The sequence below is a fragment of the Pogonomyrmex barbatus genome, unplaced genomic scaffold (assembly GCF_055798465.1).
Source record: "Pogonomyrmex barbatus isolate J1 unplaced genomic scaffold, ASM5579846v1 scaffold2, whole genome shotgun sequence".
In the NCBI taxonomy this organism is placed as follows: domain Eukaryota; kingdom Metazoa; phylum Arthropoda; class Insecta; order Hymenoptera; family Formicidae; genus Pogonomyrmex; species Pogonomyrmex barbatus.
This window is the reverse complement of record NW_028297116.1, coordinates 17,947,374-18,083,933: the sequence shown is the minus strand read 5'-3', so window position 1 is coordinate 18,083,933 and position 136,560 is coordinate 17,947,374. Positions and strand designations below refer to the sequence as shown.

Sequence of the window (136,560 nt, the reverse complement as noted above, 5' to 3'; positions counted from 1 at the left end):
TGGACGTGGTACGAAAGATTGAACGTAATCAAAATGGCATTATCGATCAAAGGGCTCTACCAGAAGAATGCTTTTCTAAGAAATCTCGCTTTTGATGGAAAAAGAAAAGAATTATCGATATATGGAAGAAAGATATATTCGATTATAAGAATAATTAAAAATTTTTATATATTATAATTATATTGCTGCAATACCAACCTGCGTGAAGGTAGTCCTGTGTCGCCGTCGGGCGGGGGTTGGACAGCTAGCTGTGGTAGGTGTGTGACCAATGTGAGGACTAGAGGCGCAAGGGTCAGGCTTTAACTTCTTAAAAGCGCCTTCGGCTCCTGTGAAAAAAGAAACGCGACTTTAACATTTTCTCCTCTTCTATTTCTCCCAAAAATTATTCCTATTTCTTCAAAAAATAGATTTATATATCATCGTATTTGCTTTACTGCTAAACTGTTATAATTTTCCCGTCGATGACGTCAGATAAATTTCAACATCATTAACATTGAATTGTTCAATTGTATTTTGTATGAGTGTGTAATTACTCCGCGCATTTCACGAATTCAATTATCCGCCGATTGCGCTTGAAATTATTTTAATGGCGTATTAGTGGTGGGTCAAATAATATATTGAATAGCAAAATTGCACGTCGATTAGATATCGTAATAACGACGAAAGGTGTACAAATTTTTATTTATATTTTAAGGTAACTCCGCTAAACGATTAATCTTGCATTATAGATGGATTTATTCTAACTCATGTTTCTCTCTTTTTAAGCAATATGATATTTTTTTTAAAGTAAACTATAAATTAAAAAAAAACATTAAAATAACACGAAACACGAAATAAATTTTCGAAAATTCTCGAATTCGCAAACAAACTTGATATAACTCCGCAATCATCCATTTTGATGAAAAGTAGCCCGCAAAAGCGCAATAGTACCGGCACGGGAGAGAACTCTTTCTCGCGACTAAACCGAGTTACCCTGACATTTTCCCAGACCCCAACGTAATAAACAAACTCCGTTAACGACACCCGGGCGTAAACGTTTTTTACACGTGGATCCGTCCGCCGATCCTTTTCCACCTGCCCCCTCCCCCCGGCGGGCTCCACATGCGTATTGTTTGCCCGTAAAGATGACGTAAAGAGTCGGAACGGGAATGCGACGTCGAAATATCGTCGAAATGGCCGAAACTCGATTTGCCGATTATGCCTTTCATCGTTGAGAAAATTCGATATTCCACGGAAGACGCGATCCGCCGAACTTTCGACTTCTAACGCGAGAAGTCCGCCGCCGCCGCCGCCGCCGCCGCCGTCGCCACCGCCGCCGCCGCCGCCACCGCCGTCGTCGACGTCGTCGTCGTCTTGGTCGCCCGCGCGGTGCGGCGCGGCGCGACGCGGCGTCGCGGCGTCGGCTTTATGAACGAACGTAGATACCTACCAGGTCGCACGGACCCGGGGTAAGCGTGGCGAGCGAAGTCCCTCGCACTATGCTAACTTGGTTAGGGCGTTAATGACCTAATCATGTTACATGCTGATTCAATGTTCAAGGATGAATGCTGTCCACTTTACATACCTTGCCCGGTTACCCGATGAACGGAGAAACTCGGTCAAGTTCAACGAAGAAGGCGAAGGGCCCTGTGCGACCCGCTTCCACGGCTATCCTCTCGTATTTTACAAGGTTGCACATGACGTGCTCTTTCTTACTTTATTATTACCCTTTCTAACCAGGAATTTCCTCTAAGACTAAATTTAATTCTCTGCAGTTTCTTCAAAGCATGTATTTCATAAATATCGAAATGTCGAGATTTTTTTTTTATATTTCGAGATATAAATGAAAAATTCTAGACAGTGTCTTTTTTCAAGATTTATATTCAATACAATACGAGAAAGTGGAGAAAGATTAAAGAAAGAGACTAAGGAGAACTTTGCTGAACATTTCATGATACATAACACCTAATTAAATTCGGGAAGAGGTAATGCAAATTAGAAAGATTACTTTATTCCATTAAAATTATATTCCGTTTTAACGCAACCAAAAGCTCGTCCTAATTTTTTTGGCGGAAACGAGATTTTCATAAATGATATGAAATAAAATTAATGTCTCATAAAAGGTATCGGCAAAAAAGTGTTTTTCACGATCTTTATGATGTCAAAATTAATTTTTCTCATTAATCCACGATGTATGACAGTGGAGTGTCGACCATTAAGGCAATATATATTTCTCTCTCTATTCTTTTATATATATTTTGTATATAATATAAAATAGCGTAACCAAATAATATATTTAATAAAACATATAAAAATATGGTTATAAACATAACATTCTTCGATTTCTATTATCAACACAAACTTATAAATATTGATATTGTTAATTTAATATAAGAAATCAAAAAGTTTATTATTGAATTGTAAATTTTGATTCGTTAAATATGTTTGCGCATTGCTGTTTCAATATTTATGGGATGTGAATCTGTTTTTATGCAATTACAGAGTTTTCGATTGTCGAAAATAGGCAATTCACGGTTGTCAGTTTTGCATCTTTGACATAATAATCAGCTCAAAAATTATATTCTTGCAAACTGCATTTATTAAAACAAGTACGCTATAAAAACAAAGCATAAACGTGTATCAAAAGGATAATAGATATTATTACAATCACGAGATTACCGTTGCCGTAATAGCTATCTGGTCGATATGATATTAACATCAAGTAAAACATAATTGGAAACTTGACATAAAAATAATTTTCTATAAAAACAATTTTTCATAAAAATATCTGTCATAAATAAAAATGTTTAAATATTTATTTTACATGTGAAATATCTTATTAATCTATCAAAAGAAAAAAAAATATCTTTTTAAACCTGCTTTGAATTTTACTGTTGTTAATATTTTACATAAATAATTTTTATCTTCGCAAATCTTTTGTTACAAATAATTATCTTTTTAAAAGTAATTTTACAATTTTTTTTCAAAATAAAAAGAAAAAATTACAATAAAATAAAATATCATATTATAAAATCACACACGCACGCATACACATATACACACATATATACAAATTTTTAATTTTTATACATCTTAAAAAATTTACAAATTAAGAAAATAAATTAAAATTTTCAATTACAGAGATTATCATTTAGTGTTCTAGTATCACATAATTCAATAACATATTCATATTTTTGTTTTTATTTCTAGAACAATTTAAGATTGATTCTCATCCTTCAATTCCAAATTGATTAAAGAATTGATAAATAAAAAGAAGCTCAGTTCATGTTTTATAAATTGTTTTATAAATTATAAATATAATTTCTCACAGAATAAACTCGCACAATCGGGAGATGGGCACACTGGAGTAGAGACAACAAAATGTCAGGCATGAACCGTCCAGCCGTTCGCAGCCGAGTTAACCCTTTGTTAAGAGCAAAGTTACAAGCTGTTCGCCGACAATCTCGACGAGCGGCACTCGAGAAAGACTCGTCGAAAAAGGAACGTGGTGCGAGGGTGCATTGTGGCGTGGCGCGACGCCGCGCGGCGAACATCTGCCCCCGCAGATTTCGGAGACGGTCAGGGGGTCGAGGGTAATTAGCGGTGATTTTAACGCGTGAGATCTGACACGCGCGACGAACGACACGATTTACAGGATTACTGGTAATGTGGACCGCGGTAGCCTCCGACCTACAGTTGCCATCCGTCGGCATCTGCTGTCACATTAGGCCTCATTAGCAATCAAAAGTGATACGTATGTTTCCAAAATTCACTCGATGCACACGCATATATATTAATTTTTTAATTTAATATCATACACATATAGAATCTCGCACATATTACCGATTTATTTCTCTTTGCGATGAACTTCGGATGACAGTTTAGATTTATCGTACATTGGTGACTTTGAAAGATTCATGTTGTATGTCACGCCACTTTATTTATATTATTTTCATTTTATTGCATATTTTATTCGTAGATGTGCATGTATTAAAAGTTAATATTTGCAGCTAATCTGGCAAAGATGTGTAAAATAGTGATTGGGATAGGAATTGCGCAATATTTATATGCAAGAAATATGTAGTTTTAAATTATTAACGAAATAGTATCTCAACTTATAAAAATTGATAGAATTAATAAAATATTTAAATAAACAAACAACAAATAAAAAGTAGCAGTAAACGGTAGTTGCCATCGAAATATTTGAAATTAGGTTTTATTGTGTATGTTTATGATAAGTTAAATTTTAAATTTATAATAATATTTTTACACAGAATGTAATTACTATAATTAATGTAAAAAAAATAGCAAAATCAAAGGTTAATTTGAGTTACAAATGATCTCGAATTTCTTCTCATGGAAAGATCTTCAACTTCAAAGAGAGCTTTGAAAGAGACAGAAAATAAATAGAGAAATTTTATTTTTTATTTAATTTTACGTACTTACTTTAAAATGATTTTAATTTGCAATTTAGTTATCAAGAACGTTAAACTTGAAAAGTTGAAGAATAGCCATAATAACAACTTTCATCGACTTTCTTCCATAAAAATTTTTATCAGGTTTAAATGAAAACTTTTTCTATAGCAGTTGAAAATTATAAATCGTAATATTATTAATAATGCGTATAAAGAAATTAAACGCGCGAAACAAATATGTTTTTTTCTAAGTGCAATCGCAATTGCAGCCCGATAATGTTATAGGTCACTCGACAGGAAGTGAACGCTCCTGTTTTAAGGAGGACACGGGAAACGCGCGCCGGAAGACCGTCGCTCGAGTACTTTTAATACCCGAGAGAACGCGCGAGGGGGTTAACGACATTAATTTTTCCCTCCACCGCCGCCCCGTCCTCGTTTTATTCCGCCACCTCTTTTTCTCTCGTCGCGAAGCGACTGTCGGATTTTCATTTGCATGAGAATCTCGCGGTAGTCTCATTTCGTTTCCGGAAACCCTGACCTTGAAGGGTGCGACGGAGCGTAGGATATCGCTGTTTACAGATCGGAGTGTACTATCGTACTATCGTACGAAATTCATTTTCGGATATAATAAGACCGAAAAAGCTCTAACGGTGTTACAATCGACCTGTTGAACTCTGTTATTTATCGAACATCAAATCTTTCATATAGAAATGAAATACATATTAGAATTCGTTATATGTGTCTATATAAAGCTCATATTTTAATTATTAATTACTATAAATGGTATAAATTAATTAATAATTAAAAAGTCGATAAAAATATAATAGTCTTATTGAAAGCATTCAATTCCTTTATCTAACATTTTATTTTATTTTACCTCGCATTCTATAAAATAACAGTATATTTTTAGTAACAGTATGCATTAAGTAGAAATTATTTAATATATATAAAATGCTTCTCTAATTAGTTAAAATTGAAAGTAACTTATGCTTACATATAATAACTATTGTCTTTGTAATTGTTTTGAACAATCTGATAATTTTATTTCAGAATTAAGAAGTGCAAACCGATTCGGTCATATTAAAGTGCGCACATTATGAAATATGAGCGTCACAACTCTTTTATCGGCAGAAATGCGAGGAAATTGGAGATGAGTCCTTTCATTCGATCTCGATTCCGAGTCTATCGAATCGTTGAAACCAGGCGCAAGACTTGTCACGCGTTCAATCCGACGTTTCGAACCCACCCCATTAGCAGCACCCTCGGTGCTAAGCTCTCTTAAGCCCCACTAGCACATAATAATAGTCCATAGAACAGGTACCACCATATGTCTCGTCCATCCGAACCATTGTCAACACTTCGGGCTTGTGTTGCCGGCGCGAACGCGTGCTCGAAGCTCAACAAGCGGAAAATACGTCTATCTCGAGATGACACGATGTCCATTTTTCTCCTAACGATAGCATAAAAGTGCGATACCTCAAAAGTTATAGAAGCATGTAAAGTTACCAAACTGGATCTGCTTAATTTTCTCTGCTTAATTTTTTTAAAAAAACATTGCCATCTACATATCAAAAAGCATTGAAAAAAATCTCTTTTCAGTTCTTTTTATTATAAAGCATTATTAATAATCCTTAGAAAAATTACATACACCGCTTGAATATCGCCAATACAACTTTTTTTGCAAAATCATATATACGCCAGAAACAATAGAGACAACAAATATCGTAATAAATATGAATTCTATGAGAAAAATTACCATTGTTTCTAGTTCCAATTAACAGTGAAAGAGATATTATTCAACATTCCGATTATTTTAAGTTGGAATTCGTAACTACGTTTGTATAACCATAATTTTATTTCTTTTATTAATGTTAAATAATAACGCAAGATATGAAAGAGTGGTTTTACGGCAAAGCAAAATGATATATAGATCTCACCGACAGTGGTGGTGGCCCCGACGCTGCTTCTACCGGGCGTCGCGGCGGGCGTCGGCGGGCTCGCCTCGAGACCCTGGTGCACCCCGTACAGGCCGAAGTCCTGCTCATTCGAGCTGGCGCTGCTGCACTTCCTCTTCTCCTGATTGTGATTCAGATGGAAGCTGTCGTTCTCAACCAGGCCGACACCGAGCAGACCCAGATTCGGCCTGAGCTCGTCCATCAGCTTGTTCTGGCCGCAATTGGCAGCAGCCGCCGCGGAAAAGTTGAGCTGACGGCTGAAGATCGCCGGAAATATGTTGAACTGCTGGTGGTCGAGGCTGAGGGCGGTCGTCGGCAGAGACGAGCCGCCGCCGCCACCGCCGCTGCCGCCGCCGCCGCCGACGGAGGTACCACCGACGGAACCGACGCCGCCCGCACCGGGACCCCCGGTACCTCCGGACAAGTCGTTAGCCAGGGTGATGCCGGGGTGACCTGGTCGAGGTAGCGCGTAGCTGGAAACCTGAGCGAGCACTCGACTACCTACGAAGACATCTTCCGACGCGAGTCTACGATGAGGGCGCGCCGCGTCTGCCCTGTGGATACGCACTGTGTTATTCTCCTTTGAGTATCAACGCACCGTGATCCTGAGGAAAACGATCCGGGAGAACTTCGTTGGATACGGAGACTCGTATATCCTTCGCGGAGACGGTGACTTTAACGAAGGGCTGGGCTCACGACTCGCGAAAAAGTCTACTTCCTGCAATTCACCTCTCTTGTCTTGTTGTTTCCAATTCAATTCACTTTCCGGATTAAAACAGCTCGTTAAAAGGAAAGGTATATGCTCGTTTGGGCTGTTGTTACGTTTACGAGTAGTCCAGTTGGATGACTCTAGATATCTCCTTTTTCTTAAACATCCTCCTTGGAACACTTGTGCGTCACGCACTTTTGTTATTACTATCGATGAAAGTTGATTTGAACGATGCTTATTTTAAATATTATCGAGTGACAAGTATTGGAGCAACATCCATTTGTCCACTAGTTTGAAAGAATTGAATCAAATTTGATTAAATATGAAAAATATTGTTCGTTGAATTAGCGTTAGATTAGTCGACGACTATTCCAACTATTGATCCAATCTTAATAGTCTTCAATTATCAGAAATATATCTCAGAGACTTAATTATCAATATTAATTTCGCCACGATATAATCAACCCTCGTAAAAACTTACAGGCAGCAATGGATTCTCACAACAGTTATTTTTATCTGCTAGTAACAACTTAGTCCAGATCCAACTGGCGGTCCATTTCGCATTTAACAAAATGGACATCTATGTCAGAGGTTATTTACTAACAGGGAATAATTAGTCCAGATAAACTTCAAAACTATGTGCTTTCTCAACAATTGCAGTTCTGTTGCACTTTCAATAAACGTAGACACGCGTTTCTTCAGAGTTCACTTAAGGTACGTGATCCTCCTCTTCGTATTTCCTTTTGAAAAATATCAGCGGCAATCTCTTCGAAAACTGTTCTGTGAAGAAATCCAATTCGAAGACACACGTGTAAAATCTCAAATTGAAAACACGCTTTTCTTCCTCCAATTTTCCTTCGTTGCTTTTTATTACTCAAAAGTCTGCCAGTTTCTTTGGATATAACACGTACGTGAATAATCAAGACAAAATACACGAGATCAGTTACAAGATCTGTGAATACGCGAGTCGCAACGGGTGATCGACACGACTCTAGAATTCGACCGCGATTCAAATCTGATTATGTCGTCGATCCAATTAGAAGGGCGCGCGGATCCCCGTGAGGGAGGCAGGGTTCGTTTCGCCGACGCGTATCCACGATCAGCTGGCCTTGAAAATACGAATATCGAAGTAATTGGCGAGAAATAGTTCGGTATGAGGAAATGGCGCGCACCGCGGGACGACGACGGCGACGACCACAACGAAGACGACGACGACGAGAACGATGACAACGTCGACGACGACGAGGACGAGGACGACGAGGATGACGTGCACGACGCGCCCTTCCGTCCTTCCTTCCTTTCTTCTTTCCTTCCTTCCTGCGAAGGACAACGCGGTGGGAAAACCCGGAGACGACAAGAGCGGAGAGCGAGTCAGAGGGGGCGACTGCTCGCCGTGAGTTCTTGTGGGATTCTGTCCGCGAAATGCAGTTATCCCGGTGACTCCGCGCGGGGGTGAGTGAGCAGTGTACGCGTACGAGGGGGTTGCCTGCCTGCCTCTCAGCCGTCGTCGTCGCTCGTGGTAGGGGTTTGTTGCTCGTAACCGGTCGCTATCTCCCGTGCCCCCGGCCCCCGATTTCTGCCCCCGCGCGCCGTCGCCGTCACCACTGCTACCCCCGACAACGCGAGGGTGCGAAGAGCTTGGCGGACGCGCTGGATTGGTCCGACGAAGGATACGTCGCCCGGGCGACGACCAATAGCGGGGATTGTCGGGATGCCCGCGGCAACCCCACGTCGCCGCCAACATGGCGCACGTACCAATAAAAATTCCTCCGGAAAATAGCCTGCGAGCGATTTTCTTTCCGGGGCTACCAGCGTGTAGCGCTTTTCCGACCACGCACACGCTTCATCCCAGTCACCAATACGCGCGTAGGGGAGGATATGGCGTAGGAGATCCCGCTCGCCATCCCCCGACCTCGTCATCGTCGTTCTCTTCCCACTCTCGATCCTCCGTCTGTCCTTTCTCTCTCTCTCTCTCCCCCCTCTCTCTCCCCCCCTCTCTCTCTCTTTCTCTTTCCTTTCCTCTTCTTCTCTCTTTCTCTCTCTATCTTTACCCATCTCTCTTTCTCTCTCCTCTCTCGTTCTATCGAACGCTATTTTGCTCTCCTTCTCTCTCCGCCTTTTTCTCTCTTCGCGATGCCCCTTTTCCTCCACACGCGCGCGCGGAGCTCTCGTCTTCGTTTTTATTATCTCGCGGCAGATAGCTTTTTTAATTCTTTCCCCCCCCCCCTTTTTCGGGGATTTGATTGTAATGTACACCCACGCCTGTGACCCACCTGCGTGCCGCGCGTATATAGCCGCGCCGCGCGGCGGTGGCGCATCGTTTGCGCCGTGAGATGCATTCGGCTCGGCGCTAAATGTCTTTGTGTATCTCGCGCCCGGCTTTTTCGGAGGATTTGTAATTTGGAGACTCGGGCTTCGCTCTCTATCTTCCACGCCACCCCGACCCTTTCACACCGCCGCACGTCCCGCTTTTTTTTTTTCCTCTTCCTTTTTTTGCGTCGGGCCGCGGTAGATTGCGTTTCTTGATTTCCTCCCTTTTTCGAGATTTCGTCGAAATCGCCTGCCCGCGTAGTTTTGGCAGTTTTGGCTTTGTAAGACCCGACGATTGCTAATTCTATTTTTTAAATCCTTCTGGATTCTTTCAATAACAAATTTTTATTTATTGAAAGAGAGAGATTCAATTATACTTGTCGTTTCGAACATTTATCTATGTATATCTAAACATCTCGGATCTATAACAAGATAGTTTATACATTTTTATGCTATTAAAATTTTTACATTAATATTACTCTTAATTCACTAATTTGTGAAATTTGTGCGAGATGTTCGCACAATCGTTGCATTATTAACCCTTATAATCCCCAAAATTTAACTTAATTGCACCCTTAAAATTAACAGGAAACTGGTCGTTAGTAAGAGAATAAAACTCTTAGATGCGCCAATTATGCTGAGCAGCATGGATCATCTATTCTGCTTGAGCGCTCGCCACGTTCTCATTCTCGTTCCGGCGTCCCTTCGCGATTTGCATCGTCATAGCTGTCGGCATTTCCATTTTCATTTCTGGCTTTCTTTGCGCCGGAGCTACCTTTACTTTGTCTCACGGTGGATATCATTTCTAAGTCCCCCGTCGTCTCGCGCGCGCCTTTGTACGTTTCTGCTTTCCTCCACTCTCGTCTTGTTTTATTTTTTCTTCTTTCTTTTTTCTCTTTTCCGCTCTCTTTCCTTTTTTTTTCTCCTCTGTTTTCTTTCTTTTTTTTTTTGCCTCTTCTTTTTGCAGCGCGCATTTTCTTTTCTCGCGAGCGCGACGGAATATGCGCGCCCGCGTCAAACACAGAACCGTGTCTCCTTGCTCTTCGATTTTCCGCGAGTCCTTCGTCCTTGCGACCTCCTCGAGGCGTCTCCCCGGCGAGACGACGGGGCCAAGAGAGGATTTCCTCGACCGCGTCGAGGGAGATCGATGAGCCCCGCAACGCGGGATCGAACGGAGCGGCGAAAAGGGAGCGCAACGAAGAAATGTAAAGTTTCGAGAGCTCATTCGGAGAGTCTCAGAAGTTGCGCGGCGCGCTTTCAAAGGCTTGGCCGCCGTTTTCATTGAACTGGCAAAAGTCAATTTGCTGGCTCCCCAGAAACTGGGCCACCGACATTGCGCGGCCTGGTCAAAACAAGATAAACAAGCACTCCGCGATCTAAAAAAAAATCGTGGGAAAAAAAATGGGAGCGAACGAAATTCTCTGAAAAATTTTTATCTAAAAGAGTAACATTACATATATTTATAAGTAATCTCAATTTATAGCTACGTTTAATTACTGTAAAGCAGTGAAACAATCGAAAGCGAAAAGAATAAATTTGCCAGAGATATGCAATTGTTAAAATTGAGATCAGTAAATTTTGTACATTGCCGTGAACAAACTTGGAAAATATTTTTTATTAGTTTTTATCACTAAACTTATCAAGATTTATCAGTTTCAATACTTATTTGAGAATGTAAAACGGTAACTGTCTCTTTTCTCTGTATCTAATGTATCTAAAAAGATCATTATATTTTCCAATTTATAAAATAAAAATATACAATAAATACAATGGTATAATTTTATTTGATTATTTAACGATGATATTAAAAGATGACAAACGAAATTGATGGAAATCAACGAAAATCGAAATTGCGTAATTAGTAAATACGTATTTTCTGTTTAATTGTTTTACACAATGACTTCCACAATTACATGCATGGATGCGTACATGAGTATCCAATCTGACATTCTTTCTAACTAATGATATGTCATTTGGTTGTACTTATTAAGAGTTTCCAATGGAAACATGCAGTACCGGAAAAGTCGTCGCGTTCAGATCAAAGCCAGTAAATTTTCGATGTGTTGTCAGTGGATCCAAGGGTGGCTGGGCATAGGGGTACCATATCGGCAGGGCGTGGTCGAAATCTGTCACACTAGCCGCGAATAAACTACCCCGCTAAGGAACGATATCAAAGTTCCAAAGATTGTACTTCAGAATGGAATATAGGGAACATTATATTCTGCGACAATTCTCGCAACGACTCTCGACTTCAGCAACGTTTACGAATAGATTCATTCTTGAATATTTTCTATCAAATATTCTTTCTAGTGTAAATCTCTTAAGTTCTAAAAAGAAATGAAAAAATTAATAAAACATTTCTTAAAGAATACGAAAAAAATTGTATAAAAAAAAAATAAAATTTGGGCTATATCATAATATGCAATTAAATTGTTAAATAAGAATTTTATTTTCGCCTTTCAAAAAATTTCCAAATAAAAGTACTTAATTAGCATTAAAGTTCAATATCGAAATAATCTGCATAACTTGCTCTATCTCTAGTTTGACATTCATTCGAATAATATTTTAATTTTTAATAATAAAATAATTCTGAATAAAATATTAAGAAACTCAAAGCTCACTTGTAATATATAATATATATTATAATATATAAAAAATATAATAAAATAAAGTCTAGTAAAAGAAATTATTTCACGATTGTGCTACTTTTATTTCTTGTTATATTTTAGCTTTTATAATCGTATCTTTATGTCATCATTCTTTTCTCTTATGAATTCTTATCAGTAATACTTATATATTTATCATATTTATTTGTATATATAACTCTATATATGCAATATCTATTATTAGAAATTAAGAAATAAGGTAACATATATTTCCTCCGGTTAGTGATTTATTACACGCGCGCCGCTAAAAATATGATATATGCAAAAACATTGCAAATATGCAGTGTAATAAATTTTACATTCATCACACTTCTATATGTTATTGTTTTATATCTGTGATTACAATTTTTCATGAATCGATAATAATATCATATTTTTCTAAAAACGTACGAAAAAAATATGTATGTATGTAATATACGTATATATTTTTATGTATTATATAACATAATTACATATAGCTTTATGATTGTATGATTGTATATATATATATATGTGTGTGTGTGTGTGTGTGTGTGTGTGTGTGTGTGTGTGTGTGTGTGTGTGTGTGTGTGTGTGTGTGTGTGTGTGTGTGTGTGTGTGTGTGTGTGTGTGTGTGTGTGTGTGTGTGTGTGTGTGTGTGTGTGTGTGTGTGTGTGTGTACGTATACACATGTGTCCATTAGTGGGCGGTTTTCCCATATGGGCAAAGAATATCGCTGATATCGCTGGTATCTGATTTCAAACGTTAATAAAAAAATTTTCCATTAAGAATATATCACGAATGTATCTAAGTCACTTTGAATTAATTTTTTAGTATTCATTCATCACGGTTACATGTCGCTGTGCAATTAATTAAAAAGTAAATCTTATATAGCTAGATTTTTTTTTAATAAAAAAAGGATACAATAATTTAAAGATAGAAGTATCTTTTATGCAGTAAACAGTATGTCAATAGTGACTTATAATTGAAAATATGCTCAATTCTTTCTCCATGCATGCGAAGAGATAAATTATTATAAATTTTTAAATAGAATAGATTTAATAGATTTCAACACTTATTTTGAGAAACTTTGTTGTTTTTCATCTTTAACTCTTCTTTTTTCTATTTTTAGATGAATTACCTAAGGTCTATCGGCTTGCATTGCATGATTTAAAAATTCATTATAATGTGCTCGCATCCAAAGTCGACGTCTTTAATTTTTAATCCTACTTGCAAGTCATCGGGGTGCCGCTAGCTACCCTTGCAAAGTATAACATGCATATGGTCGGTGCGACGAAAGGCTGGTGCTTCATAAAATCTAATCTCGATGATCTACCCTTTGCGAATTAGATCGATCAGACGGTGGTCGTATACAAACAGTGGTTTGACGTTACATAGAAATCCACGTGGAATTCGTAGCCGACGCCAGAGCGACCATTCGCGTGCAACGAGATGCACGCCTGCATTATGAAGGGATGAAATTATCGAGTACTTTACCTCCGTCCATCTTCCCCTACTCTCAGCTCATGTACACTACGATAAATAATCGTTACATTGCATTACAATTTTTATACACATATTTTAAACATAAAACATTATTTTTCTATTAATTAATTCTTTTCTTTAGTCATTTAAAAAATAATGTTTAGTCTTACGTGGATATACAGCATGTAAATTTAAGTCATTGTATGAGATTAAAGTTACATGATATAAATGAAAGTTACATAAAACGTTAAAAAATCGGTACGTTTCCGCAGTTTAAAACAAATTTTATTTAATTTTGTAATTTTTTTATAATTTTTATTAAATAAAAAAAATTTTATATAAAATTTTTTTATAAAATTTTTATATAAAATTTTACAAGTAAAAAAATATACAATATATTAAAAAATTATAACTTACAAGAAGAAACAGCATTTAGACTTTCATAAAAAAACAAAGTTATATTTTAATTTATCAAAATCTCCCTGAAATTTGATAGAAAAGCTTTACGAATTATTTAAAATTCTTAATATTATAAAAACTCCGTTGTCTCTTTTTATTTTTTGTTAAAGTCTTTTACTATCTAGAAATAAGAACAATAGAATTGCAAGTGGAAATATTGTTAAATATTTATAGAAATTAAGACAATATAAGAATAAAAAGTTTAAATTAAATACAATATTTTAACATTTGTCTAAAAATTACTTAGAAAAAAAGAATATGTTAAGATATACAAGAAATATATAAAATTGTTTGATGAAAAATAGAATAATTATAGACGTTAATTAAAATATTTTTCTCCGTGATATCCGTGATGTCTTTTATATAGTTTATCTGTATTCCTTTGTAATTTGCCAAAGACTTTGTGAAGACTTGTTGTAAAAATGTACGGCAAACAAAAGAGAGCACTAATAAATACAATGGAGGAAGTGACCCGCGAGCCATGGGAACGGGCCGTTAAAGCGAATTATTGCGCCAACAATGATAGAAACCTCAAAGGGGCCTCGTCCCGCGGTCTTGAATTGGCCCGCTTTGCCTGAGTTTTAAGCGTCGTCGAGAAAATTATGGCCTTCGAAAGTGTCGACACGCGCCGTGGGCGTTCTGTTTTGGAGGAATTGAAAGAGACGGAATTGCCAAGCTACCGGCGTAAAACTTTTCCCTTTGTACAACGCCCAACAAAGGGCGCGACTCCGAATTCGTTGGCATTGCACACTTCGCTTGGATCCGCGCCATCGCCATCGTCCTGCAAAGCTGTACAGACACCGCGCGATTGCAAGAAAATGAGGTGAAATTCGCAAGAAAGTATATTCTTAAATAGAGATATCTCCCATCAAGCGTAAAGAGACTTAGAATTGCACGACACAAACGTGAAGAAATTGACGCAAGGTTTGGAAATTAAAACGATACCCACTTCAAGAAGATCTTCGTCGTGTGAAGTGTGGGTGTGTTTTTGGGTTACTCAGCCTAGTAATTGGCCTATTCAGATCGAGTGCAATATTTTGACGTGGTTTCACCGATGACACGTGCGACCGACAAATTGGCAAGCACGTGTCGGCCGACTTGTGCGTAAGGGAGACTTTTGTCCGATTTAAATGTTACCCCGCCTGTCACGTGTAAAACGGCCGTAGGTGTGATCGGTTGATTGTTCGACTTCCTCGTTTTTTGATTGCATCATTTGGCTTAATCGCTTTTTGGAAGTCACTTTTTAAATACAACGTTTCTGCATAAGCAACAAAATTTAGTATCTACATAAATAATGATGCTTGTACTCGTAATATATACACAGGAAAATATCTTTTCTTTAGATATCTTCGAAAAGTTTCTTATCTTCTTATAGTTCAAAATATAATTTAGAATTATATATAAAAATAGAATCAAATATTCTTTCATCTATAAATATTATCATTTATTTGTAATCGATATTATTTAAATGAAAAATGTATTAAAAAAGCATTAATGTGTTACAAAGTTTAAATCCTTGACGTTAAATATCATAATAAAATTATCTTTAGTATAAATTTCTGCTGAAATGTAATTAATTGGAAAGCCAAATTTTGTTATCCATTTACATTAAAACAGGCGCCATTTTTTCATAAATTAGCTTCTGAAAAGCTGAAAAGAGAATTAAATAAAAGGGAATTATTCCAGATATATCTATATATGCGTGTATATAATAAAAGAGAGAGAGAGATAATTTAAAAAAAAATATTTTACAGAAATAATTTAATAATAAGAAACATCGATATCAAACAACGTCTCTCGACATTGTGATCTTGACTAATGCGAATTTAATTCATTACTGTTGATTTCAGATGACCCCATTCCTCGTCGGTTCTTTGTAAGAAACGATAGAGGGACTAGATAGTGCGACTAGATTTCACGAGCTTTCCATCATCAAGCACTTCATCTCGAACGTAGAATCAGTCGAGAGAGCGCGAGATCCGCAATAGCGCTAGCAAAGGGAATAAACGATGCCAAGAAATATCAGCAAAAATTACGACGCTTGAAAAAACAGTAGAGGAGAGAGTTCCTTTCTTAGCTGCTTCGTCCTCGCTGTATCCGAGCGGAGAGATGATCAAGGGGACGGTCTCCTATTCGATCTCTCGATCCTCGACATGCACCCCCAACCTACCTGCTAACCCCCCTTCCGGACGTTCGCGCGTCCGTTCCTCTTTCTCGTCGTTTTCGTGCCCTCCTCCTTACTTACTCCTCCGCTCTTTCTCTTCCTCTCCTTTCTCCTCTTTCTCTTTCCCTATCTATCTTGCACATATATACACGCACAGACATACACACATTATTTCTCTCCCTCTCCATCGGCGTCTTCTTCTTTTTTCCTCCCTCGCGTGTTTTGCCAAGAGCCCTCACGGGCGGAAGCGTCACGTACTGCTCTGAAACAAAAACGTAGCGACGTCAAATGCGATTACGAGAGCTGCGAGAGCAGCTCCAGAACGCGGATGCTGCGCTAGGTTAGGTGGAGAACGGCGGTGAAGGTGGACGAGGGCGAGAGGGACGAAACGGGGCGAGCAGGAGGACGAGAAGAGGAGACGGGGCCGACGAGGCAAGGGGGATGTTCGTGCCGGGAGAGGACAGCTTCGGGGTGAGAGAGAGAGAGAGAGAGAGAGAGAGAGAGAGAGAGAGAGAGAGAGAGAGAGACGAGACGACGAGAGGGTGCGAGCGGGTGAGCGAGGGGACGGCGGGGAAAGGGGGAAGGACGCGGACGCTTATCAGGGGGATGGAGAATTGTCGAGGGGGTGGGCGAGAGAGCCGGGGTTGGGCGAGATTCTGCGAGGGCTCAGAGCGATGGCTCAGGCGAAACGTGCGCGTGTGTGTACGTATATACGTACGTGTATGCGTCCACGTGTATATGCGAGAGTGTGCACACGTGTATACGTCCGTCACGTATATATACGTACGTACGTACGCGCGTGCACGTGTATGCGCACCGTGCACCGGCGTGATCGCGTGTGCGTGCTTACGTGCGTGCGAGAAAGTTTAGCGCGCACATTCAGATGCGTGCACGCGCGCGAAAAATCGATCCTCACCATTCGACGCGTGCAAATCGTGGACACCAGCTACGAACCGGTGACTCCGGAGGACCGTGCGCCGGTTAATTACTATTATCGCGAATTTCACCGGAGTATTATAGTTAAGCAATTTCTCTCCCCATTTTTTCTCTTTTTTTTTTTTTTTTTTTTTTTTATTGTGACGTCCCTTTCACCGCGTTACTGGAAAATACGTTGATTAATTAGTCGTCTCTTATTAACTATTAACATTTGTTAATCTGACCTCTGCCGATTTCTGTCGAAACGTAAGGCTCTCAGGAATAACGCGAAAAAAAAGGTTTCAATTGCAATGTATATGTATACAAATTTCTATTTTTTTATATACATTGTACAAAAATAATTAAGATACTTATTATTACAATAAGATACAGATTTTTATCAATTTTTTTATACGACCAAACTCATTGAATAATAGATGAAAATTAGCCGAAATTTTATTAATATCTTTTTACTATATACATTCAGTACTTTCAAAAATATGTATTAATAAGTATTAGTAACGCAGTACTTCGTCAGTTATAAGATTGTTTCCTAAATCATCAGAATAGATTAAGCGGATGTAATATCGATCGATTTACTTAGATATAAAGCATTTTAATCAAGATCTCATGCTCTCAATCAAGATAGAGATTTGTTTGTATTTCTTTTCGCATCGCGATTAAAACCAAACGCGACGAAATAAGTTTCCCGGAGTACAACATACATTTTAGTTCTTGTATATTTCTTTCACAATAGAGCAGAACGATGGGAAAAATGTTTCCTCTATTCACGAAGATGAAACAGAGTAACTTATTTTTCGGGATGACACCCGTTAGAATTAACGTTTCAACGTTGGCGACCGGGGCTGACGATGGTCGCCAAGCCTCCATTAAAAAGTTGTTAAACGCAGCCTGACGGCGCCCCGCGGCAAATTGGAACCCCATCATAAGTCTTCCTTGTATATAATGTACATGGCTGTTAGAGCAAGCCATCTACAAGATAGTAAGATCGAAGTAATTAAGTATTCGACGGAGATATCTTGATCAGGCTGAGTAGACCAGCCGATGGATGTGTGTGCGTAAGAGAAAATGAGAATTTCTCCCTCTCGAGCGGAAAAACATAATATAAAACAGCATGCTTGATGAAAATTCATAACGCTTAATCGGCTTCATATCGATATTCACGACGGGCTTTTGATTTCCATCTTACGTGAATAAACGAATAAATATGTGTAAATTTTTATAAAAATATGATATAAATTGTCATATTTACATATTTACACAAAAAATATCATAATATTCTTCAAATTATTAAATTTTAACATTATTGTAGAATAATTTATTATAATTGAACATCTGCAAAATAAAAATATTTAGGTACGGATTTTGCATATATAAAATTTTATTAATGGTACAATTTTAAATAAAAATTATATATATATATACATAAAAATTATATAAATATATATAAATAAAAATTATATATATATATATATATATATATATATAATTTTTATTTATGGTACATTTAACAGAAATGTTGTAACTTAAGTAAAAGAGCTAATAATGATTTGCAAACAACTCACAAAAGACTACCAACTATATTACATACGACGCGAGATGCAATTACAATTTCGGAGTGTACTTTTGTATTTGACAATTGATATCGCCCATTATTTTAAAGAAAAGAGTACAAAAGCATCCGTGTCGCGAAGTTTCATGTCACGAAGACCCAATAAATTTGTTTGACATTTTCCGTTCATTCCTTCCGTCCTCGCTCCGCGCCACTTCCTTTCCGGGAGAGGAAAAGCTCTCGAACAAGTTCAACGTTTTCTACGTAACGCTGACTGGAAACTTTTGGTCAGGCCAACGGAAAGGTTCAAAATAAGAGAAAAGCACCGCGTAAAAAGCATCGAAGTGGTACGGCGCCCGGTGTGAGGGAGAGGATGGTTTAAAAGTACATGGGATGGAAAAGGTGTGTAAAGGACGTATAGGTAATACTGTAAAATGTAAAGCTGTGCAAGTGCACGCGCACCAAAATCTACTTCTCGCCTAATGGAAAAGTCACTTATTATAACAAATAATGTATGTAAAATTTTCCGGTATTTCCCAAGTAATCATCGCTAGATTTATGTAGCACAAAGTACGTAAAAATTATGTCGTGAAAATTGCAATGCGAGGAAACAAAAGACCACGTATGTACTCTCGCGCAATTAATCGTATCTTCAGTTTCTTCGAAAATTGATTCAACGTATATCTCACGTCATTATTTTAATATTTTAATATTTTAATATTTAATCCTTTCCATCGTTACATTCACCAATCAAAATATACATACTTTTGTTTCTCAAAATGATATATTAAAATTTAAGATATTAAAATACGTACAGCAGTAAAATTCTATATATGTAAAGTCCAGCAATCTTAATCATTATGTATTGCCCTTAATAAATCATTTACGATCTTAAATGTCATCGCGATAGCTCGTGGGAAAGACGGGGGAATATCGGTCCTCCATTATCGGAACGATCCATCAGGCTGATCGTTGCCCGAAGATCACACTTAAGGTGGTCACTCGGGAGCAACTTATACAACACACACACACACACACATACACACACACACACACACACACATACACACACGGACTATAAGGAGTTGTCGTCGACGTCGCGCGGAGAGGGAAAGAGGGTCTGAAAACCGCGGCAAGTCGAAAAACCGCCGTGCGGCATTTCCAATTCTTTTTGCCCTGGATAGGCCCTGCACACGCATCGGCATGGCGCCGGGTCAGCTTTCAGGCTCTTAACGCGGTTAAGAAAATATTTTTAAAATAATTTTGCACTTAGGTCGCACCCCCTCTGCTTCTGTCGCCGTCGCAGCCACCGTTAAGCCGAACAGAGACGCGACACGTAACGTGCCGCGAGAAGGAACGAGAAAAAAAGGACGGGTAAAAGAGCGCGCGAGAGGACGCTTTACAGTTTTATCCCATTCTCGCATGTCTCGTGCCCTTACGTATATTTAACGGGAGGGAAAAAAAGGAAAAAGAGAGGAAGAAGAGAGCGAGCATCGAGAAAGAGCGGGTACGGGGTGTAACGATATTTCTATCATTTAGCACGCCGGGAATAATCCGGATGGAATTATGCGGGCCCGTCACGTAGATTAACGCGAATGTTTGCGACCGATTGCAACATGGAAATGTACAGCTAGGTGTTGTTTAATTAGCCACGGGTGTAGTTAAATCGATGGATCGGATTAATCGCGCGAAAGTAGCGAGCGAATTATTGATATGTAACGCGGTTTGAAATAATTAGATCTCTTTGGACGATTCCGCGAATCGAGCCAAATATCAATGATTGAAAAATTTTAAATTATTCTACGATAGTTTGTTGTAGATTAAATTTAGATAATGAGATTATATAAGTCAAAAAAGTAGATTAAATCTCAAGTAGGTACTTTGTATAATTAGACTTTTGATTTAATTTGATTTTTTTATTTCTTCATTATCTCCTTTTTATTTAAAATTTTCATTAATTTTTTTCGACTCATATTCTTTCTTCACATGCCCTTGTTCTGTTGTTACTTCTGTTTTTTTATTCTTTGTGCCCTCTTTCTCTCTCGTTTCTTCTCTGATCGGTCGCGGCTCGATCGGACTAACGAAGGCCGCGCGGCAAAAATTGGAAAGAAAACCTTCGTCCTTTTTTCGTCTGATGCACGATTCGGGGCAGAAGAGGGAGCGAAGAGCGCGAAAATCGCGGAGCACGAAAATCGGAGAGGAAATGCGGAAAATCGCCTTGGTCGTCTGCAATCACTCTGTCGGTGAGAGAAATTGCCGCAGACTATAAGGAAAGGCTCTCTTCTTCCCTCTCTTTCCTCTTCTCTCCCTCTCCCCCCCCTCTCTCTCTCTCTCTCTCTCTCTCTATTTCCTAGAAGACAGACGAGAAGACAGCCTAATTATCTTAAGAATATATGTATGAAGATATATTGCGCGCTATATCTTACTTTTTTCCTTTCCGTACATGAAAAAAATTTTTTTTTTCGTAGCTACATAAATATAATAAATTTTGCAACTTTGTTTCTTCCTGACAAGTTATCATCCATTTGAGTATGACTCGCTATCGATGCTTGATGTACATTGAGTCAGCGGAACGTATTAACGAGCCCAATTAGCGCTCTGAGGACACAATTTGCGCGAACCCTCAAATCCGAAGCGAAGTTATAAGCATGTATCGCAATCCTCGTCGGAATGCAAAGCCATGTGCACATTGGTAAATGACGGACGGTGATCGTGGGAAATGGTACCGCACTCTTAAAAACCTTCATTAATCTAATTTGTATCCTTTACAAATTTCATTTGGATAGTTTTATACATTTTACAACAACGTGATAAGAATACAAAAAATTCAAACTTGAATAGTCTATCTGCGTGGAATTTAGAAAGCCTTTAGAAGGCCTTATTCAATCTAAAGATTGTTAAGTGTAATCGTATGAAACACACAGAACGTATGACACACACAGAACACATTCCATAGAAACGTTCGGGTCGAAACAACAACGAAAACGCTTGATATATGGAAAACACATACGCATATATCGGAATATCATGCAGAAGATATACAAGTCGTCATTAATCGCTGGCCAATGTGCATGCGGCCTTACGCGGACATGCGAGATCGAACGGAATGGGGCAATGGCGCGTGAAAAGCTCCAGATAACATAGCGATATTTCGTGCGGCATATCGGCAAAGCTCAAAGAGTTAATCGTATGTCCGCGAGGCAGAGGACAGAACGGGGGAGGAAAAAAAAGCGCCGCGAGCCGGCCGCGCGTGTATTTTCGATAATTATTCGACAGTCGATTTGCGTGCGGATGGACTGCGCATTGCGGAGAGGAGGGGGCGAGAGGGGTTGAACGAACGGACGAGAGCGGGCTGTCGGGGAGCGAGGGGCGGGAGAGAGGGAGGGGAAGTAGACGCGATTGTGGGGTCGCGGGGGTGGTTTCCGAGAGTCGCGTTCAACCATCCGGAAGCTATGAATATATTATTTGACGGGCAGTTTCGGTAGACTCCGATCGGATGGAGCATCGATCATGGCTGGCGCATCCCTTTGGGCCATTTTCATGCGTCAGAATGCGACACGCCTGTGATCGAGCGATTGCCGCGAAAATAAAAAAAAAAAAAAAAAAAACGGAGAGAGGCGAGGGGGTGGAAAAAGAGGGACACATATACATGGGCGTGAATGCGAGAGCGCGCGCAAACAACGCGGCCGCTAACCAGCGCGATATTTTTCTCGAGCGGAAAAAGTCCGAATGGCCGGTATTGAAAACAGAAACAAATTCAACCGTCGAGCGACGACGGCACGATCCTCGTTCCTTCGGGAGGTAAGACAGTCAACAGGTAAGCAGAACAAGTGGCGTACGATGCACATTCGCGAGGACTAATGTGCAAACAGAAATCAAAGAGTATACTTTTTTTCATTTCAATTTTTCTTATTTTTTTTATTACAATTAGTTAGGCCGAGTTAGACAGAATATTTTTCTCAAAGAAAGTTTTTCAGCTATAAACATTTATTCATGTCCCATGTATTTTACTTCAACATTTGTTACACACTCGGAACTCATGAAAATTCATAAATAATCTACTGATTAAATAAACGTACCTTATTCAGCTCGTAATTACTAGAAGATCTCATTAAAGGCTATTTAAATCTTTTCTAATTGAATAGTTTGAAATTGCAGTTGTTAGCCAAACTTAAACAACCCCTACTTCGAGAAATGATAACCAGAATTTTCGCAAAAACAGATTGCCGCTCGAAGGAAGGATGAAGATAATGAATAGTTAAAATTACAACGGAAAATCCGTTCGACGGAATGTTCTACTTTCTGTAAAGTACAGTAAAGTTCAAATTTAAATACCACGGAATATAGCATTCTTGCTTTGTAGATGACGAATTTCTAAAATAATCTTCATCTCGAATAATTACGAGTTCAGTTTTTGCAAGTTAATCAGTCAAACGAGTGCAATCATTAAATATATTTAATTTGGAAATAATTTTATCATCCAAAAAATATGAAAAATGCCAGGAAGAGTATCGTAAAAATGATCGAGATAATATCATATCTATTATTATAAATAATAGTGAAGATATTAATGAAACATAATAAGCATAGAAATCAGTTTCCATGTGAACGCGCGCGCGCACAAAGAGAAAGAAATTCATTTAAATTAAGGGGATTATTCTGTTGTTTAAAATATATACAATTCGGATCCAACATTTCCGGGAATCGCGCGATTAAAACGCATCCGTGGGCGGTAAGCTGTTCATGGAGAAATCGCGGTGGGTGGCCCTTTCTTCGCAGTAATCGGGTAGAAAACTCAATCGCGATCTGACTTTCGCATGACTAGTTTCGCTCATTGTTATTGATTCGATTTTCAAAAGATAGCCTTCGAGAGGGAGAAAGGAGTGTTTTTCAATCGATCTCTTTCTTCTTTTTGCGCCTTCTGGCAGCTGTCGACATTAGCTTCCATCGGTTTGCGCGTCGATTAACCTGCTGTTTGTCATTAATGTCATTATTCCCCTGAGTAATACATCCATGCGTTCACCGCGTAAAATAAAGCTAAAACGGACAAAAGTAATTTAGTGAAAAAAATTACAATTTAATTGTAAATTAATTAAATATATCTCGCCGAATGTACAGAGGGGTATCAAACGGGCCTCTTAATTAACCGACCGTTCGGTATGAAGTTATTAATATTTAAAGCAAGTTTCTTCGCCAGGGGATTGATGATATCCGGAATAAAAATTGATCGCGGTTACGAAACCTTGTGTCACACGGATATGCGAGAACGATGGCGCTACGTGTGGCGATACGAGATGCACGACCCCCGAAAAATTTGGGACCGCGGTGCTAAAGGGAAAAAGGAAAGGGGGAAGAGGGGGAGAGGGACGAGCACGCAGAACCGGAAGATGCAGTCCGACGTAACCTTTGACGTCGGGTCGCGTTGCGTTATAGTCGGCGGGCCGCGCTTTGAAGTCGCGTGTATTTTAATGCAACGGCGAACTGTGCATATCGAGAGACTGCTGAATTAATCGCAGGGCACTCCGGCGGGACGAGGGCGGGAGGGAGGAAGCGAGGAAAAGGGGATGGAATGGGGAAAACCGATGGTAAGGTGGAGTAGGGGGGAGAGGGACGAGACGGTCCCGCTTTTCTGGGGCACGTGCCCATGGGTATCGGTATTTCGGGGTGCGTTAATACCTCACTATCCAGACGGATAGAGAGAGAACAGAGCGAAACATCCACTCCTGCACATTGTTTGCGGCTTGGAATCAATAAAAGCATAGCTTTAGGCTACGGTGGTCGCCATGGCAACCGGAGACCCATCCGTGCACTATCCCACTCGCCTTCTCTCTCCCTCTCTCTTTTTCTCTCTCACTCTCTCCATCTGTCTCCTGACTCTCTCTCTCTCTCTCTCTCTCTCTCTCTCTCTCTCTCTCTCTCTCTCTCTCTCTCTCTCTCTCTCTCTCTCTCTCTCTCTCTCTCTCTCTCTCTCTCTCTCTCTCTCTCTCTCTCTCTCTCTCTCTCTCTCTCTCTCTCTCTCTCTCTCTCTCTCTCTCTCTCTCTCTCTCTCTCTCTCTCTCTCTCTCTCTCTCTCTCTCTCTCTCTCTCTCTCTCTCTCTCTCTTCCTCGTCCTTTTCCCTCTTCCCCATCGTTCCTATGCCACTCCCGCGTCTCTCTCAACCCCCGCAGTTTATCTCTGTCCCTCTTCGATCCTCAAACACGCACATCCTCTGTTCTTTTCCCACATTCACGCTATCTCTCTTCTTCTCACCCGCATGCTTTCGCCGGATCTGCGTTTTCCTTCTCTTTCTTCTTCTCCTCGTTTCTCTCTCCTTTTCTTCTCTTTCTCCATCCCTTCGCCAACTCCTCAAAAATTCTAGTTCGGTCAATTCAAATTTGCAGCCGCAATGAAACGCCCTTAAACTCGCATCGCTTCACAATTTAATTATGATAACAGCGGGAGCGGATTTCTGATGGACCTGATACCTGATCTTTCATGACAGACAGAATACATATAAGTATAAGTATGTTAATGGATGTGTACTTTTGTTGTTGCAAATAGATCGGTTAAAAATCGATTATTTTATCAACTTTTTTTAAGCTTCATTGGCCTAACAATGAATTGACGCAGGATCTCTCTGTTACATCCGATAATTCTGGATTCTGCAGATTTAACAGGATTTATTAACAAAACGTAACGGCAGATCGTAACGACAAAAATCGAGCAAAACGTAATTTCTGACAATACAATGCGACATCATTGTTACTTTTTGCGTAAAATATGTGTTCATACAGTAGCAAATAACGGCAGTATTAATAAATATTGTCATTATTTGTACGGTTGTGCATTATTGTACGGTAGATGTAGTAGCGGGATATTTTAATATCCCAAAAATATATATTTATTAGATATTCGTACCATACCGAAACATTACATAATAATGCATAACAAAAGGTCGATTTTCCGCACGTGAAGCTTTTAGTTTTTACCGTGCGGAATAAAAGGGGCCGAACCGCAAGTAATATCAAAAATATCGCTGCCGCTAACGCTGTGATTTTGTCTACATTGCGTAAATGTAACGTTATAGTTCTGCATAAGTAGTTATCATCCACGTGAAAGATATACGAAAAAATTCCTTTGAGAATTCTCTAATTTTCCGGGAATTTTTATTCAAGTTTCCAAATGAAATTAGAGCGTTTTTGCGCACAAATTTAAAACTAACTTGAGGATTTAATCATTGTGTGACTTTCGCGTTTCCTACTTATCATTATATAAATAAGAAAATTAAAAATCACAAATTTCAAATAGTAAATTAAAAAGTAATTAATTTTGCGGAATAGTTATTTTATCTAAAAGTATAAAAATTTATTTTTACGAAATACAATTAAAATATAAGAATTGCGTGTGAAAACTTTGAACAAAATGAAGAAAAAAAAAATATATATATATATTTATATATATTTCGAATGTATTTTTAATTTTGTACGAAATTTTTAATCTCCACTGTATCATGAAAATATTTCAAAATTTCTTATAAACAAGGTATATAGCTGCTAATTCGATAGATTCTTCAGAATACTGTTTCTCTTGCAAGAAAAAGGCAAGATCGTCGAAGGGACGATTGCGAGAGAAATTCCCTGACTCCCGATAAAATTCCCTGATGATTTCCCGACTCCTCTGGACGGGGAAAGTTCTCAGAGAGTTCCAGGTTTCTCCCAGAGGTTTTTCCTAGGTGGTGGACGCCCAACGTGAGCTGAACGGAGTAATCCGCGCGCTTATTCTGCGCGGCAAAAGAAGCGAGATGATCGGATTAGCCGACTTTTCGCAGGGATTTGGACGAAAACCAAACGAGAGAGCCCGCTCAAAGAGAGCGACCGTGCGTTCGGAGCAACTCGTGCAGCACGCAAACTCCGCTGGAAAAACGTCGATAAACGTCGCGTGCTTCTCGCTGATCAAGTCGACAGCGAGAGCGGATTGAGCGAGGGATCGCGCAGGGGATCGAGAGCGGAGGGTGGATCGAGCAGTCGATCATCGCGGGCGGGGTCAGATCCATCGGCGACCGGGTCGATCCCGGTGAAGACATCGAGGACAGGTAAAAACGATGCCACCTGCGCAATTTATAATTTTGGGGGTGCGACGTGGCCGAGAGGAGCCCAGTTTAAGGTAACCGACCAGGCGCTCCATCTATCTGGGGGTGGATGGATTACCCTTCGCAAGGGGTAGCCTCCGGCGAGACGCGAGATACCCACCGATAATCATAGTCAGCGAATGTCTCAAACAACTGGGAAAAACTAGTGAAAATGCTGGTTTTCGTGATGGCAATTTTACGTATGACGATGCCGGACATATGTTCGTTTTCGCCGACGGCAATGATAACAGCTTATCGCGAACATAAACGTATATTTGGATAACGCAAATATATGCCGCGAATTACAATACGTTCGATATTATAAATGTCGCATTGTTTAAAAACGCAATGTCCCAATGTGTGTGTTAATATAATTTAAATTCTAACACCTAATGATATATACAAATATGTATTAATTAATTCATGCATGCTGAATAATGTTTATAGAGCCAAATAGCTCTAGAAGAGCTATAAATATTATCTAGCTTACACGAATAAAAAATACACAGTTATATCAAAAATGAAATAGCAATTTCTTTATTATATTTAGATTAGGCTGTTTTTAAGTTTCCCTCCCAAAAAATTCATTAAATTCTAGACGGTGATAAAAGACAAAATAAAATATCATTCTGGGGAAATAAAATATTTTGGCCTACTTCAAGCTCATTAGTCTCTCCCGCGATTGAAGGGATTGTGGACAGATAAGATAGAACAAATGTGATGCAAAAGAGAGATGGAAAATAGTACGTTCGTGATCTCGTTAGCACCTGTATGCAGTCAATCTCATTCTATGATCGATCCTAGCGTCAAATCTATAAGTTCATCCATGCATCCGTTACATATCGGGTAATGAGAGACCGTTGCCAACCCCGACAATCGGGGAGAAGGATGTCGAGCGAGTGCAGGTCCCCTGTAAGGCGACACAGGTACATATGGGCTCTCCCGTCGTGAATGGACCAAATGATATAAATTATTTATAGATTTCGACACCCAGAGAGAGAGACAGACGCGGGTGCGGAGGGTGCGCGGAATTGGGGTGCGTCGGAACCCCTGGGGGGTCCACTCGCGCATTGGAAACCCCCGGGGGACTCCCCCGCTCTTCCCTTAACATATGCATTCTCGCTTCGAGATCATCGTAAGCCCATATAAAATTGATTCCTAAGTACCCCGTATTCGTGTCGGCTTCGTGTGTCTTTTAACACCCTATGTCGATACTTGCTTCTCCTCTCCCTTCTTTGTGAGTTTTCTTAAATACTCGGCGAATAAGAAACGATTGTGATCCCGCAGCTTTATCCTCGGCAATGTGACAAATATAATAAATACTTCTTTATCAACAAAAAAATATTTTTTTATAAAAATTATTCTTCACGCAAATGATAAACTTCCGTTATTCTCAAATAAACACTAAAATAAAAAGAAAAAAGAAGTGTTGTGAGAAACTCAGAAATCTCGCTGAACGTACCACGTCGAGCACTTTCAATCTTTCGAGCGTGGTCTTGTAACAAATCGGGACGGGCCCGCGATCAGCGCAGCTCGCCCCCCTGGGGTCCAATCTAAATCAATGGGCTTGTGGGTAATCGCATAATAATTACCGTGGACCCCCTCTACCGCCCATCTGTCGCTGACCGACGGGGTGTTCGACCCTCGGAAGAAGCAGGCACTCCATACACGACGACACACCCGATGAACATGTCCCAGCAGGTCCCATTGTCGATGGGCACCGTTCGGAATGTCGCGAAATGGAGAGATGTCCCTCCAGCAGTCACTACTTTTTCCGAACTGCGTGCATCCGATCGTGTATAAATTATCGCGAAAGACGATTCTCAAATATCTTGCTTCAACTTAATCCCTATAAATTAAACCCTTATGTAAAACGGAATTTTCCAAAACTATACAAATATATCTATCTAATATAACAAAGAGTGAAATGTATGTTGTCGCGACAATGTGTTTCAGATAGCAAAATGGAGATAATATTTTTAATCAGTTTCTGCCTCGGCCTAGCAACCGGCTTTCGTGGGCCACATCATCCAAGGAGTAGCGTATCCCATCATCATTATACGCCGCAAAAGGAGGTCAAATTAACACAAGATGCTGAGCTCCTTCACGATGCCACGTAAGAAAGGATTAAGCAAGCTAATCAACTTTCTAAATAGATTTATTGTTTTATACTTAATTTCTTTATTTATTATGTATGTAATGAAACAGTTTGGAGTATTAATAATTTTTAGCGATAATTTTGCTAATATGTAAATAACTGCTGATTTTAGCGATGTTTAGATATCGAAATATTTTCAATTCAATAGTCAATGAGAATAGAATCTATGACTTTATTTTATAATTTTAGGCATCTAAAGGAAGACATGGGCTACATAGGTAATCAGCTTGATTTTTCAAAAATGTCTGAGCAAGAAATAGAATTCCATTATTTTCAGTACGTTTGAGATGTTGCTTGTTTATTCACATTTATTATTTATAATTGCTAATGTATTTTCATGATTATATATAGGATTCATGATATCGACAATAATACAAAGTTAGATGGACTAGAAATTTTTCACGCTCTTGAACATACTTTACATGAGAGCGACGAGGAAGATACGATGCAAGATACGGAACAAGACTTGATTATAGGTATGTCTAATTAATATTTGACACATGACAGTATTATAAAAAATATCCTTTTTTATAATACATAGAAGATATATATCCTTATACTCAATTTTTTTAAATACATGATAAAATTATTTAATCTTTTTTTTTTTGCTTTAGAGTTAATAGATAAAGTATTGGAAGAAGATGATTTGAACAACGATGGATATCTCGAATATGTCGAATTCGTGTTGGGAAGACAAAGGGATCATATTGCACAAGAGAAACGAAATAAGTTTAAAATTGAGACGTAAATATTTTAGAAACTTAGATTATAAGTGGTAATTTTTAGTTATATATTAATATATAATTTTTATCGTAAAATAGAATTTAAAAATAATATAAAACTGAAAAATAAAAAGAATCCTGGTGAAAGAAAATCTATTTTAATCGTATTAACAAAATATTGAAAGAAGTATTAAAAATAATTCAATATAAAATAAAATTAAATAACAATGTCATAAATAAAAAATGTACATCGCAAAGTTTTTGTATTGTAAAATTTAAAAAGATTAAATGTATCTACTTGAGTCAATATATAATTAAAAATCACCATATATAAGTATCATAAAATGCAAAATATGTTGCAGAAACTATATGAATCATAAAACGTAACCAACAATTGTTGATATACTGATTTACAATAGATATTCACAGAACATAATTGTGGGCATTTTATTTTAAATAATAACATTTATTACTATTATTTATTCCTTGCAGAAAAAGGATCAAAAATTTATTTTTAAAGCAGATGAATATAGAATTATAAACAAATATATACAACGCACAATTCTTATACATGCACTTAATTTATATTCTATATAGGTTCTTTTGTTATGATTAAACCTAAATCCCAAAGATCTGTTGCTATTTGAACCTATAATATGTGCAAAATTGTGAGACAATGTATATAAACAACATAATAAAATATCATAAATAATATATTCATACCTTTGCGAAATCATCCTCGAACAATAGATGATCCAAAAGTATAAAATTAGGGTAAGATTTTATTAATTGCTTAATTCCACGTACATTGCATTCATCAACTTCTAGATATTGTGATTCAATCTCGTGATATTCTGCAGAATTGTGAGTGGAATAATATATCTTATATATATCCTCTTTCACCAATCTATAATACAATAATTATATAATATTATCATCCCCTTTTGCAAATTTTGCGCTAATTTTTCAGAACGGGTTATGAATGAACTTACCTTATGCAATGTAATCTTAATAATCGTACTTCTGTTTGAAGCGTTATTTTCGCACATTTCTTAACATATCCGTTTTCAACCATGACTTTACCGCCTCTTAGCACTGAACATTTTTGTTCATTCTTAAAGAGCATGGGAGGCAGAAAATCATGGATATGATCTTTGGCCATCAAATCAGCCACGTTCTCAATGTCAATGTGTTTTATTAGCTCAATGATGAAATTTTTTGTAATTTTTTCAAAACCTTCTTTGAAGCCACTTGTATCATATGCACTACCGATGTATTTTAGAAAATTCAGAGGCAATCCCATACGAAAACGAACATCATTTTCGGTAGCTTTTTTCAGAGCTTGCGGGAGTAGCTTCTCAAGAAAATCACACCAACTGTTTTTCTGATATACACTTATTGTGAGATGCAAACTGTGAGAATCATTGAGAGTTTTTGCTTGATGAATAGTTCCCCGCGGTAGATACAATAAATCTCCAGGCTTGACAAGTTCTTCTAGTATAGGTTCTCCAATCTCCTCTTGATCAAAATCCTTAGAGGAATATCTCGGCAAAGAGTGCTTTGCATCGAGTGTATACAGTTTCCATAGCTTTTGACCCTCGAGTTGCAATATAAATACTTCTACATCATCATAGTGGGGTGCAAAACCTTGACTGTCAGGAGGCGTGAGATACAAGTTAGCACCAACAAAGCAACCAAAGAATTCCTGTAATGTTGCTACAAATCGTTATAAGTTAAAAAAATCTATGGGAAATTATCAAAAGAATATAAGTATACGGTTATATTTTTTACCATTCAATGAAAAAACATTAGGAAAAAATGTTTGAGGATTTAACATCCTTATGGAGCATCCGTTCAAATAATAGTCCCAAACAACAGAGGGATGAGCACGACCAGGAGGATTATGGAGCTCTTTCCCTTCAGAAGAATAGGATGTAATATCAATATTTTTAGTAAATTGAACATGTTTCTTTCTCAATATTTTATCCAACATAGCTGTTGATACATTGAGCTTCTTGTAATAATCAGGTTTATCCCTGTTCACGAACAAGTATTTCGTTTCCCAATTTTGACTAAATAAAAAGATTCAAATAAAAAGATTGATATTAATATATAATATAAAGATATACACAATTATATTCATAGATTTCAACTCACTTAAAGAACTTTTTTATATCTAAAGGATGTATTAAGAATTGAAACAATTCTTGACTAAATTGGAAAGGATCTTTAAAAATATAATCTATATGTACTTCATCATCAGACATGCATCCACGATTTAATGAGTCTAATATATCTTTCTTCATTATATTTTTCGATATATTTTTACTATCTTTTTTTTCAATATTCTTTATCGATGCAATATCAATCATCTGAGTAATTTTCTTTTTCTTAAAAATTTGTTTATTCTTCTTCTTCGATTTCTTTATTGCATTTTTCAGTTTTCTATTTAATTCTTTGTCTATTTTTTTCCCATTATTGACAGCATTTAATTTTCTTTCAAATTTTATTTTTCTTTCTACAACAGAAAAGAAGTTATTAAATTGTTTTTTTTATGACGTTTTATTTTTTATAAAAATATATAAAATACCTTCTTCTTGTATCTGTTGATTTATAACTATTCCTTGAACATCTTCATTTTTTTTATACTTTTGATTTGAATTTTTCAATTTCTTTTCATTATGCCCTTGTTTTCTTTTTTCATTATTCAACTTCTGTTCCATATTTTTCTGTTTTGCTAGATGTACAGAAAATGCAGACATTTGTTCCATGTTATCTAAAACCTGTGAATAAAATATAATTAAATGACATAAAATATAAATTAAATCTGATGATTTTATAAATATTATAATATCAAGTTATAATATCCTTTAAACTTAAGTTAGAACAGTAGCTTCAAAATAAACCGGCAGACAATTTTTTTTATTTGAATTTAACCTCCAGCTATTATATAGCATAGGTGCATTTATTTTAAGAATAAAAAAACTAATCTCTGGATTTTGGAACAATATCAGATTATTTTGTCCACTGTTTTAACAAACTTACAAACTCTTAAACTTTTTACTATACTTATAAAATTCTTAAGTATAAAATTTTTAACCAAATAATTACTCTTCTGTTGCAATTCACGTGTAAATGTAGTACGTACTCAAGTAGGCAAGTATAGAACATTGAATGAACTATCAAGAGTACGTTCTAAAACGCAACTTGGTTATTGAAAATCTATAATACCCGTGACATAAGCTGTAGCTCTTACTAACCAAGATTGCGTTTTGGAACGTACTCCAGCAGGAACCATTATGGCTCCAATCATAATCAAATGTGAGAAAAATACTCAAATATGATTGGTTAATTATATGTCCAATTTGTTTCAAATTATAGATGTAAGAATGTAATTCTTCGTAAGAATGTAATTATATTCTTACATCTATATTTCAGGTATGGAAAAATATTAAGGGGTACAAACAACGCGAAAAATTACTATGGATTCAAAAATATTGTTATGATTAATTTTTATCAATTTTATAAAACTTTTACAAAAACATCGAAAGAACATTTGTAGAAATATAAATTTTATACAATCGCAGTTAGTAGCAACATTTTAATACAACGAACATATAAACGAAAAATCGATTGTTTTAACAAGTATTTTAAATTTATTATGAAATTAATAAACCGTGGAACATTTAAAAAAAAATGAAAATAACATCAATCAGCATAATTATAAAATAATAAAATAAAATTTATTAATTCTTTGCAATTGTGTGAAATACGATTATATGATTATATTTAAAATTTTAAATACAAAAATATTAATTTAAAAATGTTTAAAGTTCTGTATATATAAATAAAAATAAAAATATATAGATAAAAAATATAAAATATAATATAAATATAAATATAATATAAATATAAAAAATAAATAAAAATATATAAATTTTCTTAGACTGTAGAAATTTTTTTAGAATTTAAATTTTTTTAAATATTTATATCTCTTAATATTATTTACATATTTTAATTTTTTTAAATATTAATACATATTTTAAATATTTTAAATACAAAGGATCGATTTAAATAATTAATACATCGCATTATTATACATGTAACATTAATGCATATGCATAATGTTACATTCATTATTGAGAATTATGTAAATGGTAAGAAAGACAAAGCAGTGTTTCTCGAAGAGTTTATTTAGATTTCATTAAATCTATTCCACTCATAATAAATCTTACATGACTAAGTTTGTTTTTTATGGTCTCTATACATAATTCAGATTCGAAAAGACTAAAAGATTAAACCCGTACACTGTGATACAACATTACACTTGAGTCTCCGTATTCTGCATTTTACTCTGAATTGCTTCATTACGTTATTATTCATCCACTATTTCACTTCATAACAATCTAATCAATATGATATGCAGAACACAGAGATATTCGATTTATTTAATGATTTACGATGGATACGAAATTGTCTGTATTATATTAATTAGACACATAATGTTCAAGGGACAAAGTCAGTCGAGGTATTATTCAATGTTAGATGTAAATGTGCGTATATATGTGTGTGTGTGTGTGTGTGTGTGTGTGTGTGTGTGTGTGTGTGTGTGTGTGTTTGTATACACTGCATGTGTATATATATATATATATATATATATATATAAAATTAGTTGTAATTATTTGTTGTAATTGTTTATAATTAATTGTTTCATATATATATATATATATATATATATATATATATATAAAATTAATTGTAGCGATTACGAGAGAGCGATTTTCAAGAGCGTCCACATTGTAAACTTTTGCATATATACATGTATATATGTGCATACACATAAATAGTTAACATACAATGTAACGCGCGTGCTTTTAAAAACCATGATGAAACTCGCAATCATTACAACTATAACGCCACGACATTATATATACTAAGCTAATAGTTATCTTCTCTTTGAGCCGATCTTGCCGTACGCATTTTATCGTATAAGATTATATTGAACATCCCCTTCATGTATTAGGGGGAATCAAATTCTCCCCCTCTCCCCCTCAACTTTCAATGATACTTTTGATTACATTCGAGAATCGCATTTAATTGTCTAAACATACATGGTACATCTTTTTTCTCTCTAGTTGATTCGGATGAGTCAACGTTATGCGAGTGTCGGCGCGTGTTGTAACATTTACATCTTTAAAATTACAAAAGTTATGACATTTTTCTCGTACTTTATCGTCGAATTAATTTTTTCCGGTCATCGGGAGCGAATAATTTTATTCATTCTTCGTATTCGCGATTTATTTGCATATTTGCAGGAGAACAGAATAGTTAACTCGTCAACGGTCGATTAATTAACTCCGATTAACAATTTACCGGCTTTCTCTTTTGTATTATCTGTCACCTATAATATACACAACGGAATTCGGCTACGGAAAGATTTAGTTAAGCGGAGTTAACATCGCTGACTCGAGCCTAGCGCCCGAGTTATCGATAACGCGATAATCGCATGGATTCTCTCGCATAATTACATGAACGTTATTCTTGTTACAGTAACGTAAAGCCGACGGCACAGATCGACCAAGCGCAAAATCGAGATTCACTGACGAGGATATTTCGCTCGTTGATCGTCGCCGCTTCTCGCCGCCGTTTTCTCATTTGCAGATCAAGAATTGCTTATCTTATTTAATGTTCTAAACGATCAATATTTATTATCGACAGTCCATTATTGACACTTGTACTCTTGTACTTCTGAGAATAAACAAATCTCCGTCGTCATCTTCCGCGATCAGTCAAGATTTAACTGCAAAAAAACACAAGATCATTTAATTGATTGATCAAAGATGACTTTAAAATATTTTTTTTAGAGATTTGTATCTGCGTAAGAGTTTTCTCATAAGACTTCGGAGATTCTTAATTGAAAACGTTGAATACAATATTATTAATATCAATCATGAAGAATTTTCAGTTTTTCATACACATGCACATTCATCTTTGTAAATATTTTTATGTATTAATATAATATAATATTTTATGTTAAATATTTAATGCATATTAAGTGTAATAAAATTACGAAACTTTATTTCTTTGATCACAAACATATAAACATATTTTTCTAAAAAAAAAAACATTTGTGAGGAAAGCGAAAAAAAAGATGGAGTGTTTAGGAGACACAGATTTAACAACACATGTAATCAATAATAATCAAAGGACGCGTGTCGATAAGAGATATTGATAGTTCTAAAACTATTTCACAGAGAAATGATTTGGAAAGCCCATTAACGCTCGTGTTACACAAAATATTGTCTTATATTTGACGTAACTTCCCTTAAAATTCTACACGATATATTAAAATTCTGCCGTTTACTCTGAGCTTCGGTTAACGATGTCATATATACGAAATAATGAGTTTATTTTTATACAAATGGATCTTTGCACCTACGACCCCGTCCCCTAATCCTGTAGAATAGCTTCGTGTATTAATAAGTAAATTACATGCATTATTATATATCACGTGCGTGTATTGTTTTATTTTAACACTCGCCTATCTTCAAAAGTCAGTTTAAAAATTACAAATGTGATCAATTATGATCCCCTATTCGCGTTCCCAGATGAATTGACCGTCAACTGACTCGTAATGCAGATGTAATTAGCGAATATAATCAGAGGCTATAAAACATGACAGCCGAATATAGTTGTTGGAATATTTTTAGAAAGATTAAAGAAAAATCAAACATATTAATCATTAGGTAGAACTAAATTTAATTAATAATCGAAAATTAAAATTTGATTTCGTTTTTAGTGATATAAAAATCTTAGTGAAACTAAAACATATTTGTTACACAAGAAAATCATATATGTACGCTTTAAGTTGCTCGTATAAATCGTTTTAAAATAATACACCATTAATAAGGATTAATTAATAATTATATGGTCTATATATTATAATAATTGTATTAATAATAATACATAATTATATCTAATTATATAATTATTATAACATATTACTCCGTATTTAATATTTTATATTCAATAATAAAATATAATAGGTATAATTATTATTATAAATATATCGCAACAGTTAGACAACATCGCGATATTCTTTCGCGAATGACAAATTTCCATCTCCACACACAGAAATATAATAATGACAAAAATAACAATATGAAGCTAAATTTTAATAAATTTACGAAATACAGATCAATTGTTCAAATCTCTCGAAATGTTAAGGCATTAGAACAAAAATTGATCGCATAATTTCAACAGATGTAACTATATATTGTAATTATACCATATATTTCAATTTTTAAACGACTGAATGAACATTTCACCGGCATCTGCATTACTCGGTCAACGATCAAAATTTAGAAGACCAGAAGCTTACATTATAATTCATAAAGATCTGCCGTTAATTGGAATTGTGGTTGCAGTGGTGTTCTTCTTTTGCCGGTTGACTTTGTAGCGTCAAATATCGAGCAATGTAAACGAATTAGCGAGTTAATTAATTCCGTGTCCCTCTCCTCTAATCTGTACAACTCTCGGCGATTTCAGGATAAAATAATTAGTCTCTTTAAAAATATGATTTATATAAAACTTCTTTCTTTTTATATTTATATTTATTATATATTACTGCTAAACTTTATTTATATATGTCGGGAAGTTGATTATTGAATTTCTAGGACATTTAAAGTTAAAACTTCTTTGAAGATTTCGAGTTCAAAGGAAGTCGCAGCACGTCGCCAACGTGTTCCAGAACAAAATTATTGTCCGAGACGATCAACATCATTCAAGCAAACACAGTGATTCACTTTCAACTATTGTCCTTTTTCGTTCGCATTGCTCAATAACAAATATTCCATAATTTAATACGATACATAGGATGATTCTACTCATAATTCCTCGCTCCGCGCGATTTTCCGTCTCGCTTCGATTTTTGCCTCGCGAAAAATACCTTTAATTACGCACTTTCAGACTATAATTACCGATATTAAACATACCAATGACATACATGTATTGTGCATGATACGTGCTCAAGATCGAAACTAATGAATCAATGATATCATGATCGACACACATTACCAGATTGATAATTATTCAAAACTTACTCGTCTGACATTCATAAATATATGTTATATATTTCATACACAATATATATGTCCTATTTTGATGAGGCTTGATGAAGATTCCAACAGACATAATTTAAGTTTATACTTTCACTGCACGATCAGTTGGGAAAACTCGCTATTTCGTAGCATATCCCTTCTCTTAACAAGTCTATCCATCTAGACTTACGTCTAGATTTAATTAATTAATTATTATCAACAGCGCTTCTCGATACTTATCTACAATTACCTATTTCTCATTGGGCTCTCGCTCTAGTCCTCTCTTTTAGAATTTCGAACCTCGTTTTATTTGCGTTCAATTATTATTACTTGCAGACATCAAATATACGCGCGGACAAAGCGTCAGGCACTTGTAGATACAGAACGTCTATATGTATCGGGTATTTTTGTATTGTATTTTTTTTCTTAATGCGTATTTTCTCTGAACAATAGATCGTAACTATAAACAGTAGCAAAAATAACTGAAGGCATTCAGCGCAATGATGGTCCAATTTTCTCGAAGAAACTTGAGAGCTGCGAATAGAAAGCAATCTAAAAACAATTACTTAAAAAAATTGCATTTCCTATTATTTTTTTCAAATTTCGATTTCAAGATACACACATACACACACAAACACACACACACACACACATATATATATATATATATAAATTACAATTTTTATCTAATTTTTTTAATTTCTAATTTTAAAAAAAGTGCATATTAGATCATCAATTGCACCAAGTCTTTCAATCTTTTATTTTTTTTTTGACTTCATGGAAATTTCAGTTATGTCTCGTTAATATTTATAGAAACGATCTCATGATTTTACATTTTTCGCTCTTGTCGAGAATATAATGGGTTACACATTCTTTTGTTTGTTTTCGACTGATGAAAAAAATCACGAGATGTTAATCACTTGATTTGAATATCAAATGTCGGAAAACGATGTTAATCCACATTACATGTCGCATATCTGTCAGAGAAGAAATGTTTATTCTTGTCACTTACTTTACTATCAGATACTTCATTCAGTTGTGATCTTATCTTTGCAGAGACAATTTAAGCATAATTATAACGAAAGCCGTCTCCTATTTTCACATAAAAAAGATACAGATATTTTTAACTTAATATTGACTATGTTCGCAAAACCACAAGATAACTTAGAAAATATCGAAATAAAAATAAACTAAAAAATCTATTCTATAACTCTTTTTAGTATATATTTTCTTATATTATATATTATAATATAAAATAATATATACATTATCTTATATTATACTGCATATTGATCACATGATAATGATATTGTTAAGAGATACACAATACGTCTACAGAGGATGTAATGCGATTGAATAAAACACGCGTAATAAAACTCCGTTGCGTTTCAACGTACAAAAAAGTGCGTTATGAGTCACGTTAATGAAAAATTGGCAGTTTCAATGTAACTTTTTTACATATATTTTATTCGACAATAAAAAAGATCGCATTTCTCAATAGAGATCTAGCTTTCACTATTGTTACATCGTTTAAAGCGAAATTTCGAGTTGCAGAGCGAATCGTGGATTAACAGACAATCGACAACACATCATCGCAATAGAAATATCGTACATCCGTCGAATTAATTTCATCGAAAGAGGCACATCTGCCGTTAAAATATTCCCATTATCCTCTCTCAATCAGAGCGACAGAGATTTATCCCTATTCTTGTTCGCTTAAAAAAAAAAAAAAAAAAAAAAAACAAAAAAAAAGGAAAGAAATAAAACGCTACCAACTATCTGCAAAAGATCAACCAACGGAATCAAATATAAATGTCGAGAGTGAACAGTTTTCTTTTATCATTTCCTAACATCAATTAAGCGTTATAGAAGAAATGAGATACAAGAAAAGCCGCCGGATTAAGACGCTCGAAGTTCGACCAAAATCATTCCTCATCGTCGACTATGGTCTATAAAGCGTTACTTTTACAATGCTAAAGTAGCTAGCTCATCATCATTCCTAATATTCTGCTCGCTATGCCCTCCCTTGCGAAACTCGTCTCAAGGATGAGGTTTATTCCCTCAAATACCCGTCCATACTCGTGCAGTATGCATACTCTAGTAACAGCATATACTCACGCTTACAAATTAGAAGACAAAATTAGAACTTCTAAGGGCTATACATATATCTAACGCTAGTATCGCTCGCGCTGTCGTCACGTTCGCTATCGTGAAACGCCATTATTGATCCGCTGGATACGCTGGCACTTTTAAAGCTGACACTTTGAAACCTGCATTTTTTTCGCATGCCTTAAGTAGTTACCGAATTCACTACATGACAATGCGTCCTTAATAAGCTAAAGACTTCCTTCGACATTCTTCGAAGAGCTTAAATTCAATGGGAAGGCTTGAAAAATCCGGTATCTTTTACCCTCGATTGCGCTACATCTCCCGAGAGAATGAGAATCTTTGAAATAGAACACCTTTTTAAAAGATTCACTCCATTCATCCTCAATATGTCGCATCGATTTCTTCGAAATCTGAAAAATGCATGTGTATACGCGAATTATAACTTTACGAATTTACATTTCCGTGGTAACAAAATGTTTTAAGAATTTATTTTTAACTTACATATTAATATCGTACAATATGTAAATTTATCTTACATTTATGGGCATTCGGGCGATTATCTGCTGCATTTTGTACGAGTTCATGAGATTGCGGCTGACGATCTCGAAAGTAGACATACCCGACTTTTCAAGACAACATAGCTTACTATTCTAATGTGCAATAAGAAGACATGTAGATTTTTACATGTAGGTACTATAATCGGATTGATCCATTTATAGCTATGTGTCTATGTATGTGTATATATATATATATATATATATATATATATATATATATATATGTATATATAGATATACAAATATAAATTGTGACACAGTTATGTTCGTACAGCAAGGCGGGCCATGTATCTGTAGAAGATCGATCCAATGACGAGTATCTCATTTATCTTACACTAAACTTTCCACATCTCGTAACCGCGCTTTATTTTCGCATAATGCTTCTCTTCTAGAAGTTAATAATTTTCGTTTTACAGTGTCTCAGTTCTATTTCGGTTTTTTTTTTTTTTTACATGGTCAAAGAGTTTGAATTATCAATTGTCACAGATTGCAAATTCTCTAGCAAATCTGAAATTGATTTTTCCTCGATTAAAGGCTTTCCCTAAGGCTTAGAGAGTTTCCTCAACATCGAAAACTAAAAATCTGTAGCAAATCAAACTGCAAATGCGTAAATAAATAATAAAAATATCTTTCTTATGCTTAACAGGTCGCAATAATCAAAATCGAGTTATAAAGTTGTTACTTAATGGCCTCCTAATCCAACACCCATTAATAAAGATCGACTTTATAATCGAGCAATCTGCGATTAATTGTAAGACAAAATGTGAAACACCTTGCACAATAATGCGTCCTTATTATTCTCTCCTTATTAATCTCTTATCATAAAATGTTGTGTCATTTACATTAACGCGCGAAAAAAAAGAGATCATCTACAGAATAAATTACCGAAATATATTTACAAATGAGATGGACTAGCTCTTCTAGTCCTATTTTTTATTCAGGCGCAGAAAAATATCGAGCGGAAATTCTTGATCGCGTAAGAAATAAGAACGCAAGAAGATAAAGACATAGAAATACATACATGAAGAATTTTATAAGAGAAACGAATTCATCAATAGCATCCATTCATCAATATGCCCAATATTCACTTCGCGATAAATTATTCTTTTTTCATTCTTCGCGGACACGAAGTAATGTACACCAATTATTTAAACGGATATAAATACTTTCTTAAAACGCTAATGCAAACTCATCTTACGCTAATTTACACTATTACTGCATTCGAGTAAAACGTCGCATCAATTAAATCTTGCCATAGTTCTCGTTTTGGTATTCACTGGAATATTATCGTTAATATTTCCGCGGCTAACTTATTTATCCATAAATTGCCTTAAAATCTAATCAAATTGATAATGATCTTATAACCTGCAAACTTCTTCATATCACTCTGTTATAGCACACAAGATGACGAACCATAATATACATTGTGACGTTCATTCCTATAAGATGCATCTTCAACAACGTGAATAATAATCTTTCGTTTTTTTTCTCTTTTACTTTTCTCTCCTTATTTTTATACATCGGATATACGTTGCATCACTCGGCTAATATAATTATAGTTGTCCTGACTACTGCTTTCCCAACTATGCCTACGATTGTTTTTCCAAACAGGTAGACAATAAAAGACTATTATAGAATTCCCATACAGATATCAGCACAGATGTGTCGTGTGTTTTAGCGGTGAAAGAGAGGACAGTTTTAATTGTTTCATTCTTTACTTTAACAACTAGAATAAATATTACTAATAGATTAAGGGGTCGTCTCTTTCCATACTTTCCAATATAATGTTAACATTGTGTTCCCCTTGTAAATCTAATATTAGAATCATTAATACAATTAAAAATAGCACTTCCACTCTTTTGTCCCATTGAAGAAAATAATTTTTTTTTTTTTTTAATATTCTTTCTTCTAAGTAAGCATTGTTATTATTAATACTGATTTACAAGCGGTTAAAAGATCACAACTGATTGCAATGGAAATTCGATTCTTACGCAAGCGCTCATATAATTGTAAAAGAAAAAAAAAAGAGATTTCGATATATTAATGATTCTAACAATAATACATAATAATTTAACGCACGCACGCGCGACAATCGATGCACAATTGTGTTTTTATATTAGCGTACTTATAATATAATTTCTATTCGTATATTAATAGATCAAGAATACTATTAATATACGATCCTATATTAATATGTGTTGCTTTTACGTCTGTGTATTACTTCACTTATATTATTACTCCGTATTGTTGTGCCAATAAATGACATAGATTTGCATAAGATCGCGATCATTAGAGTAAAAATACAAAACTTCTAAAGTTTGGCATTATCAAGCAAAACAATTCTTTTTTTTTTTTTTAAACTAATAAAAAAATCTTACTCTTATAATACTCTTACAACTAATCTTACATCTTATTTCGCTCTTAAGTATAATCACTAAGTTATAGAGTTGATCAAGCTTGATGTTTGGATAATTTAACATTAAATCCGACGTGACATCCGATTTACTTTTATTTGATAGTTCTTTGTACGCTTTAATGCGGCTATGTCTTCGTATGTTAGCTCATATGTATAACATGCAAATTTGACTTATTCATAGCCATCTTTGATCTGAATAGCTAACATCACGGTTTATTTCGGATAGTAGACACGGATATCCGATTATTTTTATCCCCGGCAATCTAGTATGACATGTGCATTTGGATCTTTTTTTTCTTGCTTAATAGACTTCCGACCACCAGGGTCATAATACAGGGTTGTTTTTAACACAGATAAAGTTGCTTGGGCAAGGTTGTATCTTAGTTATATCCTAGTTCAGTGATACTATTAATAGTTGATGTATAGATTATGAGCTGTGCAACGTACAGACAATAATCTAATGAGAAATTAAAGTGAGACGAATAAAATATACACTCTAACGAGTAGCAACAGTAAAATAACGATAATTAATTTAATTGCCTATGCTAAACAATAATTAATTTAATTATCTATGCTAAATTTGCAGCCTAAAGCTTAGTGTCTATATGGGAGTAACACGGAGAATTGAAAAGAATAAGAATATGATAAGAAAGTACTGATATTTTTCTGTAATACATCGTAGTTATACTAATTAATCGAAATATATAATTATTGACAGTGATTCTTAGTTTAGCAGTGATTCTTAGTTCTCTCAAATAGACACTAGCCATTATTAAAACATATTGGAAACCATGTAATGTACATGCTTTACGTAACACTTTTCGGCTACATGCATAGCTGTCTTTATGTATGAAGATTATTCGATCTTATTTACTATACTTGTACCCCCGAAGTGTACACACGAATTGGTGTTGTTCTATCGGTTCTCAAGAATACTTCTCAGGATTACTTTAAAATAATTTCGTGAAATTTTTAGCTGATTAAGAATGTATAAAAGATAGCGTTCTTTTTTACTATTCGGCACATTATTTTTAGGCGTTGTGATTCAACGGATATGACGCGGCATGATTCGTAATCCTAAAGATATTACAGTCGTTATTAACCAATACTCGCTTTTGCCAATCATTCTACCATGATCAAAAGTCTAAAATTTACAGAATTTACAGAATGGAGTTTCACTCCTCGCAAAATGAAAGCTATACATACATGCAACAAGATAACAGTCTCGCAAATAGCGATTTATATATAATTCATATTTTTCATTATTTTTGCTTGTTTTAATTTTCAAGTCATTTGGTTTGTTTGCCCCCTTTTTTCTTTTTCACATGAATGCTATAGAAAATTCATTTCTACAAAATAAGCGTAATATGCCACACAATTCATTGAGTGATTCGAGAAGTCAAAAAGTGCTGTTGTTCTCCGTAATACAACAGAAATTCACGTTTCGATTAATCGGTTTTTAAAAAAAATCACAATTTCTTCCATGATTTTATCAAACATAATTTTTATAAAGAAATTTGCTTATTTAGCTAGGTTTCCAACTACTTCGACCGCAAATAGACTTTTCTGTGTAAAAACATTCTTAATCTGATCTATAAACGGCCAACAACTAAAAAGCACCTCTTGTAAAAACTTATTTTATAAGTTCATAAAATCAATCAAAAGTTCGCTTTTCCTATACAAATGTAAATATAACATACAGTGCCACGCGTACAAAAAAAGCTGTCGTACAGATGTAAAATAAGAAAGAGAGAGAAATAGGAAAAAAAGGGACAGCGGAAAGGTACGTAAGAGAATTGACCTCTCAGTTAAATTGTCCTAACTGTTAAATAGTCCAAGAATGTATGGCGCGACGTGCCGCGATTGCACGTAGCTGCCACCGATCCCGGCTGCCTGATGAAGTTTCTCACATCTGTGTCACGGAGACGCAATTATATACAGTCGTTTCTTCATGGAGATAACAGCGATGTTCATACGATGGCTTAACTCGAGACGACAATGGTATTATGCGAAATACATAACTCGTTTTGTGTCGGCATGAACTGTAATTGCCCGCGCCATCGCACCCGGCGTTCTGTCTTCACTGCAACCCGATTGATGAGATCCTTCTCCGCTGTAAAGTTAAAAAACGGTAAAAAAACTTGTATATATAATTATATATATATAATTATAATTATATATAACGCGATCGCTTTATCGTGACGACACGACAAAGATAAAGATGATATTTGATTTAATAATTCGACTTACCTATCATGCTCTTTCTCGACTAGGTGATATCTAGCCCGGAATGCTACGAGATGAGCATAATACGCTGGCGCTGGTATACTGACAGATCTCGTGCATCTCACATAAGTGTGACATAATTGATACGTGAGACATTGTAGCTCGTCACTTTCGAAGTGATTATCGTCCCAAAGAACGTGATAATGCGATGGTCTCGATGTACCCTGAGATAGTAATAAAAATACTTAGAATATCAAATATAATAGAAATGGATACTTATGTAAAGAATTATATTAAATTTATTACCTGAATACCCTGGTGACTGCAAAGGTAAAAATCGAATTCCGTTGGATGAGTTATGCATACATCGACAGTCGTACCTGCTGGAATATTCCCGCTTTTCCCACTTTGCTCCTTTTTATCCGCGCAGAACAAACGCGTGTGATGCCTCTTCTGTACTACGATAAACGTTATGCCGGGTCTGTAATCGATCTCAAGTTTTAAACATGCCTCTCGAATGGCGGTTAATTCATGTTGCAGAACTGTAAGGAATTGGCCTTCGGAAACACCGTCGCGGTATAGAATTATTCTATGCGGCTTATATCCGCCTGTGCTCTTGTAAAACATTATAAGCAATTCCCTTAAAAAAAAAAAGACAATCATTAGGTAATGTTTTACTACAAAAGTAAACGAAACAAATTGCAAAAAGTTAAAATAAACACAATATTTTCTAGTAATATAATTAATTCCTTTTTAACGTATATAATTTTATAATTATTTAAAAAATGTTAATAATTTTATGTAATAGTTATTAAATTCATATAAATATGTCATTGAGAAGAATTGATGTCACATTTATTCTAATATATAATTGATCTTCTTATTCTACAGATCTAGAGCGTGATTTAAAGATTAATCAAATGCATTTGTTGTAAAATTCTATAAATTAATTTAAATCACTCACCTAACCATCGAACTGAGTTCTTGTATAATCTCCTGTCTATGCTGCTGAACCCTAACAGTTGCTGCGTATCGAGATGGATGGGCATCCATGCTGCCTACTACAGCAGCTATGCTGGGTTTCTTGTTATCTCCCGCTGGTGGATGGGTCACATCAGCTCCAAGAAATATAACCGGTTCATTAAACACTTTTGGTCTTATACTAGGTACTAAAATGCTGTTGATGCCTCCTAATTTGACATTTATTTTAAGACAAAGATTGGACAATGTCTGCGGTGATGTTTTATTGACGTTTTTTGCCTGTACACACTGGGTTGCCATGCCCAATAGTGTATCTCCTACTCTTTTCACTTCAGCTAAAAAAAAGAAAGAAACAAATTATTTATTTCCATTTGTGAAAATTATTAAAGTAATTTGTATTCTTATCTATATGTAAATTTATGCAGTATTTATAGTTACCATATACAGGAGTTTTGCCTGGTAATACAACACAAACTAGCTGCAATTGTGAGAAAGTTGACTTCAGATATCGAAACATGGGTTCGACTTGATCTGGTCCAGTAGCATATTTACAAAAACATGGCTGTCCAATGATGGGCATTCCAGCGTCATTACTAATTTTTTGTAGTTGCGTTGTGAATGAACGTAACGCATCTTCGCGTACTGTTCTCTGCGGCGCAAAACAAGCAATCGCCCAAACTCTAATCTCTACTCCAGTGAAGAACTGCTTGCCTCGCATATCCCAAACGCCTTGATTAGGCATCGCCTGCTGCTTCGTCTTTAGAAAGAGACACGTTATTGAATGTTTAAACAATATAATTAAATAATACAAAATTATATCGAAGCAGATGCGTCAGTTTCTATATGCAAACATAGTTAACTCACTCATTTTGTTCAATATATTTTGTTTAAAGTTAAGCAATAAAAATAAATCTAATAATTTTAAATCTAGTGGCAAGAATAATTTACATATATATATATATATATATATATATATATATATATATATGAAAAATATAATTGCTATGCTGCATGGAATAAATACTGATAGCATCAGACTTTTGCAAGTGATATCGGACTGCAAATGTAACAGCAGTTACATTTGTAAACCGTAAATTAGAACTACTGTAGAACAGAAATAGCATTCATAACATTTCATTATCATTTAAATTTATTCACGATGACAATTTGAATATTCGTTACACTAACAGCCCAGATATCAAATCAACCAGGTCTAGAACCCATGCATTCATTTGACAACTTTTGGCCACTTGTGTAGAGATATATATCAAATATCATTTTATTAATGTTAAATACACTATCATCGCGATATAAATTAAGTTATGAAATGCAAATACCGTGAACGCTACTATACGTGTAACATAAAATAATAAAGAAATCAAAATAAAAAATAATAACTATCGTAAACATGTCTTATATTTTCCATAACTAACAGCTTTCCTTTATAAATTAAACGTAGAGAATCTAAGAACTATGATAAATAATTTGTTGAATATTTGGCGTTACAAAAACTTATGTCTACTAAAAATAATGAGAATTAGCCTCTGCAAATGTGTGATTCGGCTAGACCTGACTGATTTAGTTGGAAGTTTCTCACCTGTCCACTGAGGGAACTTACGCGCCCTCCATACTGCAGTTTGGGCGGAGGTAGTACACGACCCCTGACTTCCATCATACTATTCGATATAGTCAATCCAAATTCTTGTACATAAGAATCATTGTTAAAGTCAGCTCTTCTAACCAGATTGTTAATTTCCCGTTCACGGTCTGGTGCAGAACGCGCTGTCGCTTTGATCATAGTCGAGGTCTGCATGTCTGTTAACTTCTTAATGCAGCGTTGTCCGGCGACAATATTGCAAACCTAACATCAGATATAATTATGTTATTTTATTCTTCAATAGAATCAAGTATGCTATAAGTTCGGAAACCTAAAATTTTGCGTATATACCTCGAGCGGCAGATACGTGTGTTTGTGTTCTTGACCGACTTGCAAGCAAGGAAGATGTGGGTGGCGCAGCTTCATTTTGTACTTATCTAAAAAGTACTTGGCAACTGTACACTCAACCGTCTGTCCATTTTCCAATTGCAATGGAAATCTGTAATTTAATTTAATATAAGGAAAATAACATATTAAAAAATTACATATATTTCTCTGTTTCGCATCTTGTAATAATTTCAATATACGCTTACGATTGCATTTGAGCTGGTTTACGTGTAACATTGCACACTCTATACTTTCGTTTCATAGCTCCACAGTGAGTTATTTCAATCTTGAGACCCTTGATTTCTTTGGTAAATTTCACTCTCTGAGAATCCGTAAGCGGTTTTCTTTGTTCATTGATATCTCGAATATCCAACACTTCACACATAAATTCTATAACTGGTTGCGCTTTGTAGAAGGCAGTGGCAGAGACTAAAATATGAGGACAGATAAGTTATGTCATGAATAAACGTAGTATAAGTTATAATTTTGTTTTCTTTCCCTTACCGTCGATATTTAACATCATTTTCCATTGCGACGGTCTCACTGATTGATGAAATCCAAACCAAACTTCTCTGCCTCCGCCTAATGGATGATAATACCCTTCTGGCGTACTAAAGAATGATCTACCTACTGGAGTGTATGTCATAGATGGTAAATGCCTCATTACAACATCTAAAGCAAGAACAGCGTCATATGGAATTTGTCTAGTTCGTCCTTCTAAAGCCTCTTCTAAAGCGAATAGCGAAACCTGTGCCAACCACTTTATGACCACTCGGAAAACTCTATCCTTTCCTTCACCAGGCAGTGTGACCTGCAATGACGATTATAATCGTAATTGTAAAGCATACAATAGTATTAGATTTCTTGAGAGATAGCAACTTACCTCTAATTCTACTTTATCATGCCCAATAGGCAAGGGGTCCCTTGTGTACAAGTTATTTCTGCCATCAAACACAGGCTTACGAGATTGAAATATTTTAGTATATGCATGAACCATAGTTTCTACAATTTCTCTATTAACTTTCCGAGGACATTTATCAGGCTGTATGCTGATGTCATAATGATGTACGTAACCACGTGGCATACTAATTTGAAAGTGATTAGCTCTCAAACCAATCGGTCTACCTTCTCGTCCTATGTTTGGTCTTCGAGGGCACGTAAACACTGCAAAAACAATATTAAATGCTTGTACAAAATAAAAAATAACTTTTCATCAATCTTTTTACTTATAGCATAAAATGATTAATGTTAAAATTAAAATTAAATAATATAATATAAATATTTACTTGGCAGTTCTGCAGGTTGAGGAGGAGTGTGTGCCTGTTGTGCGGGAACAAGCCCCATATTGCTGGGAGCCGCGACACTACTCGCCGCTACTCCCGCCGTCCCAACAGAACCGCCACTAGTTGAGGGTCCAGGTGGGGGGGCTGCAAAAAGATATTAAACGATATAAAATATGTCATAAAAGATCAATTTCAGCTTTGTAGATTTTGTCTATATGGATTTAGTGATAGCATTACATACTTGCACTTTTCATTTTTTCTATTTCTGTTTATGTACCCTGGAATGCTTGGTTTGTTATAATCGGAACGTATTTTCACATGCACTTGTATTGTTTGTAAAGTGTTGTATGAAGCAATTATTCTATAAAATGAGAGTATTAACGCTTAAGAAAGAATTTTTTAAAGTCAAAGTTAACAGATTACAGTATCTTCCAGTTCTTTTTTTATGTCAGTGATTATAATAAAACGCAGAAAAACATCTTTGGACATATTTAACAAGATAATTAACAAGATATATTTTCAATAACATCATTTTCCTATCTTAAACAAAAATATATTCCAATATTTATGCAAACGTATAATGTGTAAACATGACTTGCCATTATTTCTTGCAGCAAGAATCATAGGAGATAGTAAAATAAACAAACATAAATATCAACCTAAAATTAATGCCATTTAAATTACTAAATAATTTAAATAATAATTAATATTAAATTATTTTCAATACTAAGTGCTTACTGACATTCCTATTACTGTATCTATGTCACACACTTTATATCTTTATTATATTATTTTTATTTTAATACTATAATATTCAACATTTATATATTCAATAAAACTTATTCAAACATTAAAGCCTTTCTGCTAAAGAACAACTTTCAATATCTATATTTTCATACAGATACACTTGTTAATTTATGTCTATATAAGAAATATTTTTTAATTTTCGTAAAACTATGATACAGATCTTACAAATAGCATCTCGTAAAAGAAATTTTCATTTTTTTTTGAAAGTATATTGGAAAGTACTTTTATGAAACTATTTTTTTATTACAAAAAGAATCCTTTATAATTTTTATGATACTTTTTATTTATATTTAATTCTTATATTAAAAAAATACGTTAATAATTAAGAATTTTATTGCTTTAAATAAAGTAATGTTGAAGGGCACAAGATATGATTTCTATTTCATTCGTCACACAACAGATTTTTCAAACGTATTGAATAGCTACAAAAAATTCAAGTTCTCAAAGTCTCAGAATATTTTATCCTATAATCAATCAAGACGTCTTAAAGAATTAGTTATATGACAAATGAAATAGTATCATTGAGCTGATATTTCACTTGTCATGCAAACATTTCAAACTTTATGTTGACTATGGTCGAGTAATAAGTCTAAAAAAATTTGACATACAACAAACAAAATAATCTCAATAATGATCTTAATAAAAACAATTTATACTTTCAACAGAAAAAAAGTGATTAACTTTGAAGTGATTAAAAGAAGATAATATAGTGCATCATAGATTTAAATTATTCTAGAGACATAATAGGATCATTAGTAGGATCTTAGTATCAGTGTGTTACATAGTTCTAACGATGTATATGCTACACATTCCCATAAAAACTTCAACGTTTAAAAAACCATTTCCAGTGATGCTTCTGATTTGAGAAGTAATCTTTTACTACGTGACTCATATCGTTAGCATGTGACACATAAAGCTGGCTCGCTTAAACGCGGAACCAATTTTCCACGTGTGACGCTCGAAACTCGATAACGAGGAAGGGAATCACCAATCTCTTAATAGAATACGACGAAAGTTCAATTCATCTTTCCTATCGCCGTTCGCTAACGCCTAAGCCCTGAATCCTTTGTTTGTACAGTAGATAAGATCATAATCTAGAGAGAGACAGAGAATCGCTAGAGCAGGATTAGCTAACGCGTGGAGACCGTTGAGTCGCGGGTGAGTGACGACACGCGTGCCTGTTGAACGAGGTTCATCCGAGGTCATTGAGCGTGTCTTCATGCACGGGCGTCGCGTTTCCCCGCAACGTTTCCGTAGAGAGGAGGGGGCGGGGGAGGAGAGGGAGAGCGATTAGGAAGCGTAGAAAGAAGCGAGCGTCCGAGGGCCAAAGGCAGGCGAGCGAGCAAGCGTGCGAGTGTGCAAGCGGAGACGAGTGAGCCCGCGGAGCTCGCTCGCTTGTCGTGAGATCCGCAGGGACGTTCGAGTGTGTTTACGGGGGTTTTTGCGGAACCCCGCGCGGGTTCGACGACGCAGCGACACTCACGTTGTCCTGCGGGGTACATTCTCGCTGCTGCCGAATGTAAAAGACCAGATAACCACTAATAAATAAGTAAAAAATTCAACACAAGACCCCACTGGCCACACCACACGCTTCCCACAACACACACTGCGAACGACACCACCGAACGAGACTGTCCCTCCGCAATGGCGTCCGCTAGCGCAGCGCCCATTGGCCCGCGTCGCGGCCAATCGCCACGCGACGAACGACAGCCGCGGCCGTCGGTAATTCGTTGACGTCTCATTCGCTCGCATCGCGCTTCCACGCGCGGGGTACTCGTGACCCGTTCGAAAAATCCCGTTGACCATCGTCAAAATCTTCACGAACGCGATACGCGTAAAAATCTTGGATGTTGAATTTTCCTCTCGCGTAAAGAAGAGATGAATTGATTATGACGACGCTATAATGTAGCGACTTTTTCGTAGTTAATCATAGTTAATCGATTGAAACGAGAATAATGAATAAAAATAGCGATGAGCATCAATATGGAAGATTTAATCGACGCGTCATTGTCCCTGTCATTCTTCATTTTACTGTTAATCAGAGATTGTATTTGTAATCTTGTAATCTGACATCGCGAACGCGAACGAACACAACTTAAGTGACGATTAATTTGATCAAAATAGTTAAGATAAAATTTCTAATTGCATTATTTGTTGTTGTTAATCAAATATTTTTCCTATATGAAGCAAATAATAGTAAATAGAAAAATAATATAATGTCATTAATTTTATGTAATTAATGACATAAAAAGAAAAAAAATGATTTTAAATAAAATGTTACGTATGCAAATTATTTTATAATTTTAATGTTTAGATTTATTTGTTTTTTTTTTACAGGATAATATCAGAGTTGTATTAATTAAAAGAAAAAATTTATTATACATTTACAAGATTTTTATTTCCTAATAATATATTTCGCTTTTGGCAACAGAACAAATTCTGTTCGTGAGCGAGCAAGTTCTGCCTCATTTATAAATAATAATAATAATAATAATAATAATAATAATAATAATAATAATTTATAAACTAAAAAGAAAGAGTAAAAAAAAAATCATCGGTATGTCATGATGATCATTATCACAGCGGCGCGTTGCGCAAGATCGATTTGCTGCTAATGGGATTTGTCAAGGTGGCAGCACTGGTGCGACAAGTCGCCGGACAGTGTCGCCGCGAACGCGGTATATTTGCGATCATCGTGTTCACGTCGCAGTTATCAAAATGTCCATTCATTTCTCCGGAGCCGTCTTACGCTCCAGCGGTACGTTCGGCGCAATCATAAAACAACTCAAGTGCGTCAATCTGATGCCCGTTAAGAGGATTAATATTCGTTTCGACCCGTTCAACGGTAACTCCAAGCAGACGAGGTTAGTCTTATCCTGAAGTTGGCCGCGCGACGAGCGCGCGTCGCGATTCTCGCGTGACTCCGCGGGAATTATTGAAACGCGTTCACGCGACAGTTTGCGTATTTCATTTTTAAATTTCCAGATCATAATCCCGCGTGTTCTTTGAACGAAAGATTAAAAATGTTCAGAAAAAATTGCTACCATTTTTCGTATTGACACGTAAATTTCTTTTTTTCTTATGGGAATACATCGACGAAAATTCGATCATATTTTATTTCGAGCTATCTAAAATTGTCTGCGCAACGGAAAAAAATGAATATACGTGGTTTCGAAAATAAATCATGTCTCTCTAAGGAATTTAGGGACTTTGGCGAAAATTTGATTGACTTAATTAACTTAATTAATCTTGCAAAATTGCTTGCGGAAAGATTTCCAATTATATAATTCGTCATCCTTAGTCTTTTTTTGTTTAGTATCAAGCAAGAAACTGAGGATCTCTTTCACTAATCTTCGGTTAAACTAATCAACAATTAACTCAATTATCACGATTGTTAATGATTAAAAACTAAACAACATTTTATTAGAAGGAAAATTTTCATAATCTATATTTGTTTTCTATTAATTTTTTTAATAATTTTCATTTATATTATCAGATATAATTCTACGAGATGCGACATGAAAAGAATATTAAGTCAATACTGACAAGTTCTGATCTGCTACTGACATCCCTGCGAGTTAATCGTCGATTAACTTAATCGGAAATTGGTAAAAGAGGCCTTAATTCTATCCATGATCGAAGTCACCCCCAATGATAACGATCAACCGCGGGCTACCAGGTCAAGTTGGTACTCGGTGACGTCACAGGACACGCACGCGCAACGCGCACTCTCGGCGCCAGTCTAATAGACGAAGCGCAGCCCCCTCCCGTTGTTATTTATAGGAGTGTTCCGATCGTGTGCGTTATTTAGTTCGAGGTAGCATTCAGACCGCGAAAAATTCTCGAGCTTACAGCGTCCTGTATCTCATCAGGATAATCCGCGTTACGTAGACAGGTAAAGAACGAGGAGTCTCCCCTCTTCCCTGTTCTTTTCCGATTCCTCGCAATTCTGATACCGTGCGGCTTTGACGTTTGCACACATCATCGTGGCTGTGTTCGATATCGTGACAGTGTGAATCATTCGCCTCCCCCGTTTCATATATTGAATTATGAGATAAAACCGCCTCGCGGAGATTTTTGATTCCGATTTGACAAAATAAACTCTATTTGTGCCTTTATTTTTATTTTATATGGCGCGCGCGCGCGCGTGTATGTGTGTGTGTGTGTGTGTGTGTGTGTGTGTGTGTGTGTGTGTGTGTGTGTGTGTCCCTATTCTTCAGAGGTTTCTTGTGCACGATACGTAAATATAACTTGTAAATATAACTTCATCGCGAATTAAGAATCGTCTGAGATTTCAGAATTTTGACTTTAACTCTCAAATAAGATGCTCTTGCATTACTTTATCTTTTATTTGCGTACGCGTGTATTTTTTTCTTTTTATCTGTTTTAATTGTAGAATTCTTATCATAATTTAATTATTTCAACTTTACTTAATAACTATGTTGACAATATGTAAAAATCCAATTATATATCCGAGCCACAATGTCACTCATTTGCCACAATAAAGACATAATTAAAAAACTATCATTCTTGACTCTTCTATCTGTTTGCAAGAAAAAGAAGATCTTATTATTAATAACTAATTAATAATTAAACATAATTGAATTGTTAAAATTCGATCTAAAACTTCTAATTTTGCATCAGAAATGTTACAAGTCAAAGATTTTTTTGAGAATTTATGTTTATAATAGGTAAGAATTGACATTTAATAAAGAGATAATGATATTTTTATTCCTTTACAACTATTATACCAGAATCGCATACAAAAATAATATTATAAAATCTTAATGATTCAAAACATTCGAATTCATTTGCTGAAAAATTTTGTTTTTTTTTTTAAATATATGTCATTGTCACAAGTCATGTCAAGGTATATCTAATTTAGATTGTGGACTGAGATCTAATTTGGATATGTCTTTGAATACTCGATCTGAATATTTTGTGAGTGTGAAAACATTTCGAACTGAAGAGTCATCGGTTTATGCCTGTTTCCCTCTTATTATAAATTTGTACGCAATCAGGAAGATCAGATGGACGCGGAAAATCGTAATTTTCTTTGCGTTTCATTCTGATGCTTCTCATGTTTCCTAATTGCTTAAACGAACGTAACTCACCATTACATTGGCCACATCCATATGCTTTGCCAAGCATGGAGACCGCTGTGGTTATACGAAGAGTACTTAAATCTGGCATTGGAAGCGGTAATTGCTGCTCCATTTGTGCCATTTTGCCTGTGAAAGGAAAGGATAAACAACATTGAGAAACAAGAGATGGAGAATTAAAAAATTGCGTTTTATTGCAAAGCTGTCGCGAGACACAAAACTAAAAATAAAAAAAGATAAAAGAGGGAAGAGAACGAAAGAACGAAACATAGATTTAAGCGATGAAAAATTTAATTTCTACACTTTAGAAAGACTTTAGAAAGACTACAGATGCGTGCGAATATGCGAGACTTCGTTATAGGTGACACATAAAGAGAATAACGTGCATAACGCTTTTTATTTGCAGAGATTTTCTATATTTCATTAGCGGTTCGAAAGTCCGTGCAACGAATCCGCAGTGTGCATTGAAAACGGAAGTCCTATGCGATCATTCCGAACCAACCATCACGTTTGATCTTCGTGAGTATAATAGCAAAAATATAGGATTGTTACTTTTCAACGTTTCAGCGAGCGTATCGCTATCGTCCTATTCATTCATGCAAATATTCGTCTTACACAATACGGAAAGGTATACAAAAAAATGCAAGAAAGAAAGATATATGTTCAGTAATTAAATTGAACGTATTCTTGCGATTCGTTTAACAATTCGTCAAAAAAAAACGCGTGTACTAATGAAAAGCATATTAGCAATTCGGTGGAATTAATACCGTGGCCATCATGTCTGAATTATTCATTTAGACTTTTCTTTTATATCTTTTCTGCCGTAATCGTCGCGATAAGCGAGTAGATCACTCCCGACCCGTTTATTTTTCAGAATCCGGCGAAAAAGTGATATTCAAAACGGCTCTTTTAACAACCCTCAATGTTTTGGAGCTTTACAACAAGCACATTACTAGTTTGATCCCGCCCGATCCAGCTAAGCTTGAGGCTGAAAAAGAGCGTTTAGAAAAGGAAAGAAAGAAGAAAAAACGACCGCATCATAGAATAAAATTATGGAGCAAGCGTAGAGGAGTAACGCTCTAATTTCATTGGCAACTTATTGGGCCGCTTATTATTGGTAATAAATCAAGAATATCAAATTGTGTTTGCACAGTGTACAAATTTTTCACAAATCTACTTGAACGAAATTTCTAAATTATGATTCTAACTCTCTTTAATATTTGAATTAAGATTTTCGTTCTATTCTCTAATATTTTCTAAAAATATAATAATGTTTTACACGGTCAATATCTTCTACTATATAAATATTTTATATTAATTAAATTTAGCGTATGTTTAAATTTTATAGAAAGGGATAAACCGATTATATAGCGATAATGATTATCACTTATATTTTTGCAGAATTTTCTATCTGCTAAGGACGAAAGACGGGAGATTCGTAAATTAAAACTTTGTAGAAACTTGATCGAAATATTTGATTGCAAACTGTAATCGTAAGAAAGGGATACACTAGTTTTACTCGTTTTAAATCTACAGGAAATAAGATAACTTAATAATGGCGAGTCAAACAGGAAGTAATAAAGATTACAATTTAAGACTTATCGATATGCTCTACAGTCAAGTTCCAGCCTTCACCGATGTATTTGACGAAGAGACTTGGTATGTGTTTGTCATTTGTTTTGTAGCGGGTACTTTTCTGGTGGCATTTATTCTTTCGAGATTTATAACTATAAAACCTGTTGAGTAAAATGCATAGCGAATTCAATTCGCAAAATGTCTGTTATATTTTGTGCTATACTTGTCAAATTATTAATTATCTATTTGATGTCATTAATTGTTTTACGCGCATCGCACTCATATAAACTTTTCGATATAAAAAAATATCAGTCTCACGCAATGAAAACGATACAATTTTGCGCTAATTAAAATTGTAGGATGAGATGTATAACTTTATAAATGTGATGTAGATTGTTCATGTTAATAATAAAATAACATATGTTAAAAAGATATATAACCTTATATGAGACATATTAAGCAAATTCATATAATTTAAATTTCTTTTTCTTGCATAAATAATTACTTTCGAAAAAGTTGCAGAAATTTTGTGTAGAAATAAAATCCTTGCTGGTAAAGTTACAATGATTTCTCAGTATAAATTCAATAATAAATTGAAATCGTCAAATCAAATCACATAATTATTTGTTACTATTTATTCCTATACCTTCTTTTATATACTTTCTTATTTATAACGATTAGTTATTTAGAAAAGACGATTTTTTTCTTTATATTATTCAGATATCATTACATCAATATAATTCGCAATTATGAATATTTCTGATGCTTTTAATATCTTTTAACACAATATAGCATCAACATCTGACATGTTTAGAGAAACATGAATTTTTTTTATATTGTTTTGACATTTCCGCGCGATTAATAATAAAATATACAAAGAAAATAACGCAAAATATCGTCTAAATAAAATGCAATAAATTCGACAGATCGGTGCGATTCTCGTTTCTCAAGTTTATCGAGTAGTTTCGCCTCTTCTTTTTTTTGCCCACCTCTCTGCTCCTCACTCTGTTTCTCTTCCTCCATCTTTCCTCTCTCCCGATTCCTTCCCTTTCGTCCATATGCGTGCGCGTTTCGTTCCCTTCATTCTTTGTCTGTCCTGATCGTGCACCGCTATCGTCCTTGCGGACGTATCTTTCCATAGCATGAATATCTCTGTTTCGTCTCCGCGTATCTTAAACCGGACTTAAACTAAGAAATCGATGCCTTCGTCGTACAGAAAATAATCGTCAGAAAATAAGGATTTGTTCGCTACATTTTGCTTGAACAAATTTACTTCGCAATTAACGTTACCCGTAATTAGTAAAATAGATATGCCAAGATGTGACACATTTTACGCTCGCGATAATAAAATCATACTGCACGAGAATACTAAACCGCAGTAATTTTGCTAATATGCATATATAGGTTATAGTACATGCATATATCATAAAATTATTAATATAAATTTTATGTTGCACACAGAGGATTCTTTATTATTCTGAATATAATTCGATTCATTCCTTGACAATTCTTCCGTAGTCTCAACGTCTATTAGTACAATTAGCACTAAATATACGCAAAGAGCATAGCCAATTGTAGTTGATTAGCAATTTGCCGAATTCAAAATTGAGAATAGTTAGTATAATTTTCCAGTAGCTACTTCAAGCAACCCATACGATGTCTAAAAAAAAAAAATGACAGATATAAAGCAAATTAAGCAGTACATTAAGACATAAATCATAAATTAATGAAGCTGCAATTACGTAAACCAAGCAATCTGTGCTACAAGTACACAAAATGACTTTAACTCTTTCAAGACAATCTTTTGGCTGCGCAACCAGAAGAAATTTTTTACGTAAAACTGGAGTGACCGTTAGATTTCTATTTTAATTTCCAAAAACACAACGAAACGTCGAAGATTCTCTGAAATAAATCATCGTCGATGCCTTGAAAGAGTTAACAATGGAAAAAAAAAAAAAAAAGAAAATGCATTGAAATCATGACAATCTCGACGAGTTCAATTTCCGCCTGCGTATATGCGACAAAGGAATACGATTCGGATACGCTCTCGCGCGTCTTCAGAGATTCACGAGAACTGAACTCGGCGAGATTCTGTCGAGTTTCGAATCCCGCGACGACGCTCGTCTCTCTGCTGAAAAATTCAGTTCGCGCTCACCTTGTTTCTGCGTGTATCTTCGGGGGGGGGGGGGGTGGTAGGTGAGATTTATGAGATTTACGATATGCAAGGATCGGAGCGTTTTTTCGAAGAGCGCTTGTTCTTCACTTCACACCGGCATTCTCAGATTGCACGCACGGAGCAGCAGCGGTGACGACGACGACAACGACGACTGCTGCTACGACGGCTGCTACGATGACGACACTGTATACTGTTCTGTTCGCGTGCGTGCACGCGAGACTACGTGGTCGCGGCAGCCGTGCTGCCGCGGCTATCACTCACGAACACGGGAAATCGCATCCCTCGCTGCCACTCCGACGTCAATGTCCGCACACGTGATCACGATTCTCTGTAACAATATCCATACGTCAGGATTTGTCAGGATGTTCATCGCGCACTCGCGAGATTAAGCGGAAAAACACGGGCAGGCAGCGGTGGTGGCTTTCTTTTTTTTTTTTTTTCAAGTTTTCCTTTTTTTTCCTTAAAGCTTTCTTCTTCTTAAACATCTTAATTTTTGTGAAAATATAATTTAAAAGTTTGATAAAATTACTGTATCTATGGTTATAATTTTACAGGGTATCTATTCAAATATTGTAAAAAAAAAACATTCTCTGAGAATTCCTGGGTTTATTTTTCATTTGTTCATAATTTCAGGTAAAATTAACTTTTTTAATGCAATTTCGAGATAAATTTATTTTACGCGTTTTTAATATTTTGTAATCATGAAAGAAAGTACTAGTACTAGTATTTGGATAATCTTTTGATTTAATCATTCTAAAGTGAATAATTGACTGATTTATTACTTATTACTAACTTGAATAATTGATGAATTATCAACAATTTGTATTAAACAAAATTATTAAAAATTTTTTCTGGAAAAAGCAAAATTTAAATTAAAAAATAAATATAATACAATTCCACATTCTCTAATTTTCAAGAGTTAAAAAAATCCCTAAGAATTCCAAGAAATATAAACATGCTATTTTAAAATTTTAAGATTTTGTTTTGCCGAATGTTGCCTATATTTCTGTGTTGGATATTTTTTCAACTTATATACATTGAATATTTATATTTTAATTTAGATAGATAAACATAAGGGAGATTGAAAAAATGGGTGAATTTCCTTGGGAACGAATAAGTACAAGAAAATCCGAATATAACTTCAGATGTAATAATGCTCGCAGTATTTCTTTCATTTCATCAGGTTGTTGTTATATATCTGTGATAATATTTAATATCGCGAAGAGATAATAACAGTAGATAAGAGGATCTTCTTTTTTCCTCATGACAAGATGCAATCCTTTATCTCTTTTTATAAAAAAAAAAAAAGAAACTTGTTATTTAAAATATATTAAGACTCGGACAAGAGATATTTGCGAAAAATATATATGCGTATATATATATATATATATATATATATATATATATATATATAAAATCAAATATGTTTAAGCATAGAATAAGAAAAAAAAAATCATCGATTGTCGAGAGGCGACATGTGACATACCTCGACGTTATTTCCACTTCGTTGCCGAGTGATAACATTATAAATGGAGACAAAAGCCGGGAGAACCGTTCATCAATAATCCATACATTTAAACGAGTCGTTTAAGCACTTCATTTACTTACTGATTCACGCGTATCATTCGCAGTACAGCTTGATCTTTCGCTCGTTCGTAATATTAATTATGCGATCAATTTTATTTAGGTACACCGGAATCTGTTATCACGATACATTTTACGTAGGACGAAAACAAGTTTTAGCGGAACGAGAAAATTGTGGTGGCATAAGAGATATTCCATAACAGATTGCATCATGTTACTTCAAATATAGTATTACACACACACACACACACACACACACACACACACACACACACACACACACACACACACATCAAATATATTCCGGATACCCGCGCGAAGAAATTTCGATATATTCAGAATAAATAAATATAACCAATTCAATTTTAATTCCTTCCTTTATCAATTAAAAACAAATATTTGATGCAATTATTTTTCAATTATCATTTTTTATTTCTCCTATTAGTCTGAGGTTTGTTTTAAAATTTTGATATATGACACGTTTCACATCCTGTGATGTGCATGTACTGCATATACTTTAAAGTAATTGTTGAACTTCAAATGTTCACAGATATATTTATGCTAGATAGATACATTTAAGATCAATAAATATGACAATAAATATTTAAAGCGATTTAAAAATGTAATGGGGCCCAAAAAAAGTTTGGGACTATACATCACAGGCATCAAGGGCATTATATGCGCCGCATATCAAGAGATATCATTTTAATACAAGTTACAAACTAGTAATAAAAATAAAAAATGATATAATTGAAAAATAATTGCATGTTATTAATTGTTAAATAAAATATTTAAAATATTGTTAATAAAATATTAAAATTAAATTTGTTATATCTATTTATAAATATATTGAAATTTCTTCGCAAGAAAACTTCTCTCCAGAATATATCTGTCACCCTGTATATACACGCACACACATTTAATGTATGCTATATAATGAAATATTACGCTTCTCAATGCAACACGTAGATAGAATCGCACGTGGGAACATGAGCACTGATATCAACTTCGAAGAAAAGCAAAAAATATTCGTAAAATGTTCGACTATCTGTACACGATCAATTCATTTGAATCTAGCGAATTCAATTTGTTTCTCACGATATATGCAATTTAGTATTCTATGTTGGTTAAACATATACTGCTCTTAAAGCAAACACGAAGGTTCAAAACAAAACGTCGCGTACGATACTTTCGCGGCTCCGTTGCTCGTGTCATCGAGTTTTCTTATCCACCGGACACACGAACGAGGTCGCTGTCTCGTCATCATATTGTCAATTACGTCTGGTAAAGCAACAAACCGGTGATTCAAAAGAAAATATTTATTTCACGAAATAGGATTCTTAATTCATACTTGTCTTTCACAGGATCTTTGCAATATTTTATTTTGATTCAACGATTATATCTTCCACCCTCTACATATTAATAATAACGAAGTAATTAAAACGGTAATTATTCCCTCGGATTTCAACAATATGATCATGCTTGCAATTAATGATATTCGATTCTTGTTAAAAAATGCGGATGTTTTAAAATCGAGTTTCATCTTTTTCTTCCAGATCAATCTCTCCCTTGTATCCCGCGTATTCGGCGCCGAACGCTGAAGGAAGAAACGCGGTTTCCGCATGCGTTCGCGCACACGCGGCCGTAGACCATGCGGGTTTGTCTGCGCTCCGCGATCTCGTGCGTTTCGTCGTAACGCAAGTGACGAGAAAAGAAATTGGGTCGTCCGACCGGTCGCATGATGCGCGCGCGCGCGCGCAACTGACGTTTCTCCGTGCACGTTTCACCGAGTGACAATAAGCGATGAACCGCACATCAAAGACACGCTTGCATATCGAATCTTTAAAAAGCCCACACCGGTCCGCGAAATTTTACGGTAAATCCCCGACGGTTGATCGCATTTTAGCGTTTGTGTAAAGTTATCATACACAAAGTTGATTTCAAACCTTCCGACGTTGTTACGTAAAAGTGTCAAGAGTTTACGAGTTCGCGAAAACCGCACAAAAACTTTTCATGGTATTCATTAATTAATGTATATGATATAAACATAATTATATGTAGTTATATCTTTTATAATTTAATTTATGCAATTTGCGACCAATTCGTCATAAAACAAGGCATCGTGAAAGAAACCTCGTCGTGACGCATAATCAAGACGTGTGACAAGTGAGTACAGACTCGTTAAATTACGCGCGTGTTTGAAGTTCATCTAATAAAACGAGACACACAGCAACTTCGCAGTTATCACAATTTTATCGCTTCGCACACAGACGAACGCGTCGTTACAACACAACGACGACGATTCGACAAGCAAGAGGACGATGATTCATACCATTTGCACAGCGACCGATGACACTTGTCACCCCCGTCTAACCTTCAACATTTTCGGCCGCGTCTGACGGTGATTCGCGTCGAGATGCCGCGCGCTCGTGACGCGACGCGACGCGGTACGGCACGGCACGGCTCGTGACGCAGCGCGACGCGACGCGGCGCGACGGTTTCGCGGCCGCGCTCGAGGACGAAAGGATGTCGGGCGCGAGGATCAAAACAAAGGGAGGGCACGCGACTCCGGCGAGGACCGCGCGAGAAAACTCGCGAGTACGAATGACATGCGAATCAAGGATACGAGCGATCTCAAACTGAGTCGCGACGATGATGTCCACGTACACGACACTCCCGCGCGTCTTTCGATACCGCTCGCTTCTTCCTGCTTCTTCCTCCTCTTTCTCTCTCTTTCTCACGTTATCGTTGCCTGAGGCGTGCCCGTCGTCTCGTCGCTTTCACTTACGACGCGATGTCGCCGGACGCACGATCTTCACGGCGCGGAGCCGCCAAAAACGATCACCAAGTGTCAAGGTTGCCATTGTGCACACGTACGTGGACGTGTGCGCGCGCGCGAGTGTGCGCTTACACGCACACCGTCTCACTCTGCCCTCTCCTCCTGGTTCCCGCCCCGCTCCCTTCCCTTCGTTTCTTCCTGCTCCCTTTCGTTCCCCCTAGCCAGCCTGCCTACCCGCCCGCCCGCTCGCCACTCTTCTCTTCACCCTCTCTGCCGCTTAGCACCCGCCGCTGCCGTCGCGGTACCGCTATCACAACAATGGCATTAGGAGAAATTACGATACCCGCAGCTTATTTCACGATGACACTGATCACGACGCGTCGTGACTTGCCGTAGCGGCCGATTGGATTCACACGCAGACAGGAAACTGGGCTCCTTTCGCGTCCGGCCCAACGCGTTACTCGCCGCGGCGGCTTTTTCAGCGGAATTTCGCCGTGGCGCATTCAGCGATCAGCATTTCGCGAGGGAGTTCCCCCACTACTTGTTCGATTTGCGCGGCGGCGCGCAGCCGCGTTGCGCCGGCCACTCGCAGGGCCGGCGCGATCAGGCGCCCATACATACGGCCTTGTTTACAAACAAACACCCAGCCATACCGGGACGCCGCTGTTTCGATCGGCATGGACGCGCGGCACAACGCGGCGGACCAGTAACGCCGATCGGCAATAATCTTGCTATTATCGCGCGTATCTCCATTGATACTCATGAATTCTTTCATTTTAATTATCTCTGACATTATGTCACTTTTTTTAAAATGTTATCACATTTATCTTTGTTACATGCAATTTATACTCGGTTGCAAATGGAGTTTGGTTCTCTCTCTAAGAGATTTTTTTTCATTAAGTTTATTATTATTATTATTATTATTATTATTATTATTATTATTATTAAGTTAAAAATAAAATAAAAAAAAATATATTTTATTTATCAATTGCTAATAATTGAAATAATTTAAATTAATAAATAAATTAATAATTAATTAATCGTAACAGTTATTATAACGATACAATAAATATTTTAATATTAATTGTTACATGATTTATTATCATGTTATGAATATTTTTTACTTTAAAAAAAATGTTCTGTCAAAAGAACCCGAATGTTTGATTTAATATCGCTTACAGTCGCACCTGAATGATGTCATGATCAAGCAACCAATAGAATATCACCGCGATCAACTGTATAAACACCTGACAACATATTGACGGCGTCATCTCGAGCAACTTTTGTTTTTTTGACTTAACCTTTTTTTATTTAAAAAATCAATTTAGATAATACGCTAAATATTCCATAATCATTCATAATAATATGATAATACAACAGAAGACTAATTTATTTTGTTCTTATCAAATTCAGAGAATAAAGAACTGATGCTATATATCGATTATCGTAAAGGTCCAATAAAATGCTTGTGCGTCGTAAACAAAAGTGTCCGATTGGACCGCATTTTCCCGCCATTCTATCTTTCTTAAATTTAAATAGTAAACTCTTAACATGTTGGAATATTTAAAAACCATCGCAAAAACAAACGAACTAGCTTATTAAACAGAGTGTGTTTCACAAACAGGGAATTGTGTTCTTTGTATAACGTATCACGTTTCACTGTTGTGCCCCAATGTTTCTAAAGGACATTATTCATAAAATAATATGCAAGATAGGAAATAATTCCTACGTGCAATCATCTTTGCTCTTGTCGAATCCTTCCTTGTAAATGTTCCGATATATTAAATTCACTGAATTTAAATTTTTCTATATTATGTTTATCAATAAAATTATTTTTTAACAAGATCATTCTCTTTTAAATAATTACAATATAGTTAAAAAGATTTTTTAAATAATGTAACTAAAACTTTTATAGGTATATTTGGATATAACAACATATAATTGTCCATATGATTTTTTTAAATTATTTTATTTAAGCATCCGCAGTTTGATAAATTCAATAAACGTATATTGTATACAAAATCCAATATATCAATCTTCATACATATGTGTAATTTGAATAACATGTGATGGAATTTCTTATTTCTATTTAATCGACGTGTTTATTAATCTTTCATTGATGTACAGTGCAGATTCTCGAAAATTGGAAAAACATTTACGTACACGCTAAAAAAAAATATTTTACCGAAATTATATATATATATGTATATGTCGTCTAAATTATCTCGGAGAAGAAAATATATCCATTGAGATTTTTTTTTTATTGCGCATGTAATAGATTCAATGTAACAATATGTATAATATGCAACGCATGGTTTTCAGATAGAAAAAGGAACCGCCTGAAATCAAAAACGCGTACGAATCTTATCCTTAATCTAAAGCCATGCCTTCGTCGTCATCGTCCTTCTTATCAGGACTATCGGCCGATGATGATTGCTTCTTACTCTTGTCGTCTTGTCCCTGTTGCGCTTGCTGTCCTTGACCGCTCTTCGCTTCGGACTCCATAGCACTGACGAAATCTTCGATGTTTCCACTGGAAGCGGCAGTGACAGCGTCCGTTCCCAAGCCAAATTGACGGATGACAGGGCCCGCCTGGCCCGACTGCAAAGCAGACCAGAACATTGATAGCGCCTGGGAGAACTGGGGAGACGAGAGCGTGGTAGACAGGTTGTCCCCGGGCGGCAAGTGCATGTTCATGGCACTCTCCAAGCTCTCCGTTGTAGAGATCGCCGCTGGGATAGCGTTGGTCAGCTCTGTCGCTACGCCCCTCTGCCGGACAATAAGCTGCGCTGTAGCTGGACGAAAACAACAGATATACCCGGAGAAACTTCCCCAACTGCTCAGCAGAGCCAGAGTCTCCGACAGCCAGGAAAAGTTCAGACAAAGGATAGTATTGAACAGTGAGAAAACCATGCCTCTGTCTTTTCGTTTGTCTAGTGTTGTTCTATCACAATATGGTTTAACAATTAATTAATTTGATAATTATTATTAATTCATCGTAAAATGAGTTTTGCCGCACATATTTATATATTTTTTAACACATCTCTTTATAAAATTCACATCCTAATAAACACATATAAATAATAAATGTATTTTCACAGTATGTGATAAAAAATATACAATATATTTAGCAATTTTTCAAAAAAATATGATTACATGAAACTGCACTTTGAAATAATAATAATGTAGAGAGTTCACTTATAGATTATTAAAATCCTATTGATAGTCTCAGAGAGAGAAAGGTAGACAACATTAAAACATGTTAGCTACAACTCAATAATCACGTGACTTCTATAATGATATTATCATCTACAAGCACATAAACTGACATGTAAACTTAATCTTAACACATTAAGATTCCAAATCAATATACATTAGTTGAATACAAAGTCCATTATTGTTCCACAAATTTTTATAGCAATAATTTTGTTAATTTAGCTACACATATAATAATTTCAATTAACAATTTTCTAGCATAGCAATCTATTATGTGATACTATTATTAATTATGCATGAATGAGGCTAAAAAGATTCGGTCGTTTTGCTCACTCAAAGAGAGAAGAAAATTTTAATTATTCATAAAACACACTGAATGAACTTGAAAGTTATTCTGCAACTTCTGCTATCAAGAATGGCACTTTATATCCCTGATAGTGATAGCAGCTGTAAAAAATATTTAATTAGTATGATAGATAATCTGATTCATTCATTTTGTTCATACATTAAGAAAATTCATATGATTCACTCCTGTCTGTGGTCATATGTATGATTATTTACTGTTTTCACAATATCATGGATTTGCATACCCAAATTATTATACAGGAATTCATTCTTCACCTATCTCACTAGTTTCGTTGTTTTGTGTTTAAAATAATTTAAAAACACATTTATATCTTTTTAATTCCTTAAAAATAATTTCTTTCAAAACAAAACGCTTCAAAAAATATTAAAGATGTGGTCTTGACACTACTATAATGAAAGAAGCTATTTAATCTTATCTTTTTACAGATAAAACATGTTATCTGTATTGATAAAGAATGACATCTGGAAATTTATTTTATACAGTAAAATAATATTATTATTAATTAGATTGATATATATACAAATTCTTTATCTTAAAATTATTTATATAAATATTTTAATAAAAAAAAATAAAAAATGCAAAAAAACATTTTTAAAGAAAAAAAGTACAAATTATGAAAAACATTTTTAAAAAAGTCAATCAAATTTTGTTTTATAAGTAGGTATGTTCGCTAGATAGGAAATCAGATTTTTAATACAACAATTAATATTAGAATCTTTGCATTAAAAAATAAGAATAACAATATGCATATAATATAATATATAACAAAATTGTTATATATTACTTTCAATAAATGTCTTATAATATAATTTCAATTTATATGTTTTTGCTTTAGCCATTTAGATCATTGAATATATTAATCATTGCTTTTTTATGACAAAAAAAAATACTTTAAAAATACTTTTTTCATAATAAAAATATAATTGTTTTTATATTTTTGAATATTTTATATTTTAATAAGTTACGAATTTATAAACAAATCGAATCTATTTAAAATTAATCTAATTTTATTTCTTACTTTTTTAAAATTTAATCTACTAGTATTTGTAATCAATCATTATAAAAATTCATCACACATCATTATAAAAATTCATCATCATTATAAAAATTAGATGCTTTAATATTTTCATTAAATAGAAGTTAATTATGAAAAGGCTAAATAATTTATATAATTTATATAAGTTTTAGGATAAATACATGTAAATATACATTCATACAACCAGCATTAAAAATTTATGACAGAGGCATCTTCTACTCACAAAATATGGTCTATATTCTGAATCCTCTTTTATCAATATAAGTGCCTCCAAAAATGGCTTACAGCCAATCAGATTTATAAACCACTTTTAGAGACATTTTAACAGATTAGAGACATTTTAAAGAGGATTCGAAATATGAGCTTAGATCTTCTATTACCTGCTATCATTTATTCCATGCTGATTCAAAACTATTTTTTCATAATAAAAATATAAAAATAATACAGTGCATTATACTTATATATTACTCATTTGTTAGAAAATTCAATTTTTAATCAAAGTTTTAATTCAATTGACTCAGTAATAAATATGAAAATGCAACGTGACATTACCTGCACAGCTGGCTCAGTTCGAGACGGCGTTGGAATTTCTGATAGAAAATTCTGCAAGTCGCTAAGCTGTATTCTATTGCTTGGAGCTGCTGTCGTAGCTGGTGTGGACGGAGCTGTCGTTCTGGTTGACGACTTATTATTACCTAGATGATATATCATTAAAAAATATGCTGTTTTATTCAATCAAATGATTAACTTACTCGAAGATTTAGAGTCCGCATTAGGTCCAGGAGTTAATGAATGGGGTGGCCTAGTTACATTAGTAGTGGCTGGAGTAGATGAAGTCGTGGTGGAAGCTCTCGTACTCTGAACACCATGTGGTCTATTCATTGTACCTAATAGACTACCTAAACCCCCAATCTGGCCAACGCCGCCGAATAATTGTATAAGTTGTTGTTGCGACATATTGTTTAATAAATTCTGAAGATCTCCTTCGGCGTTAGCACCGCTACTTCTCTGAGATCCTGGAGTAGGTGGATTATTAAGTACATCATTAATTTTTCTGCAATGCTCCTCATCCTTCTCAGTTTTGAGATCCTGCAAGAATACAAATTTTATAAAAATTATAATATAAAATATATAAAAATATATAAAATTATATTTGAAATACAAATAAATTGTGTAAATGTCGCATTATAAAATATTATCAAATACTTGTAAATTTAATTTATATAAATAAAACGATAGAAAAATTGTTACATCACATATGCTACTCTGTGATAACTTTGTAAGTATACATTACAAAATTATATTATTTAACAGGAAAATTAATATAACAGTTGTTTTAAACCAAACTTATTTATAACAAATTCAGTCCATACTATACCAGATATAGTGTACACTAAACACTATATATCAAATTATCAAGTTGAGTTTGTTAAGCTACTAAGCAAAATATATACTTAATATTTTCATAATTAATTAAAAAAGTTATATTATGCCACTGCATATTATGCATCTATATATTTCATATGCGTTAAAAGTACCCATCTACATATAGGTATGATATGGATGACCAAATTTGATGTTAATAAATCTATGGCCAAAAATTAATGAGAAAATATATTATAATTATAGAGATTTTTGATAATACTCAATTCGATCTCGATAAAATGTTTGATTAACAACTACTACATAAAGAGTATATTTACTTGTAACCAAAAAAAGAACTTCTTATTCGATGACTTAAATCTCAGAAGATACACTCTACCGGTTTTACACTGAGGAACATGTTTAAACTCACAGTCATCAGGGAAGATAATTAAGTCCTGAAAAAACACACAAGTCTATAAATGCAGAAATTAATATACTGCTAAGTAATATACTGCTAAGTAGAAATATAGTTCTTGTGTACGTGATCGTACGAAAAATTGCTTCTCCAGCGCATAAATTCTCCAATGTACAAATTGCTTAAAAACAAGAATAATTATCATACATCTTCAACCACCCCAGTCGTGCGGTCCTTCCAGCAGAAGTGCATTAACGAGTCGTCGGATTGATAGACATAGAGCTGGCCCTTCCGCGTGTCCGGATAAACCATCTTTCCCTTCACGGTCATTTTGCCGGCCTTGAACTCCACCAGATTTTTCGAGGCGCCGCGCGACGCATTATTGCCGAAAAGCGCTCCACTCGACATAATGCTTGCTTAATACAAAAGAAAATTTGCCGTACAACCGTAAACGAGGCTCGAACCGAGTTAACTTATCCCACCTTATGAGGCGCTGCCGATGACACTGCATTTCAAGATGGCGGTATGACATGGTAGACCACGTAGAGAAAAAAAGAAAGCGAATGAGATAGAATGGGAGAGAGACAAAGAAAAAGAGAAAAAGGTTGCAATTGCGGATCATTTCCACGCAGATTATTATTAAGAACTGCTGAAAAAAGATAAATTTGGCTGAAAGAAATATAATTAGAAACGCTTCTCTTTGTAATTTAAATTATTTCCAAACAGTGCAGATAGCGCAGACAGTATTGAAAAATTGCGAAATGAAAGTCCATAGGAATGATTTAATTATTTTAATCATTTGAATTATTGAATTGTTTTCATAATTTTGTTACAGAAATCCGTACGGTGATAGCGAATTCTTGGCTTTTTCTTTCTTTATTTTCTCTTTCTATCATAAAAATAGGACTTTAACAGTAATTAATCGATCAATCGCAGTCAAGAATTCTCAAAATATCGAGAGTTGGCGCCTTTTACCTTGTTGCTTTTCGTTTCGTTACTACTTGTGCTTTGAGATTCCTCGTGTTCGCTGATACCGGCTTATAGGTTAAGTCGCACGCAACGTTACTCGTCATACTATTATTTCCATAAACATTGCATATAATTATATATAAATATAAATAATCGCAAAATGGTTGTCTTTACGTGCAATCATTGTGGCGATCCGTTGCAAAAGCCCAAGGTGGCTGTGCATTATCAAACAGTATGTCGAAACATACCCTTCTTAACCTGCGTGGACTGTCTGAAGGATTTTCGGTAAGAACTTGAATGATAGACGAGAAAATCTTTTCTTAGTACAAGCGCAACTTCGTGGATTTCGTATATTTTACAATTTTAACAATCGAAATATATGTAGAGTGATTTTTAAGTATTACATTAGTTTCAAAAGAATCAGCGATCAGCCGCTCTTGTGCTAACGACTTGTAGATAAATCGTTAATAAATTATTATATTTTATTAGTAAATTATATATAATAATTATGTTTTTGATATTTCTAATTACTTTAAAAGAAATGAGGAGTACATCTCACATACTAAGTGCATAACTGAAGCTGAACGATATGGTGGGAAAGACTATGTTCCAAAGTCTAGCGTAAACAAGGGCGAGCGCAAACAGCAGGAATGGATTAATGTTATTAATAATCTGCTAAATGGAACAATAGCTTTGTCCAATGCTGAACGGAACTTTCTCAATAACTTATCAAAATATGAGAATATACCAAGAAAGAAATCTAAATTTCTTAACTTTATACGCAGCGCAATGGGCAATCGTATGAATATAACGGTTGTCGAAAGCGTTTGGGATAAAATGGAAAATGCGCACAAACAAAGTCAACAATTCCCTTTGAAGGAAAAAGAGATATCAAAACAGGAGCAAGATAAAGGTAAGGGTTTATTTTATAAAAATCTATTTAAGTTTATTGAATAAAAAAAACTTCTTTTAAATATGAATTATATATGAAATAATAAAACACATTTAGATTCAGACTTTTTATAAGACAAGCATTTGTTTTTCCATAGATAAAGCATGTATTCAAAATACAGATTCTAATAACTCATTCGATAATCAGAATGTTGCTGAGAATCAAAATAATGAAAATCTATGCAAAGAAAGTAATTCTACGAATCATCAAAATGACAAAATGAGTGAGATTACTAATGGTCATATACATGAAAAGCGAAGTAAATCTAAAAAACGACGATTAGAATCAAGCGTTTCATTACCAGAGAAAGATCAACCTGTTGCAAAGATTACAAAACAATCTAATTCGGAAACGAGTAATAATGGAAGTGACGTTTCCACATTCTGTTGGAAGAAAACTATTTTAGAAATTTTACAAACTAAGGGTGAAATGTCTTTAAGAAAACTACAAAATAGAGTTATGAGAAAATGTATATATTATGTTTTTAGCCTGAACGACAATACTTTTAAATTAACTGAATATGAAAAAGCTATTGTAAAATTTAACAAAACAATAGAAAAACTAAAAATATCATCTGCGATATGTATCTCGGGAAACAAAGTAAAATTACTTTAATCACGTCTGTGCATCATTTTAATAAGCTTCTGAAAACAATATAAAATTATTAACGCAGTGTAAAGTCAAGATACATCTCTTTTTGTTGCCTATACGATGATATAAAAAATTATATCATTATATAGCGCTAGTCTCGGTAACATTTTTTTAATTTATTAAATTTTTGTCTTTAAAATAATTATATATAGATGATATATAAAATGATTTTGTAATAAAACTTATGATTGTTATCTCATTTATTATATAAAAATCTACTTTTTTATACAGTTTATGACAAATGTATCTCTTATAATAAATAATTAACGACAAGAAACAGTTATTACAAGATATATATAATCTTACATAAACATATTGATATTTTTTTGGAGCACGAATCTTACAAGCAAAATTTGATATATACAATTTAATCTTCGCTTATTGTATTCTTTGATTAATGTGATTCGGATGGAAAATCATGCAAGAATTTTTCGGAATACCATGCATGATCGCTCATAGTTGCTAAGAGACCTTTTGTCAGGACTTTCGGATCATTCGCTCCAAAATAGATTGGCTGTTGATCGTATAATTGAGTCACTGTTCCTCCTAAAGCACTATATACGAAAAATAAAAGTTAGAAGAATAATAAATAGATATAATATTAAGACAAACATTTAAATACCTAAGAATTGCTGTGCCTGCACATATATCCCATTTTTTTATAGTAGTTGTATGAACGTATGCTGTTGCATTACCAGCAGCAACTTCCAAGAATTTGTATCCTAAATTAAAGTCTTTTTTTTTGTACATTCTGCATATAAAATTTTACGTAATACAAATAAATGCATAAAAAAATGTGGAGCTGAATAGAGGAAATAAGAAACAATGGAAATATTGATGGCTAAAAGAATGCATGTCATATGTACAAATTATCATTTATTTTCACTCCTATGCGTCTAATTGCGAATTATGAAAATAAAATTGCATTATAAAAAAAAAATTTTACCTGCACCAGCAGCAGAAATAATTTTGACGTTGTCGCCAAAGGCAATTTTAGATGAATTTTTTACTTGTCCAGCGTGTGAAAGAGATACAATTAAGACAGGTATCTTATTATCTTTTACCTGTTCAATAAAGATTAGTTAAATAATTAAAGTTTAAAAATTTACTATAATTTTTCTTTTATTAAATAATTATTAATTATTTCGAGTATAAATAATTACCTTGGACAAATTTTTCAGATTTTTTGACACATCATGATTATTCCATGTCCAAAATAAACTGTAATTTTGTCTTGTCTCAAACGGTTTATATATAACACCAATAACTGGTTGTCCTTTAACAGCTATGCATACCATAGTAGATACATATTGCAGTAAATTTTCTAAAAAAATGATAGAATATAAAAGAGCTGTCAAACTTATTTTCTAATTAAAAAGTTACATCTAACTAAGGATAAAAATAAAATATCTCAGAATCATCATCTTTCAATTTATTTAAATTTCAGAGAGAAAAGAAGATTTGTGTTTAACATTTAAAAGTATTTGATGAATCTGAGATGTTTAGTATTAGAAAAACTATTTCAATGATTTTGTAACTTTCAAATTATATGTCAAATTATTGTGCCTATGTTAAATTATTTATTTATGGAATAGGCTTTACCCGCAATGTCTTAATATTTCTGAGATTTGTAATGGATCTTATAATATTACAGAATTGATATGATTATTTGTAAATATCGGAAATCTATTTTTATTGATTTCTTCAATATCTAGCCATGAACGATCGTGAAAAGATTAATTATTTGCAAATCCCAATTACAAGTAACATACGAGGTATTTTCTTCGTATTCATTGCCCATAATTTAATCTTAGGATATTTTTTCTATAAAATGTTTGATGAAAATCAACTTATTGATTCTAATACAAATAGATCTAAATGTAAAAGTGTACAATAATTCTTAAAAATCCATCTTAAAAATAATTGTTTCTGCCACAAATAATCTGAAAAGTAATGTTATTAAAAGTACTGAAATATTATTGTGACAAAAATAGATATTTACCTGTGAATTCTTTGGTAGCATCAAGAGGATCTATCCAGATGGTAACATCATTAACATTAACAATATCATTACTTTCACCTTTACTTATATCATAATCGATATTGTTAATAGAGTTCTTAATATCTTTCACTACAATCTTATCACAATCCTGCGATGTTTCTTCAGATATCACAGTAACTCCTGGAAATGCCTCTGTTAAAGAGCGATACATGGCACAGTGAGATCTATAATCTGCTGCTGTTACTGGATCATTTATACCTTTGAAAGAAATAAAAGAAAATTATTACATTATTGTTTTATATGCCAAAGTTTGTCGATGAAATAGGAAAAAATACAACATAATGCCATGAGAAATAGAAATATGATCATTCTGAAATATAAATGTCATGTTATACATAAGATGAATCAAGTTATATATCAGTATTATTATTACCTTCTTTCGTTAAGCCTTTGCTCTCTATTTTAAATTTAATCTGATCATGCACTGCCACTACTTCCAGTCCTCCAATCTCTGCCGCTTTTATTGCAGCAGCGAGAAGCTGCTTCAGAGATACATTATTGTCGCTCGTATGTCGATTCGTACAAAAATAAATAATGCCTAGGAGCACAAGTGCGCACAGAAGTATTCTTTGTGTACGCACACTCATTCCGCCTTTAATGAATTAATAATGTGCGGCTTGTAAGCCGTAAAGTTTGTTGCCGTACAACTTTACAAACTTTCAGTATGACTGCAAAAAACCTGTAATGATAAATACATGAAGTATATTAATTTTATATATATATATATATATATATATATATATATAATATGTACACACACACACACACACACACACATACATTGGCTGCTTTCATTTAGTGACACAAGTCGACACAACATCAAGTATCATTTTCCTTATTAATCATTGAAAACCAAAAAAGATAGAACGATATTTGTGTCAACTTGTGTCATTAAATGGAAAGCACCCATTTATTACATGTGTTATATAATAAAAGCATTAAATCGCATTGTCCATTTCATCAATATAAATAAATTTAAATCTTGGTTTAACTTATTCTTTATCTTTTTCTATTTTTCTAATTCTTAAAACTAAGAAGAGATAAAAATTATAAACATTAAACAAAATTAAAATTAATTCTACATTGATAAAAAGACATCTAATATTTGCTTCTACCAATATAGACCTCTACCAATATGAGCTGCAATCTTTATTTATTTTTTTATAATTCTTAGATTTAAGAAAAGATAAAAAAACCGAGATCAAAGATTAATCTATATTAGTAGGAATAAACCTAACTCGTATGTACTAATTAGTAAGCTATCTATGCATACTAATTTCACATATAAAAATTTACAAAAATAAAATGCTTTCACTGTAGCACATACAAAGCTGCTTTCTCATAACCTTATTTAGTGCAGTTGTTCAAACGTAGGGTGATGCAAGCTTAATACCTAAAGTTGGTTAATAATTAGTAGTTCAAACACGGCCCTTACCTCATATATTTACGAGACATGTAATGTCATACTTTTGAGGATTTTGAGGATTTTTTTCTATGGAAGCTTATAAAAAAATTTGTTTAGGATTTCAGCATAAGAATGAAAAAGGTCAGTTAAAAGAATAAGGTTAAATTGTGAATCACATAACTTGAAAAGGATGAGGTTGAAAGCACATCAAATGTCACCATCCAGCATACAGCAAAATAAAACTTGTTCAAATACCAGAAGATAAACAGGAGTTAACAGGTGCAATTTGTGACGAGTTTGTTTTAGACATTGTCATCCCACATAGATTTTTTTCCTTCCAAAACGAATAAATGAAAGATTTTCTCAAGTTTGATTTTTTAAATCAATTTTCATTTTTGGATTTATTAATCACAGAATACTCGTATTCATCTTTGTAATTAAATCTTCATTACGTACATTACACAGCCATTCAATGAGCAGAATAAAATAAGGATCCATTTGTTTTGGTTGCACTTTTTACACTTTGTGTTTCTTTGAGTTCGCTTCTTCCCTCTCCTCTGAGAAATTTATATTTACACAATTACTTTCTTCAATTTAAGTACAGAAAGCTCGACAACTAAAACGATTAATCATAACTTAAACTCAACTTAAAAACTAAACATGATAATCTACAAATGTCGTTCCTCAGATTTTTATTCCATTTTTTTATTTATTCTATTATTTCAAATAACACACACTTTTAAAATAACAATTGTTTAGAAACTGTTGAGCGTCTAATATATTATTCAGCTTTCATGCAATGCTCTAAAATCTACAGATATAATTTATTATTTTATATTCATCTTGAAAATGTGCAAAAATTCATAATTTAAAGTTTTATAAATTTTCCAGAGAAAATTTCCCCGAGTTTTCGGCCTCTACTTCCGAATCCATTTTTCCCTCGACGTCTTTCCATGTGTCTGCCCATATAACGCAAAGACATTTATATGATTTAAGTATCGTAATCAGGATTATTACGAAATGAAAAGAGATTGAGAAGCGATTACAATATCATTTGAGAATCGATCAAGTTCTAGTCATGGACTACGAAAGAGATTCTTTGATGAAGGGAGAAAAGACTGCAAAGGGAGACAAGTGGAGGAAGCTGGCGACAGTAAACGAAACGAATTCTGCTTACCAAAGGAAAAGCGAGAGATGACAGAAAACTGCGTCGATATACCACGTGTACAACTCCTTAGTTATTACGCGCCTTCAAAATGCGCAATTGCGTCCTTGCATCCTGGGATAGAATCCATTATGTTTTTGTATATATATATATATATATATATATATATATATATATATATATACACATGCATGTATTAAAGGAATAGATTAAAGAGAGATACCTACTGCGCAACATGCGCGCGTCTTTCGGAGATACACGCAGAATCGAGAACCAGGAGCCTGGCTATACTATTTCCTAAAAAGAGGGAAAACGCATTTATACTTTCTTCTACCTAGTGAGTAGACTTAACTTTAATCTCGGTTCAATTTACTCTTTTCATTTTTTTTAATTTTTAAAACTAAAAAAAAGAAAATAAAAGTAAATAGAATAAAATTAATCTACATTAGAATGCTCATAGATTTGTTCTCCTGTACCGATGTGGAGATGATTCGAGGAATACGACGAAAACTCAGCGACTAGAATTTAATCTCTCGAAATATATTGATTTTCTTTAGTGTAGAATCATAACATAATTGGTTTTTATTGTGAGTTTTTAAATCAATGTTATAAAAAATGGATAATCTCACAAAATTAAAATAGACAATATTTATTTTTGTATGTAGTTAAAATAAAATATAAAATGAAATAACATTTACATATTTACATATTTAATGTTCATAAATTTTAATTAAATGTTAATAAAATATAAAATGTTAATAAATAATTTTAATGTTAATAAAATATAAAATGAAATAACATTTACATATTTAATGTTAATAAATTTTATATGAAATCAATGCAGTTAGTTTCTGTACAATGAAAAAGAATAAACTTAATATTTGTCTTCTTCATACATGATCCCATTTGCTCCAATTGCATCAAAAACAGAAAAAGAATAAATTTTCGTGGAAAAAGTTAAAATCAAAAAAATCAAAAATATTTATATTTCTTTTTCTAATTTAAAAAAGTACATTCGGTTATTCTCTCATCATACTGGTTATTCTCATCATAGACATATCTGACATCTGACGTTGGATGTTGCTTGACTCTGGCGCAATTTTTTAATCTGAAAAAATAAACCAAGGTTTGTTTTTTATTCACTGGGCTGCATTAAAATTTTCTATCTTACTTTTATCAAACTTTAAATATATATTTATTTTATTTTAAGTACGAGTGTATACGAGTGTATACTAGTTCAGCGGAAAACAAACTCATTTACTTTTTTTCCTCTTCGTTGACAACAATCGAATGACAACCTTTAACTTGTCATTTCGTGTTATATGACAAACCATTAATTTACTCTTTACGCATTGAGTGTCATCCTCCGACATTCCTATTATGCATGATACACATCGCTTATTAAGCACACACATTCAATTGACTCAAAATATATTACATCGGTTACTCCTCTTTATCTTCTCGCTGCATGATCATATTTAATTGTAGCCATAACAATTCATTACACATTGTGAACAATGCCATCGCAGAGGTTCTCCCTCTCTTCGTCGGCTTCCCGCTAAAATGAAAATGCTGGCCGAAGAAGAAAACGAGACACGCAAGTGCGAGCACCTTCGTCGACTTTGGTTGGCGCGCTCGGCAACGTGCAGGCAAAACAAACGTGTGCCGCTAGTTTTGTTTATTGACTGCTATCGGATTATGATGAATGCTGACGAACGTTACGCGAGGAAGAGACGACCCGCTGGATCGGAGTAAAAGCTGGAGCGTTTCGGAATCGCACATTCGAGAATCATTTGCGCAAATCGCAACACGAGAGAGATCGCTCGTTTTCTCTTTCTCTCTCTTTATTTCTCTCTCTCTCTCTCTCTCTCTTTCTCTTATGCACGCATGCACGCTCTCCCCCTATCGTGAAAGAGCGCAATAAATTTTGCGTGTCGGACGGACATATTCGCCTGGGCGCGAAAAATCCTTTGGCGTCCAGGTCGATTCAAGTCGTGGATTTACGCGGACGGAGCAATTCGCAGAGGAAAAAGAGCAGGAGGAGGTAGTGGCGGAGGAGCAAACGAGTCGCGTCGGTTCGCGTGCACAACGTGACATGAAATCCGGTGATCGGTAATCTGTCGTCGCTCAAGAGGAAGGCAGGAAGGAGAAGAGGGAAACCGGGTGGTCAGACGCGTCGCGACGAGATGGCCACGATCACGAGCGCGACCTTCCCGCGGATGCTCAAGGCGTTGCGGGAGAACGGCAATGTCAAGGAGAAGCGCGAGGCTTTAACCTATATCTCCAGGTAAAATATATCGTGAACGCGCTTTCCCTTCCGCGCGACAGAAATGGAGGCGCGAGGTACCACGATGATCCTCGCGTGGATGCTGCGGTCACAGTTCCTCGTGTGATAACAGTCGTCGATTAATTGTAGAAATTAATCGTGGATGTTTAAGCTCTTTTATGTCTATCTCTCTATTACCAAGCTGGATTAATTTTAATCTCGGTTTAATTTACTCTTTATCTTTTTCTAATTCTGAAAAAAAGGATAAAAAGTAAGTTAAACCGAGATTAAAGTTAATCTATCATTGGTAGAAGTAAAAAGGGATAAGGAATAAGTTAAATGTCAAGATTAAAATTAATGTACATTAGTAAAAATGGATGTTAAGTTTATTACGTTGTACTCTTTGCATTTATGATAAGATTAAAGAAAAAAAGAGAAAGAGAAAAATTATGAAGAAATAATATGAAAAAAGAACTATCAAGTTAGAGAAAGTTATTAAAAGATTGAACAATCTCTCTTTGGAGTTCTAAACTATCTGTTATTAATCTACAATAATCTATAACCTTACTATAATCTTATATAGATTTAATGCCAAGCAAACTTAGAATTGTAAAATTCAGAATCTTAATGTTATTGAGGAATCCCCTACAAATTTATTAATTTAGAATAGGATCACGAATAACATTGTATTTCTTAGAAATATATATTAATATGCAATATTGTTCAATATATATTTATTGAAGAAAGATATTAAATATATTTGCATGCATATGTTATAAAAGCATTTTCCCTGACGTTTTGCAATAAAGATTCGATATTTGCCTTATAGTCAAGCTAAAAAGTTAGAAGCAAGTGGTGCTATTAAGGAAGAACAATATAAGAATGTATGCAAGCTGGTGATAGAATCGTTTTCGAAACATGAAGGAATCTTGCAGAATGAGGCATTAGGAGCATTCAATGCCATTATGCGGGAATTTCAAGCGCATCCTTTACACCTCTTTGAATCAATGCTACAAACAGATAAGAAAACAAGGTTTGACAAAATTAATTATGAAAATTTATAATATTCTGTATTTGACAAGATATTACTTTCTTTCTTATTTTTAGATTAAAGATATTTAAACTGTTGGAGGTAGTAGATGATAATGCACTTTCTGCAGCTGCCAACGATGGACAGACTTTAAATTTTTTTAAGGCCTGTTTGATCAATGTCCAACCTAATTTAATGGAATGGTTAACATCAACAGCATGTGTAGATAACTTACAGATGTTAACAAAGATCGAATCGCAGCCTTTGTCAGAGGAGCAAAAGCTAGAAGAAGATATAAACAGTTATGCGCTTGCTCTTTTGAGAAGATTATACAGACTGGCTTCTATAACATTTGATCAAAGTGTTCAAAAGGTACAGGCATGTACAATTGTATCATGCAATTTTTCAAATTACGCTCGAGCTTATGAATTTTCGTTTTTTTCTTTTTTTCAGTTTGACACATTATTGATGGATAAAGTCGTCATGTTGGCCTATATGGGACACAAACGTCAGCGTAGTCCTGCTTTGAAAGTTTTGCAACAAGCTATTGCGACTAATTCTTCGTCCCATATTCGTAAAGATTATCCTGACATATGGACACAATATAAAACAAATTTACAATCTATATACTACAAACGCATGTTGTTGTTGGTAGCAGCATGTGATCTGGATTGGACTACTCAATGGAATACAACTATTCAGTTCCTTGGCACAGATCTTCATCGCGGTGCCAGTCTTATAAATAATTTGTTAAGTGTTGAAGAGAAGGCCTTTAAATCTACTGATCCTATTATACGCAGGTAAAATTACAGTTTTGTGATTAAATTATGATTTTACTTAAAAATGATTACTTAAAAATGATTTTGATTACCGAAAAAAACTAATTGATGTTTCTTTATTATATTGCAGACAAGCTTTCCTTTCGTGGAAATTGCTAATTGACAATTTTGCTTTAGATCATCAAGAACTTGCTACTGCTAGAAGAATAAAATTACTTTGTATTCCATTAAATGCCAAAAACAGTAAAACTGAATTAATCGCATTGACAAAACTAGAAGTTTGGTGGCATTTAATTATTAAATTATATAAAGATATTGCAAAATTTGTTTCTCCTGTTATTACACAATTTTTAAACTATTGTTTTGGACCACTTGGAGATACACCACTGCTGTCTTCCAAGTTCGACGTTGTTGCCTCTCCAGGCAAAAGATTTTTTAAGACAAAAGTGGTTGCTGTAGATGCCCTATGTCAATTAATTGTCACAAAAGAAGATCTTTTTACAGTTTGTTCTCCAAGTTTATTAGAAGAAAGACTTCCTCATGCTATATCTTATGATGTGTTTCAAGAATGCTCGAAAAATATTATTCATAGTATAGCAGAGGCTCTTCTAATTCTTGGTCAACTTACTGACAAAGAAATGAAAAATCGCTTTCAGCTTGGCCAAACATTGTGGACAAGTCTGATGATATACATAAAGAATGTTAAACTCGAAACAAAGGTTACTAGCACATATTTAAACATTTTTCGTTTTTACAATAAAATAGAATTTTGAAGATATTGTTTTGATTAAATTTTATTGAATTTTACAGGACCATCTGTATAGAGATGTGATACTAGTTGTAACTGAATTGGGAAATCATATAGATAAGCTCATGGTGAGGGATATGATATTTAATGTAATTTTGCCAGACATTAATTGCATTCTTGAAAAAATTGAATTTCATGATAATGCATTACCAGAATTGGTATTAAAACTTTTAACATCGCCAATACTCGACGAAGTATTAAAATATATCTTGTATGTATATCTTAAATTAATAATTGATATGTTTGCTGTTTATATATTTACATGTAATATTCTACATTATATGAGCATTTATCTTCATAGGGATTACAACAGTAATACAATTAAGTGCCTTTTGGAACGATGTATTAGTTCAGAATTTACATATTCTTTAGGTGTGCTTGGATTTCTAGAAACAATAATGGAAAATATAAAATCAGTATTTAATACACGTAACGACATGTAAGCTTAATAAATTTTAATAACAAATTATAAAATTTTAATGAATTTATGATCTAATGAATAATGTATTATATAGGAGTAATAATGAACTAGCTTATTTGGAATTATGGTCCATAATAGCAGAAACGTTGACAAAATACATAAGAAATTCTGAAGTTAATGGAGAAGATAACTTTAAATCTATGAAATCAATTTTGTCATTTCCATTTTATACGTGTTTGGAAGATCTAGAGTTGGTTCGTATAATATTAAAAATATTTTCTTTTGTTACTATACATTTATTTTTGTTGCGACAATTTTTTTTAAATATCAATTTTATAGATAAAAAATCAAATAATAGTATGGAAAGCTGTGTACAAAGAAGTCGAATTGCACTCGGATTTGATAAGTACAGTGAGACCAAATGAAATTGTACTGGATATCGCAAGCATGATGCTAAATTGTTTAAATACAAACAAAAAATGCTGTACTTTCGTTGTAAATTGCTTAGATGCTTTAATGAGTACTCTTGATTATGAGGCCTTGTTGGGTATGCAAAATTAATTATTATATTTCTTATGAATAATGCTCAGTTATATAGAATATATATAACATTTTTTATGTTTCAGCTCAAGATGAAATTCCATCCATTATGCAACTAATATTAGATGTTATAATAATCTCTTTGGATAATGTACAAAATCTTAATTCTGAAGTAGCACTGAGAACATTATCGGCTATACTTATTACTATATATGGACATAATCCGCAAAAAGTAGTATTATATCTGCATAAATGTAAATCAGTGATCGAACTTATACTTAAATTACAGTCAATGGAACTTTTTAAAGAGGTATGATCTCAATGTTCTTTACAGAACATTTAATTTTTATTGTTATCTATATAATTCTCTTTATATTTTTTCTCTTTTAATTTTGTCATAGATTGCAAATACATGGGAATATATAGTCAGTATTTTCAAAGGACTTAAACAATCAGATCATGAACTCTTTTCATCATACAAAGAAGCAATTGTAATAGCCATGAATCATGCTAATCCAGATATAAAATCTCTGACTCAGTCTATTTTTGAAATTAAAGACAGCTTCAACAGTACCGCTAAGTGCATTTTAGATGAAATAGAAAAATCAAGAGAAAAGTCTCATCCAAAGTTTGATAGCATTTCAAAGAAAAAGATAGAAACAGAACAAACAAAAGAAGTGCGTATTGCTGGCAGTTTTTTGAATAAAAAATCAATTACTCCAAAATCAGTGTCCAGTAAACCTCCTGAAAAAAATGACAATAAGTTTATACCTGAACCTGATTCACAAGTAAATATTTATTATTTTAAATTGCACACATTTTTAAATTTGGTCAATATTTTTTATATTTTTAAATTTGTTATAGGATTATGTATTCATAAAAACTGATCTGAAATTTGACGTTAATCGTTTGACCGAACATCAAAAAGAAACTTTGAAGAAGAAAAGAGAAGATATACCGGCATTATATAACGATCTTTCTCAATCATCCTCGCAAAACTCTCAAAACTTACAACAATGGTTTGATATTAAAGCCAAACATATTAACGAAATAGATAAAGTCAACTCAATTAAAAAAAGCGAGTCTGCAATACAGAAACCTGTTGATAACGATGCTAACAAAGAAAACAAGGTCACGATTGAAACACAAATGGAATTTTCTAATACGATAGACAAAACAGTTGATAATATCCGTGATAATGAATTAGAAAATGTTGTAAATCTTGAAGAGACTACCGTTAATACTAAGCAAAACGAAAATTCTATGAAAAAAATTAAAAAGGATGAGCCTAACGAAAAGCAGGATACATCAAAAGAAGATGAAGAAACAGATGCTATAAAAACAATATCTTCTGTTGCGAAAAGATTAGATTTTGAATCACGGGAGGAATTTCCCGAAGATAAAATGCATGAGCGACAATCATCTCCGTCGATGTTAGATAGTATTAAACGACGACATCGCAATAGTGTGACAAAAGGGACTTCATCGTCAAAGAGCGACGAGATTGTTGAGAGTCAAAAAGATTCAAATACAACAAATGTACAAAGAAGTTTGAGAGTGAAGACTACTCAGGGCAAACCTGGTACAAATAAACAGAAATTACATGATGATATTAATATTAAGGAAAAGTCTGACGAAAATAAAAGAAGCGTTAAACGTAAGTACATGTCAGATACTGAATCAGATGGAGGCATTCAACATCGAAAACGCAAATTAATTACTACTACTACTACTACTAAGAGCCTTAATGATTATGGTGGTGAAACATCACGAAGCAGTGACAATGTCTTCCCAGACATAGACAAAGATAATGTAAGTCAACGTATGAAGAATGAAATATCTCGGTTGAAAATCAATATGGTATTTGATTGTCCTGTGCTAAATCGCCGTCGAATTAAACACTCGGATGAAGGAGAAAAAGAAACAGTAGTACATAGTTTAAGAAAACATGGGACACCGGACAATAAGAATCTTAAATTGAGAACTATGGATTCAAAATCTATAGAAGGATTAAAGAGATCTCCTAAAATACAAGAGAAAAATACGAATGTGAAAGATGCAAAAGATGTAGATGATACAGATCAAGTAGTATTAAAGAGACGAGGTAGAAGAAGCAAACAAGAATTAATTAATAAAAATGACTTGGATGTTAATAAGAATGATAATAAAAATAATAACGACATTAATAAAGATAAAAATATTAAAAATTCCAATGATACTATTAACAAGGCATCTGAATTGAGAAATGCTGATACAGGTATAACAGGTATAACAGGTATAACAAATGTCGTTCCAACATCTAATCAAATGCAAGATGAAATTAAAAAAACCCAAGATGAAAAACTTGATAAAGATAATTCAAACTCTATTTCAGATGAAAAACCTGCAGAGCTTATAGAAATAAACGAACAAAGTCAGAATGAAAGTGAGGATGTTGTCGAAAGTTCGCAAATTTCTAATACCGACTTAAAACTAGATAAAATGTGTAGTGAGAAACAGTGCTTCATTAAAATTGATAAAATGACAAACGTACAAGCTGGTAAAACTTCCGATGCAATTGTTGACAAAGATTATGTACCTGAATCTATCCCTATGGATTGTGGTGATAATGTCGTACCTGATCCATGTAAAGAATTAGATGAAGCTAATCCCATGAGTAATACAGAAACAAAAAATGAAGGAAATACAGATAGTATAGATAAAGACGCTGAAGACTTGGTTCAGAAAACTGATAATTTTACTACGAAAATTATAAATTCAGAAGGTCAGAAGACAATGGAGAACTCGCCATCTATGATGAGATCTACGAGTGTAATAAATTTTTCGCCAAAAAGCAATAAAATATTTTCTAAGTCTAAACCTTTCACGGGACGTGCTGCTCATATGTTAGGTTTAGTCACAAGTCAAGCACGACTCGAAAGTGATAATCAGCCTATTATATTAGATGATGAATCGTGCATAAAAAGATTAAAAACCAAGGACACGGAGAATGAAACAAATAAGAAAACATCAATGATCAAAGAAATAGATAAAATAGGCGGGCCTTCTGGCAGCAGGCAAGAAAAGATTTTCAGCAACATGAGATCGACTGATTATTGTGTATCTTCATCGACACATACATTTACCACTTTGAAAAATGATGGCGAAAAGCTTTCGTTTAAGTCGGATAGGAACACATCAGATTATTTGTCAATGGAAAAATCAATTGACAAAGAAAATGAAAGGAATATTTCACCATCGCATGAAAAGGACAATTTACCGATATTGGAATGGTCAAGTGCTAACCCACCTTCTTTAACTGCATCCCCGAGTGCTAGTATTCTTAAACGTCATCGATCGAACATATTAGAATCAGATCTAGATACTTCAACTCCGAAGGTATTTTCTGTACAAATTATATTATTTTTTTAGAATTTTTTTAAGAATAGGCTGCAAGTTATTTTTGATGATGCTATTTAATGATTACAATTTAAAAAATGTGTCATGTTTTTATTTCGATTTTATGTTATATTTTAAAACATTCTTTACTAAAATCATAGATTTAAAACATATTTGATATTTTTTGTTACAGCGAAAGCGAGTGAGTTTTGCAGATCCACCGGTGTCAAAAGAGATGGGTTATGAGATTTCTACTGTGGAATCTCCGCAAAAAACGAACAAATATTCCATAGCACGTAATCTCACGCCGAAGAGTTCTCCACTTAGGTTCAAGCAAACCAAACTTAAACTTGTGCCACTCGATACGGAGAAATTTACAATTGAATGTAATACTGAATGTAATACTGAAAATGAAAGCGGTACTGAAGTTGTTATGGAAACTGAGAATAAGAATGAATCATTGACAAAAATTTCTGAAACAGATCAGGGAGATATGAATATCGATGAGCAATTACCTGCTGATTTTACAGAAAGTAGCAATGTTATTGATGTGAATTCCAGTATGAAGATTGATATTATTGATGAATTAGAATTAGCGCAAGAAATTGAAATAATCACGGAGTCTACTGTTCCCGAAGATCAACAGTCTTTATCTTCTGAAGATTCTTCTAGTACTTCGCCAATAAACGACGGAACGGAAGATTCTGCAACGCAGCAAGACATCTTCGACGGGACGGATATGAAGACTAATGTCGCGCTAGTTGAGATAAATAATGATGTTAATATGGATATTCAGAATAATTCGGTAGATTCTATTAAATTGAACGTGACCGATGATTCTGTAATTGCGGCTTTACCTACCAAAGACGAAGATCCGATTGATATGGAGGATACTATAGATGTTCAGAATATTACTGGATTAAATTCTACTATAAATACAGACGAGGTATTTGCTGGAAAGTTGGTACGCACCAGTACACAAGCGACAGAAAACGTAACAGAGCAAGATACCTTGCCGGTAACGGACTCCATATTTGCGAGTATATCTTCGACACAGGATACTCAGAAACAGGAGGCTCCAAATGACGCAGAGCTTGATCCCGAATTTTTGGATTCGACGCAGCCTATTTATCCAACGTTGTCGTCGTGCATGGAACCTATTGACGCTATCATTGAACAATTGACTTATCCACTTTGGAAACATAATTTAAATAGGTATTTTACGAATAGAAGTATGCGCACGATTGGTGATCTTGCCCAGCTGACAGAACGCGAAATTAACAGAATGCCCGTGAAGGGTGATTCAAAGACTAAATTTATCAAGAAGGTGTTAAAGCATTTCGAAAGTACATGCATACCGCAAACGGAACCCTCTGATAAAATGTCAAATGCCGAGATGGCGCAATTGCCCACTAAGACAACTGAATCGCCAACTGTACCAAACGCAGCGGTATCTGACATAGAAACGGAACCTGCAACAATTAACAACGAATCCTTAAGTTGCAGTACGCCAATTACCGAATCCGTCGAAAATATCTCCGATGATTCGCTAAGAAAAGACTTGCCTATAGAAGATCCTGACAAAACAATCTCGGTTACCAGTGACATAAATACGTCATCTGAACATTCTGATTTGTTATCCTTAGACACTTCTATGAAGGATGAACAAACAAATATAAAGGTACCAATTACCGTTCAAATTTCAGAGCCTGAAGCATTTACAGATAATGTTGAACCTGCGCCAATCCCATCATCGCCATCCGAAAACATGTACGTAATCTTTTATCTTCTTTTTTTATAGATACATAACATTTTTGCAAATATGAAATATAAAAAATGATTTGGTTTTTTTAAGAGCAACTACGAATCCAACAATACTATCTTCATCTACCAGCCAAGTGGACACGTCAAAAAATCTTGCCGAATCTTCAAATGTTTATGATGAGCTTCTGATCACGCACTCTTCTATTGGCACCAATACTGACGAAATCGGTTCCTCGACGCCAACTACTCAAAAGGTTACGAAATCTGTTGAGTCTCAAATGGCACTTGCAGATTTGTTAGACGAAATTGACGTAAACCTCGTGTTGGAAAGCGCAGTTAGAAGATGCAGTCCCGAAGCAATTCTTTTACAATATAAGGTAAATTTTGTCCGTTGCAATACCAGTCATATCGATAGTTTATCAAATAATCGAACAAAGGATTAATTTTCAGGTAAAGATGGCACATTTGAAGGAGGGAGAATTGCTGAAGGAAACGATCAGAATGCTCGGTTTGCAAAATAAACAGCAAGTTAATGACGCGTCGTTAAAAGCAGCCTGCCGTGCGTGCGGCGTTAACAAGGTTCTTCTTAGATTACCTGACATTTTTAGCCATGACAAACAATTTTTCGATAAGGTTCTCAAGGTGTACAGTAAAAAGCTTAATACGGTCGACATGTTGAATGTTTTCGATTTTAGTCAATTGAAAAATGCGATCTGTCAAAAATGTACATCGTCCGAAATTGTTGAGATACTGTCACAGAAGCTAAAGCAGGAAGAGCAAGAAGGTATTAAACAATCTATGCCGGAATTATCTAGTTTAAATGCTATGTTGCAAAGATTGCCAATGGATGTAATTATTAGTCACACTGTAGCAAATGAAGAGCTTATTCCGGCATCGGTAGTTCTCGATATTGCTTTACAGAACAACAGCTCAGGAGATATAGCACAAGCATTAAAGCAGTCCCCCGTAATGGCTAGACGTGTTTTAGACAAATTGTGGACATCCCAATTTACGGTTACACATATCGAAAATGACGACGTATCCAAAGAGAGTTTGCTCAATATTTTCAAAAGTGTATGTTCCAAATTGACTGTGCAAGAATTGTTAGACGCGTATCACGAGGCTATGACAAACAAGCTTGACGACGTAAAGAATGTGAAGGATGTAAAAGACGAGAAAAAGTAAATCGGAATCGACAGTTCCAATGTCAGTATCAAGTAATATGACTGATGTTTGTAAATGTATTGTGATGCGTCTTATATCCAAAAATCATTTTTTATATACACCTGCTTATTTCATTGCTCGTTGTTTGAGCCTAACTGTGACAGACATTTTTCATTTTCATTGCTACCATATAATGAATTCTCCATTATCTTTGTTTTGTAACTTGTTACCATTAATTGATTTTACCTTCATTCGAAGTATTCAAATTCATAACATTCAGCATAACATATACTTGTATTGTATTATAACATATATAAACAATAGATATTACAATCTCGCAATATCAAGTCATCAATCATTTTTCGCATATTTTCTTTGAAGGAAGAGGAGATATTTTTGCACTCGTCACACAATATTGGTTTTCTTCTATATACTGATTAAGGATTATTATGTATAAGAAATTACACAAATTTTTTCTTAAGAAAAAAAAAATCACTCTTGAACATAAAACAAGGAATTTATGTATTTGCTAAGTATTAAATTATTAATATTAATATTGAATTATTAATAATTATTAATAATTCAATATTAATATTTATAATTATAATATTTAATTATTAAAAATTACTAATAATTAAATAATATTAATCTAACAATATATTAATTTTGCATTAATTACATTAATTACATTAATTTCTATTCACTTCTAATAATATTAATTTCTATTTCACTTTTAATACACATTATGTTTATGTTATCCTTATATATATATATTTCTTATATCGGCTGTAAATTGCTTTATTAATCATGTTTTACTCTTTCAGATTGCAACTTTTGTACACAAATGACACTTTTCTTTAAAGGAATGACTGTTTCAAGTGACGTATTTTTGAAATATGTTCAATTATAAGTTATTTCATGGATTATGTTATTTGGAATAACTTTTTAAATTAGTAAAAGTGTTAAATTGATTAGCGGTGAGCATAAGATATCTCTTCATTGATAATGCGAGAATTAAGAATAGTTATTTTTTAATCAATTGCGCTATACTGTAATACAACTTGTATATATATTTACATATTGAAAGGTTATCCGTTACTTTAGTTAGATAAGGAGAGAAAAGAAGATCTGCTTAAAGTATTCTGAAGTAAATGTAATAAACACGAAAGGATTTTTGGACTTCTATATTTTCCTAAGTTTTTATTTTATAATCACTTATATAAAGAATCATCAAGAGTTTTGATTAATAGCATGTATGAACATTTTATTTTTTTAGTTTTACGGAAGTTAATAAATCTATTTTTTAAACATTTTTGTCGATTCGCTAAAATTATAGCTATTATCTTAAATGGTACTGCATTGTTCCTAAATGAATGTAGCGATTATCATTTTTACAAGTAAATATTTTATAAGATCAAATACAATTATCAATAATTATTTATTTAGACAACAAATATTTTGAGGTATAAAATATATTTATAGACATAAAATTTATATATAAGATTCATATTATCATTATGATTTTGAATCTGTTGTTTTTTACGATATGGATGTCAGAAGAAGTTGAGAAAGTTATTTTTTTAAAGTAACGAAACTTGTAATTTATAAGGACTTTTTTCAAAATAAGTTTTCCAAAATAGAAGGAACAATTTGCATTTTTTACAGGTATGAATTTCATTGTTGCTACATTAATTAAAGTAATTCACGTCTACGTTTCTCTCAGATAATATTTGATTCATATAATTTATATGCCTTTAACATATATGTTGATGAGATGAACACATCTATTTGTAAAAAAATTAAATTGTAATTTAATAATTCCATAATGCCTTTCCGTAAGATCGAATTCAACACGCTTACACTCAAATACTTTAATGACTAGGCGATGATCAGATAATCAAGTCTAAGTATATGTCATTGTAAATATACATGTTTGTATATCATTCATATTGATGGACGATCAATATATTCACTTATTAATATGCTTCTTACATCGTTCTTATTATACCTGGTATATATTTGCTGTACATGAGTACATTTGCTTGTATGATGAGCTAATAGATTCAAGTAAAAGTAGCAAACATTGAAGAAGTTTGTTGATAATTCATGCAAGAAAATGCATTGAAATGAAAATACTGATTCATTTTCTTGAGTGAGAATATGATATAAAATATATTTTTTAATTTTAGCCACGTCTGTGATTAAAAACATGAAACTCTAATCATTCATTTTTAATATCACTGTATAAATAAGTTAATAAGATGAATGCGACAGTGAATATGTATCCTTTGATCTTCTTTATTAGGACGATTATTGAAATTTTATTCGTATATAGTGTAAGCGTCTTATAATAATAAATGATATTTTATACAAATTAGATCAGAAAATTGTTTCCTATTAATTTCGCACTTTATGTTTTGAATAAAAATGCACAATGTGCATAAGGAGAAGTTATTCCAGGAAACTATATAAATATATAATCTATGATCATTTCCCATAAAACTTTGAATTTGATTAATTTTTTTTTTTATAATAATACAGTATATTTCCAGATCTTCGTTACTTCTTGACCATCGCAATTTTACATAAAAATTATGTAAATTGTTACTGTAACAAAACTTGGGTCTTTAGGTCCGACAAAAACTTGGGTACTTAGATCCGATAAATATTGTAATATTTTAAATAGTGAAATTTTCACATATTTAAATATTGCAAAAGGCGCGCGAATTTACTATTTGCTTCTTGTTTATTTCGCATTCGGAGTATCGATCTCGCGGCACATTCATGTGACAAATATACGGTCAATTACAGCGGAAATTCTAGATTCCCAAAAGACTCCGTATCAAAATACGATACCACGGACGTCATAAGACTATGTGATATCTCGGTTCTTATTGCAAGTCCCTTGGCTTACTATGAATGACAGTCTGTAATGAGAATTTCTATTCGTATTTTATTTTTTATTCTGCCCCTCTTTGAGTGAACCTCTTAAGGTGATGTATTTTCGCTTAGAGATATTCGTATATTGACGAATCTTCTAATTATATATCTACAGAAATAGTTTCTCCAAATTTTTACATATAAAATGCTAATTAATTTTTACCCAATATCGCGAGATTAATACCTGGATAATATCGGAAAAAAGTATTATCGTTATTATATAAAGCGAATTTTAGCTGTGCAGGGAAAGAGAATAGGTATATATATATATATATATATATATATATATATATACATATACATAAAAAGTTTATTAAAAACCTAATCTATGGATGTAATAACTGTGACATCATTTCTAGAAAACCGAATATGTCTTTTCTCTCAATTTTGCGACTTTCCTATAACTAAGTTAAATTATCGATCGACATTAATTAATGTCATTATTTAACATTATTTTTAATCACGATATAAACTTGGGAAAGATTGAATAAATTGAAAAGAAACTTTAAAAATACTTCCTAAATAAATAACGAAGAAAAGCATTCTTATTATCATGGTTCGGGTAACAGTGGCGATATTATAAAAAACGAGTCGGACCTAACAAAAAGTTGAGAAAAAACGAAAAAATGCCAATAAAGAACGAAGCTTTTTCAGAAAATATCAATCTCCGCTTCATAATTTATGTCAGAAATTATTGTGATATTTTTTTTAATATTTATTTAATCTTATTATTTTTTAATACTACTAACGCACGATAATTAATTTTATTTGATAGTCATCAATTTGATGTTAAAAAGAACATAAAATTCTATTAAATAGCATTTAAGAATTGCTAAAATTAGTATATTTTTGTCCCTCAAAATATGTCCTAATGATTATAAATAATCTGGAATCATTCTCGATCCTTAATTTCAAGTGATGTAATTCACTCGATTACCAATAGCGTTACAATCGGTAAATACGCTGTATCTTATTTTATATTTTCTTTTTGATGATCCATCTAAAAGGAATTAATAGTAGAGATTTTCCAACCAAAATCACGACTACTCCAAATATATTGAGCAACGTCATAATTTCAGAGGTGGAGATGTATGACTTTTCTGTTTTTTAAATACTCCTCATCGACGTGCAATAAACGCGGATATTAGCCGCGTTACAATCCCAAAAAGCTCGCCCTCTCGCTTTCCCGTTTCTCCTTTTTTCTGTCTTGTGAAAAATCCGCGAAACGGCTTGTCTCACCACCCGTCGCTGGGATCCGTATACCGTCGTCATCATGGGGGAAGAGAAACGAAAAAAGGGGAGAGGGGGGGGAAAGGACAACCGCGACCATCGCGTACGTAGATCGCGTGTGTGGGTGCGCTATGGGGCGAGGAGAACGCTCGGGGGTGAGAACGCCTGCGCCGGCTGGAGTTGCACCCTCTATAAAAGGCAACACGTTCTGAAGAGCGATATTCACATTTGGAAGCCCGCGTCGCGACAAACAGGTTGATTTGTCACCCTCCGCGAAGATGATGGGGTTCACCAGAAATTACCTCGTGAGCCTGTTCCTCTACGTCTTTATTGTCAACGAGATTCGTCAGCCTGCGGTGAGTGACCCCACACAAAATTATTAACTCCCTTTTCTCACGCAACGCAAAAAGTTTTTATAACGCCGGAGTTGAAAATTTGGAGCGGATTTTTATTTATTTAAACATATGGTTATATATAATATAAAAAGTTTGTAAACATTTACCAAAGTTTTACCAAAGTATTAATTAGAGATATTTAAAGTTGCAGTGTGATTTATATATTCTAGATTTATTATTTTTTTCTTTTGGTTGTACTCTTTTTAATATTAATTTAATTTTTTCAAGAGGATGTTTAACTAAAGTATTTGTACATCATTCTTTTTTGATATTTAATATAAAAAATTATTAAATATCCACGTTTTCTCTGTTTGGTACTTAAATTAAATATTCATGCGTTTTCTTTGCTTGGCACTTAATTTTAATTAAATTTTAATTAATGCGGAATTCATGGAAAAACAATTAATAAATAAATATTTTGACAATGGTGGACTTTTTAAAATTAGAATTTGCATTAAGACCTTACTTGTTTAAAAAAAATTAATTATCAACTATTTTAATCATTTCGATTTTTAATAATAAATTATTTGAAATTTATATTCGAGATTTCGAATTTATATATATATTACGTATTTTATATAAATATATAATTTTTTGAGACAACGTGATGTATAATGCATTTGCTTTTTTTTTTTAATCAAATCGGAATATATAATTTAGACAATACGCATCTTAATTTCTCTTCTTTTGTTATTTGCTCAATCTTTGATCAATCTTTTGGTAAAGTTTAATGAAATGATTACTTTGAGCGCATAACATGTTTATACTTGTGGATAAAGGAATGTCTGGCAAGCACTTGGAGTATGCACTTGCAAAATTGCAATCTTGCATCGCTTTATTGCGGTGCGGTATTTACCCAACCTGTGAGAAATTCCGTAATAATTAATTACACTCTCGCTAAAATTTATGCATAAACGGAAATAGAAATTCGTAGGTGTAACAAAGACTTAAGAAACGACGAAATCGCATCTTTCTTAGAAAGAAAAATTGAAAAAAAAATTATATATATACATAATATCACAAGGAAAAATCTTAAGCGTGCAATTTATGTTCATACTGGAATGCTGGTAAGATCGTTTTATTTTATATGATACAGATTATGAAGCCCGTATAAAAGAATGGTTAATGTGTTATTATTCCACGTCGCTCACACGATTTCAGAATGTAGATAAAATTTTTAATCCCTTCACTTTTCATAGGACGAAAGTTATAAAAGCTCGTTAGGATAAAAGATAATAGGTCTTCTTTTATGTATCGAGCATACGATGTTTTTAGAAAATATTTTTCACTTCTTTTGCCAGTCACGTTTCAACGTTATCTCTTGTCTTATCGGATTTTTATACGCGGCCAGCCGCATTGTTATATCCGTCGCTTTACGTGTATAAAATTTAGGTACTTTCCCGGTGGTGAAACAAGAGCATACATCACTCGGATGATAGTCGGAAAAAAGATTCGCGCGCGCGCGCGAGAGAGAGAGAGAGAGAGAGAGAGAGAGAGAGAGAACACGCCCACTTCTCTTTGTGCATCCAAAACATCGCGTAGAGACCAGATCTTAAATAATACCGAATTCCGATTTCTCGGCATAGTGCCATTCACACTTTTAGACAGTTCGCGGGTACGATTTGTGGGACGCTCGTTCGAATATAGAAAATTCAAGGATCTACCCTCGGGAACAAGCTGGTTCATTCAGTACGGCTGTTCTGTCGCCGACGCTTTTAAAGAGCTCGGCAAATCCGACAAAGGGAATCAGTTGATCGAACCGGATTATACCTTCGAATTACGTCGGCGTACATACCGCGGGTAATTAAAATCCATCTAAAAATTAACGAATCCATCGATCACGAAGACCACTTCGATTATTACGATCCCCTTACGTAATTAGTTTCAAAGCTATTTCGAAAACAAAGATGCTTTTCGTTCACTAGATACCTTTTTCTACTCACGTATTGCATTCGTTCGAAGCAACTTTAAAATATGCATAATATAATAAATTTTTAACAAATATTTGAAAATAATTAATTATATTATTTAAATTAGTTATATTAGTTTTATAAATATTTGAAAGTAAATTGCATTTATTAATTAAAGAGAAATTATCTATAAACGAGTCTTTTTTTGTTATACGGAATATATACGGAATATATATATATATATATGAAACCGCTTAAAATATAAAGAATTCTCTTTTTATTTATCATAGTAAAATATTTCACTTTTCTTTGATAATACTAAGATAATACTAAGATAATACTAAGATAATACTATATATAATTTAATATACAATAACATGCCAACAACTTTGTGACAGACTGCACTCATCAGATACAGCATCAATAAATCTTTCTAGATTAATTTCTTGATCCTTTGTTAACTACACCTGGCTACACTCGTATTCTAATTACGGCAGATTATGTATGATCAAACAGAGCCTAACAATTTTTCGCGATATAGAGAGATAGAGAGAAAGAGAGGGCTTAAAATTCTCCTTCAATCACGCACTTTTAACGATGCGTTCGCGTAACTAGAAAAAATCGACAGAGCCCCTTGTTGAGTGAAAAATGAATAATGTCCTCCCGACCAGAAGTGGGTCAACGATCAAAGGAAATATTTACTGCCGATTTCAATAAACGTTTCAATCCTAAGAATAGATCTCGATCCAATTTAATGAAGGAATTATAGCTTGATTCTTTGAGGGACTTGAAAACGGAATCTTAAGAACTTTATTGTTCCACATTAAATTTTCTAATAATAAATTACTGTAATTTTAAGAAATTTGATGTACATATTAATTTTTTGAATGTTCTCGAATACGCTGGACAAAGAGCTCCATTGGATTTAATAATTTCCCGAATGTAGAGAAATTATTTCATTATTATTGCGACAGACTGTTCGTAGAAGACGATCGATATTTTGCTAAACATAGTGGCGAGCCGCAAGACGAGATTTGCCTGTTGAACCAGCCCTATGTGATCGTACTACGAAGTTTCTTAATATCATACTGTAAATTTGTATAGGGAGAGCTTAATTCCCGCTTGCTAGAAATCCGCAACTTCGTAAGCCGCTCGCCAAACTCCTTTTCATTTTCCTTTCTGAATCTTGCCTCTGTTTATTCTCTTTGCAAATATATCACGGTTTCCTTTGGTACCATTTAGAAATCTGCATTTCGTTTTATCATTCATCTAGCATCAAAACAAAGATTATTTTAAATAATGTTTCAAGACGTATTAGAATCAGGGTTACAAAACACACACACACACACACACACACACACACACACACACACACACACACACACAAAACAAACATCCTGCCGTTTATATTATTAAATATTGTTGAAAGACATCGCGTGCGGTTTCGCTTATTTAAGTGCGTGGGTATTAATTTTCAAGAAATTAGAAACATACCGTTTAATTAAAAAATATTTTTAAGTGATTTTTTTCTTAAATGGCTTTATCGCGTATCAGTATTCATAACATTACATTGAACTATGTCGTTAGAAGATAGCTGATCTTTTCTCTCGAGAAATTGTTTCTTTGACAAGCATTGATCGCAAAAGAGCAATCTCAAATTGCGTCCCGATAAGAGGATGTATAAGAAAAAATGCTTTTACAAGAGTCTTTACTTCTATCCATTCCATGGCCGGGTATCAATAGACGTTACGTCGTGAAAATGTCACGTAAGAGAGGGTCCAAGGGTTTGCATCAATGGTAAAGATGCGGAGAATCAAACCTGTTGCCTTCCTCTGCTTCATGGCAACGAGAAGAATGGAAAACGTCTTTAACGACTAGTTACACAAAGCGCGTTTTATTGATCTATCAAAGCGCAGGGCGCCGTGCCTCTCAAAGAAACTATTTCTCGATACTTCCGACGTGGAATTCAATTAATTCTTTAAGAGTGGCTCTTTTTTTTATCATCGCGCCGGTTTAACACTTACAGAATCAAAAAATCCGTCTGCTTATCGATTTATCTCCCGCGGAGATATTAATGCATCTCGCGTTTGGTGTATCTGTGTACTTTACAATAAATCTCCTCCGTTGTAGAACGAGATCGACATTGTATACGATTTAAAGATATCTAATATAAAATACGAATTTATTGGAATTAATTTGCATTTACAAAGCGGCAGAGTCATCACGTTTCGTCGGACGACGAGTATAAATTTATGAGATATTACAAGATATCTCGAACGAACAGACTGCGGCGAAACATGTATGATGTAGCTGCGCACATTGTGATAGTTTAAATAGCAGTGGGCGTTCTTAATCGACGAAAACAAAAGGCCAGCGGCTTTCACCGTGGTGTTATAGGCACTATAGAAATTGGTCCCGGTGAAGGTGTTTCGTACGTGCACGGGGATGCATCCGTGTGCAAATTACATTGTGAGGAGACGGCGCGATCTTCTTGAAAGGGCTCTTTTGGAAAGACGCGAATTATTACTCACGATAACTCGTGCATGTGCACGGAAAGAGTGCTTCTCCCTTTCACACACACACTTTAAAATTTACACTCGCTCCAGATAAAACGCGCCAGAAAATCGATAACCGTAATTTCCGAAGACACTTATTATTTAATTATTTAAGCTATACGTTCGTTTTATTTTCCTTTATCTTCTTCTGTCGATCAAAAATTCACACGAGCTGGAAGCTCGATGTCGTTACAAGATTCTCAATCAGTACTTCACCATTACGACATATAACAAAGCTCATGTTAGATTAAGCACACGGAGTTAATCCCGGTCTCTCCCTCTCTTAGGAAAGTTGAGAGAGCTCTTCGCTTTGTCCTCCATTACGTCTGCCGTAATACAATTAAAGTCAGTTGATTTGGAATTTCCAGAAACAGTTCTGAGAACTTCAAAAGCACTTCACGTCTTATATTTTGTTATATACTCGCGGACAAGAGTTCGCGGCGCAGTATTCCATGTCGTTCCACTCGGAGTAGTCGAAGATGACTGTGGTCAGACCGACCTAACTACTGCCGTTCCAAAAGCTCGCGTAATGTTTCTCGAGAGTATCATTTCACCATCTCAGTTTTATTATCTTTATATAACTGAAATTGGAAAATAAATTTAACCTACCGGACCGTAAAATCTTGGGACATGATTTTTACTTAAGCTGTATTTTAAGGTATATTTAATACTAAAAGTACCGAGAGCTTATCTCTAACAATTTCTATTTTTAAATTAATATTTTTTGTCACACTAAAAATAAACTTCTTAATCGTCTAATTTTTCATCAGTCTCTCTTTAATGGAAGATTAAAGTAAGACAATTTTTTAAATTAATCTACTTTTAATTCCATGAAAAAAAGTTAATTGGGGAAAACTGAAAACATTTAAAAATAATCGCTCAGTACTTTTAGTCTTAAGATGCATTAGATATTCTTTTTTTTTTGTATATATTTCATATACTGTCTACGGAATAAAATGGGTCAGTTAACTGTTATATGGAGATAGCCGCAGAAAATTAAGGAACACTTTATCAATTCTCTGAATTACAGAGAATTACAGAGAATACATTTTCCTTCTCATCTTAAATATTTATGACCGAGGATTTGAAAAGCATCTTGTTTGCAAAGCGTGTCGGATCATTTTATCGTCCGTTGAATTCCAGTCCATAATCAGTACGAAAAGTCTTCCTCATGGCATCTGTGCGAGTCTATATCTTCGATCAGTAATTTCCCTTTTACGCAGTCGCGAGAAAAGCAAACGAGAGCGCGGCTCTATGCAAATCGAATTCAGATTGTTCGCACAGCGTGCGATGCTTTCTGAATTTATTGCACCTTGCTCTTCGAGCTATCTTCTGTACCGTATAAGCGATTCGTTGAATAAAAATTTATCTTTTCAATAAACGTCCGTCAACGGTGAAAACGGCGTAAAATGCGCGCAAGAAACGGCGAACGTCGTAACACAAATTACATAGCATGCGGCGACGTTTGGACCTGCAGATTAATTAGAAAGTTTGATTCGCGCGACACGGAACATTAATTACATCCAGATACGTATGCGGCATTTGTTATCAACTAATGCATCCGTCCCGTGCCGCGGGTACGTCGTGATTTATCGTCGTCGCCACCCGCAGCATCACGCCGCAAAGTATCGATAAAAAAAGATACCGCGCATCTTCCCTGAAATATGCGTATTTAATTGTGAATATGCGGTGAATATGCGGAATATGCGGTTTTTTACGTGTGAGCGAGCTCGTACAATGTGATTATTAATATTCTCACGGACGCACCGACAATACGGGACATGCGGCCGGTGACGACTCGTCGCTCGGCTCGCTCCGATTACCGTCGATGCGATTTTTCAATCGCAAATAGCCCCGTTAATTACGCGGATGTCCCGCGGATTATCCGCGGATTCGTGATTGCCTCATCCGACGACGGGCCCGACGTCGCTGCGTCACGCCGGGTCGAGCACGAGCTTCTTACCGAAGATAAACTCCAAATGGATGATTAAAGTTGCGTTATAAATGGTTTAAGTGATTAAAGAAGGCCTGCGCGCGTGATTAAGCTCGCGAACATCGTGGATGCCTCATCGATCATAATATCGAAAGTAATATCGATCGCGCGCCTCGTACCTGATACCGCGAGATCGCAATAATCTTTCGTTGTTTGAAAGAGGTGCGAGTTTCGCGGAAGATTAATATCATCTGCCGGGCAGATGTGCTCCCTTTCTGTATTGTTGCATGGTCCCATCCCGCGTTTTACGGAGAAATCCCGACGGTGCGACATGGCATGGTCCTGCATTTTGCTAGAATCGCTGTCAGTTGTTTTGATTTAACATAAGTACGTAAATTTGGAAGTCGATCAGATGTATTTTATACGTATCTTAAGTAATTAATAGCACAGTAAAGATTAATGATTATTTTTTTACAATAATTTAATGCTACGAAAAATGGTTATTATTTTTAAAAATATAATATCTCTTAATTTTTTTTTTCTTTTCCATGAGAGACAATATTCTCCGAATGCGACAAATTTTTCGTGGTTTCACTGAAAATTTTACAATAATACGCGCACATAATAAATATAATTAAATCGTTCAACTGAATACATTTCTGATTTAACTCATGAATCTTACACGTCGTTATCCTCCTTAATTAGCTTTGAAGCTTGCGCCGTCTCGTGTCGCTAAAAGGGGACTTATCTGTGACGCCCGATATAAACGAATGAAACTCGAATGGCACGTATAAATGAATGTCGTAATTTGGTTTCCGAAAGAGCTTCCAAATGACAGTTAATTAACGCCAGCCCGCAAGATTTTCGAAATAGTATCCGGATTGGCAATTTCGGCAATAATCCTATTTTGTATTTATGCGAGTTTCGTTTCTGTCATTCTATTTCCATCTGATTTACGAAGGATATAAATTTCACAATTCGTTTCACCTGAGAGCCACTTTTCCCGCGATATATTTTTTCACTGATACTTTTAAAAGAGCCGACCATCACTTCGACGCAACATTGATGGATATAACTGTCTTCGAAGGAACAAGTCACGAACATCGATACATCAAACGCGCGGCATTGTAAAGTGATATGAAGAGATTCGGGAGCTCCCTTTTTTTTTCGCTCGTTTAGGCAGTTTGTTTAGGCGCGAGAGTCGTGGGCGAGGAACGCAAAAATCAATGAGAGACGATAACATCATTTTAGGCTCAACCCACATCGTTACCGTCACTCTCTCCCTTGAGTTCGCCGAATAGCGTCAAATATTTTTCGAGCGATCTGTCATCAAGACTGCCTCCACCGTACAGTCTCTGCCGTTTCCAAGAAAACGATGCCTACGTGTTCGCTCGTTAATCACCAGCGGATTCACAGAAAACGAGGCAATTCCGAACTTCGTACGTCCGTCCACGCGTGGGACGACACGGAGGAGTCATTGATAGAGCGAGGAGAGAAGAATCTCTTTTACAATCTCGATCTACGTCACGAGAAAGTGACGCGACATGCATATATCGTGGGGCATTCTTTGAATAAAAGCTCCGGTAAATCAGAGGTTGCATTATGCGAGGTAAATTGGCATGTACATTTATGGAGGAGACCTTTCGGATGAAAGTGGAGAATAAAATGCACAAAGTACAATTGAGATGGATTATTATTACAACACGGCAACGTGATACGGTGTGGAGGAACGTTGTAAAAAAAAAAAAAAAAAAAACGTGATGCAAATAGATCGTGTTATCGGACCGACTTGCGCATATCAAGCGGTACGTGAATGCGACTTAGTTGGATGCAAATCTGAATACACATATAAGTTTCTATAATGCAATTATATCTCAACTAACTGCAGTTAACACATGAGAGACAACTAGGTGACTTCTCCTTTAGCAGCAGCGGTGCATATTATTGCGAATATTAGTAGCTTCGGGCATATCATATTAATATTCCGACTGAATTGGGCGATCTAAGCTTTCGAGCACACAACTGTAATCCGGCTTAAATATGTCAAAGTTGTCATAATATATATAATATAATTCTCTCGTACATTTTTCAGTTCTACAGATAGTTCGCAAATGCATTGTGTGGACGGTTTAGTGTCCTGGTAACAGAATTCCCCGAAGCGATTCCGCTGTAGAAAAAATTTTACATCGCTTTATAGAAAATGTTACATAACGAAGCTTAAAAATATAAAAATATTTCTCTCAAGTTAATTACATTTTTAATTTAACACTTCTCAAGTGTATCTTGTATATAACAATAAATTAATATTTTTCAATGTAAGTAAAAGTCGATTATTAAAATATTGATAAATGATTGCATACATATGATAAATTTCTCTTGGAAGAAATTCAAAGAAAATTTTGTAAACATTCTCTTTAGTTTTTATTTGCCCAATAAAAATGCGTCAGCGATAGCAAATAAAGAGATCCTTATTATTTGACGAGATTAGAAGGGAAAAGCAATTCTAGTTCGTTTTGGCAGAGGCGAAAGAAAAAAGATTTTTACTTCCTCTTCAAACGCGATTTGCACGGCGAATGCGAATGCATGTAACATCAGTAAACAATAATAAAAGCTTTTCGAGAGTCCCAATGCGCTATCGAGTTTCAAATGCCTACTCATAACGTGTATTACAATCTATGGATTCGCCATTCTTGTAAAACTGTAGTTTTCGTTTGTCAAGGACGTTTGCAGCCCCGTACGGATGCAGATAGACAGGACTTACAGGATGCAACTAATCGTCCGTAAAATAAAAAAAGGCAATGCCGAGAGAATACAAACGCGTTCTCCATGTAAAAGGACGTATCTGTAACGTGGCGCGCGTTGGAAATGGCATCGACAGATCGGAAAACGCTTTGTCACTCGCCGTTGCGTTTCGTTCAAGTGTACCCATGTGTTTACAATTCTTTCGCGGAGAAGTTTTGTTCAGTTTGCAATTTTCCGTGATCGGCAAAAGTACCCCATTAAAAATATAATTTTAGATAAAGAAATATAATATATATGCAAAATAATATAATTATATGTATCATTTCTAGATAATTTTACATTTACATATAATCGTATAAGAAATTCAGAGTTCCGCTTTAAATTCTAATGATGCCCACAATATGCACTTCAAGATTATTCAACAATGTACAATTTTTTTTTTAAGATTCAATCTTTTTGTGCTGAAAGCGAAGGAAGATTATTAATAATTCCTCACAAGGGCAATATCGTATAACAATGAATAATATTTCACGAGTTGTTTGAGATAAGCGGAAGAATTTTATTAGCCGAAGGTGGAATCGAATCCACATATTTTCGCTGAAGAAAATACCTTTTAGAATATATGAATCCAGATCCCCGATATCTCCCGTGGAGTTCACGACGCGGTGTTGTCGAGAACTAAATTTTCTAGAAACGTTTACTCTTCACCAATAAACTAACTTAAATGCAAAGACGTGGAAAGATGGAATAGAAAGAAACGAAAGGATCCGGAGCATCTGTTTGAGAGACACTCGTACGAGGAGACGGTGATTGAATATTTTTACTATCAAATTTCGTCGCAAGACAGCAAGAATTTACATTGTTTTGCTCCGTGTAGAACATCTCTTGTAATCTGCCGAAGTATTTGAATATTTGCGCTCGACGATCTTGCAGATGCCACGAGAAACTTATATTTCTCAAGGACTGAAGAAAGCTTTATCGATAGGGCGCACTTTGATATCATAGAGACAAAAATTTGATAGAAATGTCTATATCGATAAATTGGTTCGCTCAAAAAGATCAATAAATTGAGCTTCTTATAATAGTATGATGAAATTGCTTTTCAGAAAATTTCTTTATTTCTATATAAATATCTTAATTATTTGAACTCTTAATCGATTATCTCGGAGCAGTCAATTGTAAATAATATTTCCCAATGAATTTACGTGATTTAAAGTAATATCTTATATGAATAACCGCGAAGTTCGCGAAAATGTAATATTACAAAATTTAAAATTGTGACATATTTTCTATCAGTTGTTTAGGATTTTTTGGAGATTTATGTTGCATCTGCTTGCGCGCGATAAGATGTATATTTCACATGCTGTCTTGGAAAAATTGCGTATTTAATTTAGCTGTCAGTTTTAGATCATGCTGTCACTTTTCTGACACTTTGTCGTCATTCTCGCATCACAAAAGCAGAATTTCGGATTGATCTATCGAGAAAGTTAATATTTGATATTCGCAGGCGGTATAGACACAATTGGTGCAACTTGGGTTTTCATTGCAGAATAAGCGTACGTAGTTTCCTAGGAATTCAATTTAGTTTCACTGGCCAAGGACTACACGATTTAACATGCATCAAAGAGGCGGTTGGGTTTAATGAAACACGGCCGTGATCACCGGTAACACTTTCCTGCGTAGGAACGAAAATTATCCTATGACCTTTCGCGGAGAGATAATGCTCGAAAGTGAGCCAATAATTAAACATTTACTTCATTAATGTTACGAGATAGACGTTTTCCTATCATCTTGTTAAGCAAATTAATTTAATAAAGCGTTTAATTAAAATTATAGACTTAAATATTATGTAAGTTTAAATAAATGAAATATGTAAAAAATGTAAATGATTTTGTAATAATTAATAGTATATAAAATGCAATTATACAAAAGTTTTCACATTGTTAGGAATAAATTGTTAGGAATTTTGTTAATGAGTATCTGAATATTTGTATGTTATTATTAATGTAATTATTATTTATAATGTAAATTATAAACGAAATTAAATTACGCAGTCGAATTTCTGCAAACGTGCGTGTGTTTCTGCTACGCAAATCCGCGTATATTTCTCAAACGCAGAAGCAAGATTGTGTAATATGAAATGCAGCAGGTGCCACATAGTGTTCCACACGTGTAAACGTGCAAATCAGATACATTGAAAGTATTATTCTAGTCTTCTTAAGTCTGAGCAGCAAAGAATGAATCTTCTTAACTATTAATAGTTTCTACAATAAACTTCATAGATCTTTCCCGAGTGTAAATTCTCTTTATCTCTGACAAGTTTACAAGCAAACTTCTTCAACAAAACACTAAATTATTATCCAGCTCGACTAAATTATACAAACATTTCGAACATTCTGACAAAGTTTATTTGACATTTAAATCCAGCGTTACAGAGACATTTCTTTTGGAATTTATTTTATCTGGCAATCCCATACGTTATGTTTTTAAACTGAAAAGGAAAAATTATGCAAAAGGAGAAATTATGGAAAAAAACATTTCGATTTTGCATAAATATGCAAGTTTGTTTGTTCAAATGTAACATCCACGTTCCATTGTAAAATGTGAACTACAGGTGCCACATGGTCTTCTGGTCGCAGACATGCGTTATAATTGTAGCTATCATATGCAGAGCTTGACGTCATACGCTTCACCGAAATTGGGCTTGAAGCGTCACTAATCTAGCGCTGTAATAACGTTAATAATGTTATATGATAACAAATATTTCATGGTACATTGTATCAAAATCAGCGTTTGTGCTTATACCTCAACATCAATCAACTTTGATTCTTTTGATATATTGTAAGTGATAATATAAAATATTAAATATTAGATTAGATATTATAGATTAAATATTATAGATAGTTAAATATAAATTAAATATTATAAATATAAATTTTTCTTGTTGGAAAACGTTTGATACTTTTGATATTAATTTTTATTATTTATTTACGGTTATGACCGTTCTTTCGTATATAATAGTGTAGATTCCTTTACTATAGTGTCAAATATAGCATTTTGACAGTATAAAAGCATATTTGAATGCGTAACGCGTATGCTTTCATGTCCAAAGGATATTACCAAACGCCCACAAAGTCATACGATCGCAGTTAATGTCAACGACATCTGACCGAAATTTGCAAACCGTTTCAGAATTTACGCGAAGCCATAATATTAGCAAGTACTTTGAATCAGTTCCATTAGAACTAACGTAAATCCGGGGTTGTAAGTCAACGTTAAAACGGAATATCATGTAACACCTGAAACATCATTCAATATAAATTTCGAAAATATCACTAGAGCAAAACACTCATCGTCAGAACGTATATACATTATAATTATCCACATTTTTTTTTCATCGTAGAATAATAATTCAAAAATAATTTAAAGATTCGTTAGATTATTCAGCAAAATTTAAATTTAAATTCTCCGTAAAATGCAAATATATCGGGCCACTCCCAAATCCATAAATCAATACTTATGTTGAAAGATTACGTTTAGATACGGATTTTACAGAATGCAGTAAAAAAATTTATTGCCATCGCAAAGCCTACATAAGTGCTAACGGTGAATAACACATATCTATTTCGACGACAAATGTCAAACATTAGGGATCTGCTTCGTGGGACGCGATTTTCCCTTCATTGCCATTTTCATTCCGCGCATATTCCTCATAAACTACAGTGTAATATATCCGTGATCATAAACGGCCGCGACCACCGCGTGAGGGATTTAATTCATCCCTGACATCGGGACGATCATTTAATTATAGCGCAGCTGGCACGTATTTCGCATATTATGTATCGGATTAATTCCCACGATCTCCGCGGCTCGTATCGCGTCGAATTTTCATAAATCCTTGTAGACACGAATCATTTTGTCGCCGATATCGCGCCGCCGGCACGTCACGTTCTCCCAGAAAGATTAGTGTCAAAACGTGACGACTGCCTTGCACGAGCCACGTGCATGTGACTCGGGTTCACGACGATCGATTAAAACAGAATTTAATGGTATTGTATAAATGTCCAGTTACCTTGAGCGTCGTGGAAATAATGGCGATTGAAATGAAGTGGAATGCTGGAAACATCCAGCGGGTCTCGCCGGTATTTTATTTCTCGCAATAAATTCTGCGAGCCCTGTTATCGGGCTGCTTTTATAAACTTTATCTACAATTTGCTCTATTAATTTTTGAGATCTTATTTACCGCGTGGTGCACATGCTTGCCGTGATTTTCAGCGTTAAATACCACGATAATTAAGTGACAAAAATTTACGTTGAAATTAAATTTACTGGGAATTAAATAGACAGTGTGCATAATGCTTTTTATACACATATTTGTACACTGTATTATTATATAAAAACATACGGATATGCGAATGTAATATTTATATTGCACAATTTTTATTTCCACGTAAATTAAGAAAGGCGGAAGTAAAACAATTTTTAAACTACTACTAATTTAAAAAGAGAATAGCTATATAGTGACGGTATATAGTGACGGTCTAAATAAAGCCGCAACTGTCAACTCAGTTTGCGAAAATATGCAGCGGTATAAAAAAATACGGAAACGATATCGACTGTTAGCGAGAGGGCAAATCATCTGGAAATCTCTCGAGATGTCAAATAAAACGTGAAAGGACATCGAGCCCTTTCTCCTGTTTTTTTTGTATTGTGTTGTATTTTTTATTATATTTTTGGACACTCAAGCGTGGATCGTTTGTAGACTTTAATTGGGGGTATAGTATACTTGTATGATATTCTCCGAAGAACATTTCATGCGTGATATTAGACTTCGTTGTTCTTTGAAAGTATATCCGTGAAAAACTTAATAGAATTGTATAACGGAGATCGACAAATTCGACGAAATATAAAAAAAAAAAACAGAGATTTTTGTTTATTATACATTTCTACTTCTGTATATTTTTCGCGTTTTTATCACAAATTATTATCACGAATTTATTGTGACAGAACTGTGCAGCAGTACATAAAAATCGATAATTTTTACAATTATTACACGTAATTAATTACGTGTAATAATTGTAAAAATTATCGATTTTTATGTACTGCTGCACAGTTCTGTCACAATAAATTCGTGATAATAATGTAATTACATACGATATATAACAGTTAATATAAGAAAATTAAAAGATACAAATAGACACTGGAAACATAATTGCTTTATATATCGATGCAAAGAAGATTTGTCGAGCCGTGTCCGATCTACGTCTCGCTTCAGGTGACGTGCCAAGATGAAGAAGGCAGCCAATGCATACCAAAGAAGACCTTCCTGGCGTTGCTGCGTTTACCGGAAGTCAGCTCGAATCTGGCGGCATACTCGAGGACGGCAAGGATTATTCAGGAGACGAAGAACCACAACGATATAGCTCATTTGAAGGCTCTCAGTTCCGAGGAGAACGACGACACTGAGATCTGCATACCGGGCGGTCTCTATTTGGAGCTCTTCAAGGATCCGGCATTACGTGGTCATCTCAGCGTAATGGCGCGTACCCACAAATTGCCCGAATTTCCCGGACGTCTTCTGGACGACAGCGAGGAGATCGACTCGCGAGACCTGATCCCCGAATCGGAAAAACGCAGTCTCGCCACTTTGGCCAAGAACGACGACCTGCCGGTCACCATTCAGGAACGCGAGGACGACGATGACGAAGAGAAGAGAAGCATTCCTTCCAGGTATAAATTTTCCGAAGACCTTTCCGACTCTCTGTCTATAACGCTTAACGTAATAATTCCGAACAAGAGACATTCGTAAGAAGCTTCAGGTTAAAATCATTTTCAAAGATTAGAAATCGTTACATTTTAATAATCTCCTGATAATTATAGAAATTACAGAAATAAATACAATTTAATATAGGAATAAATGCAAATTGTAGGAATAAATAATTTTATTACTTTATAATAATTTCTAATTAATGTAATTCAGTTATTTTTTACTAAAAGGATTATCACTGCCGCTTCAGTTATTCAGTCATTTAAATTAATCGATTTATTGAATTAAGCGGCAATGCGGACAGCCTGTTGCGCATATTACTGGGCGACGATTATCGTCAACGAGGGGCTGGTGTCTACGACTACCTGGGCGACCTGGATCCAGAAGTGATCGAGTATCCATTGGACAAACGTAACATCGGCTCCCTGGCGCGGGACTTCGCGCTGCCTACGGGCAGACGTCACATTGGTTCGGTGGCACGTGATTACGGTCTACCAAATGGTAAGAGGAACATCGGCTCTTTGGCCAGGCAGAGTATGCTGCCGCCGAACGGCAAGAGAAATATCGGTTCTCTGGCGAGATACTCCATGCTGCCGACGGGTAAAAGGAATGTCGCCGCGCTGGCCAGGGATTCCTCTCTGCCTTACGGTAAGCGATATCTCGGCTCGTTGGTCCGAAACGGTGGCTATCCGGTCCGCGGATACGACAACGGCAAGCGCAACGTCGCCTCGTTGGCCAGGAACGCCGACTGGCCCGGTTTCGTGAAGCGAGGTGGCACCGCGCCAGGCAGGATGATGGTCCGGGTATTAAACCGCCATGGGAGATCCTTGAGCGACGATCGCGAAGCGCAGAGCGAGCCTTTGGACCTCCAGCAGCTCATCAGGCAAGGCTACGACAATGGAAACGACGCCGCGGCGAACGTCGCCAGCGATTGGACCACCCCTTTCAGCGTCTCGGAGAATCTGGACGAGAGCAGGGCGAAGAACAGGTCGAACAGGAGAATCGATGCCGCGTCGCAAGCGAGGCACAAACGGCAGATCGACTTTTCCGATGAGTATCCGCTGCCCGTTGTGCAGAACACCAACATGCTCGACTACGAGGACATGATGGAGGCGTTGACCGATCATTATCCGAACGCGGAGAAGAGGTTCATGGGTGAGTAAAATCGGTTCGAGGGCGCGATATTTCGATTCGATATTCATCGGGGATCTACCGGAGAGCCCCGCGGAAATTTATTTATTTTACATTTTTCATGACACGCGTGAAATGCGCGACATTTCGGTCAGTATTAATTTATGGAAATCTCTTGTAAACCTTATTTTACATTTACAACGCGAGCGGAAGGCTATCCATCGTCAAATGTCATAGCATTATTGGCGGGTTTATCGCTTATCGCGCAGAGATTTATCGCGTGGCTTCCATTTAATATGAAAAATAAAATTCAATTTCATCTTTTTTTTTTTTCTCTTTATCGATCGATATTTAAGCTCGCTGATTGGCACGGCAGCGGGAATCGCGAGATCGCACCATTGGCATGGTCTATATCGATTACCATATATCTTTTTCTCGATCCATTGCGTATCGTCGCTCATCTAGCGACCTCAGAATTCCACGATGGGCAGGAAGCTGCGAACGCGAGCCGACACACACACCGTGTCTGTTGTCAATTATAACTCTGTCGGGAACAGGTTCCGCGCCGGAGATGCCGGCCGACTCGGGCTACCCTGAAGTATTGCCACCGAGTAAGAGACATATCGGGGCCCTCGCACGCCTCGGCTGGCTCCCGTCGTTTCGTACACCACGATTCTCTCGGTCACCGCGATATCTGGTCGAAAGGTCAGGCCGTTAGGCAGCCGCTGTCTTTCTCTCTCTTTCTCTTTCTCTCTGTCTTCTCCTTCGCCGTGTCCTCTTCTCCTACCTCGATGTAATGTCAACTGTTTTTGCCAGTACCTGTACTCAAGTAGAACTCTGCAGACTGAGAAAATATGTCATATCTATGTATGTGCCAGTACCAACAGATCAATCAGCCACGTCACGTCACGTCACGTCACGTCAATGATAACTCACCAAATACCAATCAACCATCTACCACTTCTACAAATCACTACGTAACAAAACAAAATGTTCTCCAATTGTGTCTTCTTCTTCTACTACTGCTACTACTACCACGATACCACCTCAGGACTCATCACGGTAGTTGGGTGTAAAATGTCACGATGTGTTAGACATTAGCGGCTATTAGATCGTTAGAACGTTGATATTAGATCGATGTTAGACGATTAGACGACGTAGAATCGATGTATAGTTTGCCACGTTGATTCGGTGTTTTAGTTAGTAATTTTTAATGTTTTATCAAATGGTTTCCAATATCGATTAATTTTTACTCTTTCAAAAATATGTTTAATTATAGAAAAAAATATCACCGTAAGAAGTGTAATTTATACGGAAATTTCTATTTCTCCATCTTTGTACAATTTTTGAATTATTACTTGATTCAGTTGTTGGGAGCCATTAATATTGTGACATGACATTCTTTTCTATGTTCAAAAATTCGCAATGTCATAGAAAATACAATGTTATCAGAATGGTTTTTATATTGTTTCATTTTTTATGTTGTTTTATTTTTGTTTTTGTTTTAATAGTTCGTGACGTTGCGTTTTCAGAGGAGTGATAACTCATGTAATTGATAGGTAGGATTACAAACCATTGCTGAAGAACATTGTATATTATTGGTGTTAGATATGTCAATATGTTGAACATTTCTGTGCTGTCAGAAACTTTCTAGAATCGTCAAGTTAGATCTATTGGAAAAAAATTAAATAATTATTTTAATTAACATGTACAAAATTTTAAAATATATATATATATATATATATATATATTTTTCTTTATTTATATATTTATTTATCTTTTCTATACATTTATCAAATTGTTTCAATTCATTCAGAGAACAAAAGGTTTAAAATCGGGATACAATCGCCTTAAAGATCTTTAAAAGATCTGTTAAAAGATATTTTTACAAAAGATATCTAAAAACATCTTAAAAACGTCTTATGTCCCGATTTTGTATTTTATGTTGTCTGGACAAAGAAAGACATTTTTACAAAAGAAAAAAAAATTGAAATTTTGTACAACCGTGGAACGCAACTGTGAAGCGGGGGCGCGCAACAGCTGGTGTGCATGAACAAATTATTTTTTATTTTCATCAACATTTTCTGTCGTTGTTTCCCTCAGATAAATGTCCGCGCTGTCAGCATCGCGCGCTATCGATTAGTTACGTGTTTAGAATTGATCTAATTGTGTGTGATTGTCAGACGGGACGGCGGATGTTTCCGCGGGACATAACGAGGACGCAAATGAATTTCAGGGAGGATCCCGCAGATGGGTCCTCGTCCAACTACACCCCCAACGCGTCGGCTCGGTCGCTAAGACCGATGTTCACCCCGAAGACCCGCTACCTGCACGGAGATTGTCGACGTGGATTTCGTCCTCTTACCAGACATCGATAACTTCCTGCGGACGTCGAACTCCCGCGTCGCGTCCCGTATCATGTAAAAGATCCCATCGCTTTGCTGCTCGTCCAAGGCGGCGACATCGTACAAATTACGTTTTACACATCGGGTTCATGGCGATTTTACTCAGCGAATGAAAAGAAGAGTGAAAGAAAACGGATGTAAATATTCGGATCTTGAGTCTGACGTTCTTCCTTACTGGCCACTGATCATCCCTTGTCAACGGTAGATATCCACAAACGTCTGTTTCGATCATTAATAATCAAGTAACGATCTGTTAGTATCAGTAAGAATAATAATAATAATAATAATAATAATGATAAAATAATAATAATAGAAATTATTTTAAAAAATTGGTATCGATCAATCAAAATTGAAAACAATAGAACAATAATGGGAGTAAGGAAATTCGTCACGCAATTTAATCAGCGATTAGTTCATAGACTCATTGAGAAGAATTAATTCTTATTGAAGAATGGCTCCATCGATGGACAATAAGCTTACTGCTCGCCGACAATAATAGTCTCACGTAATCCTAATGTGACGCCTTAAATGTGCCGTCTGTATTGAACAGATTTTAAATTGTTATGCGGAAAGAGTGTATGTCTGAAAGAAAAAAGATTTCAATTCGCAGACAGGTTTTTCTCGCTCAAACAAAAAAAAAAAAAGAATTTTTCTCCGCAAATCACAAGTTTCTGAGTGTTATGTAAAGGACTTCGTCATCGACCTTAGTCTCTAAATTTACGGACTTCTGTAAGCGTTTCTCTTGATACTTGTATCTTCCTAATGTCGATGTATAGTGAACATATCTGCCGTGACTTTTTGTAACTCGTGTCTTTTGAAGCAAGGCGAGAAATATATTCCTTAATCGACAATAACAATGTCATAACAATGATCGATCGGCTTACGGTTTGTGATTTGGCACTGGTCTTCGATCGTAAACGCCACGTAATATCGATATCGTTGATAAATCACTTTCGGACGATTCATCGAGCAGCACCTTGCAATTTTTCTTTTTCCGTTGCAACAGTATGAAAGAACGAAAAGGAGATGAGAGATCAAGCGTTTGAACATTACTTTTTAGTTTAACGATAAATCATCGCGAGATCGAAATATTTTATTCCACGGCCAGTTTCCAATTTAAATGAGTGTAGTCGCGAAAGGCTATACGTTGCTTTAATGATTATTACTTAGTCCAGACTTCATCGATAAATCATCCAAATATTTTATGCGCCGACGTTCTCGATGATTGTGACAAATCATATGTTTGTAAAAAAAAGAATAAAACATTCTCATATGTTAATTCAACTATTACATAGCGAAAATAAATATAAATCGCCGGACAAGTGTTCACGAATGGTGGGGTTATTTGAAAATAGAGTAGCAAAAATAGAGCTCGCAATTGCGAAACATGATATGATACTGATAATTATGTTAATCGGAAAGACTTGTTATTATTCTCCAGATATTTCTCAACATGTCACAATCAATAATTTACTTGTTATATGATTTAGGTATTTGTGATATTAGAGCCAGATGCAACGACTATATATTTATTACTTGTTATTTACTTAACAAATGTATTTGCTTAAAATGTATTTGCTTAAAATGCTTAAAATTAAGTGTGACTATTATTTTTTTGGCAAAGTGAGGCGATTTCCACGTCTTTTCATACAATTTTAGAATTTATCTGAAGAAAAATTTACGAAAAATGTATACAAAATGTATTAATTATAAGTGAACTAGAAATATCTAGTTATCTTTTATCTTTTTTTTTAAAAGACCAGTCTTTCATAAAATTTACAATTTACATTTAATAACTATTAACTTAACAATTTCTTTTAAAATGATATTATTGAATGATATATCTTTTTTATAATGAATTTATTAAGAATGTTGCAGTCGTAGAAGCGTTCAAGACTTTAAAACAGGAAAGTGGAAATTTTTCATGTAATGAACTTTTAAATGTAGAACATTCTTTTTCGCGATGCCATCTCATCGTCAGGCAAATATTATTTTGCCATTTTCGTTATTTTCTCGAAAATATACAATCGTGATTACAATCATGAGAAATTCGATTTGTACACATGTATGCGAGATCGACGAAGCCAGGAAATAATCTCCGTGAGCGTAGTAACATATATGATGTAAATGCCAGATTAGTGCTCAGAGCTTGTAAGCTCGATAGCGATAACGCGAGTTCGGTTTCATCCTAGTCTCCATTGTATCTCATTTAAATATTGTTAGAAACGTCGTTGTGTAACATGCATGTATTCGATATACAATCGAAATACGCTCGATGTCGCGGCATCATCGGTCTATCATTGCTGTGGGTGACGTATAAGTCTCTGTCGACTTCTCTTTAACTTTACGACTTAAAGTACTATGTGTTTGTCTAGACAATAATGAATAACCGAAGTGACAATAAAGCGATAATAATATTGAAGTAATAAACTCGAATTTCATTCTGCAAATGATCACTAATGAACCCTGTTCTTAATTTTTGTTAAAACAGTATCGTTAAATATCATCCATAACGATCTACTTACAGAATAAAAAAATGTAATTTGTTGTAATGTTGCTAACCAAGGAAGAATAAAATATTAACACAAATGTATAGCAGGTAATAAATATTTCATTATTATGTATTTTTATAATTTTATTTATTATGTGTTTCTTTTTTGCATGTAACTTCATTTTAATGTTATGTGTTAATTGTAAATTTTAATAATAAAACAAAGATTTTGTAAATGGTAGTATTTGTAAAATTATATTTTAATATAACTTTAATAATTATTATTGTTTTATTGTTATTAGTACAACAAATTATCTCATAAGTTACTGAAATTAGATTTCATATTAGCATTTTAAGGGAAGGGATAAAAAATGCCACATAAGAGATGTAGATTAAATAAAGAATTTATATACAGAATTATATTTATACAGAATTTAATAATTATATACAATAGAAATATGCTTGTTCTCTCTTAGCGCATCATGTGCAGCTAATCTATGTACAATATGTGCAACGCTAATTTATGTACTGATCGGCTAAAATATTCCACCTACACTGCGATGATAATTAAGCTGAGCGTGTTGAGCGTAATCGTAGCCTTGATCATACCAATCTGGCGTTGTTCCCGTATGTGGAGTGTTGGAAGACTGAGTACTTTGAGAACTCGTGTGCTGATGACTGCCAGTGTGACCCGAATTGTACTCGCCGCTCTGGAAATGATTGAATTGTCCCCAGCCAAGTTGCGTCCTGGACCAATCGCTGTTACCTAAAGATCGAAGACAAATATAAATCCTAGAGATACAGATCTTCGAGCTCATCAATAAAATCTCGGACACGTAAAATTTTGACTTATACGCTCATTACGTTACAACACTTCGATATTCCAGATTTCAAATTCGCAGCTTCACAGTTATCAGTACATGTCAGTTTACGATGATTTATGGATCTCAGAGATATATTTCAAACGTCGAAGGCATCTCTCCAGTGTGGCCTTTCAAAACTTTTCCCAAAAAATCCCGAAGGATCACAGATGTTACGAGACACTCACCGGCATTGTGCGAGAGTGACGTCGGCGCGCCGTGCGCGGCGGGTGGTTGCATCGTCGATACCTGCGCGAGTTGCACGGAGGCCGCGTGCGCCGGAAGCGACCCGATATGACCGGAAATGGCGACCGCGTGTCCCTGAAGGGCGCCGCTCATCGTCGTGGGCACCTGGGCCATCGTGCTCGCCATTTGAGCGACGGCGGTGCTGCCGGGGACCTGGTGAACGCCGCCGGGCGCGGCCTGGTGCAGCGTCGTCGGGCTGTGATGCAAGGTCGTGGGTACCTGCGGTATTCCGCCCGGCATCTGCGGCACCTGCGGTATCTGCACGAGCTCGTGGCCGGCCGCGGCGTATTGGCAGGGCGTCAATGGCAGATTCGCCACCGAGTGCGCTATGCTGCCGGTGTGCTTGCGAAGTCGCGCCCTGCGATTGCTGAACCACACCTGAAATCGGCGCGCATGACACTTGACTCGCCGATGCACCACCTCGCGCGATAGGGTCGCGATTTGACGGTAATCGCGATAAAGGCATTAACGTTTTACTCCGACAGCGCGCAACGCGCGGTACGGCGCGAACAATATCCCGACTTTTATCGCTTCCTCGAATTTCTATCGACCATTCTTTCCTTCATTCTTTTCAAGCTCACGCGTGAATCATGTGACCGGCGTTACATAAATAACTCACACAATCTGGGCTCGGTCTTAAAACAAAATAATTTTTCATCAATAAAGTACGGTTTTTTTTTTTAATGATATTTAACAACAATTAAAGTAGAAAAAAATATTAGAGATTTTCTTGAAATACGAAGTTGTGACACATGATGTTGATGAAATATGAGTTGTGATATATGTTACGTAACATAATGTCATAATTGATAAGATGTTTACCTGAATCCTCGCTTCCGTCAATCCAGTTCTCTGAGCCAATTCTTCCCTGGCATAAACGTCTGGATATTGGGCTCGTTGGAACGCAGCTTCCAACTGTTCGAGTTGTTCGCCGGTAAACGTTGTTCTGCTTCTGCGCTGCTTTCGCTTTAGTGGAATGCCCGGCTCGCTTTCCGTGTCGGAATCGTCACCGCAGCGACCTGAGAGCCGTAAAAGCGCTGCAATCACTGCCATATTCGAGAAATTCGGAGAAAAATCATTGAGGTCTGTTCATATTATCACAAATGACTTATCTGGAAGTCTTTTACATTAATTAGAGGAGTCTTGAGATCGTGGAATAACTATCTCTTGAATGCAACTGTTGTTTGTACTGTTGGGTTAACTTTGCCGTTAAACAAGAATGTTAGCACGAGTTATATATTTAAGAAATCACATCCAGGACATATAATATATGTGTTCTTAATATATCGTGTTATTACATATTCCACGAACATTCATTTTTAATGTTAATTATTGTTGTAAAAATTCGAGAATCGGCATTTTTTCAATACAAGAATAGAATACCAATAATACTCGGTAAGGCGAGATTTTTAATGCTAATAATTTTTCTACTTTTAAATTGTATATAAATTTAAAATAATTGCTTATGTTATTACAATTATGTGTATTTATAACGAACTTGAAATAGAGCAACCAAAACTAAATCTAAAACTAAATCTTCTTTCCTTTTAGTAATGATATTTTTTCTTAAAATGAGGAATTTCCTAGTTTAATTCCTATCTTTAGATTAGTCTTCCAATTTTTCTAGCTTTATAGAAATTTGTTATCTAATCTGTTTGTGAAAATGTGAATTAGCGACAATGTACAAAGTCAACTTTCATAAACGATTGGCAAATTAGACTGTTTACGGCGATGAAAATATTCGCGATATCAAAACGACAATTCTTCAAATTTCGTGGTGATTATTAATTGGTGTTAAAACGGCCGTCATTGTTAATCGATAAATCGTCGAAAGAGCCGCCCTGTCACTCGATTCGCCGTTGCATCGCCGATGAACTCGCCTCTTTCTCTGAATGGGCTATTGATGAGACGATGATCATCATTTGTATAATACGCGTATCCGATGATGCGACGGCTATTCCGCGCAGTCATCGTACTTCCTATGGCTTAATTGTTTCTTGTGATTGAATTCAAGACGTTTTCACCTAATATTTCAGAAAAAGATTCAAATATACCGTCACGAATTTATTCTCGAATTTGTCATATGAATTAATTAATTGTAAAAGTATGGTAAATAATTATTTATTCAGTTATTTTATTTCATACATATTTTTCCTCGCTAATTAAATCGATCAGAATGAATCGAAAAATCTATGTTTATCCGTCAACTTTATATGTCAGTGTAAGTAAACGTAACATGAAGAAAATTTCTGACGCTCTGGTTTAAAGTCCATTCAATCTATCTGCTTGCACGAAACAGTTTTATGCGTTCTACATACGTTCGCATGTAGTTCTGCATGCATTTTGTGTACTACATATACCGTAGTCATTAAAGCATCCATAAAGTCCTCGTAAAAGGCAAGCAATGGTTACCACCGCCATCTTGCCTCGTTTTCATAGTTTTGATACGTTTTATGATCGACCATCATTTTTTTCAGCGGGAGCCGGTTGCTCCTGCCAGAGTTTATCGTCGACGATATAATAATGGCCTCCGATATCCTTTATGAAAGTTCTTCCATCAATCACTACAAAAATTTTATAGAGTATCATTTAAGATAATTAACAGTTTAGTAAATAAACTTTGCAAATACATTTTATTTTTTTTATCTTTATTTTCAAGAAAACTTTTTATTATTAAATATACATTAATCAAAAGAGATGGATAATTTCTTCTGGAAAATTCATTTATTCTTCACGAAATTTGAATACAATTTTCCACCAATTTTCCAATCATCTTATTAAAGCTAATTCTCATTTTTTGAATCTTATTTTCTATTCATGATTCCATTTTGCTGATCTCAACAACAGTCATGTGAACAATAAGGTCATGTTTCATTGTTGCTCAACCGTTCGATACGTTAAATCCTCCCTTCTTGGGAAGGATCTTGCGAACCTTGCAATATCCGTGCATTCAACACTTTATTCCGAAAACATTTCTATACGATGCGCTGCTATCCCCGTGCTATTGATAACTATTTGGCTGAGAGAATCAGCAGCTCGCGTGCGTCTGTTCGTCTAGTAAACGAGAGAAAAAAATACGTACTTGGCGAGGGGAAACAATCGGTAGAAACTGACCAGACTACCCTCACCAAATATTTACCCTTAAGTCGATTCCCTCGCCCATTGTCCCATTGTCGTTCAATCGAGCATTCTCGCGGACCATTGTCCCGATTGAAGTCGACAACGTCGTGCTTTCCCTGCCGTTTTGAGCTTGAATCCGCGCTCAATCTGTTTTGAAATAATATTGAACCTCGTGCTCGGTTTTATCGCTCGGTCGAACGTATCCACGGGAGCACACGTCGACGTTCGAGGATCGAGTGGTTTGTTGTGACGTCCGACAATCCACCCTGGCAGAACGAACGGGGATTAGCTCGCTCTTTTATTTGCCTACCTGCGCCATCGTGCTATCGCCGATTCCGCGATGCGGAATTAAACGGCGGCGACAGTAATTCTATTTCTTACGCCGGTTCGTGGCCGGCCGTTCGGCCGATTTTTTCGCTCGCGATCCGCGTTTTACGAGCTAACCTTCAATTGAGGTCGCCCGAGGTCTCTTCCCTTAGAGGCATCTGGAGGCCCAGGAAGAAAGAGAAAATCGCTGAAGTCCGTGGATTATTATATATTACGATGATCACGATGCAAAGCCTGAAATTCATTCACAACAGCCCAAGTTCTAGAAAGATTCGATAATTAATTTTCTTGAAGGATTTTATTAAGCCGCAAGATTAAAGCGGATATATCGATTTGACAGATTTAAACAAATACGTGCAAAGTCTCTTTTTTATTTTAGAGCGAAATGTAAATCGAAAGGAAAACACAACCGAGCTGTTAAATGAGCTACGTCGTAACCAGATCGAGAGGCGTTTTATCTTGGGAATAAGATTTGCGTAAAACGAGATCGGTATTTTCTCGAAGGACCTGCTATTTTCGCCGCGTACAGTAGAACCTGCCGGAATCTTGCCGGCGGACAATAAACGATACTCTCTTTTCTTGCGGTTTTCACCTCGCTCGGCGGGGAATGAAGCTAACGGCGGCGGGATCGCGGCTTTCGAGTGTACAAGAATTCTCAGCGGCCGTCCTTTGAGCTCGAGGCCATTCTGTTTATTGTGCGGCATTACATTTGTCAAAGCGTAACGTGGCCCCTGCGCACATCGAGGCGGACAGAAACGCCGGCATCTAGTCAAACTTAAATAATACCCGGAGGTTTTCAGCAAAAGTAGACAAAAGGCGCGACGCTTTTCGGCATCGGGATTTCGCACGGCAGCATTGATTAGGCGGAATAACTTTTTTCGATGAATGCTCCTCTAATGATGTTTTAAACATGTTCCTTAAGCCGCCTCTTATTTCCGTGTACACGGAAGATCGTCATTTCAGATACAGCTCCGAGTGCCGAGAATAGATCGAATATCGCGCTCATTTTGCGAGAGAAAATTAAAAAAAATTGACAGATTTAACCAAATACGTGTGAAGTTTCCTTTTTTTTTAGAGTTTTATCTTTCTTGCTTTCCAGAATGGCATCGATGCGTGCGAGTACAATTCTGGAGTACAAGCAGACTCAAACTTTCAACGTGCACAACAAGTAGTGCGGAAGGAGAGTCATTAGGAGGCTCATTGCAACGCGGTGCTCGGCAGTCATCGCGCGTGTCTTCAGGTGCGTTATGAAAAAAAAACGATGGATATCTTTCGACATCCACCATCGTTCCCTTCACTCCCTTCTTCCTGACTATGACGGCAACGAGGCCGGTGACAGGAATTTAAACCTGGGTTCCGCCACCTTTACTGTCTGTAGATGCAACTTGTCTCCGAGCTATTCTACCATTCTTCCGTTTGTCATACGAGGAACGTGAACGAGCCGCCAAAGATGCCGCCAAAGGAGATCCCCCGTCGAAGGATCCTCCGCCGTTTGACGGTCGCCGGAAAAAGGTCACTTCATCTAACCACCTTTATCTCACCTTTCCAGAAGACGCGTAGGTACCATACGATTAAAATGCACCGAGGATCTCGTACTCTTTTCAAGAGACGAAGGTGAGAGAGCGAGCCACGGGTATCACAAACGATATTGAGGACAATTACAATCGAAGCACGAACAGGTTACTTTACATATGTAGGTAGACCTGAGAAGGTCTTGGTATTTTCGTCAAATTCTCTGCATTGTTCTTGACGCGTAAATGGTCTGTTTAAAATCACATATTTTTCCAATAATCAAATACCAATTTCTATACGAAACAACATTTTGTCCTGTGAAAAAAATTAGCATTACAAAATTAAGTGAGTTTTTCAGAAGCTCTAAAAAAAAAAATTTCTTAAATCATACAATATCTTCATTAAAATTTCATTCATTTTCATTTTTAATTAATGATAATAAGTCTGTTATCTCGACAAGTTAAAGTATGATTTTACAAAGATTTACATTGTTGTAGCTGTTACATCTTTAGAATTATAAAGGAAAAAAATTGGAGAGAGGGGGAGTATCACACTTAATCAATTATATTTTTCTCGATGCTTCCCATCTTCCGCTCTTTCCATTCAAGTATTAGTTCCTCCGTTGCCAGGTTCGCATTTACCTGGTGGAAACAGGTACGACTAATTATCAATTATCATTATTGGCTCGTTCGGCCTTTTTCCCGCGGCGTCGGCGAGACGGGGGTGGCACAGAGCGCGGCCAGGTGTGTTCCTCGCGCCGAGGGGACGTTCGAGAGGTAGGGCGGCGGTGTTCGGCGAGTCAGCATTCCTTTGCGCGGCCTCTGACATCGGCGGTCCTCTCAGAGGGCTCTACTCGTCTCCCTTCGATCCTCGGGATCTTCGTCCGGTTCTCCTCGTCCCGTTCCTACCGACCGGAAGAAAGGGGAAAAAAAAGTGGCTGCCCGAGAGCGCGAGCGGGAGGCAGAAAGATCGAGTATTATGTGCGCGTGTATGTATATGCGTGCGATCGTTTAGGTGCCCATATGTCGGACTTGTAATGAGAGAACGAATGCGCTCTTCGTCGTCGGGACAGGGAGGCGGGCACTCGATGAAACGCTTTATAGATTATCGCCCCGGCCCACGCCATTGTTTTATCGCGCGCGCGGTCGTTCTTTTAGCGCGCTCATCGGCGCCTGAAAATGTCAATTATCCCGGGTGTGCAATTAAATCGACCTGTCCATGTGATTGCGTGATTATCACCCAAGTTGGACACCATTCGAAGCGATCGGCCGCACGTCGTCTCGCATCGTCCCCGAGCTCTTTTGACATGAGAATCCGCCGCCGCCGCCGCCGCCGCCGCCGCCGATGACGAGCCGCCCAGAGTTGCATTTCGTCGGGTTATGAATTATTCTCTTCGAGCAAAAGCGAAGATATCCGTGCGTGTTTTACTCGTAACATTTCGTCGTCCCGTCGGTCACCCGTCCCTCGTTTCAGCGATGATGTAAGACCCGGCGGGAGCCGGCGCTGTCGACAGGCGCGTTGTGCATCGACGACGGGTGAGTTACTAGCTTCACTTCCAAGTGATCTTGTCCCTTGGTGCGCGCTCGCGCCTCGGGCCCGCGCCCGGGCTCGCGTTGGCTCTGTTGATAGGCACAATCAATATCGGGCCTCACGAGGATGAAAAGCGGCCGATCGGGCCGTGAATAGATCGCGTGAAAAGACGCGTGTAATCAATTACAGGGAGAGGGAGGGGAGGAGGGGAAGGGAGGGGGCGGTCCTGCGGTGTCGAGAGCAAATATCTCATTCGTAGCTACGTCATCCAGAAATGTGCCGGTCAGCATCCCCGCTGCGTGTGCGTTGCGCTCGTACGCGCGCGTCCTGTCGCCCCGTCGTCGATCGCGCGCGCGTGTACGCGCGCTCCGTTCGACGTAATGCCGTTCCGCGTGTACGCGAGTCATTTTGCACGATTAACACGTTGATCGCGAAGCGAGATTACCGTAAATACGGGGAAACTACTCGCGCCGTTATTGTTAATAGCGGCGAAGGCTAAGGTGGCATTTGGCTTCAGAAACGCTTTTGTACGGTTCTTATACGGTAATACGGTCCGTCGGTGTAGTACAATCGGGACTCGGGCCTTCTACGGCGCGGTGTCCAGCGTTAAAGAAATCCGTTTCTTCGATCATCGTATGTTCGATCGAGGCGCGTGTGATCTTCCCATGCCGCGAGCGCGGCGATCGAGACAGAGGGGATACGAGGTCGAATATCAGGACACTCTTGCATTAGGACATTCGAAGGTATAATACACACATTCGGTGGGCTTGACGTCCTTTTAAAACGGGGGGTGGAGCCTGCGCGTAAAGATCGCGGCAACGGTTACCGGGGTCGTAAGCAGCATCCGTTCGCGCGTAGATCGCCGCCGCTTTCCTGCGCCCTCCCTTTTGCTTTCCGCGTGTCGAATCGGCCGCTGAATGGCGGAAAAGGTGCCGCACCTCCGTAGGTTATAAATCTAGTCCTGAATCCTCTCTCGGCACCACCTTCCCACTCCCGCCGCTCATGGGGGTCCCCGAGATGCATGTGTGAGGTCCCCCTAAATGGTAACAAATGTCCTCAAAACGCCAACAATGAGCCTACGGAGCAGTTGACATCCATGAGCCACGGTCTGTCTTCCTGTCAACGCCCATGTATATATGTCCGCGCGTATGAGAGCGTAAGGGAGGAAGAGGGTTTTTCAGATCGGTAGTCGGTGCGAGGGTTGGTGGACCGATCTCGACAACAGCTTTCGTCGGACAACGACGGGCCGCTACAATTAGCCTGTGTTAGGTACTCTCTGAAGCACGATCTCTCGCCGACGTCGTCGTTGGTGGTCCGTGTAAGGGCAGTTGTGAGATGACGGTGCAGAGTTTTCTTTTATTTGTCGAAGTCCCGTTCCATTCTCCACAAACAATCGCCTCTCGATTATGACTCTGAGAATTATTATGTATTCGTCAAGATCAAAATAAAGAATTCATAGACGTCTCGCGTATAGATAACCGATCACGAGATTTTTTTTAAATATACTTATTATATCTCGACGAGGATGAACTTGAATGAGAGAGAGAGAGAGAGAGAGAGAGAGAGAGAGAGAGAGAGAGAGAGAATTTTTCCGAGTCCTTAACACATAGGTCTCGAGTGAACGTTGACAGCATCGTGGTCAGTTTTGACCTGACCATTGACCAGGCCACTAAAATTACGAGGTAGTTAACTATGCCTCGAGATGAAACGAGCTCCCGCGCTCATTATTTTGAAACCGCATTTCTGGTGGTCTCTGTAGAAAAGAACAAACGCACCGCCGACATTTTTGTTTCAATATCGACAGCTTGCAGATTTGTTAGAAAATCGAATATTGAATGCATTCTGTCAAAAGTATGCGACGGTATTCCAGCATTTTTTCACTGCTAAATTGCTGTGCCATTGAAGATTTCAAATGATCTGGCTCTTTATTTCTTGAGAATATTACATTCAAGATACTATATAGATACGTCTCGATGATTTCGATGGTTTGCATGCATTTGCAAACTTTTATTTCGCCGTCATCTTTACGATAGTAATAATTATTCTAACATTAAAGATATTTTCTTACGAGTTGTGAACGTGTATCGCAAGTGTACGTTCGCAAAAATATTCAAGTACAAAGTGCCTTTATAGAACGATCGATTGATCGTCCTCGAGCGATGTTGCTGTATAATTAGCATTTTTCCGTAACATGCGCGCGAGTCTCGACTCTTAAAGTGCGCCCGATTAAATCGCGGCTTAATGAAAGAGAAGACTACGACGACTCGCTAGCCGAGGCTGGAAACGAAGAGTGAGGTGGCTCAAGGAAGAAATGACGGAGGCGATGCGGGAAATTAAAGCAACAATGTAGTCGTTAAGTTTGCATCTATGCACTTCATACCTCGTTGCAATCGCATTTTGTTTTAAATAACTAATTAAAACAAAAAAATCTATTCGATACTTAAAAATGCTTTTTTTTACAGAAGATCGTAAAATATATAAAGTTACACAAAAATGATAAATATAAAAAAATACATATAAAAATAATATAATAGCTTCAGATAAAAATATATATCTTCTAAATTGTAAGTCAAAATTATATAATACTCGGACTCGCCTGCGGATTTCTTCGAAAAAGATGTACGGAGTAAAACGTAAGAATAAAAGTAATTATCAATCAATCCGAGAGGATTATCCCGCATAAATTCCGGTCTGCTTCTTAATTCAATCCGAGGGTAAAGCCGCACGTCCGTAAAGACACACGTCGTACGATATGTATGTACATCGCTCTTGGAGGATTATACGCTCGCGTGACAAGGATCGTGTCCACGATTCTGCGGCCTGCGGCTCGATTCGTGCGGCGCATTAGATACACGCTTTGATATCAGCCCCGATGTCCAGCCCTTTGCTCCCTTTCGCGTGTCCTTGTGTCCTTTTTCTCGCGCCCGTGTAATCGCTCACTGACTTCTCTCGCATTCCTCATCGCGTCGATGTGTCGACTCTCGAATCGCGATGTTTCGCGATCTCTCTCTCTCTCTCTCTCTCTCTCTCTCTCTCTCTCTCTCTCTCTCTCTCTCTCTTCTGAGATACGGATTACGAAGCGAGGAGCAACAAAGTATCACGTCCGACATGACGTTGATAAAGCGAGGAAGTCGCAAATAAATCAGAAAGATGTTACAATCAATTTCGTTTCTTTTTTCTTTTTTTTTTTTTTTGTAAAGATTATCTTTTTTTTCTATAGATCGATGCAACGTAGCGAATAATTAAATCATTTACTACTCTCCAATAAAATAACGCGTCGTGGAATTCAAACTCTGCGAGAAACACACGAAAGTTTCACAATTGACAGTCGAAGTTTTGATGCCGTTCTACGGACGGTAAATTCACTTTTTGATCGTCGATATGATCGATTCCATTTCGATGCACGAGTAAAGTACGCGAGGTAACGCCAATACAACATGCAAATCACCGTTTTTAGCATACTGAGGATCCCGATATTATCGCGGTTTCGAGAGATCTTATTGACTCTTCGCGCGCGGTTTGATAATAGCGCGCTGAAGCAACTCGCGACGGCCGAACAATGTGGACGTCGGGACGGAGCGATGTAATCTGCAAATTTGATTGCGACTCATGCAAGCGGGTCGGCAGCGTGTTTAAGAAAGGGGATCCCTCTCGGCGCGGTGTGCGCCGAGGTGTGCTTAAACATTAAAAACAGTATCCCGTGAGCGTCGGCGGCGCGTTCCCGATGAGAACGATCGACGATCGTCGATACAATCAATAAACCTGATTGTGAATCACTTAGCGGCGTTGTTCATCGCGCGGATACTCTCCCGATCCGATCTCAGACGAGATGAGAGAGAGAGAGAGAGAGAGAGAGAGAGAGAGAGAGAGAGAGAGAGAGAGAACAGAGAGAGAAAGAGAGGGCTGGCGCGAGAGAAGAATCAGGACAGATATATATATATATATATATATTATACACGTGTGTCGGTGCAGCGCGATGAGGGCAGAGAGGAGGGATGGTGCAGGGGGGTGGGCAGGACCCATTAGGCTAATCCCTCGTCGGCGGCCGAGGCCAAAGGAACGGAATAAGAAGGAATAAGAAAGCCACAGGCTACGTGTCATTCCTGCTTGCCTGCCGACACCTATACCCCGACCGACACCTCCGCCATACTACGAGTATATCCGTCCAGAGGTGCTCCCTATCACGATTGCCCCCTTGCTCCCTATTCCGCGCGCCTGTAAGTTATTCAACCGCACGGCGGCGCCGGGCGCAATTCGGCCCTTATCTGGAAAGCGGGATGAGATAAATCGGAGCAAATCGGGAGCAGATCGAGTCGCAGGTAGTTCGAATTAATCGGCATTCATCAGACTCACTCAGGTAAAAGTCGTGTCACCACTCGCAAAATAAAAGTGAGTAGAAATTTGACTGTTGCAGATTTTTATATTTTTATTGAATCGAGCTTGGATATGAATCTCGGTAATTCGCTGGTAATCGTTGCGTATAAAAATTTCAATCGCCTCCCTCCGGCCATGTTTTTTTTTTTTTTTTATACAAATTTATTTATGAATTTTCCTTATCGTTAGTTTTAATATTTTACTCTTCATGGAAAATGTCTGTTTTATAATGGTATTCGTAATATTCTAATAGCATTTTAAATACTTCTTCTCCGTTTGATATTAATGGCAGGAAGTTGTAAAGGCCGCATGTGTTTCAGCGTCTATTTATATTCACTGGTGTGTGAAAGACGATGCCGCTTTTGTCTCGAAATTCGCATGAGTGAATTGGGACCCGGCGCGGCGTGGATAAATTGCATCGCCGACACTTTAATTCGGCCGATCGGCGTTAATCAATTTTACTGACCGCGAAAACGGTTAATGACGAATAAACGGCGGCGTGAATGGGATCGAATGCGTACCCGCTCGTTAAATAATTATTCATTTTTGCGCGAGTTCAGCAAGGACGAGGACGAGGGCGGGCGAGCGCGGACGAGATTTCTATCGTCGTAATTTTGGGGAAAAATTATGAAGCGCGTGCGGCAGTTACATATCGCGAGATGGGCGTAATTAACCGTGCCGAAAGCGATACGCATCTGTAATTGACGGTTTTCGCGGTTTGCCCGGCGCGCGGCCAGCGCAGTTTCCTCAAAGAGCGCCTTCTTACCGGTAAAATTCGCGCCCTGATTCGAGAGACGTTAATTATTATTTTTCAAAATTTATCGAGTGCTTCTGGTCATTATTTATGGCCGCGCGATATTTTTACCGCCGTTCCGTATTCTTCCGCTTCGTTTCGGCCCCGGTCCAGCCTCGCGTGACGGTCCGAAGTGTGTCGCGGTGAAACGATTATACTTCGCGCGAAATATCGCGTGAAATGATACGCGCGCAACGTAAGTAGGACCAATTTGCTCGATTAGACTGATTAAAGAAACGTCGCAGGGACGGCGGGGAGCCGCGAATGAGCACCGCTGTCGACGTGTGGCAGGCGGCCCGTTTGATCTCCGCGGGATCCTCGCGGAGCCCCTGGGCCTTGAGGCCCGCTCTTGCCTCTTGGCTCTCGACTCTTTCTTCACATTCTCGACGGTCCGCGATCGAAGGATCTTTTCTCGACCCCGGCAGCATCCTCGCCGGCCTGACTTCTTAAGACTTTGGGACACCTGTACCGCTAATTCCTCCGTGTCTACCTGTATCAATCACGAAAACAGATTCCCGCTTCGCGTTTGGAATATCTAGCCGATCGTGTGCGCCCGCGGCTTAGGAATCAAAGCGAGATGGAGATCAGAATCAAGAAGAATCAAATGGCAGGTATTTACGATTAAAATCACGCGATCTAATAAGTTTATTTATAACTTGCAATAATTTGTAGTATCTATAAGGAAATGTTACCATTACACTTTAAAGATTTGATATGACTCATACTTGCATGCTTTCAATATTAATTAATCCTTATCTCTGTATTACTTTATATTTCCTCTATATTATTTTCTATGTTACGAGCAACATGACTTGATAGATATGAAATAAGATAAATTCCTCCATCAGTTTTACAGTTTTAAGTAAAGACGATATATATTTATCAGTTATACTTTAGAGATTTATATGTCCATTTATTTCTGCGAATTACAAAGTAACTAATAAAATTATTTTTATATTCTGTATCCTCTTAAGGAATAAGGAAATCTAGCAAAATATTTCTATAAAGAATAATAAAGATTCGCTCAATTCAATTTCGTCGAAGAGTTTGTAGCTAAAAGGGATTACCGGATTTCTTGCGTATTCAGAGGCATTGCGGAAGGTTGCCTTCAAACGGGCACGCATCTCTCGAGGTGAGACCGCGTTACGAAAATCTCAGAAGGAGGAAGACGATGAGAGACGCACGAGACGAAAGGCGCGGGATAACCCGTAAGATACCCGCGTCCCGTAAGATATTGACACTTCTGTAATCCGTTTGTCGGACATGTGGCCAACCTGGCTAATCCTGCTCACGCCCACCGGAGATTAAATCCCGCCAGTCTGCCGACTCGTTCGGACTAACTTGGTCCCTAACAGCGAGGGCGAGCAGCGGAGGCGCTTAAGGCCCCGATATATATATACGCCCGCGTACGTCAAACTGGGTCCACGAGGACTGGCGGAGGTTAAAAGCTCTTGATGCCCCTCAAGACGATGGATCGCGCGTCTCTCCTTTTTATTTTTTCTTGTCTTCCTCCTGCGTTCCATATTTCTCGCGCGATATCGCGCCGACGCAGCCTTTGCTATTGGGCCCGCTGCGCGGGATTCTTTCTCGCCGCTGACAGCCTAAAAGGGTAATTAACCCTTCGACTGTCCGATGGGAACTTTACGCTGCTTTCGTGCGTTTTTTTTTCTTCTTACTCGTTTTGTCTTTCGCGAGCGGCGAACGATTGAGCGAAAGGATATTCGGGTTGGATGAGAGTTGACCTTGACTTATCGTCCAAAATTCATTGAAAATCATACGTTCGCAAAAATCATACGTTTGTAATTCCTCTTTAGTAAAATTTAGCAAGAGAATATAACAAGGTGGAGAAATTCTGACTTACCGCCACCTAATATACCATTGATAGTGTAATCCTTTTTCCCATCGTCCCCTGGCCGTCCACCTCGAAGAAGTCTGCTAATGGAGCTGACGCTTGGTGGATCTGAGAAACCTTCCTGCATGTAAAACAAGCTTATTAACATACTACATATAACAAATTATGGTTTAATTTTTTTCTGTCTTACTAAAATTATTCACTTTATGGTTAGCCTTATTAATTCAATTTTAACCACTTTTTAAAAGTAAAATTAGAAATTGAATGAAACTATTCGATAAGTAAAATTATTCCATGTTAGTAAAACCAATAATTTTTTGCAAAGATTATTATAAAATATATAACACAGATTTATAAATAAATTTTTGATCTAATCCTGGAACAAAATTAAGTTTTGTATAAATTCTTGAATGCTAAAAACGAATCTGACCGTCAAATTATATATCACATCTGGATTTTAAAAAATAAAACAAGTTAAAAACATATAAAATATTATATAATTCGGTATAAAAAAGCATCTAATTATACTTTATTTACAAATTTTATTGTATACTTTACTATACATAACAGAATACATAATTTTAAATATTTCTATTCCGATGAGAAGATTACGAATAAGTATTCCGAAAATTTAAATATCATCTTGTTTTTCAGGTGCTTAATTTTATCTAAATCCTTACTTTTTATGTGCACATAATTAGTTATAATTATATACCTTATACAACAATATATGCATCAAAACATATAGTAAAATATATTACATGCTATTTTACATACAATTACATGTTTTCACATACTTTTTCGCAAATTTTAGAATTTATTATTTTTAAATTCTTACACAATATACAAATATGACGATCATATTTATTTTTATTACTGGATTGTTTTTAGTACCCAAAAATCTATATAAAATGCCAAGTTCCGTTCCAAAAGAAGATCAAACGTTATTTTTGTAGACGGTATAACGTTTGTAAAATATTATTGTGATAACAACGAAACGATCCTTCTCGCGTTTGTTTTCATGCTAATTCTAGCCGCCGTAAAAACGTCCGCAATTTCCCGGGAGATTGCTAGGCTTACGCAAAACACCCTACGTTTCCGTCTCGATCGACCGTTCGCCGGCTAGAGACCGGCAAACGGGGGGATTGATCGGTCGTAGAAGTTACGTGGTACCGTCGACCCGCGTGTGGCATTTGCAACCGCAGGCTACTGCACTACAATTTGGCGCGATTATTTTCGTGTCGGCATACACATTTTGCGCCGCTGAGAGAGAGAGAGATTCAACGTTATTACACATTGTGCGCTCCGTTGCGCCGTTACACGCGTGTTCCGCCACGGCGGAATACGGCCCACGGAATCGAGGCGACAAAACGCATTTCGTGGAAATCGTGGAAAACGAAAGCCACCTTTCCGCGGCAAAATAACGCGGTCGGGATTTTTTTGCGTAGCCGATGCGAATGACGCGGACGGTCCCAAGGATCTCCGACAGAACTGATTCATCGGTCATTTGAGGAAACGTTTATAAATCCTCCGCCATGAATTTCACGGATTAAATAAAATTAATAGAAAATAAAATTGATTTAAGCTTCCAAAATTAATTCGGGATGAATTTATCGCGAGCGAGATTCGCTTTGGATGGCTTGATGTAACAGCGATTTAATTACACATGCGAAATCGCAAAATGTAAGCGGGATTACGATTTAAAATTAAAATTACTACTTAGATTATTGCCACATTTGTCATTTTCAGAGCGCGGCGGTAATTTCATGTATCCTAGAGTGTTGTGGAAGCTCGAGAATGAATTGCGATTGTTAGTTTTTAATTATTGTAGGAGAGGAGAGGAGAAGCATTCATGATTCAGCAAACAATCAATGGCGCAATCTGTTATTTGGATAGCGTGAAAGACAGTCTCGCTTCCGTAACTGCAGTAGTTTTGGAATTCTTGCGGAATACTGGCAAGTGACCGTTATAAGAAACGAAAGGTCCATAAAATTACAAAGAAGTCTTTGTTGAGCCATTATCTTTATCGTAATAATTGTAGTTCCAACGATTCTAAGGCGTTCGCTGATGGATGTTCGCCGCAAAGTGAGCTGTCCGTTGGATGCCGCACAAAGGGGAGAGAGTACAATAGCAATCAAGTACAAGGTATCCAATGTTCGTAACACCATCCAGATCCAGGTTTTTTTTTTTTTACCTGAATATCTTTCGTTAGATATAAAAAATATATGCAGTACATGCAAAAGTTTATAATAAAAATAATAATATAAACATGATTGAAAAAACAAATATATCTTATAAGCGGGGAAAGGAAAATCGCGCTTACACTTTCGTTGAGATTTATGATATTTCAAAACTTGATTTGTCATTCTTTTATGTAAAAACCAGAGTTATATATAACTTCAATATCACGATCAAGATCAAAGATATATGTTATTCAGATCGAGTCCATTGAACTGAGATCGCGGGAGATATTAGATGCGGGTCATATAGTGTTTCAGAGATTTCTTCATATCCCCGTGATTCCGTATCGGGTATCAAGAAAACTTGGTCGCCACACCTACCCGGCATCGTCCTGCTGCGAAGCCGCGAAAATCTCCGCACGTACGCACGCGCCGATACCGATCGGCGTTATCGGCGGCGCGATCGAGAGACGGCGGCGATCGAGTGCGTGCCGAACGGGCGATTCGCTAAAGAGAACGAGATAAATAAAGAAAGCGCGCGGTAAGATCGAGTGAGCATTATCCCGCGAGCCAAGGTGAAAGAACCTGCCTTTTGCCTTTGCCGAAGATTTAAAAGGGAGGACGAGAGGAGCGGGTGGAGGAACGGGTGGAGAGCGGCGATTTGAGGGAGCGAAAGAGAGAGAGGGAAAGAGACGAGGGGAGAAAAAGAGAAAAGAAAGGGGGAAAAGGGGGTCGTCGGTGTCGATCGCTATCTGCCGGATCGCCGATCTCAGAAACAATAACGATCCTTCTGCCGGTGGTGGCTGAGGCGTCGGGTCCCGGGCGATGACAGGAAAGAGAAAGACGCCCATACGCCCGACAAGGCGGCTGGGCCACGGGAGCGACGAGGAAGGAGAGATGCCCTGAGGGCCTCGGGGCTTCAGGAACGCCTCCTTCCAACATTAAATGCCGTATTAATGCCGGCCACGACCGGCCTGCCTCCACGACTGCAGCGGCGTACGTGTTCTCGAAACCGTTTCTCGTTTCTCGTTTCTACGACGGCTCTCTCGGTCGTCCTCTCATCGTCTCGCCCTCCCGTAGTTCGCCGTCCGTGTTCGCTCCCCTTTCTCAAACGGTGTTTTCGATCGTTTCTCTCTCGTCCTCATTCTCCGTCTCTCTCTCTCTCTCTCTCTTTCTCTCATTTGCCTTTCTTTGCTCTTGCAAGTCCTCTTTTCTTGCTTTCTCGCCTTCGCGTCCCCCTAATTTCTCTTTCCCTGTCTCCTTTAGTATACCTCGACACTCCTTTCTCTCTTTCATTCTCTTTCGCAGATGCTGTATCCCCCCCCCCTCTCTCTCTCTCTCTCTCTCTCTCTCTCTCTCTCTCTCTCTCTCTCTCTCTCTCTCTCTCTCTCTCTCTCTCTCTCTGTCACGTCATTATTCTCGTTTTATTCATGTCTTGCTTTCTTTCGCGGTCGCTTTCGCTCTCGTTCTCTTTTGCGTGGCTCTTTTACAATCTCTCCTTCTTTTCTCATGTATATTTTTGCACACACATTCATCCCCCATAGATTGATACATTTTCTCCTTATTGTCGCTCTTGCGGTCGATGCTTCTCTCGAGCTTAAGATTTATCTCTCTATCGAGTAGATCGCCCTCGGCAAGGGAGGCGTTTCAGCATCGAAGGAGGGCAAAATACCCCGATCTGTCGGAATTTCGCACAGTTTTGATTTGAGAACCGTCATCGATCTTATCGCGGAGACACGTAGAGATATTCGGGGCCCCGAGATCCGATACCTTTTGTTGTTTCGAGAGAATAGTGCTACCGCGCCGACGATCGACACGATCGCAAATAAAAGCGAGACGAGTCTCGGGGATGAATCAGAATAAGATCGCTGGATTAAATAATTAATTTCCTTATAATTTTTGGTGATACCATTTTATTTTATTTTCATCACCTTCTTCGCAAAATATTCTCGTTGAAAAAACGATGGGAAATACAATTTACATTGAGGACCAAGAGAATAAAAATCATTCTTGCTAATAATTTAATTTTTTGCCGACGAGAAACATTCGGTTTCCTATATTTATATTCTCCTTACATTCCACAATTTAACGACGCCTACGTCGATAGCAACTCATAATTAAATATGTTCTCAAACTCGGCGTTGACGTCGCGTGGGTAATTAATCTTCTCTGTCTTCACGGTAATATCTCCCTCGTGTACCGCACGAACGGTGTTTCTTTCTTTTTCTTCCTTTTTTTCCTTCTTTATCGGAAAATCGTCGGACGATACGCGGCGGGATTGGACGGTATAACGCGGAAGAGATTATCCACGGAAAAGCACATTTGCATACTCGAAAATCGAGAAGCGGAGGTGTTACGCCAATGAGGCGTGGGTGTAGACGGCGGTCAGTGAAGTATTAAAGGACACGCGAGTCGCCTCGGGCTGCTCACGTACCCCGCCGCTCTCGCCTCGTGCACAAGATTAAAAAGCCCCATTGAGCATGATTCCCGAGAGAGATAGAGACACGAGTAAGCGCGCAGAAAACGTCCACCACGTTCGATCGAAGGGGTCGAGCCGATGGCTCGCGGGGTTCTCGCGGACGGAAAAATGTCCGCGTGACCGGAATAATGAAGCAGCAGCTTGAAATCGCTATTTTATCTTCATCTTCATATAATCGTAACTTTATATATCTTTTCTTTTTCGTACAGTCCCTCTCTTCTTCATACGTTTTCAAGTTTTATTATTAGAATTACTTTTTCTCCAGATTTTGTTTCGGAATATTTAAGAAGAATAGTCTGAAATTTTTTTCCTCTCACCTTCATAAGTTTATCTCTGATCTCCCAAGAAAATATCCCCGGATTGTCTCTCTTCAACTCCTCGATTCTCGCCTCGACTTCCGGCGTGGCCACTCGTGGTTTGCTGCCGCCGATTACGCCTGGACGGATGGATCCGGTTTCCTGATATCGGTTCAGAATCTTAGAGACGCATCCGTGCGAGACGCGAAGCTGCCTAGATATCACGCAAGGACGGACTCCCGCGGCGGCCATTTCTACGATTTTCAGACGGATGTGATTAGGGAGAGGTCGGCCGTTAATGAAGACCCCACCTAGCTGATTCATCCTTCCTTGCCCTGCAAAAAATTGCCCGGAAAGTTAATGGAATCCAAGAGGCGAGTATTATCAATCATAAAGAATAAAAGAAACGCCGTTAAAAGATTTAATGAAAAATATATCGATTTAATGAAAAATACATCCTAAATTTGTATTTATTTAAATTTCAAAGTGCATATTTCGACATGATGAGAAGTTAAGGAAATTTTTATAACTCGCAGGTGAAATCGTAAATACCAAACAGACGGATGTTCATTTCCCTCGGCAAAAATTGCGAGAATATAATCGCACATGGTTCTCGTCGGAAAAACACGCGACAAGGGTAACAAACGGCGGAGGGAAAAGCGGCCTTCGTGTGCGATTTCGTAGACGCAATTGCGGTGATTGAGCTTGAAATTAGCGGCGGAATCGGACCGGGGCGCAAACATGAACAATCAGATAACAGGATGGCGAGCACGCGGTCGGATGGCGAGCACACCAAAAACACGGCTAACAGCCGTAAAATTGAAGAAGTTATGCGCGCGAGGAGGCGTGCACCAGGCCGTTTCCAGCGACTAACGAGTATAAAGTCGGATCGTTAGTCGAATTAGCCACCCTACCGTACGTGACATTAGCTCCCGTATCATCAGGCCATCCCGGGTAAATGCGCGCGCGGCGCCGCATACGCGTAATTACTATGTTTACGCATTACGGATGCTCGATGTACACAGAGCGGAGAGAGAGAGAGAGAGAGAGAGAGAGAGAGAGAGAGAGAGAGAGAGAAAGAGACGGGTAATTATAATAATCGTCTGACCGCGCGCGCCCGCGGAACGACGGAATCTCATTGTCGACGGAAACACTCGTCGTAATTCTCGGATCAACCGAGAATCTTCCGAGGACCCGAACTGGCTTTTTCATCTGATATTAACGACGGTAATTGTCGCTTTCTTCGTCGACCTGCGTCCGATGACCTGCTTACATCGGATCTTTTCAGATTCCTGTTCCGTACGTCCCGCTGTGTGCGGAGAAAAAAACTACCACTCTATTGTAACTGTGATTTTTGTATCGGATATTTGAATGGACTTGAGTGTTTTAAACTGCTTAATGAGATAAATAGGAGAAAATTAAAAAAAAAAATTAAAGATCAATACCCTCGACTAATCCCCGCTCGATTAAATTACAATGTTATTAATATTATAAATTTCGTTTTTTATCGTCATATTTTATTTTTGTTCGTTAAGTCGTAGTCGAGACCAGCGCAGATGTTGAATTCAGGTGAGAACAGCGGGACATCAGTCACGACATATACATTATCTATCATTTTTTAACGATCTGATCGCTAATTACCTGCTTAGCGAATAGAATATATCGTTTCGACAATTTGCGGTTCGTGTTACCGCGATGCGTTTCACACAATGCACCTAAGGGAAAATTATGACACGCCTAATAAATATCCATGTCCAATACGGGGCACGATAATATCCGATGTAGATTTGTCTTATTCAATTTCGAAGCGAGCTCGTATTAAAGATGAATATCAATTAAATGGCGGCGAAGGGGAATGTTTAATGTGCAGCCCAGGTTCGCGCAGCGCGAACGCGCGTTACCATTTAATTTACGACGGGATCGTTCGCTTTGGACAGGATTGATTTATCAAAATCACACGGCGGTGCAATCGATCGAATGTGTGTTAATGGCGATCGTGACTGAATTTAATTATCGTCTTAATAACCGAGCACGAACGTGACGATTAAGCGACTGCATTGTTATCGACGTGGCGTTGCGTAAATTATTTAATCGCAGTAATGGGATTTTCAAATGCGACGATTAACGTCAGCGTAATTCGACGCAAATGCACCCTTTTACGCGCGCCGGTGTTATTATGCCGCCGGCATCGGAGACGCACGCAGATCAGATAAAGTCTGAGAATCGCAATTAAGAAATGCAAATCGCGAAATTATTCCTATTAAAACATTTATGCATTATAATCGTCGGGAATTGTATTTAAGCGGCATTATAATTTGCTACATAGTGCCTAATTAATTTATTTCAAAAAAGCTTGAGATAATTTATGCAGCAACATTCATACATTTTATTTAATCTAAAGACTGTCTATTTTTTTTTTTTAATTGATATAACAAAATGTGAAATTTAAATCAGAAATTTTCGTAAAATTGACTCTCTTTCGAAA

The 136,560-nt window shown here is 36.1% G+C and overlaps 12 protein-coding genes and 1 long non-coding RNA gene across 32 annotated transcripts in view; 7 read left to right on the top strand and 6 right to left on the bottom strand.

Moving 5' to 3' along the window:
- Nucleotides 1-6,684, bottom strand: part of LOC105431135 (homeobox protein unc-42) — a 24,201-nt gene extending 17,517 nt beyond the window's left edge. Inside the window, 2 exon segments of the mRNA XM_089076582.1 lie at nucleotides 191-326; nucleotides 6,332-6,684. Coding sequence (XP_088932708.1) covers nucleotides 191-326; nucleotides 6,332-6,551 — 356 coding nt within the window. The 5' untranslated portion in view covers nucleotides 6,552-6,684.
- A 19,798-nt stretch (nucleotides 6,685-26,482) lies between these two features.
- LOC105431134 (multiple coagulation factor deficiency protein 2 homolog) lies at nucleotides 26,483-30,012 on the top strand. Its single transcript, XM_011645132.3, has 5 exons — nucleotides 26,483-26,660; nucleotides 28,653-28,812; nucleotides 29,044-29,130; nucleotides 29,206-29,330; nucleotides 29,469-30,012. The coding sequence occupies exons 2-5, from the start codon at nucleotides 28,661-28,663 to the stop codon at nucleotides 29,600-29,602; spliced, it is 498 nt and encodes a 165-aa protein (XP_011643434.2). The 5' UTR covers nucleotides 26,483-26,660; nucleotides 28,653-28,660; the 3' UTR covers nucleotides 29,603-30,012.
- Nucleotides 30,013-30,041: 29 nt separating this feature from the next.
- On the bottom strand, nucleotides 30,042-32,765 carry NO66 (Bifunctional lysine-specific demethylase and histidyl-hydroxylase NO66). Of its 3 annotated transcripts, none has more exons than XM_089076974.1 (7): nucleotides 32,688-32,765; nucleotides 32,167-32,359; nucleotides 31,734-32,094; nucleotides 31,368-31,648; nucleotides 30,569-31,292; nucleotides 30,300-30,483; nucleotides 30,042-30,225 (listed from the first exon to the last, which is right to left on the bottom strand). In XM_089076974.1, the coding sequence occupies exons 1-7, from the start codon at nucleotides 32,745-32,747 to the stop codon at nucleotides 30,166-30,168; spliced, it is 1,863 nt and encodes a 620-aa protein (XP_088933100.1). In that variant the 5' UTR covers nucleotides 32,748-32,765; the 3' UTR covers nucleotides 30,042-30,165. The 3 variants fall into 3 exon arrangements, with proteins under 3 accessions (XP_088933100.1, XP_011643431.2, XP_088933101.1); XM_011645129.3 differs by having other exon boundaries at nucleotides 32,622-32,745; XM_089076975.1 differs by having other exon boundaries at nucleotides 32,677-32,739.
- A 986-nt stretch (nucleotides 32,766-33,751) lies between these two features.
- Nucleotides 33,752-63,797, bottom strand: AGO1 (protein argonaute-1). 8 transcript variants are annotated; one of them, XM_089076968.1, is made up of 14 exons: nucleotides 63,598-63,797; nucleotides 58,871-59,219; nucleotides 55,153-55,269; nucleotides 49,235-49,375; nucleotides 48,832-49,112; nucleotides 48,453-48,759; nucleotides 48,155-48,377; nucleotides 47,913-48,060; nucleotides 47,562-47,825; nucleotides 46,403-46,721; nucleotides 45,948-46,299; nucleotides 45,290-45,623; nucleotides 45,008-45,207; nucleotides 33,752-44,870 (listed from the first exon to the last, which is right to left on the bottom strand). In XM_089076968.1, exons 3-14 carry the CDS (start codon nucleotides 55,262-55,264, stop codon nucleotides 44,762-44,764), a joined length of 2,790 nt encoding a protein of 929 aa, XP_088933094.1. In that variant the 5' UTR covers nucleotides 55,265-55,269; nucleotides 58,871-59,219; nucleotides 63,598-63,797; the 3' UTR covers nucleotides 33,752-44,761. The 8 variants fall into 8 exon arrangements, with proteins under 8 accessions (XP_088933094.1, XP_088933096.1, XP_088933097.1 ...); XM_089076970.1 differs by lacking the exon at nucleotides 63,598-63,797 and adding an exon at nucleotides 62,808-63,455; XM_089076971.1 differs by lacking the exon at nucleotides 63,598-63,797 and adding an exon at nucleotides 63,264-63,455.
- On the top strand, nucleotides 52,680-56,739 carry mRpL53 (mitochondrial ribosomal protein L53). Its single transcript, XM_089076978.1, has 4 exons — nucleotides 52,680-52,902; nucleotides 55,547-55,659; nucleotides 56,015-56,257; nucleotides 56,542-56,739. Exons 1-3 carry the CDS (start codon nucleotides 52,757-52,759, stop codon nucleotides 56,221-56,223), a joined length of 468 nt encoding a protein of 155 aa, XP_088933104.1. The 5' UTR covers nucleotides 52,680-52,756; the 3' UTR covers nucleotides 56,224-56,257; nucleotides 56,542-56,739.
- Nucleotides 56,696-57,335, top strand: LOC112553106 (uncharacterized). Its single transcript, XM_025220116.2, has one exon. The coding sequence runs from the start codon at nucleotides 56,696-56,698 to the stop codon at nucleotides 56,885-56,887; it is 192 nt and encodes a 63-aa protein (XP_025075901.1). The 3' UTR covers nucleotides 56,888-57,335.
- Nucleotides 63,798-65,204: 1,407 nt separating the features above from the next.
- Rpn13 (regulatory particle non-ATPase 13) lies at nucleotides 65,205-70,189 on the bottom strand. 2 transcript variants are annotated; one of them, XM_011649918.3, is made up of 5 exons: nucleotides 69,861-70,189; nucleotides 69,577-69,693; nucleotides 68,626-68,962; nucleotides 68,426-68,568; nucleotides 65,205-66,023 (listed from the first exon to the last, which is right to left on the bottom strand). In XM_011649918.3, exons 1-5 carry the CDS (start codon nucleotides 70,059-70,061, stop codon nucleotides 65,625-65,627), a joined length of 1,197 nt encoding a protein of 398 aa, XP_011648220.1. In that variant the 5' UTR covers nucleotides 70,062-70,189; the 3' UTR covers nucleotides 65,205-65,624. The 2 variants fall into 2 exon arrangements, with proteins under 2 accessions (XP_011648220.1, XP_011648221.1); XM_011649919.3 differs by having other exon boundaries at nucleotides 65,205-65,855; nucleotides 69,861-70,186.
- A 137-nt stretch (nucleotides 70,190-70,326) lies between these two features.
- LOC105434247 (uncharacterized) lies at nucleotides 70,327-72,424 on the top strand. Its single transcript, XM_011649917.3, has 3 exons — nucleotides 70,327-70,907; nucleotides 71,162-71,535; nucleotides 71,672-72,424. The coding sequence occupies exons 1-3, from the start codon at nucleotides 70,783-70,785 to the stop codon at nucleotides 72,187-72,189; spliced, it is 1,017 nt and encodes a 338-aa protein (XP_011648219.2). The 5' UTR covers nucleotides 70,327-70,782; the 3' UTR covers nucleotides 72,190-72,424.
- LOC105434245 (putative inositol monophosphatase 3) lies at nucleotides 72,408-78,643 on the bottom strand. 5 transcript variants are annotated; one of them, XM_089076976.1, is made up of 11 exons: nucleotides 78,119-78,643; nucleotides 77,871-77,965; nucleotides 77,085-77,154; nucleotides 76,870-76,971; nucleotides 76,149-76,249; nucleotides 74,661-74,966; nucleotides 74,228-74,485; nucleotides 73,389-73,549; nucleotides 73,172-73,289; nucleotides 72,848-72,947; nucleotides 72,408-72,779 (listed from the first exon to the last, which is right to left on the bottom strand). In XM_089076976.1, the coding sequence occupies exons 6-11, from the start codon at nucleotides 74,872-74,874 to the stop codon at nucleotides 72,620-72,622; spliced, it is 1,011 nt and encodes a 336-aa protein (XP_088933102.1). In that variant the 5' UTR covers nucleotides 74,875-74,966; nucleotides 76,149-76,249; nucleotides 76,870-76,971; nucleotides 77,085-77,154; nucleotides 77,871-77,965; nucleotides 78,119-78,643; the 3' UTR covers nucleotides 72,408-72,619. The 5 variants fall into 5 exon arrangements, with proteins under 5 accessions (XP_088933102.1, XP_025075912.2, XP_025075911.2 ...); XM_025220127.2 differs by lacking the exon at nucleotides 76,149-76,249; XM_025220126.2 differs by lacking the exons at nucleotides 76,149-76,249; nucleotides 76,870-76,971; nucleotides 77,085-77,154; nucleotides 77,871-77,965; nucleotides 78,119-78,643 and adding an exon at nucleotides 75,948-76,095.
- Nucleotides 77,003-77,696, top strand: LOC148936729 (uncharacterized). The gene is made up of 2 exons (XR_016139296.1): nucleotides 77,003-77,194; nucleotides 77,318-77,696. It is a non-coding gene; the product is annotated as an uncharacterized LOC148936729 (long non-coding RNA).
- Nucleotides 78,644-78,789: 146 nt separating the features above from the next.
- Nucleotides 78,790-91,384, top strand: LOC105434246 (uncharacterized). Of its 6 annotated transcripts, none has more exons than XM_089076967.1 (16): nucleotides 78,790-79,144; nucleotides 79,953-80,156; nucleotides 80,231-80,531; nucleotides 80,607-80,953; nucleotides 81,063-81,651; nucleotides 81,743-81,951; nucleotides 82,042-82,179; nucleotides 82,256-82,415; nucleotides 82,501-82,708; nucleotides 82,788-83,011; nucleotides 83,103-83,489; nucleotides 83,566-86,079; nucleotides 86,273-87,849; nucleotides 87,935-88,220; nucleotides 88,294-88,627; nucleotides 88,765-88,956. In XM_089076967.1, exons 1-16 carry the CDS (start codon nucleotides 79,044-79,046, stop codon nucleotides 88,818-88,820), a joined length of 7,635 nt encoding a protein of 2,544 aa, XP_088933093.1. In that variant the 5' UTR covers nucleotides 78,790-79,043; the 3' UTR covers nucleotides 88,821-88,956. The 6 variants fall into 6 exon arrangements, with proteins under 6 accessions (XP_088933093.1, XP_088933092.1, XP_088933089.1 ...); XM_089076963.1 differs by adding an exon at nucleotides 89,832-91,384 and having other exon boundaries at nucleotides 78,792-79,144; nucleotides 88,294-89,049; XM_089076965.1 differs by having other exon boundaries at nucleotides 78,792-79,144; nucleotides 83,566-84,967; nucleotides 85,076-86,079; nucleotides 88,294-89,350.
- Nucleotides 91,385-93,378: 1,994 nt separating this feature from the next.
- On the top strand, nucleotides 93,379-114,445 carry Nplp1 (Neuropeptide-like precursor 1). Its single transcript, XM_011649908.3, is given in 6 exon segments — nucleotides 93,379-93,533; nucleotides 107,988-108,442; nucleotides 108,769-109,634; nucleotides 110,168-110,315; nucleotides 111,847-111,966; nucleotides 111,968-114,445. Coding segments are annotated over 6 exon segments (1,734 nt in total). The 5' UTR covers nucleotides 93,379-93,455; the 3' UTR covers nucleotides 112,035-114,445.
- Nucleotides 114,446-114,894: 449 nt separating this feature from the next.
- On the bottom strand, nucleotides 114,895-134,443 carry LOC105434243 (protein gooseberry-neuro). The gene is made up of 5 exons (XM_011649907.3): nucleotides 134,097-134,443; nucleotides 129,130-129,241; nucleotides 116,435-116,631; nucleotides 115,555-115,990; nucleotides 114,895-115,272 (listed from the first exon to the last, which is right to left on the bottom strand). The coding sequence occupies exons 1-5, from the start codon at nucleotides 134,397-134,399 to the stop codon at nucleotides 115,043-115,045; spliced, it is 1,278 nt and encodes a 425-aa protein (XP_011648209.2). The 5' UTR covers nucleotides 134,400-134,443; the 3' UTR covers nucleotides 114,895-115,042.
- Between the last annotated feature and the right edge of the window lie 2,117 nt (nucleotides 134,444-136,560).

Coding starts and splice junctions, on each gene's coding strand:
- Rpn13 (XM_011649918.3), bottom strand. CDS start 70,061: ATGTCGAGTGGAGCGCTTTTCGGCAATAATGCGTCGCGCGGCGCCTCG. Junction 69,694..69,860: donor CGACTGGGGTGGTTGAAGAT/GTATGATAATTA, acceptor GTGTTTTTTCAG/GACTTAATTATCTTCCCTGA. Junction 68,569..68,625: donor TGCGGACTCTAAATCTTCGA/GTAAGTTAATCA, acceptor TATATCATCTAG/GTAATAATAAGTCGTCAACC.
- NO66 (XM_089076974.1), bottom strand. CDS start 32,747: ATGTTCTATACTTGCCTACTTGAGTACGTACTACATTTACACGTGAAT. Junction 32,360..32,687: donor ACGTGAATTGCAACAGAAGA/GTAATTATTTGG, acceptor TTTTATTCACAG/GTTTTAGATAACATGGAACA. Junction 30,484..30,568: donor TTAAGATTACATTGCATAAG/GTAAGTTCATTC, acceptor ATTGTATTATAG/ATTGGTGAAAGAGGATATAT.
- LOC105434245 (XM_089076976.1), bottom strand. CDS start 74,874: ATGAGTGTGCGTACACAAAGAATACTTCTGTGCGCACTTGTGCTCCTA. Junction 74,486..74,660: donor CAAAGGCTTAACGAAAGAAG/GTAATAATAATA, acceptor TTTCTTTCAAAG/GTATAAATGATCCAGTAACA. Junction 72,780..72,847: donor GCAGGCACAGCAATTCTTAG/GTATTTAAATGT, acceptor TTTCGTATATAG/TGCTTTAGGAGGAACAGTGA.
- LOC105431134 (XM_011645132.3), top strand. CDS start 28,661: ATGGAGATAATATTTTTAATCAGTTTCTGCCTCGGCCTAGCAACCGGC. Junction 28,813..29,043: donor GAGCTCCTTCACGATGCCAC/GTAAGAAAGGAT, acceptor TTATAATTTTAG/GCATCTAAAGGAAGACATGG. Junction 29,331..29,468: donor GGAACAAGACTTGATTATAG/GTATGTCTAATT, acceptor TTTTTGCTTTAG/AGTTAATAGATAAAGTATTG.
- AGO1 (XM_089076968.1), bottom strand. CDS start 55,264: ATGGCACAAATGGAGCAGCAATTACCGCTTCCAATGCCAGATTTAAGT. Junction 46,722..47,561: donor TAAGTTCCCTCAGTGGACAG/GTGAGAAACTTC, acceptor CTCTTTCTAAAG/ACGAAGCAGCAGGCGATGCC. Junction 46,300..46,402: donor AGGCAAAACTCCTGTATATG/GTAACTATAAAT, acceptor TCTTTTTTTTAG/CTGAAGTGAAAAGAGTAGGA.
- LOC112553106 (XM_025220116.2), top strand. CDS start 56,696: ATGGCGAGTCAAACAGGAAGTAATAAAGATTACAATTTAAGACTTATC.
- mRpL53 (XM_089076978.1), top strand. CDS start 52,757: ATGTCCATTCATTTCTCCGGAGCCGTCTTACGCTCCAGCGGTACGTTC. Junction 52,903..55,546: donor GGTAACTCCAAGCAGACGAG/GTTAGTCTTATC, acceptor TTTTATTTGCAG/AGATTTTCTATATTTCATTA. Junction 55,660..56,014: donor AACCATCACGTTTGATCTTC/GTGAGTATAATA, acceptor TTTATTTTTCAG/AATCCGGCGAAAAAGTGATA.
- LOC105434247 (XM_011649917.3), top strand. CDS start 70,783: ATGGTTGTCTTTACGTGCAATCATTGTGGCGATCCGTTGCAAAAGCCC. Junction 70,908..71,161: donor GACTGTCTGAAGGATTTTCG/GTAAGAACTTGA, acceptor TTACTTTAAAAG/AAATGAGGAGTACATCTCAC. Junction 71,536..71,671: donor AAAACAGGAGCAAGATAAAG/GTAAGGGTTTAT, acceptor GTTTTTCCATAG/ATAAAGCATGTATTCAAAAT.
- LOC105434246 (XM_089076963.1), top strand. CDS start 79,044: ATGGCCACGATCACGAGCGCGACCTTCCCGCGGATGCTCAAGGCGTTG. Junction 82,180..82,255: donor TTTAATACACGTAACGACAT/GTAAGCTTAATA, acceptor TGTATTATATAG/GAGTAATAATGAACTAGCTT. Junction 82,416..82,500: donor GTTTGGAAGATCTAGAGTTG/GTTCGTATAATA, acceptor TCAATTTTATAG/ATAAAAAATCAAATAATAGT.
- LOC105434243 (XM_011649907.3), bottom strand. CDS start 134,399: ATGAATCAGCTAGGTGGGGTCTTCATTAACGGCCGACCTCTCCCTAAT. Junction 115,991..116,434: donor TGACGGAAGCGAGGATTCAG/GTAAACATCTTA, acceptor CGCCGATTTCAG/GTGTGGTTCAGCAATCGCAG. Junction 115,273..115,554: donor GTCACTCTCGCACAATGCCG/GTGAGTGTCTCG, acceptor TTCGATCTTTAG/GTAACAGCGATTGGTCCAGG.